At 41.6% G+C, this 143,171-nt stretch overlaps 6 protein-coding genes across 8 annotated transcripts in view; 5 read left to right on the forward strand and 1 right to left on the reverse strand.

Moving 5' to 3' along the window:
• The window catches only part of LOC102057453 (ovalbumin-like), a 6,013-nt gene extending 4,437 nt beyond the window's left edge, over positions 1-1,576 (forward strand). The window contains exons 6-7 of the mRNA XM_005434862.2: positions 1-24; positions 1,060-1,576. The exon at positions 1-24 is cut by the window's left edge and continues 132 nt beyond it. Of these exons, the coding sequence (XP_005434919.1) occupies positions 1-24; positions 1,060-1,455 (420 nt within the window). The 3' untranslated portion in view covers positions 1,456-1,576. The remainder of the gene's footprint in view (positions 25-1,059) is intronic.
• Positions 1,577-12,149: 10,573 nt separating this feature from the next.
• Positions 12,150-20,153, forward strand: LOC102057619 (serpin B10-like). The gene is made up of 8 exons (XM_055705070.1): positions 12,150-12,226; positions 13,342-13,519; positions 14,783-14,896; positions 16,519-16,653; positions 17,058-17,175; positions 17,556-17,698; positions 18,231-18,386; positions 19,259-20,153. The coding sequence occupies exons 2-8, from the start codon at positions 13,352-13,354 to the stop codon at positions 19,661-19,663; spliced, it is 1,239 nt and encodes a 412-aa protein (XP_055561045.1). The 5' UTR covers positions 12,150-12,226; positions 13,342-13,351; the 3' UTR covers positions 19,664-20,153.
• A 2,367-nt stretch (positions 20,154-22,520) lies between these two features.
• Positions 22,521-31,059, forward strand: LOC102057788 (heterochromatin-associated protein MENT-like). Its single transcript, XM_055705781.1, has 8 exons — positions 22,521-22,656; positions 23,986-24,162; positions 25,085-25,171; positions 25,576-25,713; positions 26,260-26,377; positions 27,088-27,230; positions 28,295-28,462; positions 29,533-31,059. Exons 1-8 carry the CDS (start codon positions 22,579-22,581, stop codon positions 29,941-29,943), a joined length of 1,320 nt encoding a protein of 439 aa, XP_055561756.1. The 5' UTR covers positions 22,521-22,578; the 3' UTR covers positions 29,944-31,059.
• A 7,891-nt stretch (positions 31,060-38,950) lies between these two features.
• On the forward strand, positions 38,951-62,770 carry LOC102057962 (uncharacterized). The gene is made up of 15 exons (XM_027799244.2): positions 38,951-39,066; positions 40,920-41,143; positions 42,175-42,252; positions 43,782-43,919; positions 45,898-46,015; positions 46,599-46,741; positions 49,299-49,466; positions 50,362-50,762; positions 53,296-53,391; positions 54,946-55,123; positions 56,150-56,287; positions 57,372-57,489; positions 57,730-57,872; positions 60,376-60,543; positions 61,443-62,770. Exons 2-15 carry the CDS (start codon positions 40,976-40,978, stop codon positions 61,845-61,847), a joined length of 2,460 nt encoding a protein of 819 aa, XP_027655045.2. The 5' UTR covers positions 38,951-39,066; positions 40,920-40,975; the 3' UTR covers positions 61,848-62,770.
• Positions 62,771-63,594: 824 nt separating this feature from the next.
• On the forward strand, positions 63,595-72,212 carry LOC102058301 (leukocyte elastase inhibitor). Of its 3 annotated transcripts, none has more exons than XM_055705778.1 (7): positions 63,595-63,760; positions 64,990-65,165; positions 67,163-67,300; positions 68,094-68,211; positions 68,812-68,954; positions 69,723-69,890; positions 70,657-72,212. In XM_055705778.1, the coding sequence occupies exons 2-7, from the start codon at positions 64,998-65,000 to the stop codon at positions 71,056-71,058; spliced, it is 1,137 nt and encodes a 378-aa protein (XP_055561753.1). In that variant the 5' UTR covers positions 63,595-63,760; positions 64,990-64,997; the 3' UTR covers positions 71,059-72,212. The 3 variants fall into 3 exon arrangements, with proteins under 3 accessions (XP_055561753.1, XP_005434924.3, XP_055561754.1); XM_005434867.4 differs by lacking the exon at positions 63,595-63,760 and adding an exon at positions 63,791-64,134; XM_055705779.1 differs by lacking the exon at positions 63,595-63,760 and adding an exon at positions 64,150-64,501.
• A 9,785-nt stretch (positions 72,213-81,997) lies between these two features.
• On the reverse strand, positions 81,998-106,630 carry WRNIP1 (WRN helicase interacting protein 1). The gene is made up of 7 exons (XM_055705780.1): positions 105,946-106,630; positions 96,251-96,442; positions 94,972-95,216; positions 88,781-89,010; positions 84,233-84,388; positions 83,259-83,338; positions 81,998-82,773 (listed from the first exon to the last, which is right to left on the reverse strand). Exons 1-7 carry the CDS (start codon positions 106,486-106,488, stop codon positions 82,498-82,500), a joined length of 1,722 nt encoding a protein of 573 aa, XP_055561755.1. The 5' UTR covers positions 106,489-106,630; the 3' UTR covers positions 81,998-82,497.
• Between the last annotated feature and the right edge of the window lie 36,541 nt (positions 106,631-143,171).

Here is a 143,171-nt window from a genome sequence, read left to right on the forward strand (position 1 = left end):
GATGATGTCTCTGGCCTGGAGCAGGTATGGCTGTGGCATTTGAGTTTCAGAAAACCATAAACACAACGAAATTTAGGTGCTGCAAAGCCTGTCACAATAGAGTTATCCTAAAACACTTCACCAGCACAGAGCTGAACACCGGCAACATGGGATTGTTGTATAGAAGCACAGGAACTGCTTTAGTGGGTTAAATACTGGTCACTGAAGAACAGATTCTTCTCAGCTAACCAGCTGTTACTCCAGCAGCCTGAACTCCAGAGGTTTTGTATCTCCATTCCTGCACACTGAGGAGCTTCCTGGGAAGTTCATGTTAGCTTTACTAGTTGTAGTTATTGTTTGATTTGGCAGTGCTCAACATGCTTCCTTCATACCTTCAAAAATTAAACTGTCTAAAAACTGAAAATAAGGGGTACTGGAATGGTTAAAGGAATTTCAGAAAATAAAATGTACATAACATACTATTGTTGATATGAACAGAATACAGGCATAGGATATTGTCATTAGCAGGACTGTAGTTAGTCTGAATAGGAAAAGTCATGTAACAAATGTGAGTTCATTGAAATGTTTATATGCTAACTGAAAGAATCTAACCTATAAAAATGAAGAGGCATTTGAACACAGCCAAATTTCCTCAGTAATAACTGATAGTTCAGGTGTTAGTAATTGGTTACCATTAACACCTGGTTACTCGGAGGTCTTAAATGTAGATAGAGCTTACAATTCAAAAACATAGAATAATTTTTGAAATATATTTCCCAAGCAAAGAAGACAATAGGGAAGAGCTTTAGGTGCAATTTCCCAAGTAGCCATCTCTTTCAGAAAATTAATTGGCAGTAACCCTATTAAACAAACAGAAAGCAGGACAGAGCAGAGAAGAAAGAGTCATAGTTTGTTTTCCTTTCCACGATACATTAATCTGTATATACCTAGAAAAAAATGCCATGCCAAGAACAGTTTAAAAGAAAAAAAAAACGCAACACACCAAACTTACAGTGTTGCATTGCCACAAAGGAAGCTGTGTTCTCATCCCAGAGATCTCATTTGCTTGTCTTCTTGCAGCTTGAAGCTTCAATCACCTCTGAAAAACTCATGGAATGGACCAGTTCTAGTATTATGGAAGAGAAGAAAATTAAAGTGTACTTCCCCCACATGAAGATTGAGGAAAAATATAACCTCACAAGTGTCTTGATGGCCTTGGGTATGACCGACCTGTTCAGCTCTTCAGCCAATCTCTCTGGCATCTCTTCAGCAGAGAAGCTGAAGGTGTCTGAAGCTGTCCATGAGGCATTTGTGGAAATCTCTGAAGCAGGCAGTGAGGTGGTAGGCTCAACAGAAGCTGGGACAGAAGTTACAAGTGTCTCTGAAGAGTTTAAGGCTGACCACCCTTTCCTTTTCTTGATCAAGCACAACCCAACCAACAGCATTCTCTTCTTTGGCAGATGCTTTTCCCCTTAAAAAGAAGAAAGCTGAAAAAATTTCTGTCCCTCACAGCAAGACCCAAAGCACTGCAATATCAAGGGTAAAAAGAAACACATATCCCCTCTTTCATCGGTATTTTCTAGAACCGGAAGGGTTTATTAAAAAAAAAGTTTAGTGAGAGACATTATTCATGTCATAACAAAGCCATTTGCTTTTCTTTCCTGCACAGTAATGTTATTTAATCATAGATGAAGTGTTAAGAGAATAAAAATTGGACCCAAATAAAACATTACTGTGAACAGAGATGTTCCTGGCGCAAGTTAACAATAATAGGGCCAAATCATCACACTGAAAAAATACAACCCCATATATCAGCAGAAGTTTTATGCAAAAAAATGCAGCCTTCTTATTAAGTCACGTTTCTCTAACAGCTAAGCTTTGTGGTGACTCCTGTGCAGATAGTCACTTGAAAGCTCCCAGATTAAACTCTAAACTGTCACCAACCATTCCTACACTGACAAGGCAATTGTTTTTTCTTTGTGCTCCTGATACTGCAAAGCTCTTCCTCACTTTCTAAAGACGTATTATAGAAATATTGTAATTCATACTTCTCCTTAAGTCTTTTTGTCTCAATCATCATGACATGTTATTAATGAAATTGTTTTCCATGTATCCATATGTAATGGGTCTTGCAGAGGTACCTTTTTGCTCCTTTAATCATAATAAAAACATGTTTAAGCAAATATATTTCATTTGGAGTATTTTAAGTGTACCTGTGACAGGCTAATCCTGGTTATACATACAAACTGGGGGACAAGAGGCTGGAGAGCAGCCCCACAGAACAGGATCTGGGGGTTTGGGTTGATGACAAGTTGAATATGAGTCAACAGTGTGCCCTGGTATAGTTGACTGGCTGGCAGATATGTGATTAATAGAAGTCTGTTATTTAACTTGAAATTTAGACAAAATATGTAAATATCTATAGTGAAAAACAAAAAAAAGAGTTTGAAAAACAGAGGGTGTTAATTAATGCTTATGAACAGTTAACAAAACATGGCCTTGGGAGAATAGACAGCATAAATACTTAAGCTAATAAGTAACAAGATAAGCTCAAAGTGAACCAAATGGTTAATGAGACTAATCAGAAAATTACTTGAACTATGTGTGAACCATCCTAACTAGATCCAGCCTCGAGGAAAGGAAGCCCACTACTAACAACGCCCCCTCCCCACAGAACATGTAAGGTGAAAAAACCAAACACTGTACCTTCAAACGGAGATGAGGCTTGCAAGAACCAATAAGAACTGTGTGACTAAATGTAATTGTCAACAATTATTCAAAATATTTAAAATGTTGTAGTATGTGTGAAGAGATGTGCTCACTGTATGGATTTACTGCCTAGCACCTATCTCTGTGCAGACACCCAACACATGAACACCTCAACTCGGAGTGTGAATTGGCGCTGCACGGGCACGGGACTGGCTACAGGGCAGCACTGGCAGCCAGCATGGACAGCAGTGCCCTGCGGCGCACCAAGCACAGCACAGCCAGCCCGTCAGGGGAGGTGACTGTCCCATTCCACACTGTGCTGGTGCGGTCCCACCTCACGTACTGGGGGGTTTGGGCACCTCAGTATGAGAAGGACATCAGATTGTGAGAGTGTGTCCAGAGGAGGGCAACAAGCATGGTGGACAGGCCTCAAGGGCAAGACTTACGAGGAGCAGCTGGGGTCACCTGGCTGGTTCAGCTGGGAGAAGAGAAGGCTGAGAGGTGACCTCATGGCAGCCTACAACTTCCTCAGGGCAGGGGGCTGTGGAGGGGGAGGTGCTGATCTGCTCTCTCTGGCCCACCAGTGACAGGACAGCAGGAAATGGAACGAAGCTGTGTCAGGGGAAGCTCCTATGGGACATTAGGAGAAGGTTCTTCACTGAGAAGGTGGTGGGTCACTGGAACAGGCTCCCCAGGGAAGTGGTCACAGCACCAATCCTGTCTGAGTGCAAGAAGCATCTGGACAATGATTTTAGTCGTTTGGGTTTGGTTTAGGCAGTCCTGCAGGGAGCAGGGAGTTGGACTTAATGATCCTTATGAGTCCCTTCCAACTTGAGGTGTTCTATGATTCTGTAATTCTTTGATCAGAGTTGGTTCATTGCTTACAGAGAGATGAGGGATGACAGTTTTTCCTAACTCTGGGCTAAAATACAATATTGAAACTAGTTTTCTGCCAGAAAGGGACCAGCATGACCCATAATCCCTCATGAATGCAACTCAAACTGGTCAGATACAACACTTCAGCACAAACCATGATTCATCTAGTCTCTCTGAAGCAGGAGTTGATAAGTGGTTTGGAAGGCAGCTGGGTATGTGCAGACTCTACATCCCACTGAGACAGCACTGCCCCGAAGAATACATGGGAAATGGGAAGGTGTTTTCTAATTATCTTTGTGGTGTATTTATAAAGCTTTGTAGGCTCTTATTTTGTCACTAAAGAGAATAATCATGCTAAGAGAAGTAATGTCTATGGTAAGTGGTAGTTTCTTTCTGGAATGAATTATTCTTCCCTTTGTCACTGAAGCAAGAAAGTAAACAGACCTGTACTGAACTGTCACAGAGGAGTACCAGAAGAGTGAAAGGTTTTGGAGGGCGAAGTTACTGCAAGAAAGCTATGCTCTTTCCTGACTCCAGTACACACAGCATGGCACCAGTGCTGGGTGGTCTGTGATGGAATGTTTTTACATTTCCACCACACAGCATTTTGCTTTTTCTACTTGTTTTGGCTTTCCCCTCCTCCATCCCCCAAGATAACACAGACTTTGATAGGACCTAGGAGGGCATAACTTGCTGGTAGCAAACATGATCTTGCAAAAGGAAGATAATGTGACACCACCTTCACTGGTGTATAAATAGTTCAAATATTTTTCTTCACTTTCCTGTATCTTAGCCAATTGCTGCTCAGGAGATAACAAATGGGGAAATATATTGCAAGAGAGCTAACAATGTGTTTACTATTGTCCTGGTGTTTCTGTTCATCTGGTCATGGAACTAGGGCACCTAAAATCCTCGGGACACTTAATTTTCAGCAGATTTGTTCTAAAACTGCACTATTTCTAGGCCATTGTAGTTCTTATCATACCTACAAACATACTTTTTTGCAAATGGAAGACCCAAAGAAGTACACCTGCTCCTGTATGTAGACAAACAGATGCAGTGCTGCCTTGTGATTCCTGCTGACTTCTCCAGCTAGCACAGCAACAAGCAGTCATATTCCTGTCCTCAGTAGTCACTTCCTTAACCAGTCATGCAGTCCGCCCATCTCCAATACACAGATGAAAAAAAATATATACATGCATTCCCAGCCCTATGTTTTCAGAGACTTAAAACTTTGAAACCATTTTGGGGCTTGGCAAATCATATACCCACGAAGGAATGGATGCTGGAGTCCTCAGATCTCAGGCAGAGAAATATTTGTCTAATGGCTAAAAACTTCAGCAGCCTTCCACACTTGAGGGACTGTAGCTTCCGTAATAACAGGCACCTAAAGAACAGGCCTCTAAAGGACAGGCCTGCATGTAGCCACAAGACAGGTGACAGTTATCAGACCTCCATCACCCAGCATGGAACAAGTCGTCTACTTTGTGCCAACAGAGGAGGCCACAGATTTTTGTCTCCATCCCCAAAGAGGCAAAATAAGTCAGCACCGTGTCCCAGAGACTCTGGCTCTCTGCTATGTCATAAAGTACAGGTGGGTTACCCTCTCTTTTACCCCCCGTATTTCTTTCAGCACAAGTATAGAAGAAGGCTGACTCACAGTTTTAAGACCCATCACAAGAGGCTTTTACTGCTGCACCAGCACGCCCCATATATATATGTAATTTCACACATGCAAAGAGACACAATTAATTCAAAGGATTAGTGAGTTACGTAGATACAAGACCACACTTGCTTGTTTGCCTGCAGCTTTACAATGGGAGGTAATTCACGTAATGAATTTCCATAGCGATGACAGAATCTGACCCTGGGGCCCTACTGTTTATTCTAGTCCTAATTCTTCAAATACATAAGAATGTAAGTAATACTGCTCAGTTGAACAGAGTCAGTTATTTGCAAAAATTGGTCTCCTAAAGTTCACAGAGTGAGAGAGTAACTTGGTTTGGAATGGGCAGCTGACATTCATCTGGTCCTAACTTCAAAGATACACCAGCTTGCTCAGGGTCCTTCCCAATCAAATGTTGCATATCTTCAAGGTAGGAGAACCCACAATGTTCTGATTAATTTCATTTTAAATATAAATCCAAATCTCACTGATGTAGAAATAGTGTAAGCCAGCCAGCCAGCTTAGCCTTCTCTCACCAAATGAGAGTTGGCCACATGTGGGAACGAGCCCCGCCAGTTCCTTCGTTATGATTCTCTCATGGTCAGCCCACAAAGCTCTCACTGTCTTTCCTAACTTTTAACCCTCTTGGAGCCAAAGTCTACAGAATATTTCTGTAAATCCCAAGCAATGCTTAGTCACTCCATGAAAAGCAAATTCCTAGGATGGTTAACAACGTTTAGGAATAAAGGTGAGATAATACATAGCTTCATACTACTTATTTTTTGTCCCAGTAGCATAATCTATACTTCACTTCCACGTTATTATATGTGGATATCAATGGGCTATCATTTGTATCCGACTTCCTTTTCCTCACTGTTATACTCTTAAACATCACAAGATAAAGACTTTAATACCATACAGTCTAAGTGTCTTGTGACATGAGCAAACACTCGCAATTGCCTGCTGCTCTCAGGAAAAAAAGATTCCAGACTAATCTGAGCTTTTATTTTTTCAACTCATACAGTACTTTCCTATTTTTTCTAAATGTTAGCAATAGCATTCCACAGTCTAAAACCAACGCAGGCAAACAATAAACTTCTATTAGCGGCACCTTACAGATGACAGGAGAAGGATCCTGGAGGTGAGCCAATCCTCCCGGTGGAAGACTGACTGGTTAGTAACACAGGTAAAATTCCAGTGTTGCGGCTCTGATAAGAGATCAGTATGGAGTGGGAGAATAGTGAGGTGTCAGATGAGTTCGTGTAAGGAAAGCAGAGATACAGGAATTGAAGCTGAACAAAGGGGACAGAGAAGGAATCATCAGACTTCACAGGGCTGTGTGTAAGAGCAGTTCCTCTTTCCTCACCCCTCTTCTCTCTTTCGTTTTGCCTCATTTCCCTTGGGCATTGTTCATTGCTATCCAGCCATGCCCAAGGCCTTCACTATCCCCACCATCACCGTCACCCTGTCCCCCTTTATCTTCCTTGCCCTTCAGCGATCTCTATCTGCTTCTCGCGGCAGTGAGGGAAGAGGGCAGGGCTGGGGTCAAGCCTCATTACTAAGAGGAGAAATGTCAGGGAGAGGAAGGTTTGGGACGAGGGAAGAAAGTGGGAGGAAACATTGCCACTCCTACTGCCTAGAGGAATCATCTGCCGTGTAGTAAGGCTGCATCAGCTACCGAGTCCAAGCTGCATCTCAACTGTATCTGCAGGAGGTGGGGTGGGGGCCCGTTCCTCTCTAGCCACAGAAAGCAGGTACTCTGCCTCTCCTTACACGTACTCTGCTAAGTTTCCTTAGCCTGATGTTGCCTCTGTACCACTAAATTCAAATTATTCTTGGTCTATCTGTGGCTTGGTCTGTCTATGTTCCCAGACAAGGAATCAGCAGCCACAGAAGCAAGGGATATTAAGAAAGCCTCAGAAGGTAAAGCCAAAACTCTAGAAAATGAAGAGAGACTGACCAAGAAGAAAGAAGTCTAAAGCAGCTGAAAGGGACAATCACACTAGTTTTGAATTACAGAAAGAGACTTCTGCTTTTGGCTTTGAAAGCCCTAAAAGAGCCAGTACAAAAGATAATGGCACCACGAAGGTCTGCATACAGCTGAATCACAGCTGGAAAGGGCAGCTCCAAAGTGCTTGGAAATGCTTTGGTAAAGAAGAGCAGATGATCATCAGGATATTTTAAAATAAGGTTCTCAGTGCAATACCCTGAAAGTTCATGCTTTTGCATCTCTCACAAAAATTTGAGGAACAGAATCAAAACTGTCCATCTCATTTTGTCTGAAAGCAGAAAGGGTCATGAGATCACCCTGTCTTACTGGTTGTGTATCATGTCATTAATTTCTACTTGGTCACTGTTATGAAAAGCTTGCTGACTTAAACCACATAAAAGGATGTCAGCTCTCAAAAGACAGTTTCTTTGTGCAATAGACAGAGAACGTGAGAGATGGAAAGGTGGAAGAATCTTGCAAGGACAAAGGTAAGACATGATGACCTAGCAAAGACACTGGTAAGACCAATGACAAATTGGTAAGACATGTTCAAATGACTCTAACAACACTCCAGCTTACCCAAGGTCCTTGTAAGCCTGAGGTGGAAATTCCATCCCAAGCCCCCTTTTGGGCTTGCCCTCTTCCAGGACAAACGCTTACTGCCTTTGTATGCGCACTTAACCAGGTAGTTCAGATCGGTCCCAAGGGTAGCCTAAAAATCATGACACTATGAGGAGCCAGCAGGTACCAAGCAGTGAATAGCTGAGATTTCCAGTATGCTTCCACAAGTGAGTATAGGGGAAATTCTCCTGATTAAACTTCTGAAAATACCAACTGCCTTGTGAAACCCCTGGTCATTCCACCAGGCAAGAATATGTGCAGTTGAGCTGTGTGAAAAAATAGCAAACGGTTACATGGGTTTCTTAAAAGACAGCCCTTCTTCTGTACACTGCTCTTGCACATCAGCACAAGGCTCCTGTGTAGGAGGCACTCTTGTTTAGAATGTGTTTTGAAGATACATTGGCTTGATATTCACATTCTTCATCCCACAACACAGTACATCTTGCACTATAGCACTTCAGCCTGGGAAACTCCCATTAACACAAAGCAGAGATCAGCTTTCTGATTCAGTAGTTGTGCAGCTGACATACAGTTACACCCTTCGAGAGATTTTTTCGGAAAAATGACAAGTTTCGGCTAAAGTGCATACAAACCACACATACATCATTACTCATAATGCAGTACTGTGTATCATGACTAAGAAATTCTGGCCACTGTTCATATTTTTGACGTTAACTGCTACCTGGGATACTTCAAAAATGCTCACCCCCTGAGTCATTCAAAGGAAAACTGCACCCTTGCATACGTGAAAACAGCGTGCATGTTCATTAACAGATAAGCTATATCTTTTCAGATATATAGATCAGTCCTTTCTCACGTGTTGCACTTCTTAACAGAGTTGCATTTCTCAGAACACTACCTTTACTAATTACAGTGTCTAAGCCAAAGCACGTAGAAGTAATAGTAAAATACAATGAATTGTGCCAGTACTGTCAAATTTCACCACACCTTTGTTTTCTGCAGGTGTGGAGCAAAATGTCTCAGTAATACTTATACAGGAGCCTTACCACACCCTCTGGCAGCTCATAAGGTTTTAAATACTGTTAGAGTATGTCAGCAAGGATGGCTTGGCAAGGGAAGGTTTGCAAACTTCTTCGTAGGAGGTACACAACAGATAGATATCTACTATGTTTCAAAATAAAGGCAGGTGTATCCTCAATCAAAGCTTTACAAGGAAAAAAAGATACCCAAAGAACTAATCCCTCTTAAATTTAAAAACCATTTAAGATTTCAGACAAACTTATCCTACATAAAAATCTCTTATAGCACAAAGCAAAATTTGTTATAACCAGTTTAGGTGATGCACATAAATTCTTTTTTTTTTTAGTTGGCAGGGTTAGGAAACGCTCATGCCATGCTCTCAATTATACTATGACAGAGGCATCACCCAGAAAAGAGTCCTCCTTAACATGGAAAAGTTCATGTATCTAGTCACTCAGCACCCTTACTATTTTCTAAGTTTCTGTGCCCGTGTCCTCCTTACAGTTTTTAACTTTAAATCACACAGAGATTTTTTAAAAATTATATCAGACCTCCAAAGGAATTAAAATAGTCTCAGATTTCAAAACCTATGCTTCTTTTCTCATATTAAATCTAAAACACAGCATTGTACCAGCTACTAAGAAGAAAATGAACTCTGTCCCAGCTGAAACCAGGACAGTCCTGAAGTCCTTTTAAAGATTTGGGACCATTTAAAATTCTTTCATGTTTAAAACCTATTGGCCTGCTCTGGCTGAGCCAAAAACTTGAATACAGTGCTCTGCTGGCTGAACTAGAAATTCTTCCCTCCCAAGTAAATAAACAGTGCTTATACCGGTAAAAAAATATTTGAAGATGTCAGGGAAACAGAACAGTTTTCCTTCAAACAGCACTTTTTCTTTTGATCTACCTGAAATATACAACATGTTAGTTTTGAATGAAATCAGTTTTCCAAGAGTTATATGGTGTTAATAACTAAAATAACATGAAACATGATAAAAAATACAAGGACCATGAAAACTAGCCATGGGAAGTTGTGATCTAAAATACAGTGTGAAAGCAGAAGCTACCGTTTTTCTGTGATAGAAAGTCTTTCTCTCATGACCCTCAAGAGCCTTTATAGAGCACTTCATAACGGTCTATTCAGACATCAAGCATTTCACCTGCTCCTGAACCCAGGTGCTACTGAACAGAGCAGCACACTGTGTAGGAAAGTCATAATGACTTGTGCTAAGTTACACTGAAACTGGAGGAAAACAAAATGCATCTGTATAGCTGAGATCTGGCCAGGGCACTGATGTCCTGCCAATATTTGTCCTGACTAAATGGAAACATGAATGACTACAGTGAAAGAGCCCACAGGTTTGCTTCCCACAGGAAGGACACTATTAATTCAAATATAAGTCTTCTAGTGTGTTGCTGTGTTGACTTAGTATAGAGTGGGAGTGAGGGTACCACCGCTACTGAGTCAGCAGTAGCACCACCCATTGGGCCATGTCCTCTGGTGGTGCTAATTTAAAAGGATATTGGAAAAAGTTATCAATCCATCATGTTGATTTAGCATATGTTGTCCTTTGAGATGAATATAATTTTAATTACTTGGTATGCTCTTTTTTTTTTTTTCCCACTAATGACCAGCCATGGCATTCAAGAGGTGTTTTAAAAAGGTAGCTTTAAAACCTTGCACAAAGGCACAAGCTTCTCATTCAGTCTAACCCAGCATTTCTGTGTAAACAGAACTCATCAGCCACTCCTTGTAAAGCAGCAAGCAATATTACAAGTCAGCAAATTAAATTCACCCCTGCTTTAAAACAAGAAAATCCACAGTAATTGCTCTAACGGATGGAGTCTATCCAGTGTATCTATGACTTGCTTGACAACATGGCTAAATTTGCAAAGATTACTCAAATCATTTAGGCTTTGGAAATCACTTAGGGCCAATGTAAACAGATTACAACTTTCCCAGGAGCAATGGAAGCAATCAACTCTGCAGTGAACACCTCTCCTGTGCTATGCCACTCTTTGGAAAATGTAACAGATGCATCTAATTACAACTCACACTGAAACATGCTGGTTTTGTGTAGCTACAACTTCAAGAGACCCAAGGGGTAGGAAAACATCTGATTAAAGTCATGTGGTTCCTCACAAACAGGCAAGCGGCTTTAACAAAGCTTTTGGTTCCCAAGTTATTTTGATGCAGAAGGTTCACCACTGGCAAGCGACCCTTGGCAGCTGTGCCCTCCTATCCCCTATACCAAATTTTGCAGGTACTCCCGTGAGTCTTTCTTCATCACAGGATCCTTTGTGACAGCCACTGACGTACAGCGTAAGTACATGTTAAATGTAGGCTCGTGTACAGCAGGTCAGAAGAAAACTCTGGCAAGGCAGTTGACCTTGTGAGTCCTGCTCTGGGGTCAAGGAGACAGCCCTGGAGACACAACAGCTTCTATCCAGGTTTTCAAGGTGGTGTTATTGACAGCGCAGAGAGGTGAAGAATGAAATAAAGGGCAACGGTAGGATGGCACAGGGTGTTTCAGTTGGACGTCAAAGTGGGGGTGGACAGTCATAAAGAGGACACAGAAGGGACAGCATGACTGCAAGAAAAACCAGGGAAGGAGGTATTTTAGTAGCCAAGGCAAGAAGAAAAAAAGGATTTGACAGAATATGAATTTCTTTAATGGAAAATAGCCCTCTGAAGTGCTACACTGGTCAAAAAGCAGCTTTCAGATTAGGGTGAGGAAACAGAAGCAGAAAAATGAAGTCTAATCTAAGATCCATAACAGGTGCTAGTGACGTCACCACTGATAACAAGAGCAAGGGTCTGGTGCCTGTTTCTCAGCCTTCACTATCTCACAGTGACATTTCCCTGGTTGCACAGTCCTAGAATACTCCAAGATTAACAAAATTAAATTTTTAAAACAGAAACCCACTAGGACTAACAAATATTTTTCCAGTAGGAAATGGACAATAGAAAAACACACATCAGAAATCACTGTCTTTTCTCTGTCTGTTCCTCAGAAATAATTTCTATTAGACAAATCATAAAAGAAGTGGGTCAGCAACTGCTTTTTTTAAAACCCTCCAAACCACAAAAGGAAGGTTGTTTAAAGTGTGGGTTCAAGCTGTTACTAGCCTGTTGCCACGAAAAGTATTTATAGAAATATTTCTGCAGTCAGTTTTGTAAGGTTTTTGTATAGTATCATTCTCCACTTCACATCCTACTTTGAGATGATTCAGTTCTTCCACAGGGATGTGGCCTTCAGGGCATAATAAATTGCACAGTCATGAGTCATAAGAACCTTTGCAGAACTGGCCAGACACACTATAAATTCACCCTACCTTTCATGTGAACTGCAGAAATCTTGGAGACACGCGGAGCAGCAGTGTTCTTCCCTGCACAAAACAAGGTACTGTAATGATTTCTAGAGATTATTTATCTCATATACTCTTGGATGATGTTGCTTTGTTGACAAATGCATAGAGAAAAAGGAAGCAGGGATGTGAACTGGAAACAAATGCTTGGGAACGTAATTTACTAGGATTGCACAGGCCATGGTCTAGAAGGTAGAAGTCTTAAAAATGTACAGGAAGAGTAATTTATTGTACAGAGTGCTCTGATTTCTAGAGTTCACTGGCCAGCATATATATCAGCAGAGTAAGAACCACTGTGTTTGCGTAAGTCAGCTAATTTGTTCTTGTGCTCTTCAGTTCTTATGAACATCAGGTCAGCTTCTGGTTTGCAAGCTACGCAGGATACAAACTGTCTTTATTCTAAGGCCATGCTATACCAACCAGACTAGCTCCTAGGCCCTGCCTAGAGCTCTCAGCTAAAACTAAAATGCAAATGACAAATAGCAGCATTTGTGGTCTACTGAATATGGAAACCTCGTCCTGCAGAAGAACTGGGAAGATAGGATCTGGGCTAGCCCTGCAAGACAGTTTCAGGACATTTTTGAAAGTCCAAAAGGGAATTCAGGGTGCTTAGCATGCAATAGTTGGGGTGCTGCTTGCCCAAGCATTGGAAGCAGTATTTTGTCCTGTCCTAAAGGAACAGTTTGACCGTTACTATTACTAGAGTATTTGTTCACTACAGAATTGAGCATCACAAGGTGCTTGCACAAACTGAAGCATAAAAGTTGTTATAAGGGACAGTCTCTCAGTATCCTCTAGCCCAGGCACTGATAAGTAACTTCTGATAAGTAACTTTAACAACTGTCACTTCAAGATGCTGTAAAGGACAGTGCAATGTATGTCCTGGTGAACAAACACAAAACAAGCTTGGAGACTGCTTTTCCTCTAACTTAAATGATAGCTAGTGTCATCAGTGAAACGGGACGTGCTAAACCTCATATGACTTTATAATAGTCAATCCTCCTCATTCTTCATATGGATAAATACTTTTAGAAAGCTTTTAAATCACAAAAGAAAGTTCAAAAACTGAAGAGAAACTTGCAGACACATAGCTATATATATGTGAACTATAGTGGTTCACTAATAGCATCTTTTCTCCCTTTCTGTGCAGGTTTGTTACAATGGAAGCTTTGAGTAAAGCAAACACAAGCTTTGCTCTTGACTTTTTCAAACATGAGTGTCAAGAAGTGGGCGACAAGAACATTTTGTTCTCCCCTTTGAGTATTTCATCTGCCCTGGCTACTGTTTATTTGGGAGCCAAAGGTGACACTGCAGATCAGATGGCAAAGGTGAGTCTAGGCTTCAAAAGGTACTGTCTGAAAGGGTTGATCTTTTGGAATAACACCCTTTATGCAAGAAATTTACTGTGATGGAACAGAGGAAAGCCGTAAGCAGAAAAATTACTCATCAAAACTCTATACACATATGCTAGCTCCCGTTTCTCCTGACGTGCACTGCAATGAACTGACTGGTCCTCTGCTTGTGCAGGCCAAGGAAATAGTTTACTCTAGCCTCTGGAAACAGGCCCCCAGCAAATGAGAAAAGTGGCACTGGTGGCACTGTCTCCTTTTAAACCTCACCAGAAGAAATAAGCGATCTTTATCCCAAAGCTCCATAACCTGAGCACTCAGCAGGGAGTGGGAGACCTGGATTCTCCTTCTGCTCTGCCACAGTTTCCATCTTATGTCTCGTCTCTTTGGAAATGCCCCCCCCCAAAAAATGACTCTCCCCTATAATTACTGTAAGTTTTGCACTTTGCTAAACATAAATCCACATTAAGAATATCGGAGAAGAAACACGGTGAGATTACAAACATTTCTTTGGGGTATGTATTTTACAGGGAAAATCACTTACTGAAATCCCTAAGTTGTATTTGTGCAAAGTTCCCAGCTTCAGCAGGTGGCAGTGAGCACAGCCCAGTGCACGGTTACCCAGCTCCTGTTGCAGGAGGTGAACTTTGTCAGTGTTCGCCTGCTAAGGCAGTTGTCCCACCTGCTAAGGCAGTGATTTAACTCTTGATTGACAGGACAGAAGAGGGCTAGTAGGGTAAGAAAGAAAGGAATGATCTTCTGCTAGAAAGACAGGAAAACAAAGAAACAAAAAGGCATAGCTCTTCTGAAAAACATTCCAAGGCTGGACACACCCTTGGTAGCCCAGGTAAGGTGCACATGCCCAGAGCAAGGGATCTAAGGCACGAAACGGCTTGCATCATTTTCATGCTTTCTGACACAAGGCAGCGCTTCATTTAGACTTTGGGAGTCTCCATCTGGAGATAATTGGCTCTTCCCAGGTATTAACTGGCCAGCTCAGGGCATAACTCGAAGCAGGCAGATTCCTCTAGAAAGGGTAGGTACATGAGAGTTTTGCTCTGCAGCCCTCAGCTTGGCATGCACAAGCCAATTTGTACACATGGGCCTCAAGACCTAACCAAAGACTACATTACTCAGTCAGGACTGGGCACAAGAATAAAGTCTGAGTTTGACTTTCTTCATCACCAGTCTCATGACATCACTAATCTATCGCCGCGTTTATTATTGCTTTTTCCACTATAGGTACTTCACTTTAACAAAGTTGAAGGAGCCAGAAATGTCACCACAACCATAAAAATGCAAGTCTATTATAGAGCGGAAGAGCATCTATCAAATCGATCTGCTTGTTTCCAGAAGGTATTTCACCAAGTCTAGTGATCAAGCTATGGGCATGGTCACATCTTCTCTTGCTTGTATCTTCCTTCCACATTTGCATTTGCTTATGGTTGCCTTCCTCAGATGCAGTGTCCACAATGAATTGGTACCGCATCCTGTGATACCTTCACCTAATGCAATACTTACTACATGCTTCCCCTTTTTAGGCAGAATTACAAAAGCTAACCTCAAATCTGTAAAATTTAAAGTTACCATTCTCTGTCAATAGAGGTCTTGATCTTTTTCCTTTAGTTTGAGGAGAGATTTCTTTGTCAAATTATTACCCGTAGCTAGCTATTTATCAACATGTTCTTTGAACAGGCACAGTTCCTACCTCAGAGAGCTAATCGCAAGGACAAAGCTGCCCTTCCGCACATTTGATTGCAGCATCAAGACAACAAAAACTAGAACATTAACTTTTACAGGCTACCCGTGTCTGATGTTTCAGAAATCAGTTTCCATTTCAGTTGAGTAGTTAACAAAGCAAATTGACATGTTGGAATTTCCTAAGGTAGATCAGTTGCTTGCAAAAAATCTTAGAGAAATGGAAATCATTATATTCCCAAGATACTTCTTTGACATACTGGCAGGCGTCTTATACCAAAGTATATGTAATTTAACATAGAAAAATATGGAAAAACAAATGTAATCCCTCTGAGTCAGTAAAGGCTGTTTGTCCCTGTTGACAATTCCTCCCTGCTCTTTCCCATCATCCTTATTTTTTGTGGGACTGCAATCTGCCCGCAAAGCCCCAGTAGCCACAAGTTCTGATGAATGGGCACTTGGATCTACATCCCCATAGCCAAATCCCTCTTCCCATGGTGGGAAGATTTATTTTAGGGGCTATGTCAACAACCCATTTGCACACCATGAACAGGAGAGGGACTGTTCTTCGTGAGTGATGTTTGTCCAAATTGTAAGAATTACAGAGTGCTGTGGATAGGACAAAGGGATCTTTCTAATAGTTCAGAAATTTAAGTGTCTGTTCAGGCCTCTGATTCTGACGTAATGACAAGATGAATAGAACACAGGTCCAGATTTTTAGTTTACTAATTCACAGCTTAATTTCCTCAAGGTCATTGATGAGTTTAAGCCCACATTCACTTAATCCTGCTACTTCAATATAAAGAATGTACTGCAATTACTGCAACATTAAAAAAAATCACAAAATATTAACATTAAAAGCAAGATTAGGAAATGCAGGGGCAAAATTTCCATGTAACAGAGCCGACTTCCATAAATGAAAGGAATCATGCAGCCAGATCTTCATGCATTGTTTAGCAGTTACAGTCTGTCCCTCATTCTCTGGACATACTTAGTTTCACAACCTCTACTTACAAACCCTTAAGTGTTTTACATACTTCAGGCTCTTAATGCTTGCATTCTGAAAGACTTGCAGTGTCTATATCACATCTGCAAATTTTAATACTTTCAAATGCTCCTTTTAATAACTGCCCAGTTTTGAACACCTCTTGTGTGCTAATAGAGGTAACAGATCACCTGAATAGAAACACTTTACTTGGAGCTGTGCGAAGGAAAAAATTAGAAATTTTGAACTAATTTACACAACAGATTAATAACATCTTGTTTTCCTTTTCTCCAAGACAGAAATGGGCAAATCGGATAATATCCATACTGGTTTTAAAGCACTCAACTTTGAAATCAACCAACCCACTAAAAATTACATGCTTAAAAGTGTCAACCAGTTATATGGAGAAAAATCATTGCCTTTCAACAAGGTAGGTAGGCCATTTATTCAGATTATGCCTTGCCATTTAACCTTTATGATCTATCTATGACAACATACCATAAACCATATACTTCTAAATATTTTCATTACATCTGCAAATCCTGCTGTTATCCTTAACACAAATGTTTTGTATGAGAATTTTCCTGAGATGCTGTGCACTAAAATTTTAGTTTTATGGGATGTTCATCTAATTTCAGAGTGATTTGCAGATGTAGTTAGGTGCAAATATGTAAATTGAGTATTTCCACTAAAAAATACTTTGTTCCTTTGACAAAATGCTGTGCTTGTAGTCTGTGTAATTTTTACTGTGTCTTCCCTCTGTTTGGCTGTAGTCATTTATTAGCATTCATATTGGTAGGTAACATAAGACAGGTGTCTCTTTTGCATCTGCAGGAATACTTACAGTTAGCCAAGAGATATTACAATTCAGAGCCACAATCAGTTGACTTTGTGGGAGCAGCAGATGAAATCAGGAGAGAGATCAATTCCAAGGTTGAACACCACACTGAAGGTAAGCTCCAGCCTCTCCTCTCCCAATTCAGAAAGAAGCATTTCAGCACTGAACAAAGTCTCTGTACCCAAGGGGCCCAAGGCAGGTAAACAATTCACCTCAGAAAGGTAAATCAGATCAGTTTTCCTAAAGTAGTCATCTACTGCCTAGCTCTTACTAAAATCAGTGTCTTCCATCAGAATGTGGGAGGAATGTGGCTTACTCTTCTTTGCAAATCAAGATTACTTCAGTAACCACCTATTTGTGAATAATCTCAAGCTAGGCACATGCCATATTGGCACTTACAATTTCCCTGGCTTATCTCTTCAGAAACTGTGCCAACACTTACATCAAAACAGTAAAACTGTATAAATGTGTAAATGTCCTTCTGTTTTCTCTAGGCAAAATTCAGAATCTACTGCCTCCTGGATCCGTAGATTCACTCACCCGGCTAGTCCTGATAAATGCACTGTACTTCAAAGGAAACTGGGCAACAAAGTTTGAAGCTGAAGCAACAAGGCAAAGGCCTTTCAGAATAAACACGGTATGGGAATATCCTGCCCTGTATCCTACTGAAAAAGATAGGGGAGAGAAATTCCTGTCGATCTTTAAATCCATGCAGCATTCAAGTTACTGCATGTAAAGCATTCAGTATATTTTCTTCACCACATCTTCAGCGCACACATACTAGCAAGTAAAATTGTCAGAGGCTGACCTGAAACAACCTTCCATTCTCCGAAGGCAGGAAAAAACAAAGCAGTGAACAAAACTGTATGGGTTAGTTCTTTACATTTTCATTTCTATCCGCGTGACAAATCAGAGCGGAATACAGCTTCCTATGATGGGTGTCCTCTGAGACAGCTTAAGACAGCCTGCCTAGACTCCAAGTGCCTTTCCAGAAAATATGGGGTCCTCTGCAGACCCTGTGTCCTACCACTTGGAGCCATAACGATGTTTCAGACACGCTGGGCAGCTTGTAGGCTAAATACTATAAGCCTCCACTGTGCTACTTTACCTCAGTCCTTTGCTGTTCAGTCAGAGTACAAATGGCAAACATGTAATTTGATTTGTTGCAGCATACGACTAAACCAGTGCCCATGATGTACCTGAGTGATAAATTTAACTGGACCTACATAGAATCCGTCCAGACTGATGTTCTTGAGCTTCCATACGTTAATAATGACCTCAGCATGTTTATCCTGCTACCAAGCGACATCACCAGTCTACGAAAGGTAAAGCAACTGAGAACATAAATAATCTGAAAAAAACCAAGGGTGTAATTATTTATTTTATGCATGTGTGAGGTAAAAGACTTTGCTGCAGTCATGCTTCTAGGAAGGAGGGTACTGATCAGGCTCAAGGAAAAGCAAATCCCAAACTTGTTCTAGCACTGTGAACTTGAACCTCTTGGAGCTCAGACTAGATTTCTTATTCTTGGCAGCTGGCACTTCTGTGGTTCCCAGTGATCAGTCCTGGAAGCAGGTAACCCAAACCACACAAGACTGGCCTTCTTCCAGCTGAACAAAAAGGAGGCCGGAAAGCCAGCCCTGCTGAGATCCACTGTCCATACTGATTCAGATAGATATGATTTCATTCCAAAAAATGAAAAATAACCACCACAAATTGGGCAGCTTCCATTATTTTCCAGCATGTCCAGAGCTAATACATATGGACACTGCCACCTTCTGTAAAGAGACTGATTTTGCCTTTTGATAATAAACACTAAATTCTCACCATTGTGTTAGTGGGTGTGCTGTAGACAAAAAGCTTTTTTCATTAAATTCTAAAATGTAGGGAAGACAGAAATGTGAACAGCAAATCAACCAGACTATTGTTACTTGACACGGATGTTTTTCTTTTACAACTATTTAATCCTGCTATATTCCTGAAAGTTACTGAGAACAGTTCAAATACTGCATTGACCTACCTTAGAGCAACATACTCCTTTAGTCAAAAAGATCTCCAAACTGGTCTTACACTCCTGTTTTTCAGGTACTCTTACAACAGCTTGAAATGTTCCCCGTTTAGGAAAAGAGAAGAAAAAGCTCTTAGGGCACAGGTTTTTAAAGAGTCTAATTTTCTGATTTTCTTTTACCAACTGCAGCTAGAAAGAGAATTGAGTTTTGAAAACTTGTCTGCATGGACCAGCCCAGAACTAATGGAGAAAATAAAAATGGAAGTTTATCTACCCAGGTTCTCGTTAGAAGAGAAATATGACCTCAAATCTACTTTGAGCAGGATGGGGATGCAAGATGCCTTCACTGAAGGTCAAGCTGATTTCACAGGAATATCAGAGAACAATGATTTGTTTTTGTCACAAGCTTTTCACAAGTGTTATCTGGAAGTCAATGAAGAAGGCACAGAGGCAGCAGCTGCCAGCTCAGCAGCACTGGCATCACGAAGTCTTGGTGCTGCTGTTATTTTTGTGGCAGATCATCCTTTCCTCTTCTTTATCAGGCACAACAAGACCAAGAGTATCCTCTTCTTGGGAAGGTTCTCTTCCCCCTAGAAACATGACCATTACTAAACAGGCTCTTGCAACAACAATAATGAACAAAATACCATGAAGAGCATCTGAACAGTCTGTGCACTTCTTAATTTTCCTGCACTTTTTTCAAATCTCTCAGAAAGTACATGTTAAAAATAACCCGGAATTCACACCTCTGGCTCATTTTCCTGACCAAAGAACCTGAAAGTGGTAGCATGATGCTATAAGCACCAAACTGTACACAAAACAACATTGATGCATTTTTTCAGTGCTTTCTGAACCAGAACTGCCACAATGCAAAACAGACTAAGTTGATCTAAACCAGTAAGTCCCAACGCACTTGCTTTGGTATGTAAGAAGAAAAAAACAGGAAAAACTCCTTTCTGCAGAATGCTGCTGCATCTCCGTCAGTTTCAGCTCACTAAGCTGGTCATCCCAGGAGGGCTACCTCATCCACATTCTTGTCAGTTCTGTACCAGGTTTGCAGCTTGGCACAGCTGGTAATGAAATAAACCTGCAGAATCCTCTCTGTTGCTGATACTGGTGCTTCTTTCTTGCATGCAAAGGGAATAACAGGTGTACATTCTAATCTCTGTCCCACAGCGACTGGATAATATCCAACAGCACTATAGAACTGGAGGAAGAGAAAACATATGCCATGAAATCTTCTTGTTTGTACCTTTCCATGCACTCAGCACTGTTGCCAGCCCAGCACTGCACTGCTCTACTCTCATTTTCCTTTGCCACTTATTTCACTGGCTTGAGGCAAGATCAAATTGGAGAATCAAGCCTGTACTACTAAGTCCCTAAGCGCTTTCTGAAAGGTTACACACAAATCTCCCAGTACACATGTACTTCTGTCACAACTCTTTCTCCTAAGAGTGTCCTAGTCAGTCATGCATGTTTGCAGGGGATGCTCCTAACTCTCTGAATTCACAATAGAGAGCAAAGGACTAATGTCTTACCACACTTGCACACACCAACAGCATCTTACTAGAAGCAGCTCTTCTGGGGATGGCAGGCCTCCCTTTTTTTGACAGAGAGGAGACTGCTGACTGTCACTGAGTCCATTTTCTTCCATGAGGCCAGCTGATGCCAAAGTCCCTTCTGGCTCTGCTTCCCAAATGACAAGGAGCATAGGAAAGTGTTGTGAAGCAAGTTCTTTATTCTGTCCCCATACAACATCAACAGCACTGCCTTCTGTCTGTCTCAGCTGGGAAACATGACACAGGATCCCTCTGTGTTCAGGTGCAATTCTGCCATCCTCTGCTTCACCTAATGCAAGGGCTTCATGTCCCCATGGCCAAATCTCTTAAGCACTTCCTGATGTGCCTCAGGAATAAAGACAGGAAAGCCACACCTAGAGGGCTGAGCAGGAACAAAACCATGGCAGCATGCACCCAAACCCACTCACAGAGCTTTAAAGTCAATGGAAAAGTGAGTCACCTTTTCTCTCCCCTTCAACTATTCTAAGCATGACTGCAAAGATGACAGAGTTAATGTCCCTTTGGCAGTGCCAGGTAATTACCAAGTGGCAATGGCCACAACACTTGAAGGGTGAGTTGCACATTAGGGAACAACCTTTTCCCAGGGTGAGCAGCACAGCACTGGAGAAGGTTGCCCAGAAAGGCTGGGGAATCTCCGTCCTTGGAAGGGCTGTGGCTGACCTTATCTACTGATGGCCCTGCTCCAAGCAGGAGGGTGAAACCTGGATGTCCCTTTCAATTAAACTACGTGATTTTCTCTCTCTTGTTAACAGCCATTCTGCCTTGCCACCTCCCTTTCTCATCCTGCCTGGCATCCTTGCATCCTGATCAGCAAGGGGAGCTAGTTTGCTCACTCTTGGCATACTTCTTTGGGACTTGGAGTCTCCTGGCTTGGGTTTTCCCACCACCTAACCATTCAGCTGACCTTTCTGCTCTCCTGATTTCTTAAGGACTTACTCATCATACTAAAACCAACACTTACTTGATTTCTGGCGTTTCTTCATTGCCTTGCACAACATTGATTTCTACCACTTTTTAGAAAACTTGACCCACTCTGTTCCTGTAATCAGGCTTGCAGCAAAATGCTTAGCACACAGTAGTTTCCTTCCTTTCCTCCATTCCCCTTCCCCTGTTCCCCAGGGTCTTACAGTTGTTGCCACCACCTTCTTCCATCACCCAACAGCAGCCTTGTTCTCTTCTGGGACTGCAGAGTGATAACTACTGTGCCATTTTTGCCCTTGTTGTATTTTTTCACTCCATCCTTGCTCAAGTCCTCCCAGGGTTGTTTCAGTCCTTGTTCTCCTTCACTACATGCAAGTACTGCGCACTCAGTGTTTGCAGTGTTTCTCTCACATGGTTCCCAGCCATGGCTGCAGTGAGATTCCTTCACCCACACAACCAGTGGGGTGTCCACCCCTTACCCTGAAAGGTCCCTCATGGCTTTGCCTCTGCCTATGCTCCAAATGATCGTCAGTCTCAAGCTGGACCCACAGTGTCTAATTCAATCACTAAACTTGACATTTTATGCTGACGTACCCCATTTGAAACTCAGGAGTCACAGCTGTACAAAGCCAGAGAGGAGAATCAGGCTTACAATATCTGCTTACATCCAGAAACCAAACCCAAGCATTCTAGTTGTGTAACCTTTTTACTAGTCATTTATTTTAAACAACAGAGCAGTTGTCTCCACAAAACCAGAAGACCATTGGAATAGGTGAATTGTTCTGCTATCCTGTCAGTAGAACATTGTGGTGTAACAGCAGAGCTGAGATTTTAATTCCATTGTCCTTTTGAAAAGTTTAAAACTGAAAAGTGACAAGGTCAACAAAGAGGACAAAATTACACAAGACCTTTTGGGGATGTGTTAGAAAGGATCTTTGGGTAGGCAGAAACAACCTGGGTGTAGGGGAAAAGGAAAGGGAGGTGCAAGCTACTGCACTGTATTTCTAAATGTATTCATTGCTTAACACACAAACACAGAACCTGACCGAGGACAGGACCGAAGTCTTCTCTCCCACAGGATTAAAGGTAAATACTTCAACAAATTTAAGTAACTTCTCTGATGCTTTAAAAACAGCTATCTGTGGCTTGCATGACTGTATAGGAAATTGTAATATACCAGTGTTATAGTGCCTTATTCTTGCCTCATGTTTCTCTAGATGCCAACCCTTAGAGAAAATAAATCTGTGAGGCTAAAGAAAACTGCTAATTTGGGGCAGAACTGATCACAAAAAGGAAAGTTTTCTTAGGGCAGTAACAGGCTTATAAATTAAAATCTTCAGTTTGATAAAAGAGTCCTATACTTCAGGTGAAGCAAAGGCTATTTCCATTCTGCAAAGGCACAGCACTGCATGTTATCAGGCCAGGGACTCAGGCAAGTATTCATTAGCGGAAAACAGAGAAATTTCCATCCTGATGCTCTCTTGCTTGTGTTCCCCAAGGAAAGAAAATCACTCTGTGTTACAGATTTGGTACTGACAGCACGCTGACTGCCAGAAGAACTGTAGGGGTTTGGCAACTGAACACTTGACAAATACCTGTAGACTTCAGAGATTGCTCCACAGTTGCTGTTTTTCCATTCCGTAAATATAAATTTTAATAACAACAACAACAATAACAGCAATAACATCAACAACATTTCTGGTCTCTTAACTGAAAAACAACATGAGGCAGGTACCACTGGGCAGATATCTTAAAGTCTGCGATACTCATAACCTCAAGGGATCTGCCAGTTTCTGGGGAAAATAAAATTGCTGGAACATACAGAAGGGATGGGAGGTACACATCATGAATAAAACTCCATCAGCATAAAGGCAAATAATAGGTTTATTATTTTATAGTTATTCATGATACTACTCAGAACAGGTGGCTTCCCAGGAAAAGCACATGAGCTAAGAAATATGCCTAAATTCCTTCTCAGTATCAGCTCTCAATTCTATACAGATCCAAAATTAAGTAAATTTTAAACCATTTAAACCCAGGAGAAACCCAGGAGTGTTGTGAACCTATGTACTAAACCTGCATTTAAATTCCCCTGGGAACATTACTTTGATAAATCATTAGTTAAAGACAAAAAAGAAGAAAAATATGCAGCTTACAAATCTGCACATTTTTGAAAACCAAAGGCAGAAAGAAACACAAAGAAAACTACAGCTGTATAAAAGAAGACTTATGTACAATTATAGGAAGACTTTGTCTGGGTAGCAAATAGTATCTGTGTGGAAGATAAAACATACAACTTAGTTTTATCGGGTGCCAATGCACTGAGTTGAACATGTAACATTTCTTACTAATATACACTGTGTACATAATTTTAAACATTCAAATAATATAATTCTGCCTTTTGCCTCTTTCCAGGTTGTAGCCATGGAACTGGTCTCAACATCAGTTGGCAAGTTTACAGTTGATATTTTTAACAAGCTGGATGAGACCAACAAGGGCAAAAACATTTTCTTTTCCCCTTGGAGCATATCATCTGCTCTAGCTCTGATGTACCTGGGTGCAAAAGGGAATACAGCAACAGAGATGGCAGAGGTAGGCTGCTCTGTGAAGCATACACCCCATACAATACCTGGCTCCTCTAATGGCTGCAAAATTTAGTATTAGATAGAAAAACTTGCCACCACAATGACAAGGAACCAAGGCAGACCAGAGAATGAAACGTGAATGGCAAATTTTACTCATTTCATAGCAGATCCCCCACATCTCCCTTAAGAGCAAGTGCCCTGTGGGTATCACACACTAGGCACAGAGGTTCTCTGAACCTGACTTCTTCTAAATTATTCTACACCTTCTAATTTATCCTGTAATTCTATGATTCTGTCACAGATAGGATATTCCCTTTGAGAAGCAAACAGCCGATGCCAGTAGCTCCTAACTAATTGGCAGGAGGCTTGCAGATCCCAGCAACCTCCCTCTCTCCCCTGGCCAGCATGCATCTTTCTATCTAGATTTATGGTTTCCTCAACAGCTGCCTGACAATCCAGCAGGATGGGCTTTGGTATCTCCACATCCCTTGACCCAACCCTTCCTAATGCCACATGGGCACACTGCTGGCTCAGAGGGAGCTGTGGTGCTTAGTACTGGCCAGCACTCTCTGTGTCACCGCACTCTCATGCAGACACTTTGTACCATTATTATGGGAGAACCACTCGGGTTTGCACAGACACGTTGCTGTTGCTGACAGCAACAACGGTGGAAGGGAGTTCAGCCTTGCAGCATGCAGACAGGAGCACTGCATCAGCGCTCTGGGAGGGGGACAGTGCTCCTCATTGTTTCTCTATGGGATTTACCTATACTACAGCTTCAGCATCCCTTTGATTAGTCATCTAAGCAGCAGACAGCACAGTGAGTTATCATAAGGATCAAAACAAGACAACCGTTGGATTCCCATTCGGCTTTAAGTCACACCAGTTCCTTCATGCCTATTTCTTACCTTTGGAAACTCTGCTTGCAGGCTCTTCATTTCACTCAAGCAGCAGGCACTGAAAGCTCTTCTTCTGTGGCCAGACCTTCTCGGGGGAGACCAAAGAGAAGAAAAATGGTATCTATTAGAACTGAAATCCCAAGATAAAGAATCTCCAGAATCAAAATGTCCAGATACAGCTTTAGGGGTCCAGTATTTCCTGTCTGCACCCCTTTTTAAAGTACAAACCCCAACATACTTCACAACAGGTTCAAGTTCAGTTCCTTTCACTCACTCAGACTCTGAGAAACATGGAAGGACAAGTCACTGTGATACTCTGGAAGGTTTGCTATATGGCAAATCAGTTAATCCAGTCATAAACAGATCCCTGCAAATTGCAGTGATGGTAAATTTGGAAAAATATAAGCACGAGAGTGGTAAGAGAGTGGAACCAAATCCCTCTCCCACACAAATGACTTAGCATGACTTTGAAAACTTCATGCAAAAATACAATTGCTGAATGTATGATTTCTCTTCCCAAGGATCCTGAGCACAGGCAAGCTGAAGCTATCCATTCTGGCTTCAAAGAACTCCTGACTGCCATCAACAAACCCAGAACCGCCTACTCACTGAGAAGTGCTAACCGTATTTATGTGGAGAAAACCTTCTCATTACTGCCCGTAAGTTAAATCTCAGAGAGGAGTATGAAAATGTGCAAAAAAAATTTCTCACTTTAATTGCCTGCCATGAATAGAACAGGTTTGAATCTGACTCTGGATACTGCAAATAAGAGCCCTGGATTCCAGTGACAAACTTAACTGGAATATACCAGTCAGTCTGCTCACACAATTTCAGGTTGCATTGCCCTTTGACTGTAGTGTAGGGATTCCTTTTTGTGCAATACGGCTTTATCATTGGAACCTTAATAATTGGAACTGGGAAATGAGACATTAAAATAGGCACATCCATGGGATGTGCACAGCCTTCCCCACTTCTCCAAATGAAAGTGGGGACCAAAGAGGGGAATTTTCTGTCCTTTGGTTATTTCTTAACTGTTAACTCAGTCCAACAGAGAGTAACAAGCAAGATCCTGCAGTCCTCTTCTAGGCCCAAGAAGCTATCAAGAAGTCCAAGAGTTAAGAACTGCCCTTTGGGACTGAAATATCTGGTATAGTATAGAACTTTTTTTTTTTTTTTTGGTTCTGTTTGGTTTGGTTATTTTTCAGATATATCTACAGCTCAGTAAGAACTACTACAAAGCAGAGCCACAGAAGGTCAACTTTAAGACAGCACCAGAACAATCCAGAAAGGAAATCAATGCTTGGGTTGAAAAACAAACTGATGGTAAGCTGAGCTCAACCCCAGCATCTTTCCTCTCCTATTGTGTTAGCCTGCCATTGCCTTTGGGCAGGCGGCCTTGCTTCCCCACGTGCTACTGCAGCAGCCAGGTACTGTCTTCCAATGTGGACAGTGAGCAGAGATGCAGGGGGAGGACAGAGAAAGAACAGCACACTTAAACAGCTTCAAAGACCAGATCCAGACCTCTGCGAGCTCCCTGAGGAGGCTCCCATCAACTCTGCCATGCTTTGTGTCAGCTGGTCCTCAAGCACAGCTGCTGCCCTGGTGCTGCACCCATGCACCACAGGCAGAGGATATAGAGGGAAGAAGCACCTCTGCCTACCAGTGTGCTCCAAGGCAGGTGGGGATGACTACCTAGCTGTACCATCCTGTGCTGCCCTGAGGTGCTGGCCTTTTACTTGGCATAACCATCTGGTGAGGCAGTATATGGCTTTCTGCTTCTAGCTGCTTGTCACGAAGCTGTGACATTTTTTGGCGAAGGAGTTGATCCCTGTCAGCTAGTCAGGAGAACCAGGCAGAAAACAGCTTTGGAAACTGTAAACAAACTAATGGTTTATGTCACAGGAGTATTTTAGGGAGTATGGCACTGAGGCATGGACTTTTTTACTAAGGAGTTGAACCAAGAGAAAAAGGAATTAAAACATGCCCTCACTGTGCTGCACTGGAATGAAACCTGACTCTTCTGATTTCAAAAGGCAAAATCAAGAATTTGCTGAATTCACCAGATGTGGCAAAGCACACCAAGCTGATCCTGGTAAATGCCATTTACTTCAAGGCAGAATGGAAAGTGAAATTTCTGGAAGAATTTACAGATCTGCAACCCTTCCGAATGAGCAAGGTAAGATCCTCCACGATCCTTCTTACCATAAACAGCCTGATGACAACACCTACTGCTGCAATCTTTTGATTTCATAAGTCTTTTAGGTATCCCTGTGGTAACTAGACTGTGAAAAGCTGGTTGCAGTGCTCAGCTCACCACAACATTAAGATACTGCTGAGGTAAATGTTAGAGAGATCCAGATAACAGCTACCGTTTCCAAAAGCACTAGAATCACTTAAGATCATTTTGTAAAACAGTGCTAAAAGGGCTAGATTATAAAAACATGACTTTGAGAGTCCAGGCTTGATGGACGGCAACCACATGCCATGTCATGGGCGAGTATGGTACCTGTGGTGTGTAGCCTAGCTAGGCACAGACGTACCCGCTCAGATACAGCTGCAACAGGGTACCCTGAATGGGTGCGCAGTTGGGTGAGACTAGAAAAAATGTTAATGGCATGTATCCAGAGGCATGAATTCACATCGAAAGATGTGCAATTTCCACCAACTGCAGCTTCTGCCTTCTGATTAGCTTGTAGACATCGGCTGCTTACCTGAATGTTAAAGAGAGGTTGCATACTTCTGCAAAGGCAACTGCTTGCCAGAAACTCCCATCATCATAAGCCCCTTTGCTCAGACATTAGTGTTATCTTCTGTTAGGGGTTGTGACATAAAGGGCAATCAGCTAGTCACTTTTTACTGCCAGAGAGGAGACTGCAGAAAAACTGCACAACACTCACCCTCTTAAAGCATAGCTGTTTCTCTGCCGTAGGGTTGTAAGCCCATATCCCATACCTACCCCATTCTTCTAATCCTTCCAGATGTTTCTAACTCTTTTCCTCCTCCTCTGTGGGCTGTTATGCATGTTTTGGGGAGAAGAGAGAAATTGGTCAGTTCAGCCCCCAACAAAATTCTCTGAGACAAACACCAAGATAAGCAATATTGTCCACTCAAGAAAAACTTGGGGAAATTAATGACAAATCACTGTTGTAAAAGCGGCTTACAAAAGTTTCCCTCCACTGCACTGAGTCATTGTCATCTTTCCAAGGAATGATTTCTTACTTATAAATAAATACTTTACAGAACAAGACCAAGCCTGTGAAGATGATGCACAGGAGACATACCTTTCCAGTTCTCACCATGGAAACAATGAATTCCAAAATGATCGAGTTGCCATATGAGAAACATGAACTCAGTATGTTCATCCTCCTTCCTGATGACATCAAAGACACCACTACAGGTCTCGAACAGGTAAAAAAGTATGCTACATCCATTTCGTACAACCATTCAGTCGTTAAAAAAAACCCAAACCCAGACAGGCTGGCAACCATATCTCCCCCTCTGAGGACATGCTGTTTGATCTCCTCCGCTAGCTGAATTCATTTCCTCTAATACTTATCTAATCCCATGAAAGTTCCTCCACACCGAGTGCCCTTAGTCTGGTAAGAACTGATGACAGCCAACACTGTGCATAATCCGATGCTTAGCTCTTCAACAGTGCCAAGACTGACACCCAATCTTACATGATTTGTAAGGGTAGAATCTCCCTTCACTGGACATTCAGGAGGGACAGTACCGCACAAGTAGTCACAGCCTCCTGAGAAAACAGACACCTCTTCTCCATGGCCTGGAAGTTTATGCACCATCTTAGTCTCATTTTGTTTGCCCCAACATGCATTTGCTATCTGAAAAGCAAGGATTTTGACGAGACTACATTTGCTGCAATAATTTAGTAGTTACTATAATTGCTGTAGTTACTACGGTTGCAAGATTGTTAAATTCTTGGCATCTATCATGTCAAGAATACTATTCATTGCTCTCCTCCATTTGATCTGAGCTGAACCCTGGTGACATAGTGCCCAGGACACAGACAGCAGTGTAAGGCTTTGCTGGAAGCAGTTTGTTTTAAAATTGCCAAGGAGATACCTGCAATATTAAAATCTGTTTCTAGGAAACTGGGCTAAACCAACTGCTGTACAGCCAGCAATCTCCCAGCAACTTCCTTCACATCAAGACTGAATTAAAAGAGAGGAAAGAACTACTTCAGAAAATGGGGGCTGTTGAGTGCCCTGTCTTTCTTTTACAATGAGTTTGGCAGGGGTGGTGCTCAAAACTTGGTGGCATTAAGTCTCAAGTATTTGTTGCACACTCTGCCTCTGGTCATCAGTAAAACCAATTTATAGTTCATGCTTTCAGCTTAATATTAAATTTGCCATTTAAAAATGGTTTAATTCATTACACTGCCATAAAATTGATTAATTAATAGGTTGTTAACTGTTTTTTCATGGCAAACAAAATTCCTTCTCTTTCTTAAATGATAGCTGGAAAGAGAACTGACGTATGAGAAGCTGTCTGAATGGATTGATTCCGAGAAGATGACCTCAACTCTTGTGGATCTGCATCTACCTAAGTTCTCAATAGAGGAGAGATATGACCTCACTGATAAGCTGAACAGCATGGGAATGCACAGTGCCTTTGGCAGCGATGCTGATTTCAGCGGAATGGCTAAGAAGGGCGATGTGCAGATCTCCAGAGTTCTTCACAAGTCTTTTGTTGCAGTTGATGAGAATGGCACTGAGGCAGCTGCTGCTACTGTAAATACAAGTGTAACAAGTTCACCTGTTAGCCATGCTCTGAAATTTAAAGCTGACCACCCTTTTCTTTTCTTCATCAGACACAACAAATCCAAAAGCATCCTCTTTTTTGGCAGATTCTGCTCTCCCCTAGAATGAGTTTTTATTTGCTCCCACACAGCATGCAGGGTTCACTGTTCAATGGAAAAATGCTCTCCCCTAGAATGAGTTTTTATTTGCTCCCACACAGCATGCAGGGTTCACTGTTCAATGGAAAAATGTGAACTGCAGTGTTAAAAGCTTAAGCCTTAAGCCATGTAGCCATACATACCAAAAGTGTATGTCCTTTTTCTTGCCCCCTCAAGTAAGGCAGTACCTAAAAGCCACCCTGTACCTCAAAGACCACCCATCTGCTGCTCCTTTCCATTGTCCTACTGAGACAGCCCTCCACATAAAACAGAGTGCAGAATTTTGCTCCCTTGCATCAAACCTGCTCTTCTGGCTTTGTTGTTGGAGAGTAAGGTGGAGCCATAAAAGCTGTCTGCACACAGGCCATCCTCTAGCCCTATGCCAAATGCTGACTTCAGGTGAAATGCATTCATTGTCTTGAATCTCCCAGAGATGAAAAAAAATCTCTGAAAGAAAAAAAACCCCAAACTTGCAGAAATCTGTAAGCTCTCTTTTCCTCACTGGGAAACCTGCATTTGCATTGCAATGCAGTTTCCTTATGTTCATTTCAGATTTAAAGGCTGTTGAAAATTAACAGAATTTAATACAAACCCAGAATAATCTCAAAATGACCCTTACCTTCCCCTGTCTCACCATGTGTATATAGACACATTACATTCCTTCTCTCCTGTCCTTGCAGCTTGCAGCAAGGGAAAATGGTCCAGTCCTTAACATTTAATTGGTGACTTCTAATCACCTTGCTTTTTTTCCTAATTTTTCTAAACTTTGTAGTTTAATGTTGCTAAGAGGTCCAACCAGCAAAAATGCTTAGAAAACTATAAGTAACATGCCTTCTTGCTGCCTCTTATTGATATGCAATCTAAGACCTTCAGAATTCAGATCTGCTTCCTCTTTTTCATTTTGCCTAATTATACCTGTTTCACAGCTAGCATCTGCCCAGCTTCCTTGCTACCTGCATTATTGACCAATGAGTGCATCGCAGCGAGTATAGTCATGGTATTGACAGAAACACCAGTGAGATTTTGATTGATGTTTTACTTCATAATTTTACCATGACCTGCATTTAATACAATAAATTTACTTGGAGTTGTGTTTGTATTATTCAAAACACTGAGTTACCCAGTTCTCTTAGAGCACCCGGTAAGGTACATGGCTGCAGTATGTTTCCATTCTTGCCATTCCAAGTCAATCACCACATCATCCTGATGGACAAAGATGAGACACTTTAATGCACTGGTGTCTTAGTTCCACTAGGCTTCAAACAGCCCCAAACGCACTGTTATTCAGCATGCTATCCTAGGTATTTACTAAACATACCTGTCACAACACACTAGAAATTAAAAGTCTGACTAAAGCCTCTAGCCCAGAACACCAGTTCCCTCTGTTGGCTTGGGAGGGCAGCAGTTGTGCTTTCCTGTGGCTATAAGGAATAGCATAAAAGTTTTGTAGCCACTGTGGTGCTCTAACCACGTCAGAGAATATTATCTAAAACAAGATCTGAATGCAGGAGAGAGGTAATGTAAAAAAATTTACTCTAAGCAAAATTCCACCTGTAATTGCAACTCACTCCCCCTCCACAAAGGGTATTCTATTTGGAAATACATCCCCTCCCAGCAAAGTATACCTGCATCTTCACTGTACAAAATGCTGCTTCTAAAATCAGTGCCCTCCCTTGCCTGTAACCCTCAGCTCAGGGTTCAGCTGTCTGTCATCCAGGACCTCCCTTGGTGCAGCCCAGTTCTATGCTATCGACTCAGCTTTACTAAGGAGTTTGTTGTTTCGGTGTGGAAAAGCAGTCAAGAGAGGGCTGTGCAAAATAAGAAAAGCAAAAACAAAGAAGTTGTTAGGATGGAACAATCAGCACAGCAAGGCTTCAGGAGGACAAACACTTGCACGAGGAGGTATAAAAACTCAATTATTCTTTTTTAAAAAAGAAGAATTAGAAGCAAAAAACAGCAATATGGAGGCTGAGCCTCTTCTAGAGGGCAACAAAGACCAGCCCTCCTCCACTTGAGTGACACCTGGCCAGCAAACACTCATCAGGGTGGTAAGCATGTTAATTCTTAGCCTTGTAGCATGTTAATCCCGTCTTTCTGTTGTGTCTATCCAACAGTAAGTAATAACTGGGAACTCCTTAATTGTGTATACCCGGTTTGAACAGTCACTTCATGTAAGAGCAAAAATTGCCCAAAGAGGTGAGAAGAGTTCCATGCGAAACCAAATGAAAGGTCTTCCCATGCTAATTTTTGTGCATCTCCTTACTCATACCACACTGAAGGGCTCTGCAAAGCAGTATCTCTGAGGCTCCCTGAGGAACTACAGCATGGTGTCCACCAGCTGGTAAGAGGTGCAAAGGGTCAAACAGGCTGATTTTGGTACCAAGCTACTCCCAGTCTCATCTTTGTTTGGGAGATGATGTCAACAAGCACGCCTTCCAGTATAAGACGTACTTGGGGTGCAGGTGAAAAGGATGAAAGACATGGAAAGGAACCCATCCAGGGGAAAACACCCTTCAGAGCTCATCTGCTGCAAAAACACTGAAAGCGGCTTCATTTGTGTCTCCCCATACTATTTTCATGGTAACCAGCATTTGGCTTTCAACACAGGCTACATCTTACAGAATAACAGACTTGCTCAGGTTAGAATTGACCCCTTGAGATCATCTAGTCCAACCCCCTATGCAAACAAGGTCATCTAGTGCAGGTGGCACAGGACCATGTTGGATTTTGAGTGTCTGCTTCTACCAATGGAGACTACACAACCTCCCCAGGCAACCTATGCCAATGTTTGCCCTTCCTCACAGGAAAACAGGTTTTTCCTGTGCTCAGATTGAATTTCCTCTTTTCCTCTCACTGGGCACCAAGGAGAGTCTTGTTCCTTCTTCTTCATTGCATCCCATAAGGTCTTTATGAACATAGGTAAGATGCCCTGAGTTTTCTTCTCTCAAGGCTGTAAGTCTCAGCTCTTTCAGCCTCTCCTCATATGAAAGAAGCTCCACTCCTTTAATCATCTTTGTGGCCCTGTTCAGGGGGAAGATATAGAGAACCGTATCTTTCCTATACTGAGAAGCCCAGAGCTGGACACAGTATTCCCACCATGGTCTCATTAGGGCTAAGCAGAGAGGGACCTCCCTCGATCTGCTGGCATCACTCACTCTCATGCAGTCCCACAATGCTGTTGGTCTCCTTTGCTGTGAGGGTGCACTGCTGGCTCATGGTCAGCTTGTTGTTCACCAGGACCCCAAGGTCCTTCTCTGCAGAGTTGCTTTCCAGGCAGTCAGTCCCCAATGTGTACAGATGCCTAGGGCTATTCCTCCCCAGAGGCAGAACTTTGCATTTCCCCTTACTGAACTTCACAGATTCCTCTCCTCCCAATTTTCCACTGTGTCCAGGTCCTTCTGAATGGCACAACCCTCTGGTGTATCAGCCACTCTTTCCAGTTTTCTATTGTCTGTAAATGTGCTGAGGGTGCCCTCTGTCCCAGCATCCTGGCCATTAATGAAGATGTTAAACAGTACTGGCCCCAGTATCAGACCCCCAGGGTACACCACTACTGACTTGACTCCAACTGGACTTTGTGCCACTGATCAAAAACCTCTGGGCCTGGATGGGCTCAATTCACAAACTCATATGTTGTCAGCTTGTCCATGAGGATGTTATGGGAGACAGTGTCAAAAGCTGTACTAAAGTTAAGGTAAACCATTCACTGTTCTGCCCTCATACATGAAGCTAGTTAACTCCCTGTAGAAGGCTGTCAGGTTGATTAAGCATCTTCATAAATCCATGCTGACTAGTCTCAATCAACTTCTTGTCCTTCATGTGTCTGGAAATGGTTTCCATGAGGAATTTCTCCATCACCTTCCCAGGGACTGAAGTGAGGCTGACAGGCTGTAGTTCCCTGAATCTTTTGAAGTCAGTTGTGACATCTGCCCTCTTCCAGTCTTCAGGAAATTTCTCCAGTCACTATGGCCTTTCAAAGACAATTGAGAGAAGCCTCACAATGATATCAGCCACCTCCCTCAGCACTTGTGTGTACAAGTCATGAGGCCCCATGGACTTGTATATGTTCTATTTGTTTAAACACTCCTGAACCTGGTCTTCCTCTGCCAAGAGTAAGTCTTCACCTTTCCAGACTTTTTGCTCAAGTGTCAAGCATTTCTGCAGGGCAGTCTTACCAGTGAAGACTGATGTACAGAAGGCTTCAAGTACCTTGGCCTTTTCCATCCATGTCCTGTGTCAGGGTTTCCCCTGCACTATTCACAGTGGGCCCGTGATTTCCCTAGATTTTTTGTCTTGTACTTGTAGACTCTTTTCCTTCTGCTCTTCATATCCTTTGCCAGGTTCAATACCAGGTCGACCTTGACTTTCCTAATCCTATTTCTGCAAGATTAGATGGCACCTCTATACTCCTTCTGGGTCACCTCCCCTGCTTCCACATCTTATACATCTCCTTTTTATGTCCGAGTTCAGTTAGGAGCTCCTTGCTCATTCATGCAGGCCTCCTGCCACATTTGCTGGATTTCCTACTCAACAGAATGGACCATCTTGACCTTGGAAGAGGTGATCCTTGAATATCAACCAGCTCTCCTGGAACTCTCTTCTCTCCAGGGATATATCCTATGGAATTCTTTCAAGCAGATCTCTGAAGATCTTCTGAAATCCAGGCCTGTAGTCCTGCTTTTTGCCCTGCTCCCTCCTCGTAGGATCCTGAGCTCCATCATCGCATGGTCACTGCAGCTAAGGCTGCTTCCAGCTTTCACATCCATGACCCATTCTTCTTTATTTCTCAGTATCAGGTCCAGCAAAGCATCATTCCTTGTTGGTTTCTCAATTATTTGTGCCAGGAAGTCATGAATGCACTCTAGAAACTCCTTAGGTTGCTTGAGGCCTAATATACTGTTCTTCCAGCAGATATCAGGGTGGTCCCCCATAAGGACCAGGCTTCTTTCGGTTGTTTGAAGAAGGTCTCATCTACTGCCTTATCAGGAAGTCTACAGCAGATGCCCACTGCAACAGCACCTGTGTTGGCCTGCCCCCTAATCTTGACCCATAAGCTCTTGACCAGCTCCCAAACTGAGCCAAGGCAGAGCCCTGTGCATTCCAGCTGCTCTCTCATGCAAAGGGCAACTCCCTGTCCTTGCCCTCCCAGCCTGTCCTTCCTGAAAAACCTGTATCCCTCCACTGCAGCACTCAATTCCTGTGACCTATCCCACCATATCTCCATGATCCCAATGAGGTAATAGCCTTGTAACCACATAAAACCTTCTACCTACTCCTCTTTGCTGCCCGTGCTGCCTGCATGAGTGTAGCAGCATTTCAGAGAGGCATCCAAGTGATTCCCCTGTACAGGCTTAAGGGGTTTTCCCTTAAGGCTTTTCTGCAGGTACTTCATTATTTACGTGTCTATGCTTGAAATGATTCCATTTTAGCTGCTTTGTTGATTGCTATGTCCTTCCTGTTTCCATCACCCCAGGCCCTTGGCATGCCTACCACATTCACAACCTCCTTGTTTGTTGAGGAATGATTCCCATTTCTAGTTTAAAGCTCTCCTTACTAGGTTGACCAGCCTGTTGACAAAGATATTTTTCCCTGTCCAGTCAGGCGGATCCCTTCTCTTCCAAGCAGCAGAGAGGTCCCATGGCCACAGAAACTGAATCCCTGCTGCTGGCAACAGCAGTGCAGTGAACTGCTAACTGTCCAGTCCTCCTCAGGCCCATCCACCTCACCAGCAGGCTTGAGGAGATCATCACCTGGGCCCCCATGCCCTTGACCACTCCCCTTAGAGCCCTATGATCATGCTTTGTACTTCCCAGGTCACCCCTGGCACTATCATTGGTGCCTACATATAAGAGCAGCAGGGGAAGGGACAGATGAGCCTCAGTAGCCTCTCTACAACATCCCAAACGCATGCCCCTAGCAAGCAGCAACTCTACCCAGGTGACAAATCAGGTCAACAGATGTGGGCCCAGTCTCCTGCAGTTACTTTCACTCCTCGCACTCGTTAACGCCCTTTGAGATCTAGAAGGTGCATCTGCCGGTACTGAAAGTTAAAGAGTTGCAAGCCTTTTAGTTTCCATGGCTTCACAAGTCCCTAATCCCCGTTAGGCTGGGATGCCACACTTGGGTATAGCAAGGGAGGCAGTCCTGGGAATTTGAATTTCCAGTGCAATGTGCTAACCATGTTTGCTGTTGTTCCAAAAGGCTTGGGGGCTCCTGGAGGTGACAGGCTGGAACAGGGAAAGGAAAGAGAAAACAGATGTGGGGCAGAGCAGCTCCTACACCATGAACAGGTCATGGTGTTCCAATGCTCCTTTCAGCAAGGGCTCTCCCAAGCACTGTCCTTTCTTTCCTGTCTGCCACAAAGGGTAGCTTGATGCTTTTGAAAGACAGTTCCATTTTATTCTTCCATACTGGGGAAATGCTATTTAATCATCTTTATAAAATACTCTAAGGTAGCCAAGTAATAGGTGCTACATGACTTCATTTCCAAATAATACTTTCAAGAAGTCCTGGGTATGTCCTGTATCATCCAAATTTGTAACTCCAGGTCCATGAATTCCTCTTTAAAAGGTCCTAGGCCTTTGAAAACTGAAGAAAGAAGTATCTATGGGAAACTGCTGAGACAAGCCTCAATACAAACATGTTGTGAGCATGGACTGCCTGTCACTTAGTGATTCCATGCGTGTCAAAACACAGTATATTAACATGTTTTGAGTTTATCCTACAATGAAATACGGGGCAAATCTCAGCTTTATAAAATGATCCCTGGCACCCCTGTGGCAGACTGACTTCATGACAAACAGAACCAGCAGACAGCACACAATAAGGAAACAAGAAAGTTTATAGTGACGGTGTAGTGTTAGTATTCAAGACAAGGACACATAAACCCCCCTGCTTTACAACTGAAATGCAAATACATTCAAATTTTTAAAGGTTTTATTTTGCCATCAGTAACAGGCACAAGGAGATTTCTCTTTGAATGTTATTTATAGTCCACTCCTTTAGAGTTCTATTGCAACAGATGTGAACTTGGTCTCATTTTCTTTCTGGGGGGATATAGCTGAGCGGAATTTCCTACAGAGTAAAAATCTGTAATTGGACTTAGCCTAGCACTGATTTTAAATTGTGCTGCTTTTTACTCCGAGTGGACCATTTACAGAGAACAGGTATGGGTGTACAACAATCAAACAGGCAGAAAGATACCACCTCACATCCATGCTGAGCAAGATGGGGATGAAAGATGGCTTCAAAAAAAGCCGAAATGACATCATCAATATGCCAGAGGAAAATGACAGGTTTTAGCAAAAGACTTTTTATGGCCATTTGTCAGAGGTCAATCCACTTGAGGTCAACAGCTCAGGCACTGTGATGCTGTGAAACCTTGTTTCTACCATTCCGGTTGCAGCAGTTCACTCTTTCCTCTCACTATTTCCACCTGGCACAGAAAAACCAAGAGCACCTCTTCTTTGGCAATTTGCTCCCGTTTGAAACTCCACTCTCTCTTACTAAACAGGATCTTGCAGCAGCTAGAATATACCACAAAGAGTGTCTACACAGTTTGGGTACCCTTTCTTAATTTTCCTGTATTTTTGGCCAATCTTTGAAACTTGTAGTACCACTAACTGTTGTTTGTTGGGTTTTTTCTTCTCCTATTCATTTAGCTAAAAAATAGACATCAGCAGTTTCAGATGCATAGCAGAAACATTTCTTAAGCACATAACTAAACATGATAATGTCTAATACATTTCTGAAGCAAGAAAATAAGATGGCTATTCCAGGCAAAAAAACCTGCATGCACTTAAAAACAAAATGTGTGGGGAAAAAAGGCACATATAACACTCTTGAAACCTTGTATGGCATATGTACCAGTCAGATTCAAAGTGAATATAAGCACAAAAATGTAATTCTAGTTCAAAACAGGGACTTGTACACTTTATACTGATGCTTTTTCCATATAAGTTGACTGCATGCAGGTAACTGGGTTTATTCTGCGTGTGTCTAATAGGCAGAGGCCACTCCTAACCACAAATGTAGCAGAAAGACATAAAATGATCACAAAGGAAATCTGTCAACGAAGCTTAATCTAATCACACAGATAACAGCAGAATGGCTAATTACACTGGTTAAAAGCAAAACATTTGTGTACACACAATTCTTTTGCATTACACCTGTGCTGATATCCAATTCTACACATTCTGTTCTTTTGGGTCTCTACTGCCATACAAAAGAACAGTTTCAATAAAAGAAATCATTATAGGCAGAGCTTCCAAAGAGTTTTTCAGCTTTTGGTGGATGATCCAAACTCCCTCAACCCATCACAGAGGAATAGTAAGCTTGGTACAGTGTACAGCCTGTAGGTATCTAAAGCGCCTTCACCTCCTCTGCTAGGAGCAGCGGTCCCTTAAAAAAAATCCACCAGTTCAAATGAGCCCTGTGTTCACTCTTATTTCTTCACTTATTTTAGGTCACTGTGTAAATACCTACTGAGCTTCTTTTGTGATATGCTTTCTGAAACAGAAGAGCAAAAATGTAAAATATCACAAAATAAGGGCTTTATGTGACCTGAGGGCAACATGTTTTGAAATCCTTCCCCTCTCAAATTTAACCGCAGGATGAATGAGACTAACAGCCTATTTCAATATTGCCTTTTAGGCATATCTTTGAGATTAGTTTCTATTCATTTCCCCAGTTCATAGAGTAAAAAGAAAAGCAAGCTGTAAAATTATTTCAGCATGTCCCTTGCCAACAAAATGTGGTTGAATTATTTTCTGCAATTCCTACATTTTTGGAGGATGAATCCCAAGGTTGTAGAGGGTACCTGTGGGAGAAAGGCGTACTGGCCTTCACATTTCAGAACATATACTCACTAACAGTGGCCTTGAATTGAGGAAGTCTCGCTCTCTCTATGTACTGAAAGCAGGTGATAGAAGTAGGAATAAATGAAGGAACATGCACAATAATACAAGAAGAGGATGTGGAACAGAAGAGGGAGGTGCAAACACTTCTACATTTCCAAATGTATTCATTGCCTCACAGATCATCACACAACCTGAATGAAGACAGATCTTAATTCTTCTCTCCCTCGGGATTTCAGGTAGTGTAAATATTCATATCAAAATAACTAGCTTTACTTCGGCAGTCTTAAAAATTGAGGTTAAATTCTTTGGAACTGAATGGTTAAATGATGGTGGTGTAAAAGCCACACAGGGAAGGGAGTGCTCATTTTTTAGTACAAAGTGTAGCCCTTAGGAAAGCCCTGCACCAAGGTGCAGTGGTCAGAACACAAGCCCAGGTTGGGCAAAAACAACATAGCCTGGGAGGGCATAAACTTTCCTTACTTAAGGAAGAGAGCCTTAATCAGGCTACCAGTCAATTTAGGATTAGATGACTGAACACAGGCTGCAGGGCAGAACAGCCTCCTACTGATCCTGGAATTGAACACACAAGAGAGCATGAGTCTGTAGCATGGTGTTTTGGATGCTCAGCATTACGTGTACAGGTTCAAGCCTTTACTTTATTAATATCAAATAATACTGGATTGGGCATCCAAACTGTTCCTTTCCCAGATTACTGAAGTGGCTAGTAGACCAGAGAACCTCACAGAAACGCACATGTTCTTTCAAGTCTGAGAAAAGTTTGATTACTCCATGCAGATTCAGTTCAGGTACTCTTTGGGAGTATGGAGTATGGGAGTATGGGAGGAGATGGAGACGTCAGTTTGAAATTCTTCAGGCAAATATGTATACATACCTCAGCTCTGTTCCCTAGATATGCTCTGGGAGTATCAGCATCTCCAGGCACAACAGTAAGACCTATCTGATTTGAAGGTCCTAAAAATGCTTAGGTATGAGCCAGGCTGCAGGGCATTCACCTCTGAAGCACTCCCGAGAATGCTTCAAAGCAGTTGTGGAGCCCTGAGAAGCTTTGAAATCAAAACGTGAGGATCCCAGAGATTCCTAGCATCTTTAACACTGCATGGCAGCTGGCTTTGAGGACGGTAGGTTTTGATTTAAGCATGTAAAATGTCAGTGAAGGTAGATTTAAATATCCAGTTGCTGCTGTACTAATGCTTAACGTTTCGCCTGATGCCATCTTACACTGACTTTAGCACATTTTAGTAGTCCTTATGCTGGTGAAGACAATGGAAATTTCTCAATTTATCCTAATAGTTGTCAACAGTATTAGATTGATCTAAAATAGGCTAATAAGAAGCACAGGTTTGTTCTGGATCTACATATGGAAAATCAGTTTTGTCCTGGTGTTGGTTTTTTTGTTTGCTTTGGGTTTGTCCTGTAAAAAATATACTTATAAAAAGAAGCAGAACAAAGACAGAAAATCTGCAGGTTCTGATAAGCCACTGGAAAAACAGAGAAAATTTCTTGTTGTTTCAAACGGGAACTATTTGGGGTTGTATGTAAGATAGAAGAGTTTACCTGAAAAACAGTAATTAACAAATCCAGCTATAACTTCCAAATGTGGGTTTATCTACATCAAGAACATACAAAACTCTACAGATCTCTAGTAGCATTCAGGATACATATAGTAAATTGCATGAATTCACTGTGCTTTTTTCAGCAGAAAATATCAATGCAGGAAGTTTAAAGTAATAGAAAAAAGCTTGAAGCAGCACAGTGAGCAATGATTCAGTTTCACTCCCTCAGAATCAAAGAATAATTCTATAAAACTTAAGCAAATGATTTTTGAAACAAGTTTGGGTTTTGAAAACATTTCTAGCTAAAATTGTGCTCATCTGATGAAGAATAAAAAAAAACAAAACTGAAGACATTGAGAAGTAATGGAAGGGAGAAATAATGCAGGTCTTTAAAAGAGACATATTAGCTGACTGTACTTGGTCTCTGTGCAATATCTTACCTATTACAGGGACACCCTCATACTGTATTGGAGAGGGTGCAGGCAATTTCCCACTAGTAGCTTTTTATTTTTTAGAAGTGAAGAAGTAGTCATCACGTCTCTCTGACACTCATTTGTCTCAGGCTGTATCAATGGAATCTCTCTCAGTGTCAACCAACAGCTTCACTTTGGACCTTTACAGAAAGCTAAATGAAACTTCCAAAGGACAAAACATTTTCTTTTCTCCTTGGAGTATTGCAACTGCTCTCGCCATGGTCTACCTAGGTGCAAAAGGTGACACTGCAACCCAGATGGCTGAGGTAAGCTCTGAAGTTAGCAGAATGTCACCTTACAGGTGGATCCCACATAATTGACATTATTCTTCTGCCTATAGGGAACAGAAAGGAACAACATGGGAGAACAGTGCTGCAGGTCACTGTTCTTCCACTCTATTTCCAAGATCTCCCTGTTCTGCACTCCCTACATCTAGCTTACATTTACAGTTCCCAGATCATTGCAAGTGCTCTGCCACAGGGAAGTTACTGACAGAGACTACTGCTGGTCTTGCTTGGAACTCTACCTTCCATTTTAATTGCCCTTTGAACAGAATAACTCACCTGATATAGTTAGTGCCCCAGTAGTAATGAAGAGACAACTCTAATTAAAAAAATTAATATGGAGCTAAGATATGCTAGAAAAAGGAAAGCTGGAGATAACATCACTGATTCTAGACCCCAGCTGTTCTGGAAACAGTGTTATCTGCCTTCTCATCCTGCATCCTGAAGTTAGGAAGGTCTTGTGAACACCTCTGGCTGCACAGGAGCAGTACAAGTATCTTTGCTTGTGACACAGTTGGTCCATAAATAAGGTAATCTCCCCACAAATAATGGAGACATACCAGTGCTTGAATATGATTTCACTTAAGCCCACTTTTTCAGAAATTTTTGATCTTTGTACTCTTAGCTAATACACACTTAAACACATTAAATGCAGTTTTACACCATTTGTGTCCCAGTAGTAAGACCCTGAAGTACACTATGCTCTTTGTTAAGCTTGGTCATGATCTGCAAATGAAATCTGTGCAGCTAAGCATGAACTGGCCATTTATCTAAATAAATTGTTTGAGCCATACTATTGATCTATTATTAAGCGGTAAATGTGACTAAAATCTATATAGTAATGATACAGCTATAGAGACTAAATCGAGAGTAAGGACTTGTCCTCAATAACTTTAATAGACTAACATTGGGCATGACTGGTGAATTACTGTAGAAGACTAACACACATAACCCTTGGGCACATTTATCTTCAAAAACCAAGCTGCCTTTACGAATATTTATCATCATCACAGGTTCTTCATTTTAACCTGACTGCAGAAGGTTCATCTGAGGCAAGACCTTCTCTGGGAAGACCAAGGAAGAGAAAGATGGTATTTATAACAACAAAAAGCTCAGAGAAAAAAAATCTCTGAGAATGGGATAGTTCAACACAGCTACTGCTTTAGCCGTCTAACATCTGCTTGTCTTCAGGCTCTATCTACTCTCTCACTTCAGTAAGAACTATACACAGAAAGAGAAAAAGTGAAAAAGCAGGTAATGTTACTGTAAAGCTCATGAACTTAGGCCTTCAAAAGCGGAACTGAGACACTAAACAGCATTTTGATTGGCCCCAATACTGTCTTTCTTGGTTTTAGCTGGTCTGTGGAAATATCAACAAGTCAATTGTCCTAATATGCTTAGGATGATCCTATCGCTTCAGGGGTGGTGGTTTTTTTTAGTGAAAAACAACTACTTCATGCACACCTGACTCCAATGCTACCTAATAAACTCCCTTCCACCTTTCTCATGCATGGACACATCAGGCAAATGAAACTCCCCTTTAAGCTAGCACATGCTGATTCACCCTTGTTCATCAGCTCTTCAGAGACTTGCCACCAAGAGGAACTGCCCAGATCTTTTTCATCAAATGAACTCCCTAAGCACCAAAACGCTTGTAAACTCAAACAAACCACATTTCTTTAGCACAGAAACTAAAAGAACGCTCAAAGAAACTAGATTAGACAAATTGGAAATAAAAAGGGGAAGGGGGTTATATCATTCTCTCCCTTCTCCCTAGATGGTGGGGGATGAATCATGACATCCACACTCATTTTAGAAACTCACTGACTTTCTGAGTAGTAGCAAAGTCTGCCTAATCTGGTCCTTCAGGTATTTCCCTCTATTATCTCTTCAGTCTGTTCCCATCCCATTGCAAAACGCAGCTTCTGCTATCCTGCGTCCTCTGGCTACCAAATTCTTTCCTAGGTGGGAAGACCAGAGCAAGGAATGCCACCTGACCAACCTTATGACAAGTCATCATGAGTCAGTGGCACAGACTCTCAGTGTCTCACATGCAAGGCCCAGTATATACCACAGAGGTGGTGGATGGCGGGGAGCAGCTCACAGGTAGCAGCTTATTCCTCTGTTAGCAAAGCAACAGCTGGAAACAACTGGCAAGCAAGCTCATGCTCCCTAAAACCATCAACACTGACACGCTCCCTCCAAAATCCAAACAGCAACAGCAAAATCCGTGTGAAACAGAGAAAATTTGAACAGTTGCTAAGTCCGTGCCCTGACATTAGTGTCTGTCAGAACAAAGCAACTCCTCAAAAGCTGCTTGTGAAAGTGAAAATTAGTCCTGACCATGACTGAAATGAGGAGATTCAACTTCCTGGGTGCACTATCAGCTGATGCCCAAAGGCCTACACAGCACTGCAGAAACAGATCATTGCCCTACAGACAGAAAACAATTTGTCTGGTTATACATAGTGCTGCAAATATGCAACATACTGAAAAAAGATCTCCATCCCCTGAAACTCCTTGTTAATTAAAACAACCTGGACATTTTAAATAACCACAGCAGGTACAAGACTTCAGCCAGAAAAAAAATATTCCATGCTAATTAGTGTTTCTTTCCAAGGATCCTGAGCGTAAGCAAGCTGAAAACATCCACTCTGGCTTCAAAGGGCTCCTGTCTGCCATCAACAAGCCCAGAAACACCTACACGCTGAAGAGTGCCAACCGACTGTATGAGGAAAAGACCTACCCGTTACTGCCTGTGAGTTGAACATCTGTATTTGAGAATATTTTGACATTAAGAGGGATTATCAATAGAGATGATAAAAAAATTCCAAATGATAGCACTGTGCTTTCAGTCAGAACATGAGGACAGCCATACGAAGCTAGCCTTGGACAGGCAAGAAGTCCCTTGGTCTCCAACAGTGGGCAACAGTTTAGGAAGTGCATGAGGACAGGGCATGCTGTGTAGTGGTGCTTCTCCAGAATCTGCTGTGGTCACCAAGTGATCTGCAGCTCAGGGACTTCCTGAACCAGAGGGCGTGTGTACTTAATAGACCTTGATGAGCTGTTCTTTCACATTCTTTGCCTTTTGAATCTACTGCAGCCCTTAGCACCAGGAGTTCCACAGCTGAACTATACACTGTAGGAAGTGCCTGTGCCTTTTGAGCCTGCTGCCTGTTGGCATCGTTATTGGTTGGTTTTTCCTCTAAAGGCCACTTCTCCATATCTCTGATCATCCTTGTCCCCTGTCTCTGTATCTTTCATCTTCCAGCATTTCTGAGACTGGGGAGGCCAGAGCTGCATAGAGAACTCAGACCACAGGCACACCATGGCTCATACCGCGCCATTCTAATACTTTCTCTTTTGTTCCCTACTCCTTTCTTTGTAACTCTTCAATTTGTATTCACCTTTTTGGCTGCTATTGGGCAGATAATTTTTCATGCAGCTGTCCATTATAGCTTCAATACCTCATTCCTAAACAGTAATAAGCACTTTCTATACCTTACACTTCACTGGATCATGTATAAATATTTTAATATTTATATTTTAATGTAAACATGTAAATCTTGGTTTTATAGAATAAATACTTTAGCACAGATCCCAGCACATACCCTTGTGGTACTCTAGTAGTAATAACCCTTCACCATGAACATGAACACTATTTCCTCCTACTCTTGGTTTCCAGTGTTTTAAACAAACCAGACATATTTGTGTAGTCCCATGGATGCTCAGCCTTTGGTGGGAAGCCTTATGAAATGCTTTTTGGTAATCCAAATAGACTGTAATGGCTCAGCCTTGTTAGCCATATGCTTCCTGACACCTCCAAAAAACTCCAACAAACTTGTGATTCAAGACTTCCCATTACAAAATGCTGTTGACACTCCTCCAATACATCATGCTCATCCATACGCCCACTTCACCTAATCTATTCATTTGCCCCGTACAGACTCATGAGTTTGTAATTACCTGTATCTTGGAAATCTTTTCAAGAACTGACGTTGTATAAATCATTTTCCAGTGTCTTGGAAGGTGATTCTAAATGATGTTACTGTTCTTTGATCTTGGAGCTTGTTTGGTCTCCTGAGTAATTAGTAATTTGTTCTGCATGTTCGTTGTTCATCTTCTCCATAATGTCACGCACATATGCTTTACAGAGAACCTAGAGAATTTCCTGCTGGGAATCTCCATGAACTGTTTCACAGCAACAGCAATGCAAATGTTAATTTTGCTTTTCTGCCATTACCTTATTCTACCAGAACATTCCCTTTATACCTGATCCTCCACTGTCCTCACAAACTCTCGTCAGGTTTCTCACCTCTGCAACAAAAGAGCCTTGTTTCAACTTTATATGAGACTGTTCTTCCCTTTTGTACTGAACTCTACATCATAAAGCAGGAAAAAAGTATTTAAATTATATAAAAATGTCATTTTGAGAAACTGTTAAAAATTATGAAGATTGTTTTATGGATATTTCAAATTACAAATTTGCACCTTGGATTTCAAACACACAAATTTGAAGCATCAGCTTCCTTGAGGCTGAAGTTTGATCAGTCCTTACTTAATATTAGTATAGCATGTCTCAGACATTATTTTCAGGGTTATCCCATTTAAAACAAATTATATTTTCTTCAGTTATGTATTAGCAGATGGTATAATCTGTTGAAGTGATTATTTGTAACATTTTTATAACTCAATTTTAATGAAGTAAGCGTACATTTTCCCATTTTATCTTTCAGAAATTCTTACAGCTCATTACAAGCTATTACAATGCAAAGCCACAAGCTGTAAACTTTAAGACAGCTGCAGAACAAGCCAGAGCACAGATCAATCTGTGGGTTGAAAATGAAACTGAGAGTAAGTACTACTCTGATGGCCTTTTTCTTGTGTCACTCTCAAATCATTTGTATTTCCATATTTATTGCTCTTGCAGCCAAGGTTCTATGAAAGATGGAAACTCAGGGGAGGTGATGAGCAAAGTGCAGTTAAATAGCTTGAAGAATGCCTCTCTGCAAACCCAGCTGATGCTCCTTACGAGGTCCTTCCCTGGATTCTTCATGCCATAGCCTCTTCTGAATCATTTCTGTTCAAAGGGAGGCACAGGTAGATACTGAGTGGCTCCACGCTGATTACTGAGGGGTTTACTTCTGCATTCTTCAGCTGTTTGCAACCAGCTCCACAGAACATACAAGCTATTCCACTTTATCCACTTTCCAATGCCATTTACTAATGAAATTGCAATAAATAAATTTTTAAAAAAAGATTTAGAGGTACTTCAAAATCCAGTTTTACCACATGTACACCATGAAAAATGTACAGTAAAAAAACATCCCCAAAGCCAACATTTTTGCTAGACAGGTAGGCACAAACAAGGCACAACTAAAATTGGCAAGTTACACAGTCACGCTGGAGTAACAGTCCTATTTGTCTGATTTTGAAGGGAAAATACAGGATCTGCTGCCTGCAGGATCTCTCAACTCTCGCACTGTGTTGGTCTTAGTAAATGCCATTTATTTCAGAGGAAACTGGGAAAAGAAATTTCTGGAGAAAAATACTTCTGAGATGCCCTTCAGACTGAGCAAGGTAAATTCCTTGTCTATATGTCTATTGTCCTATGTCAATATGTCTGTTACTGAAGAGCAAAACACCTCTAAATAAAGCTGCAACCCATAAACCTCTAAAATAAAGCCGCTACCCAACAGCAGCTGACCAGCATTTCATATGCCATGGAAACAGTTCTCATAGCTGGGCACATCGTATAAACTCCGTGAGAACAGCAACTGTGAAAACAAGTCAGCATTATCTTATTTATAAATGTTAATGAGAATACGATTTTTAATTAATAGCTCTTCAGTATCAAACCAGTTGAAAACACTGTGGTTGAGTAGCTTAAGGACAAGAGGAAATGTCCATAAGCACCAAGGTCCAATTTTCAAACAGGACTGCATTGCTTTTGAGAGCAATGCTTACACACCCGCAGCTCTTTTCTGCTTTTGAGACAGTCTATACTGTGAGTCCAAGGAAACTTAACCAGCTGGTCTTTCTTCATGCACCCTGGGTGTTGCATGAAACTTCAGAGGGAATTTTCATAGGGGTTTGTCATTTTTGCTGAGTGTGTGAAGGTGACGTATTCAGTATGCACCGAGGGCATATTATTGAGTATTTAAAGGATCACGCACTGATGCCTCACAGTAGCTGACTGCATGCGTATTTTTGGGCTGTGCCAAAGACAAGCAAAAATATTTGTCAGTGGAAGCATGTATCTTGTTTGACATAGATTACAAGTGCAAACACCTTTTGTATGCCAGGCAATGTGAAGCGATTGTGTCATCAATGTGACTGTATCCGAAACCTACTACGCCTTAAACATGCGGGTTTAGGATCCGTCATGGTTACATGGTTGTGGTGGGTTGACCCTGGCTGGCTGCCAGGTGCACACCAAGCTGCTCTATCACTTGCCCTCCTCAACAGGACAGGGGGAAAAATATGATGAAAAGCTCATGGGTCAAGATAAGGACAGGGAGATCATTTACCAATTACTGTCATGGGCAAAACAGACTTAGGAAAATTAATTTAACTTATTGCCAACTAATCAGAGTAAGTTAATAAGAAAGAACATCAAATATAAAACACCTTACCCCCACCCCTCCCTGCTTCCCAGGTTCAGCTTCACTCCCAACTCTTCTACCTGTTCCCCAGAGCAGTGCAGGTGGATGGGGAATGGGGGTTGCAGTCAGTTCATCACACGTTGTCTCTGTCACTCCTTCCTCCTCACACTTTTCCCCTGCTCAAGTGCAGAGTTCCACCCATGGAATACAGTCCTTCCCATCCAACATGGGTCCTTCCCATGGGCAGCAGTTCTTCACGAACTGTTCCAGCACGTGTCCTTTCCATGGGGTGTAGCCCTTCAGGAACGGACTGCTCCAGTGTGGGTCCCCATGGGGTCACAGGTCCTGCCAGAAAACCTTCTTCTGAGTGTGCTCCTCCACACAGGATCACAGGCTCTGCCAGGAGCCTGCTCCAGCATGGGCTATCCATGGGCTGCAGCTTCCTTCAGGGCACATCCACCTGTTCCAGCACAAGGTCCTCTGTGAGCTGCAGGGTGGATACCTGCACCACCATGGTCTTCACCATGGGCTGCAGGGGAATCTCTGCCTTGGCACCTGGAGCACTGCCTCCACCGCCTTCTGCACTGACTTTGGTGTCTGCAGAGGTATTTCTCTTACATTTTCTGACTCCTCTCTCCCAGCTGCTGTTGCGCAGCCGTTTTTATGTTTTCTCAAATATTTTATCACAGGGGCACAACCAACATCACTGATTATCTCAGGTTTGTCCAGTAGCAAGTCTGTCCCAGAGATGGCTGGAACTGGCTCTGCCTGACATGGAGGCAGCTTCTGGTGTCTCCTCTAAGAACTCACCCCTACAGCTCCCTGCTACCAAAAGCTTGCCATGCAAATCCAAGACATTGGTGCACACAGAGGGTTTAGTTCATAGGATACCTGACAGCAAATCCCACAATCAAATTTTTGCGCTCAAATATAACAATGTAAAGGAAAGAGTGGATATATTAGTAAAAGCTCTGGGGACATAATACAGCACAGGAGTTCAGAAGACTATTGGGTAATCCAATTCCATTTTGTAGTCTGGTCCTCTATGGTTTGGGGAAGAGGACAAGCCAGCAAAGGTCACAGAAAAAAATATGGTTCAGAGGAAGAGTGAGACAATCGGTATTACCCGGAAGGATAAAGCAGGCAAAAGAGTTGATGGGGGAAGAAAGTCAACATTTCCTGCCTCCCCCCATCAAAGCCCTTACTCCAAAAATTGAACCTTTGGGAGAAAACATGAAACGCAGTAGTTACTCACTTATCAGAACTAACTCCTTTAATTTAAAATAAGAAATATATATGATTCAGTTAGCAAGTAGATAGCATATGTATCTATTCTTTTTAAAGATCCCAGTGACTTTGAAAAGGAGGTATATATGATACTATCCAAAGGAAAGGGTACTCAGTGTCCAAATACCGCAGAATCTTGTACTTGTTTACAAATTTTTGCTTTCAGTTCAATGAAGCAAATAAACTTTATCAACCATTTTAAGGAATGAAGTAACACTATACTTTATGTCTGATTTTTTTCACAGACCAGGACTAAACCAGTACAGATGATGTTTCTGAGAGATAAATTTTTGATACTCCGTGAAACCACCATGAAATTCAAAATCATTGAGTTGCCGTATGTGGAAAATGAACTCAGCATGTTTGTTCTCCTACCAGATGACATCAATGATAACACTACTGGTCTGGAGCTGGTAAAACTGACCTACTGTTGCATCACATACACTATAAGACAGTAACAGAAACAGATTAAAAGAGTGCGGAAGAACAAGCTTCAAAATCAGGGTAGCATAGGTTCTGATGTGTGCATACTTCGTTTCATAAACTGTAACACCATGATTTCTCAGCTTAGGATTCAGGGCATCTCATAATATTGAAAACACAGTATTTTACTTAGGGATACATCTAAAAACTACATCCACACAACTGTCTTAGCCTATTTTGTGTCCTTTCTATTGACAGAACAGAACAACAAAAAAAGCAAGGATCAAATCTGAACCACCGTGCCTTACAGTTATCTTCTCCTGAGAACTGTGTTCATTCATTTTTGTCATTTGCAGTCTGGATTTGCACCTGATATTTTGTGGTGTGGTTTCTCAAACTAAGTGCTGACTACCCTGACCCAGAAGGTATCAACATGACCATGCCAGTATCAGTCTCTGACTCGAAACAGATCAGGGCAAACACCTTTTTATTTGTACCTGAGCTCTCATGCATTCCACTTATTTAACACTACTAAGAGAAAAGTTAGCCATATACACACATAGCGAACGCCTATTAATATCATTATGAGTCACATATTGCAAAAAAGCAATATTCTTCATACCACAAAAAAAAAAAAAAAAAAAAAAAAGATGAACTACTTCAGGCCTATACCTTACCACCCTTAAGAAAATAAACAAGAGTGTAACCCACTCAGCACTTTGCAGGATCATGCCCTATGAGTATGGCACATGTTCCAGCTGTACCCATCGCTGGTAGCTGGGCTTTGTTTTACATGTTCTTGATGAGTGTTAAGACACTGGTACGTACACATTTTTTGTCTCTGTCCTTTGCATTCTAACCATTTTCTTCCTCAACTCATTTCAGGTGGAAAGAGAGCTGACCTATGAGAAATTGTCTGAATGGACCAAATCAGCCAATATGATGAAAGCTGAAGTGGATCTCTATCTGCCCAAGTTGAACCTAGAAGAGAATTACGACCTTAAATCCACCTTGAGCAGCATGGGGGTACGAAACGCTTTTGACCCAGTTCAGGCTGATTTCACAGGGATGTCAGTTAAAAAGGATTTTTTCATCTCAAAAGTTATTCACAAAGCTTTTATGGAGGTCAATGAAGAAGGTACTGAGGCAGCAGCTGCCACAGGTTCCCTGGTGCTGAGATCAAAAGCACCAACAATGACTTTTAAAGCTGACCACCCTTTTCTCTTCTTCATCAAACACAACAAATCACAAACCATCCTCTTCTTTGGCAGACTCTGCTCACCCTAGTCAGTGTAACTCCTCGCCCTGCAGAATAGGAGATGCTCGCTTGCCAGCACTGAGGCAGACACCAAAACCGGAAACTCCTACTGCAGCTGGGGGGGGGGGCGCAGGGAGCAGGACCTTAACCCTTTCTCCATCAGACCACACGCCTGACAGCCCAAGGCACAGCTCCTCCTTGCCTCCCTTCTACCCTGAAGGGACAACCACAGCCGTGCCATGGGAGTGCACAGTGCCTTGCATCCACTGAGCAATCCTGGTTGTCATGCAGACCATGATGGCCATCAAGGGTAGCTCTGTCCTAACCGCTATTACCTACTGCATTTCTACCCCTTCCCCCCACGGCAGCGTGTACAAATGCGTGCTAACACAGTCCCTCCCCCACCTCCGTGACCAGAGCCCCTGACCCAGATGTGGCCTCAGCACGTAACGCCAACCGCAGCCCCGAGGAGGCCCTTGCCTTACGGCTGGAGGCAGCCCCTCCACACCTGTAATAAGTAACTAAGGGTAATTTGCTGCTCAAAGGGGGTTTTAACAATAGGAATGATCTAGCTGCGACAGATTTGAGAACGTTTTGTCTGGCGAGAAAAGAGTTAACTGTTAACCATGAGGTTGGAGATGTACCTTCTCAAGGCCAATGCTAAACCATAATCTCATGTTACTATGACAGCCTTTGTCTTCGTCTAGACTTTAGTGTAAAAAGTTTAGTTTTGTAACATACAGCTTCTTGCTACAGGGCTGAGAGCATAACCATTTGCTTAAACCGGCCTTGAAGTTGAGAATAAAAGGGCTGTGTTACTTGTTGGAATTTGCGAGCCTGGATGGAGCTGCGACTCCCCAGCCGCCCAGCGCACTGTTTTTGCTTTCCTGTCTTAATAAATACTTAGTCAATTTATTTCGGACTCTAGTTATTTCAAATTCAACTGTAACACCACCCACCGCCCGTGCCATCCCCTTGCCTTGCTTCCACATCCCAACTCCCTTCATCTCCAGTTAACCTCAAATTAGCTTCACATGCCACTCCAGATTCCCTTTTTTAAAAAAAGAAAACACTTACTCTGTAAGGGCTATTTGCCTCACTCAGACCCTCAGTTATGCGAGGAGGGCCAAGTCCATACGGTTTCCGCCTACAGCAACAGCTCACTTTGTTCAAAATAACCCCCGCTTCAAAAACGATTAATATGAATAACAACCTCGCTTGGACTGAGGGTGTTCTCTGCCAGCTCCGCCACGAGAGGGAGGCAGAGGCGGGAAACCACCGGCTGCGGCGGGCCGAGGCGTGCGGAAACACCAAGGGCCGGGGCAGAGCGCGAAGGCTGCCCGCTGCGCTGGGCGGCGGCCATTTTGCGGGGCGGGGCGCGGCGCTCCCCCGCGGGCAGGGCTGCCGCCGCCGCCCGGGGCCGGGGCCGAGGCTGGGGCGGGGCCGCTGCCGCCCTCCCGCAGCCCCGCAATGCTTCCGGGGAGAGCGAAGGGCCCCGGCAGGAGCCTAGCGCGGCGCCCCGTAGGGTGAGTGCGGCGGCTCCGTTGTCTGGGAGGTGTCGTTTTCTCTGGGAACCTTGCACTTCTGTGTTTTTAAAGTAGAGGCTGTATGGCTTTTTAATTCCACCACCCCCCCCCCCCTTCCGTGACGTGGTTTTTGCTATTCGTCAGCTGGCGTCGCAGCGGTGTGTAAGGGAACGCTTTTTATGTGTACGAGTTGCACCGCGGGAACGTTGAGTTTGAACGTCTTTTACTGTGCCAAGGCCGGTGCGGGGGCGGAGGAGGGTCCTGGGCTTGCTGGGACGGCGCCAGACGTTGGGGGCTGCCCCCCGCCCCCGCTGAGGCGCAGGGGTCGCGTTACCCCCTGTCCCGCCTGCCCCTGAGGAGCCGTCACCTGGAGCGGTCGGCGGTGTTACCCTGCAGGTGTTTTAACCTCACTTGCAACTCCCCAAACGCTAAATGAAGCTCTTTTCCCCTCACAGAGCTTGCTTTGGTTCAGAGGATGGGGAAACGGGCGCCTGTGCCACAGACGCAGCTTCCTCTGTGGAGGTGGACACCACCTTCATGTTCCTCACCCAGAGTTCCCCCTCTGGCTGTATTTGAAACAGGTGGCTTGTGACTCCCCCGAGGCATCTGCATCTACCGGCAGCTAATCCATGTCCTAGTCTTGGTGGGATGTGCCAGCTGGGCCACAGCCTGGAGGAGAGCTGCACCCTGCTCTGGCCAGGCTTCACCCATAGCAAAACCGGTAGCTGGGCGAGATGTCTTAACTGCTACTTAATCTAGATACAGCATTTCTGTCCATAAACTGTCCTAAGGCGTAAGTGTCTACTGCTGAGAATATATGCTTCAAATTCATTGGGGTAGGAATGCACAGGCTCAGGGCATCCAGAAACCTCCACACAGGTGCCTTCCCACAGACCTTCAGAGCCCACAGGGGGACTAGAGCGAGGACTGAGTTGCTATCAGTGAGCTCTTTGGTTAGCTGAGGGTTTTGCAGCAAACAGCTTACAATTGACTGATAAATACGTGCCTGAATTATACGGGTTTTGTTCCTTAAAGTGTGGTCATTGTGTGTCATCTCCAGAACTGCTCAGACGAGAAGGTTATCGGTAGTTACGTTGGTATTCCTGAGCTGCAGAGAAAGCACAAATCACTGTACAGATACAATTCCTAGCCTTGTGTCCCAGCTGGTGAAATACAACTTTCAGTTTGGGTAAATGCACTGATTTTCAGGTAGGCAAATAGTGTGAGTTGTGTCCTTTTGTTTGTAAATTCTTGCCTGTCGTGGAAGCCCTTCAAAACCTTTCTAGATAATAACTGCTTGCTGCTGTCGCTATTCCCCTGTATTTTGACTTCCAGGTCAAAAAACTTCATTGCTACCAATCTGCAGCTGTCAGGACAATAGGAAATTTCTGGTCTTCACTGTAACCAACATGAACTGAAAATGCTAAGTGCCTCCTATTCCTCCTACTTGTGCTGTAAAGTACTTGTTTCAGACAGAGTTGGAGGATTGTTTCCATCTAAGCCTGTGCTTCGCCCCATCCCTGACCCATGTGTCCCTTGTGTCCCCCTGTCCCTCCACAGTTATGGGAGAAGAGAAACAGAGAAGTTCCTACTGTTTATAGCAAAACTACTAGCAAGAAATTTCCTTAGGTAGGAAATCAGGCATGCAGAAACCTGTCCTTTCCACTTATTTAAGATAATGAATCAGTAGTATGAATTTGGGGTTGGTTTTGTATTTTGTAGCAACATATTCACACTAGGCACCACCTTAAGGAAAGAACAAAACACAGAAACTTTTACTGCTGGCTAATATCTTATGACAGTGATACTTATCTGTAATTACCTTAGCATTCTAGTCTTTATTGCTCCTTTTATACATGCATGGTTTAATCTCAGTTAGTTATCTACACAGCTGATGCACGTAGAGTATGTTACTCTACGTTACACATGTTGAAGTGTTCATGTACCATGAAGTTATCTATAAGCAGTTTTTTTTATTCTATTTCTGTGTTGCAGGCAATAAAATGGAACTGAAATGGACTTTGATTTTTTTGCTTTGTACTACAGCAGGAAATTAGTCATCTGTCATGCTGACCAAATAACTGTTTTGTGGGTGGGTTGTGTGGGGTTTTTTTCTTTTTTTTTAATCTTGTAGGTGGAGTCATTCTTCTGACTTCTGCCAGCCAGACTGTTAGGTTTAAAACACAGTGTGCACACACATAAGTAAACTGAAGGTAATACTGAAGATATATAGACTGAAAGAAGGTAAGGGTTTGTAATTCTGCCATTCTGATACCTAACTTCGTGCTCTGGTTTTCCTATAACAGCAAATAATTTTCCTTGTGAACTCAAAAGAGACTTGTTTTATTAAGTCCTAACCAAAAGTACTCTTGTATCTGATAGTCTCAAAAGATGTAGTATTATTTATGGAAAGTTTTAATGACACCAGTGGGAGCTGCTGTCTCTTTAACATATAAGATTGAAATACAAAAGCAAACAATACATTTCTAAAATAACCTAAGTGCTTAATATGGGGTTTAAGGTACTTGTTCCACCAAACCAGTTTTTCATTGGGTTGATAATTTTCCAACCTAATTATGACATTTGCTGCATAGTTTAAACTGGAAAATGTAAAAGACAGAAATTACTTACCAGTTTGTATTCAAATAAATTTGAGTCATTCTTGTTTTGTGTTTTATGTCCCAGGTTCTGTACCATGGATAGCCTCTGTGCAGCAAATACCACTTTTGCACTTGATCTCTTAAGAAAGCTGTTTGAGAACAGAAGTGGGCAGAATCTGTTCTTTTCTCCTTTTAGTATTTCTTCTGCTTTGTCTATGATTTTGCTGGGTTCAAGAGGTAACACTGAAGCTCAAGTAGCAAAGGTATGTCTAAACAAATTTAGTGTATTGAATTCGATAGGGCCACATGAATAATACATTTGTATTATAGTCTGTGACCTGCACTTATGCTAAACCATTATTGTCATTGTGGTCTCAGAGAGTAGAGATCTTCCTTTCGTATATATGTAAGCAGTATATTTTTATTGTTTGTGTACGGGAGCTTCCTTTGGTATGAAGAGGTTCCTGGGTTTCGTTTTGTAGGGTTTTTTGTGGTTCAGGGTTTTTGGGACAGAAAGATCTTCATTAAGATGCACCTGGGATTCTTTTTGTAGGTTTGATGAATCTCTAGCTACAGAAAATATTTTCTTCTACTGTCTTCTCTGGGCTTAATATCAGACTATACATGTTTAGAAAATCTAGCCATGCACATTTAAAAAAAAAAAAATATTAAAAAATCCACCCTGTATGTATGTGAAAATAGTAGCTGCAGCTTGGCTTTTAAAACTTGATCAGGTGGCAAATGCAGCTTGGCATAGTTTTTACATACGCAATTGACAGTATTAAATTAATAATCAGTCGGTTTTGTTATGTTGTTTGACTCTGGCAGAGTTGAAGAGGGATATAAACACATTTTGTTTTCATTTAAATCTATAAAAGTTTCTCCAAAATTGTATTATATTATTGCCATACTTGGAGATACTCAAAAGCCATCTGGATATAATCCGGGGCTGCCAGCTGCAGTTGGCTTTGCTTGAGCAGGGGGCCTTTGTCAGATGAGCTCCAGAGGTCCCTTCCAACCTCTGCTACTCTGTGATCCTCTGGTGCTTGTGAAGGAAACTAAATAGTGCTGACTCTTCTGCTCTCTAATTTATTATTTGTACATCATCTGGCTGGGTGCATCATATGTGACTTGCATGATAAGCTCCAGATTGGAGGTGTGATGAAAAATCTTTTGGCTTCAAGTCACAGTTTTTAAATCCAAGAGTCATTTAAAAACCCACAGCTGTGCTGAAGCATGTGTGTTTAGAGAAGGCATGGACTCCCCTGAGGATGTTTGTCTTTCTACAGGTGCTTTCTCTGAACAAAGCCAAAGATGCTCATAATGAGTATCAATCACTTCTCTCTGAAATTAACAATCCAGACACCAAATATATACTGAGAACGGCTAACCGACTTTACGGAGAAAAGACATTTGAGTTTCTCTCAGTAAGTAACCATTAAGTTTGTGGTGGTTTTTAGTATAAGGTACTTCCTACCTATTTACTTTGGAGATAACAGGCAAGCTTTGGGTTTTACTTTCCAGATTTTCTAGGCTGAGACCTACCAATGTAATAGATTATATCAAAGCCTGGTATCTGAACTGGATGGAGAAGCTCCTTTTAGATAACCTGTGATCTGAATGCACAGCTGGTGCAAAGCACTATAAAATCCACGGAGTGTAAATTTTGAGCGTTCCATGATGCATTCATATTTTTTGGTTGCAGGACAACTGGTTAACGTATCTTTTTTTTTCCTCTTGATTATATGTAAATATGATAACAAAGAATTGTTATTGCTCTTCAGCAGAGGCAGTATTTTGTAGTTTTTCTCTGTTACGTAAGTCATCCAGAGATCATGCTGTGAGAAGTACATGACTTAAGATTTTCCTTATCAGAATATCTAACTAAGGGTAATAGGTATTGTGTTATACATGTTCCTTTAGATGCTTTGCTAGAAGCAAGAATATGTAAGACTATTTTTCTTTTTTCCCTGGGAGTGATTTACAGTGGTTCTTTTTATGAAGAATGCTAGTGTTTCATTTGTCTAGTAGATAAAAAAATTACATGGCTTGTACTCCTAAAACTTTGCATCTGTATAATAAAGTTCTAACTCTATTAAATGAGAGAGTAGTTGGGGGGTTTTCCTCCCTAAGAAAAATTCTGAACTAAAAGTTTTCTATTAGTCTGAGAGGTTTAACAATGAAGTTTATGTCGAGAGAAGCTTACAAAATCATGTTCTCTCACTGAAGCAAAAAAAAACCCAAACCCAAAACTAGCTGCATCCTTTTTCAATTAAGTCACATAGAACTTTGTAGCATCGTAAAGAAGCCCTTTGACTTAATAACATACAGTGAACCATTCCTAGTTCAAATAGGTGGTATAAAACCTAAAGGAACATGTCAGACTTTAATGGCTGTATATGAAGCTGGAGGAGGAAAGCGGGCAGATTTTCTCAGTGTATTTAAGAATCATCTGTGGCTAAATGAGAGTAAAATATATTGCTGAAAAGCTGTTCTGAATGTCTGTGTTAGTCGTTTATAGAGCTGAGTCAGAAATTCTACAATGCTGGACTAGAACAAACAGACTTCATGCATGCTTGGGAAGATTCCAGAAAACAAATAAATGGCTGGGTAGAGGAAAGAACTGAAGGTGAGTGTTTTGCAAAATGCCCTGTTGTATTTAATGACAGCCATGGCTTGGGTAAACAGCTATTTCAAGATACAACGTTGTCAATTCAAAAGTCCCAAACATTGAACTCTTGCTCTGTTTGGTACGTAATTCTCTTACCTATTGCATATTAATTACAGAGTAGATACCATATTAGATAATAAGTAGACACATGTCAAACTGTTAAAAAATAGAGGTGTTTTTTTTCTATCTATCATAAAGGTAAAATTCAGAACCTGTTGGCAAAGGGGATTCTCAGTTCCCTGACAAAACTTGTGTTGGTGAATGCCATCTATTTCAAAGGCAACTGGGAAAAGCAGTTCAGCAAAGAGAGAACAGCAGAAGTGCCGTTTCAAATTAACAAGGTATGATGTGCTAGAATGTTGACAATACGCTGTTACTCTGAAGTACTTGGAAATTAATACATTTAACTCTGAATAAAAAAATAATCACTCAAGCAGATTACCTTGCGTAGATTGTATGAAATTCCTTATACCCTCTCCCTTTTAACATGAACACTCTGTTTAGTTCCTGTTAAAAGAAACTGTTAAGTTTCATCAAATTACTAGAAACCAGAATAACACATATTTGTTTTATTCTGTCCTTTTGTTTGAGAGAGGTAAACCCTCTACATAGTTACAGAATTTAAAATGGAACAGAAGAGAACAGTCACATGAAGCTGTGAGGCTATTTGAGAGTTATAAACGATTTCACAGAAGTTGGTGAACTGGATTATTTCAGCATAAAACTGGTGTGGATAAGAAAAGAAATTTTCCTTTAGAATGCAGGCAGAAAAGGAGCACTTGTACATCTGCAGAAACTTCTAAATTTCAGTCTTCTTCAGTCAATGTGCTTTTTTTTGGCTGCATTTCTACCATTAAACTGATACAGAATAAATGGGGAGGAGGGGAAAATCTCCTATGAAGACCTCCATGCTATACTTTCTCGCTTTTAGAAGTAGATCAGTGCTATTGAGGAAGAGTTGGCTACTAGCAGGCCACGGCTGCCCCTCAGGATCACCTCAAACTCGGAGTATGCTTCCAGATGTCATTAACAAGAACTGGTAACATGACTTCCTTAACTCACCTGCTTAGAACAAACATTATGCAAAACTGAAGCCCTCATGCCTGACTTCAAATTGTCTGTCCCACAGTGGTGAAATATATCCCAAGTATGCTTGAAAGTGCTCGTAACCATTTTCAAATAGGGAATGTTACTGCTCACCCTGTACTACCTACTACAGCGCTTCAGAAATCACTGGACTGACTTGGTTCCTGACACCTTGCCCCCTCACTGTTGAAACACTGAAAAAAGCTAGCAGAGTATCCAGATAGACTATTCCATTTTCTTTTTCTTGGACCAATGCAAACCTGGGGCCCGTCTTTTAAGATACAACACCAACAGCATGTAGTACTGACAAATAATCTGCCTTTTGACGTGTGATAGAATATTTTGTAGTGCTACCACGCCGGGAAGGTTTGGTATCAGTTTACTGTGGTGATGTCAGAAAGCCCAAGCTTACAGATTTGCGTAGGACTCTTTCCTTTCCCTCCCCCTGGGGAGGCAAATTCAGCGATGTTTCTGTATTGGATGCTGTGCTGTGGTGAGCTTACGACCTAAATCTTAATGTTCCTGGAATAAGGCCCAGGCTAGCTCTGAGATTACCTTTTTCTTTGTAAATATAGTGTTTGGAGGTGGGGGTGGGTTGGGTTTTTTTTCTTTTTTTTTTTCTTTTATCTAAGAGTCTTTGGGATCCAGATATTGGAGAAAGTTGTCTGTAGGGTTGGGGAATGCTGCCTTCTTGGCTTACCCAAGGAACTCACTTTCAGATAGGCAAGCAACTGCGAATCTCTCTCCTTGTAAAACTGAATTACTTAAGTTTGTGTTTTCATCCCACTAATGACTAGCCACGGATGAGCTGCAGAAGTCTGTGAGTGGGATCAAATGAGCAATTGGAAATCCCAGGTGTAACCTGAAGTTCTAAGCTAGTTATTTTGCAGTCTGTTCAGTAGCAAAGAATTGCTTTAACATTCCAGGAGCATTTCCAGCATCCTGTGACATTATTTCTGTGACTCTTGCCCTTCTTATGACTCACTGGATGATTTACACATGCTGTGTGGACTTTTCTTTGCTTATCCATCCTTTTTATGTGTCATTGCTGCTGCAAATTAATTTCTGCTGTATTTTCTGTGGGCATTGTTTTAATGGGCTTTAAAGACAAAAACCTACTTGTGTGGTTATCTCCTGAAGTTAAGGGAGAATTAACTAAAAAGGAGGAAAATAATGATGTAAACAATAGTAGCTGATGCTCCATGTGAAAATGGAAGGAGATAGCAGAGAATGAAATTGGGAAGAAAAATCTTTCCCCTCTTCACCATCCATGTGACTTTTAAGAATTCAAAATAATTTGAAAATTAAATTTAAAATTAAAACTCTCACTTTCTTAGTGTTTTTAGGGTAACTTTTAAATATTTTAATTCCTCTTTGTTACAGCACTTGGAGCTGCATGGACTAAAATGAAAATAAGTACATTGAAATTACTTTGTGTTCATTTAAAGAGAGGAACACAGGCCCTGCTTCTTACCAGCTCTGTTTAGTGCTTGTCAGTAGTTCTTAAATGAGCAAATATGTCTTTCCCCTTTGCCTGAAAGGAAACCTCACACAGACACTTCCACATCAGTAATCAAAAAGCAAATCTCAGATCCTTACCTCTCGCTTTACAGAAGACAGTGGTGGGGCTGTACACTGTGGTGTGTTTAGTTCTCTTGAGTCAAATTCTAAAATGCCCTGAGTAATTGGATGCCTGCTTCCTATTTTGAGACCAGCATACTAGCTCAGTACTAACTGTTGACATCTCTTTATTTTTAGAAAGAGACCAAACCTGTGCAGATGATGTTCAAGAAGGATCGCTTTAATATGACCTATATTGGGGAGTTCCAGACCAAAATCCTTGAGCTCCCTTATGTTGGTAATGAACTCAGCATGATCATCCTGCTCCCTGATGCAATCCAGGATGAATCCACTGGCTTGGAAAGCGTAAGTTGTTGAGCTAAATGCAGAGACAGTCTGTATCCTTCCAGGGAAGGAAGTTTGATGTTGCACATAGACTAGCAGTTCAGTTCCAAAGCTGTACATCATTGGTGCTCAGCACCAGCTGAAATGTTCCACATGTCCCTGCCCCCAGAGTGGTTGGCCTGCCTTGTATCACTGCTGGTCAAGCTGTGTGCCGTTCCCTTAGCCAGAAGCTCTGGAAGAAGCCCTGACCTTCCTCAGGAGCAGAGTTTAGCTGTGGTTATGGTGAAGGCATAGTATAGGTCAGGGGGATTTGGGGGAGCTCTTAGGAAGTCCTCTAGCTTGTCCTGTAGATTTGTTCTGAACAGTTGGCAGATTGTCTCTGGCCCACTGCCTGGAAACAGGCTCACGGGGAAGTGTAGGATTTCTTCTGTGGTGGAGATATGCAAGTTTTGGCTGTTTCATGCTCTGGACAAGGAATTTATTAATAAGGTTTTCTAACACTGACTGCAGAGAGCATTGTGAGCACACTTTTTTCATCAGCCGGTCAACCTGAAGGAGGATCTTTTGGTTTAGAATCAGAAGAACTGGGTTCAGTTTCTTTGGGACCTTGTCATCAGTTCAGCTGTGCCTTTGCTTCCCGTATGTAAGAAAAAGCCCAATGTAACATGTTTTATCAAAGTAAACTATGCAGAAGGGACCCTGATCCTTATTGTATCTACTAAAAGGCATACAGGATTGATGTCAGCTGGAGCTGTAGTGATTGGTGGAAAGTGTAGCTTGCACTTTTGGCTTGAGACACTCTAAACCCTGGAACAAATACGCATGTTATGCATTGTGTCAACACAGTAATCTTGACTTTTGGCTGTGTAAAACTGAATCTCTTCTCATTTTAATTATATTAATTTTGGGGTTTTCTTCAGCTGGAAAGAGAACTTACGTATGAGAAGCTGATAGATTGGATCAATCCTGAAATGATGGACTGTACGGAGGTGAGGGTGTCTTTACCCAGATTTAGACTGGAAGAAGATTATGATCTGAAACCCCTTCTGAGAAGCATGGGAATGCCTGACGCATTTGACTTGGGGAAGGCTGACTTCTCGGGAATCTCAGCTGGAAACGAGCTGGCGCTCTCTGAAGTGGTTCACAAGGCCTTTGTGGAAGTCAATGAAGAAGGCACTGAAGCGGCAGCTGCCACAGCAGCAGTGGTAGCATTGCGCTGTGCAATGATTGTTCCAGAATTCACTGCTGATCATCCGTTCCTCTTCTTCATCCGGCACAACAAAACTTCCAGCATTTTGTTCTGCGGTAGATTTTGCTCTCCCTAAAAAGGAGGTGTCTGTGTAGAAGAGCCACCATTACACAGTAACTTTCTGTTCCTTTAGAACAGGGCTACTCTTTTTGCACTAATTGTCTCTTTCACCTCTGTCTGAATCTAATTCTGTGGTCTTCATCTCAGGCTTGGTTAGAGTAACAGAGCCACTTTAGCCATACACAGCGACTGCCATGTAAAACGACTCCTGCCTCTGTGCACCTGAGCACAGAGGTGTCTTTAAGTTCTTGCTGACAGCAGAAACCTCCCACTTGCTGAGTGAATGCTTCATCTGTCCTTGCACTTCCCATTACACCTTCACTTCTGGTGGCTGTCAGGCAGTGACACCTTGTAGGAACGGAAGTTAATTTTGTTTCTGATGAGGCTGGAGCACATCTTTAGCTCCCCTCCTCCTTTTTCCTCCCACCACCATCCTTTTTTTTTTTTTTTTTTCCTTTTTTTTGTCCTCCAGATGCCTCCATGTAATGTCTTGACACATTCCCTAGAGATGAAAGGAGTCTTTGGCAGCCTGTTCCAAGTGTTGCTAAGCACCCTGACTAGACAGGTGGTTTTTTGGATAATAACTGAATAAGCCCTTAGGCAGGAATGGGAATAAATTATGTCTTTACACCAGGTGTCCTTATAGAGTGTTCATGGGGTGGTGATCATTGTTTTGTCACCACAGGACTCCTGGGTTTATTACCTATCACCTCATTCTAGTCATTTAACGAAGAATGTAATGAAAAAACTTAACGGTGCCTATGCAGTATTCAAATGGCAAAGCTTTAATTTTCTGTATTGTTATTTTTCCTATTCATAGTTTCTTAAACATTTTTGGTATGGAACAGTTAAACTAAGACATAGCTGAAATAGCTTTCCTAATAGAGTGATCTGTTTTGCTGTTTCTTTTCCTGAAATAATAAAAGAACTCTTAAGTGCTGTAGGCCTCTTTTGTTTCCACAGCCATACATTACGCATTTTTTAAAAAATCTGTAGTATGAAGAAAACAATTATTTCTTGACAGAGTATAACCAGCTTCTATGTAGCTTTTTGGGAACTGATTGTTAAACGTGGTGTTTTCTGAATACTGCGAACCTCAGGTGCTCCCTTGGGTCACCAGGGGCTTTGGGGTTGGCCTTGCTGGGGTCTGCAGCAAAGAGCCTTTGCAGCACGGGGGTCCCGAGCCCCATGTTTGTTTCTGGGCAGGACTGCAGCGCCGCCTCTTCTTTTTGTGCTCTACTCCCAACCAGGGCTTGGTGGCCATCATCTAAATGGTGCTAGGTTGCTCTGTGCTTCATTTTGTGAACAGTGTAACTCGGCTGTCTCAGGTGAGGAACATAAAAGCATCATTTGAAGGTGGGGGGAGTGTAGTCACCTGCGTGCATGTTGTGCGCTCTGGGTACGGGCCTGCTGCTGGGCACCCGAAGCTGGGGCGGGTGAGGTGTGTTCCTGGGGCTGCTGGAGAAAAAACTGGGGGTTACGCCAAAGGGAGCCCTGCGCGCTGTTACTTGCTTTACCTTAGAAAAGTAAAGACAACTGTGACCTCGAAGTGGAGGGTGACTGGAGCACGTGATGGGAAGGCAGAGATGTGCTACCCCGGTGCACTCGTCCCACCAGGCAAAGGAACCCCAAAGCTGCACCGCTGGCGCCGTGGCGTTTGGGGTTTCAATTGCCCACCGACCCCGCTGCCCCCCCGGGAAGCCCGGCCGCCCCCAGCCCGCCCCGGCCCCGCCCCGGCAGGCAAGGCGAGCGGCGGGGGCTGCCCTGGGGATGGGCAGCGCGGTGGCGGCGGCGGCGGGACGAAGGGCGGAGGTTTCCGGCCCCCCCTGCCCGTGCCCCCCTGCGCGGCGGCGGGGGCTCCTCCGGCAGCCTGTGGGCGGGGGCCGCGGGACGGCCGGTTTCGGTGGCGCGCTGGCACGGGGCGGCGGTGTAAGTAATGAAAGTAAAAGTAGTCGTTTGGGTTTGGGTATTTTCGTTTGGGTTGGTTTGTTCGTTTAGCGGAGAGCTCGGTAAAACCGCACAGCAGGGATGCGGGGCGTTTGTCCGTCTGGCGGTGGAAGCAGATAGTGTTATCTTGCAATTCCTGTAGAAGGGCCGTGCTGGAAACACGCAAGCTCTGGTGTAAACTCCTCCATGTTTTGTGTCTGCGCAGTGTTTGTAACACCACTGCTGGGCTGCTGCCCTGGTTGCTGAGGGCAGATGCACGAGTGCCTGTATCTGAAACTCCTTGAGGAAACAAGCTAGGAGCTGCCAAATCCAAAAGTCCTGCTGCAAGCGAGCAAAAGGAAGCAGGACTGAGCTGGGTGAGCAGGCAGGTTTTGCAACACCAAGCGGTACGGCCGCTGGCCTTTGGGTGGGTGCCTGCACCTGACCCAGCCCTTGCACCTTCCACCCCGCTCCAAGGGCCTCCTGGGGAGCATCTCACCCAAATGAATCACCGCTCGGGCTCTGCAGTGTCAGCCCTGAAGCTTTGTCCTGCGCTGTGTTTCTGCCTTCGCTAGCTGGTACACCGCCTTCAGCTAACAAACCCCGGGCTCCCTGCGCCTGCATTTAGGGCCACCCATCCCTGCTGGGACCGGGTGTGTTTGCACCTGGATGCAGTGTGCAGGTAGCTCACTTGTTCTCCACAGCGCAGGCTGGTGAAGGTAGCGGTGCTTTACGCTGCTGAAGGTAAGCGTGCATCTGAGCTTTGGGCGAGATCGGCACCTTTTTGTGGTGTGGTTTGTGCTGGGAAGACGGGCAGCGTGCTGAAAGGTGTGTTTATCTCCCTGTGCGGTTACTGTGAACGTCTGTGCAGCGTTCAGGTAGAAGAGCGGTGGAAGGCTGCGTGGGTGAGCTCTCAGGCATGCTGGGGCTGTAACTTGCAATCCTGCCAGCACACATACTTCCAATTTCAAGTTAGAAGGCTTTTTTTGTACACAATGTATTTAAAGTTAGTGTGAAAGGGAAGGTTGGGATATACAATTTACATGGAAAACCCCCGCTTTTTCAATGTGACTGGTTTGGGTTTTTTAAGGAAGATGCATTGACAATGAAACTTGTTTCTATACCCAGCTGCAACCATGTCAATCCAACGTTTACTCTGTAAGTCACACGAGGTTAGGTTAGATTTTTGAAGAGTGTTTCCCAGAGTCCTTACTGAGTCTCTTATTTTTCAGCTACGACCATGGAGAACCTGCGTAATGCCAACAGCAGATTCGCACTTGATCTGCTCAGAAGGTTTAATGAGACCAACCCAACAGGAAACATTTTCTTCTCTCCTGTCAGTGTCTCTGCTGCTTTGGCCATGGTCCTTCTAGGGGCCAAAGGTAATACAGAGGCCCAGGTGCTGAAGGTTAGTAAAAAAAAATAATTAAAAAATAATTCTCTTTTGCTTTATATTTTATTTACATTAAAAATTGATGTGTTTTAGAGGAGGGAAAACGAAATGAGGGTATTTATTATTTTTATGTGCTCAGCACAAGATTCCTGTCATGCTCACTGAGTCTTCCTCAGGCTCTTTTCTCCCATTGCATCCTGCCTGCCCTGCTCCAGGGCCCTCTGTCCGTATTTGCTATGGCCCTTGTTTCTCATTTAATTTCACTTGTTAATTCCTGAAGTAGGAAACTAATTACATTGATTAATCAGTCTCCATGTAAATTGATTGGTGTTTCCAGCAGCAAGGCCTTAGTAGTTTTCATGAGACATATTGACAAAGAACTATTGCTTTGTAATACAAGGTCACCAATGGTACCCTTATTGCTAATAATACTGTGTATTTTGTTAGAAACACAATGGTAATAGTTTTATATTTAAAGCGTAACAACTATGATAATACCTGGCAATGCTACCTAAGTATCAGTATCTTAGTAACAGCCAGGCACTCGGGTATCTCTGAGGAGCTGAGCCCACGTGCTTGTTCTTACCATAGGTCAGGTAGGATAGTTTTAAAAGAACTCATTATAAATTGCAAAAACTATGTATGTAGGAGTGTGCCAGTTTCTTTTGAGGCCTCCTGCACAGAAGGGACTTGGTCACTCTTATTTTTCCCCTTTTTCAGGCTAATGCTTGCTAGCGCAAAAGGGCGTGTGAGACTTGTCATTGCAGTCACCATCATGTATTTGCCTGTGAATAATTTCACCTTTGTATTCTGGACTTACGAGGAACTGTTCTATATTGTTGAGTGGTTCTGTGCTTACTCAGTAAGACAATAAAATTATTTTCTCACTACTTGCACAGACAGACTTTGAACATGTATTCCATGCAATCAAACTGACAGCCCCGCCTAGGATAAACTTACTGACAGCAGAAATCATGCAAAAGGAACTTGGGGGGAGGGTAAAAAAACCAAACCATGTTTCGACACAGTCACCTTCAATAATGCATGTTCCAGGACCACAATAGTTTACTTATGAAAACAGCTAATTATGGAGGCACTGACTGGTGGCTGTCAAGAGCCATTTGCAAGCATATAGAAATTTGTTTCTGTGATCGTATTCCTATTGTCAGTTGCCTCTGTGATGTGTTATCTCAGCTATTCATATGTACAACACTGTGTATTTTTATATGTGTATAAATGTGGGCAGCAAGGCCTGTCCAAAATCCCAGTGAGATAAAATGAGGGCTTTCCTTTGAATCCAGCGGCTGTTCCACAGCAGTCTTCCCTGCCGAGAAATATGTGGTTTAAGTTTGAGTGTGAACATCCCTGCTTTGGTCTAGCATTCCCTGTCAGTGAGGTCAAGCAGCTTCTGCTGTTGTATCTGTAAGCCTTGACTAGCCGGCTTGCCTCTGGGAAAGGAGGCCCTGGTAAAGAGAAACAGCAGTAATGCATTTGATTTTTTAAGATGATACAGTTTTTTTGTATATATAAGCAGTTATATTTTCATAAAACCATAAAAAGTAATTGTTCTAAGTTTTCTTAAGACCTCACCTGTGCTAGTTTTGATTGTATGTTCTGAAAAGCAAAACCTCAGGTTCCCTTGGGCCAAAAGGGGAAGCAAGAAAGGTGTCTCTATGGCATCGTCTCTCTTCAGTCCCCACCTGGGAGCCGGTAGTCCACAGAGGGGAGGCATGCAGCTGTCACACAGATGGGACTCGGGGTTGTGATCAGCAGCTTCAGCTGTGACTCCGTATAAACCAGGAGCTTAATACAAATGACTGACACAGGCAGTGTAGCACCAAGAAACAAATTCATTCATTCTTTGAGTATTACAGAAGTCTCTAAGTGGCTTCCAGCCTCCTCCTGTCCTCCTCTCCTCAACCTACCTACCTGTTGGATCAGACCCACCCTATAGATATACTGTATGTTCTTTTAAGACAGCATTAGCAGCAGCTAGTTCACTTTTATTTCAGACGCTTCATTTTGACAAAGTTGAAGATATTCACTCGAGATTTCACGCTCTGACTACGGATATAAACAGGATCAATGCTCCCTATCTCTTACGGCTTGCCAATCGGCTTTTTGGAGAGAAGTCCTACAGCTTCTTGCCGGTACGTTGGTGCAGATCATGATGGTGTGGTGGAACCTGGTGGGAAAATGTAGCTATTTGAGTTACTATGAAGTAGAAATATTTCTAGGCCTCTTTCTAAATGTTGCTGGGCAGTTGACAGAAGTGTTGCAGACATGCATATGCATTCCGTATCTGTAGGCATCTGTGCATCTCACCTAAAGGGTGTTACATAGCAACCCCTTTTCATTCCTTGTTCTGTTCTGCTGCTCTTGGGCTCAAGAGAAAAATCACTCGTCTAGGTTCTTAGTAACTATTGTAACATCCCACTCTGTTGCAACCAGCTTTTTAAGATGCAAGTAGCTCTGTGTCTGTTGCAATCAGCTTTTTAGGATTTTCATTGGTCTAGTACCACATTACTTAAATATTTTTGAAAACACTGTATTTATTTGGGAGGGGATGCCCAACATGTCTAAACAACATGCCTCTTCACCAGTGAATTATACCTTTGTGTGCACCTAGACTGCTATTTTTATCCCTCTTCAGCTTTTTCAGAGAGTTTTGTTTTATCCTAGCTGCCCTTGAGCCTCTTTCAGAAGAATGACAGATAAATATTGCAACACCTGCAGTAAGCACCCCATCAATTGTATACGTGGCAGATGTACTATGAGAGGTGAAAAAAACCACCCAGCCTCAGAACCCCCCAGGCAGTGCACTGTTAGAGCCCCACCTCAGAGCAAGTGGTAATCTGTTTGAAGTGCACCTTATCTACATCATAAAGAGATGTTTTCTTATCTGCATGAAATGAAAGCTGTTCTTATCATTTCAAAATCTAGAGTTTCCTGACTAATACTCAGAAATTATATGGAGCTGATTTGGCTGCAGTTGACTTCCTTCATGCTTGTGATGAAGCCAGGAAAGAAGTTAACAAGTGGGTAGAGGAGAAAACTGAAGGTAAATGACTTTAGTTAATAAAGTAATTGGCAGTGTTTCATCCTTGGGGAGCAGGAATAGTTTTTGTTTTGTGCCGCCTTTAGAACTGTTTAATTTTGTCCTGGGATATTCACTCGATACGTTGACAGAACCAGAAAATACCTAAGCAAGACATTTCAATAGTTCCATAAGTCCTGAGACTTTTCCATTCTTTGTGTTCAGGCCCATGAGTGCAGGAGAGATGCCTAAACATAGATTTATACTCATGAGTTCAAGAACTTGTTTTAGACCATCCCAGCCCATGTTGTATACACATTTCTAAATCCAGTAATTCTAAATGTGGGTGTTTTCTAGTTTTTGTATGATGAGTCATATGATAATTTAAGCTAAAAATATTACATTTTCATCAAAGTACTGTATATCAAAAGTTATAGTAGTGTGTACTATTAAAAAGTATGGTGAAGTAGAGAACAGGTACTGAAAGATGCTTTATTGCAGGAATGGACTGGAGTTTTATATTTGTAGTATTTCTGTGGCATGAGTTTCTTCGTGTATGTTTTATATGCCATCAAATTATTACAAGATTGTGTTGTGACATTTTTTTTTCTGCCCCCTCTGCAGGTAAAATCCCTAATCTGCTGTCTGAAGGCTCAGTTGATAACACGACCAGGCTCATACTGGTGAATGCTATTTATTTCAAAGGAAGCTGGGCAGAGAAATTTAGAGAAGCTGACACCACTGACATGCCATTTCGCTTAAATAAGGTAATACAGATACACCTTGGTAGTACTTATCTAACAAAAAGGTCAAATAATGTACTAAATAATGTGCTAAAGTGAAGCGTTGCTTACACATAAAATAATGAAAAAAAACCAAGTAGAACATCTTTAATGAATGTTTTCAGTTCACCTGAAAGAGGGTTTTAAATGGATTTTAGTATTTTTCTGTTTTCAGCAAGCTATTTGTTGTCTCACTTACTGGAGTAGTATCAGAGACAATTCTCACTTATAGATTAGGACCCTGCCCGTGCCTAGCAGAGTCGTGTCATCTAACAGTTTCAGCTGCTATGAACTGTGCCTGTTTGTGATGCTAGGTAAGCAGTACTAAAATTATAGCACATTTTGCTTAAGCCCTATTTTCTTGTTCTGTGTTCTGCCTGTGTTAACAGCTTTACAAGATACTGTATATAGTCACCTGCTTTATGTTGAACAGAGTTGATATTTGTTGACTTTTGATGAAATTTCTGGGGCTAGAGCAATAGAAAGGAACAGCAACTTGAAGAAATTGTTTTGCTTTCTGCAAGGACTGTGCTGTAGAAGCCAAAGGAGAACCAAATGTGATACAAACTCATTATGCTTTCAGAAAAAACTGTTATTAAACAGGCAGGCAGAAGTCTGACAAAGGCAGTTTTATAATCACCTGATATAATGGAGCAAGAGGTTTTGCAGGAATGCAGTTTTTAACTTGTTTTCTATCAGTTCTTTAAATTAGTATTTTCCTAACTGTTACTTTGGTACCTTTTATCCATCCAGAATGAAAGAAAGACAGTGAAAATGATGTATCAGAAAAATAAATTTTGTTTTGGGTACATCCCTGAAGTTAAGATCCGTGTTTTAGAGCTGCCTTATGATGGAAGAGAACTTAGCATGATCATCCTGTTACCTGATGACATTGAAGATGACTCCACTGGACTGCAGAAGGTGACCCATCTAGGCTAATGCAGTTATTTAATGGATAAGTTCAGCCATTCCAAATTAAAGCTTTAATGAACCCATGCTCTCAGAGCCAGTATCTGCAAGCATATTTTTAGACAGTGCTCTACTAGCACTGCAATAAGGTATATGCGCAGGTGCTGCATCAGGAAGAGAAGTTGTGTTACGGTTTGTAAGTTGTGTTCATGTGTCCTTCAGCTTGCTGAACTGAACCATGAGGCAGACTGTGAAAACAAAGTTGACCATGAGAATTAACTTGCCTTGCTTGTTTTTTTCATGACAGAGCTTTTCTTTCATTACCTTTAAAAATCTTTATTTTCTTAGCCTTGAAGTAGTGAGATAGTTTTCCATGAAATGACCAGGAAAACATCAGCTTCTCTGAGCTCTCTGATGATGATTTTTGTTACTTCTTTTTAATTATATAATTCCATTTAGTTAGGTTAAACCGTAAGAATGACTGGTTTTGGGTGCAGTCTGTGCATGTTTTTCCCTTCTGTACATTGCAGCAAGAAGCAAGTGTCTGCATTGTTTTGTAAAGTAAAAACTGCACTGATTCTGCTTTATTTTAGTAGCATTTGTTTGATCTATATGGAGCCATCAAAGATAAGGGTATAGTCATTTTTATATAGTTGCATAGTGCTCTGTAAAGCCTTGTAAATGTTACTGAAATATTGTAGAAATATATAAATGGAAATATACGTAGAAATATTTCTACACTGGTGATAGGTAATGAATTCTGTCTTTTTAATTCTAGCTGGAAAAGCAGCTTACCTTAGAGAAACTCCAGGAATGGACATGTCCAGAGCATCTATATTCCACTGACGTTCATGTGCGTTTGCCAAAGTTTAAGCTAGAGGAAAGCTATGACCTTACATCAGATTTAGCTGCTATGGGCCTGTTGGATGTATTTGACAGTGGCAAGGCTAACTTGTCTGGAATGTCAGGGGCACGTGACCTCTTTCTCTCTAAAATTGTCCACAAGGCTTTTGTAGAAGTGAATGAGGAAGGCACGGAAGCTGCAGCTGCTACTGCTGGCATTGCTATGCTCTGCATGGTGATGGAAGAAGATTTCAATGCTGACCATCCTTTCCTTTTCTTTATTCGCCACAACCCAACGCAAAGCATACTTTTCTTTGGCAGATATACTTCTCCATAAAAGAGAACTTAGCATTTGCAGACCAGTTCCTTCTGTAGTTAATAAAAGCTTTGCTCCTGAATGGGTTGGATGTAGAAAGTTTGTATGTAGAAAGTTAATGCTCCTGTTCCTAGTAACTTTGACTGAAATTCTGCCTTTCCCGTTAATACAATCCCAGAGAAAGTGAGGGGTATTTTATTTTTCTTTCTTGAGATTGACACCATCTTTAATAACTAGGAAAATCTTAGCTGCAGCAGAAGAAATCTTTTGAAATTTGACTAGAAATACTCTTGGAAGGATCTTTGTCTTTCAAAGCACAGGACCACCCTGCATGCATCCTTGCATGGGTTTCTGTGTGTTGACAGCCCCATGTTGCAGTAACTTAAAATAATCCAGTCATTTCTTGTGCACGTATACTAGGATGTTCTTGCAAAGCTATTCCTCCCCTGAAGTCTTGCTTTTCAAAAATACCTGAACAAAATACTCCCAGGCACCAAAAGGCATGTTCCTGAACAGCTGAGTTTACCCAGTTCTGTCGTGAAATAGAAGGTCAGATAACATTTGTTTAGAGACATCTATTAATAGAGAAAGGATTAAGCTATTTAAACAAAACTAACCCCTTGCAGTTATTAGCCAAAAAACTTGCAACACAGCTTTTGAATGAGGAGGATAAATGAGTAACAACTTCAGGTGACATGCTTAAAGAGATTTTTAAAATGTATAGTGTGGTGCCATTTTAGTTACTGAAAACGTGAAAATGTGTCGGGGCTTAAGAGGTTTTGGGTGCTAGAAGCTAATGGGTGCCTTTCTGCATGTTCAGGAGCTTTCAATACAACACTAGATGCTGGCCACACAGCTTTGCAGAGGATGACTGTGTATAATCTGCAGTAAATGTCTGATACGTCTCTTTATCTACAAGGATTCGACATTTATTGAGCTGACTTCCATTGAGTTTTACAACTGTAACACAACTATACAACAGCCATATGCCTGGGAGCCACTGTAATTACATACTGGTAGTGTTCTGTGTTTATTTCTGGAGGTTATTTGCTTGTATCATGTATGTCTTGGGTACTGTAATGTTTACCTGTACAACCTTAGTTTGAAGTGGGCCACAATAATTTGTTGAATTAAAAGCTGTATATGCTTTTTGTCTTTCTTCAAACAACAAATAATAGTCTTTATTTCTTAAACTGTGTTCAAAATGGAAACTTCTGAGTATAAAAGTAACTGTCTACCTGAAGGCTAGCTGCAGAGAAAACCACTGGTGCGCCAGATGTGGTCAGCTGTATAAAGGCCTCGGCCTGTTTGGAGTAGGTGAAAATACTGAAAAACAAATTACTCGGTAGAAGAGATGATTGTGTGAGCCATCAGTTTCCCTGGTGTAATGGCCCCAGCTGCTGGCATCTACAGGGAACAGAGGGAGAGAGTAACAGTTTACATGAAATGACACAAGTTCTTGGTCTGTACATTAGTAAATACTTCCATGTGTTAGCAACACCTCAGTTGCAAAGGCTCTGGTAAATTTGTTAAGGAGAGTGTGTATTGCAGAGGGCAGATGTGAACGTAACCCCTTCTATGCTAAATGCTTTGAAAACCCGAGGCTCTGTAAATAAGTGAGAAAAACATTAGCACAGAATCCATGAGAAAATTTGTAGTGGTTTGACGTTGCAACAGTTCTGGGTTTCTAGGCCTTCATCTTCAGCCTTTAAGCAAACAAAAGCTTCCACTGCCACAGAGGGGTTTTGACCAAGTAAAGCTCAAAAACTCCATTGTAATTACATCCTTATCTTCATATGCTTAAATGCAAGACACACGATGCTGTAATTCCCAGGAGATCAGAAGAAAGATAAAACCTTGCATAATAGAACAAATCAGTGTAGCTTTATGAAGAGGCTCATGTATTTCTTTATTACTTTGGTCTCAGTGTTCATTAACTAACTGAACTATTATATTGAGACAAATTTGTCTTTCTACACACAGGAGGCACAAAATAAAATCTCAGTAATAGGAACCTCAATAAAGTTAGTTTCATATTCAACCATTTAAAAAAATGAACAGCAAGCCTACTGGCAGATATTCCTCTCTCATAATTCATATCCCACAGTAAGACAGTTGGACAGTTGTGAGTGTTTTTCCTTAATACTCTTTTTCCTGTGCCCCTCTCAGAACAAGTGATTGACAAGGGCTGACTCCAACAGGGAAAACTGAAATTCCAGCTGTATTCACAGTTCAAAAAATGAAACGGTGCTTTGACTAGCTTATGTGAAGGGCTTTATTTTTAGAACTACTGCATGAACACAGGTCTCACTGAGTTCAAAGCATGGTAGTTTTCAGTATGAGATGCTTTAACTGTGGAAAAAGGGAGAAAATGTGATTTTAATGAATTAAAGATATACTATACAAGACGAGAGACTGTTACAACAGAAGTCTCAATAGAAAATCAGGACACTTAACCTTGGTCTTAGCTAAGTAGCAGTCATAATTCCACACCCACAATATAAAAAAAAATACTTTCCATATAAAAAAGTTTGGTTTATATTAACCCAAGAGACCACAACATTATAAAGTCAGGCTCACTACCGTTAAATCTTCTAGGAGGAGACTGGTAAGTACTTCAGCATGAATTTCCCTGTTCAAAACCAATTTGCAACAGGCTGTGGGTTTGCGAACACAACACCTGTGTTTCTTCCAGTGGAAGAGAGATTACAGCAGGTGGAGTTCATGCTCCACTTTGGCCTCTCCTAAGCAGACCAAACTTTATAACGATCCAAAACTCAGAGCAATATTTACTGTGATGTGATGAGTAAGCCAGACTTTGTACTGCTGCTTACACAGACTTTTTATGATAGCCCTCTGATTTCAGTAATTTAAAAAGAAAAAACCACCAACCACCACCACCATTTGGCTGCTTTTTGTCTGATTCATACTGTGTAAGTTGCTCTTCCTAGAAAATATGTATAATCGTGTGGATAAGGAGGACAGTTATCTCTGGGTTTTAAGTCACCTTATCCTAGAGATAAATTCACACAAATGAGTTAACTCAAGAGCATGTTTAGTAATACTTTTAACTGTTAAATGCTTTCAGTTATTTATATACGACCAAAATCCTGGTAAAGTACATAAACCTGATCAAGTCCTCAGATGTCTTAGAGACAGATATTTGTCTTGATTTTTTATATATGGTGTCAGACAGGTATAATACCAGTGCAATTCACTTGAACCTGCTGAGATAAAAAGGTGCAATCAAAATAAGAAACTGGCTTTTGGATGTTTGGGGTTTTGGTTGTTTTGGGGTTTTTGGTTTTTTTGGGGGGGTTGGGGTTTTTTTTCTTTTTTTTTTTTTTTTGACTGTAACAAACCTGTCTAGCTCTGTCATGTCATCTTATGGTACCATCTAAATACATATTCTTATCCGTATTTGTTAAGGGGCCTATGCAATCGTCGACTACTTAATAACAATAGAAGACAAAACCCACAGCCAAAATCCTGGAAAGCGTAGCCTGCCTGGAAGCACGCTGAACATGCGCAGCGGCTGCTGGCACTTCAGACTAATTCATCACGTCAGCCAGAGAATGCTGTATCTTCAGGTCAAATAGAACTTCAAACAACGAGCTTGTATAATCACTTTTATTTTTAAGTCGTATCATGGAAAATGACAGTCATTTTGGCCAAGAACTTCTCCTGACATGAGAGAAAGCACTCACAGAAAAGGGAAGAAAATGCAGCCCAGAGGTTAACTGAGGATTTAAACTCTGTGCATGGAAAACAGCACGAGAAATTTAAAATAGAACTCATGATTTCATATAAATATTTAGTATAAAAGCCTGGACAACTCCTTACCAGCTATATCGTCCAGTTGTTTTATCTCCGAGAGTCAAACTAGCTAAATAATGGAAACAGTATTCATTAGATAACTTTTTAAAAACTGCAATGGAATTCATTGGGGGCATTACTTAACTGATGTTTCTGGTCCTGCTATCCGTATCTATGACATTGGTATGCTCCCATTGGGAGAAACAACTGGTAACAGTTCAAGATGTTTCTCGTGTATTGAATTCACCATCATGGGCTATGTCATGGCCTTTCTCATGGCCTGCATTACTTCTGAGTGGAACAACTTAAATAAAAGAAAAAGAGATCGTGGCATGGTGGATTTTCATGGTGGTCTTTACAGTGGAAGCAACTGCCACCTGACAGGATCCAAATCTCATCCCTCATTTTTTGGTGCCACTGCAATATTTGGTATTTCCTTAAAAGCTCTAAACTCTGAAGATAAATACACCACTGTATCAACATGTGGTTCTTAAGAAGAGACCATTCTTGCCCTTAAGTGAGCATGAAAATGTAAGCCCCGGGGACTCAGGGCCAGAAAACAAAGAAACATTACTTCACTATTTTTAAATTTCATTAGCTCATCTTGTGCTTCTGAAGCAATTTCACCAGGAGATTGGTTTCTGCTTGTTGAAAGCAGCATTGCCAACCCTATGGGGGACTTTACACATCATCCTGAGAGGAAACTGCCCTTTTTGCCTTGGGGCTGTTTCAGAGGGACAGCAAATGGTGCGGGGTGAAGCGTCCATGTCTGAGCGCGTCTGGCACGGTGCACTTTTTAATTGGGCACGGAGTAGCGGAGATGACCGACCCTCTTTAAAGGGGATATAAAAGAGATGCACATCAATCAGCGGGAGGGAGAGAGCAGGGAGCAGCAGCCTTGTTTCCAGCGTAGCACCTTGCAACTGCCACCGGGAGGAAGGGAAAAGGTACGTTAACACTTTGCTTGGAAAGAGACCATGAGGCACGATGGCTTTGAAACTTCAACCTGTGTGTTGCCAACATTTTAGTAGCCCGCGAGACTGCACCGTCTGCTGGAGCTGTCCTGAGGGGCACAATTTTTTTTCATGCAGGACTGCGAAAAACCCAGCTGGGGCTGAGGAACGGAAAGGCGCCTCTGGACGTTTTGCCAGGCTGTGCTGCCCTCTGAAGGCGAGCGCACGCTGCTCTGATTTACTCCAGCACCGGGAGAGACCGGGAGTAAGGCTGCTCTGAACCTGGGACATGGGAGGAGACAACTGCTAGTTTCCAAGGGAAAGGAGGAGCAGGGGAAGGAGAGGAGTACAAGGCACCCTACCCAGGATACGCAGCAAGCTCAATCACAGGCAAAAATATTAGTTATTGGCTTAACTTAGCAATATCCCCTGGCCTAAGACACTTGCAGGCTCACGTGTCCTGTGTGTTAACCACCCCAGGGCACGCACTGAAATCCCTTTATGAGAGAAAACCTGCAGAGCACCAGCCATCCTGCACAGTCTTCTGCTGATGGGAGAGACCAGCCCCCCCTGGGGAGTTCATCTGTATGATGAATAAAACTGACCTAGGTTCTTAGCCAGACCATTTTTGCCACTGGAAAATTATTAATGAAGTCTCCACAGTAAGGTCAGCAGGTTCTACTTGTGTCTTTCTGTTTCCTTTTGGTAGGGAGAAATGGGAAACAGTACAAAGAACCACGGGAAACACCATATACATGGAAACAGCAATTGTGACCAACCCAAGAACAACTTAATCAAACCTCCCTCCCCTCTTCCGGGAAACCCAGGACTCTGTCTCACTCCATGCTACACCTGCTCAGCTGGTGTCGTCTCAGTGGTAGGTATGGGGACCAGGGAGAGAAGACTTACCACCGCTGTTCTGCTCCTGAAAGAGCTGCTTTGTGGGGGCTGGTCTCAAAGCTCCCGTCCCATTTCTGTGATTTCAGCCTCGTGGCTGGTGCTGATCACAGCAGTCTTGGCTGCTTGGATTATTCTGAACCAGTGTTTCAGAGGGACCTCCTCACGCCATTATTCCTCTGTGTAGATTCAGCTATATTTGTACAACCAGGAGTCCTCTACCCCTACTTTCACCTCAACCCACATGTTTCTTCCCAGCACTCAAAAGTTCCCAAGTGAGCACCAGACAAGATCCCTGGCTCAAATCTACAGGTTACAAAAACTTTCCCTAACCTGCACTCATACAGAATCAAAGTCCATTAACTTCAGAGTGACCCTATCATGATCACATCTTGCCTTATTTCTCCATATGCCTTTCAGAGGACTAGCAGGGTAAAAATACTAATCTAATTAGACTACTGCATTAATTCAAGGAACAAGAAAGTTCCAACCAAACAACAAAAACCAGTGAATCTGGGATTAAAAAACCCCATGCAAATTTACATAAATGAAGCTTGTCAAAAGACTCACTTATATTTAGAAAGACACTTTGCTCAAAGCTTCCAAAAACTATCAGTATTATCAGCTTCTGGGTTGCAGTAGATGCCATGGAGGGATACCAAGCCTACTGCCAGTTTTATAACCCACTGTTTAGACAAGACAGGGCAGCTGTTGACCAAAACCTTTAGCAATGCGTGTCCAACCCCAGAAAAGAATAGTTGTGACATATTCTACAGCTGAATTACCCTAGTAGTTTCAATTTCGTGCAATATATAAAAGCTAACATCACTAAGAATAAGAATCTGAAATGTCTCGCTAGTAATACTAAACCCGTCTTCACACTTTGCTGGTATTCTTCGTCACTAAATCCCCTTTCTTGCACACTCGATAAGCATGTACCAGGAATGTCCTCTAATATCTGACCCAAATAGCAACACTTTATGTCCTCCCAATACTAGCCCAGCAAAGCAAAATAAACCCATGTTTTTTTGTTACTGTCTTTAGTGTTAGTAACTAAATCTTGAGTTAGAAAAAACAATTATAGCCAACTAGTGGGTTATAACTAACCAATATATCCTCTGTTTTAGGCAATGACTTCTCATATGCATGCCACAGAGTGCAAATGGTAGTATCTAAGCCCTCACAGATACGGAAAGCCTTACTTCTTGCATTACTACACATGTATGACCCTGGTCAGTCACTTTGCATTTAATCTCAGAGCTCCAAGAGTAATCATCTTCTGGCTATTGCACTGGATCATGAAAGGTTGTGGAAAAGTTTTACAAAGTGAAAAATTCTTTCCCTTCAAGCACAATTTTTGGTGTTACGTATTTTATCATTCTAGTACTGCCCTGAAGATCCTCATCTGCTTTATTCAAAAGTCTTATTATGGGACAGACACTGTAATTATTAATTTAAAACAAAAATTAGTCTTATTCTGTTTTCAGCCAGAAATCTCAGTTGCTTTTTACCAGACAAAATACAATGACCCTGCTAGACAGCTGAGCGACTTAACAGTTTACGGTTTACAGTTACGGTATTTTCTCTGTAATATGAGGAATAAGGAACGATCCTTTGTTGGTACTTAATTCTGCAGCTTCTATTGTTCCATAACTCATCTGTAAAATTACAGGAAAGACAATGCCGACATCTCCATCCCCACATATCCATTTAAGTCATACCTTATCTATTAGTACAGAATACTTCATTTATTACCTTCATAATATAGGTGACCTAAACATTTTTTCCCCGCAGTTTTTAGAGAAATCGCAATTTGGTCCATGAACAGGCGTATCCTCCTCATCAGTAGGGGAGCGTGAATGGATCCCATATCCTTTTCCCTTAACATCACAGCACGTTGTAAGATTTATGTGTCATGTCACACACAGTAGATGGAGGTGTTAGTCAGTAGATGAGGAAAAGACCCAGGCTCTGCATAGGGCTGTGGGTCTTCGCCTTCTTCCAAACAACAGAAGGAGGGCTGCCAAGTCGGAGAAAACTTGCAGTATAGCACTGTACGGATAACACACAAGTGCTTAGAGGCTGAGGGTGGGAAAAAGGAGCACAGACCAAGTATTTATGAAGGGAGAACCCACAGTTTATTCAGACAAGGGCAGGAAAATCTATTTGCTTGAATGACAATTTGTGTCAATTACAGAGAATGCGTATCACACCTACACCACCTTCCACTGGAAGCCCAAGGTATTTGGGGCACAAACTACACGGTGTTGTTGCAGTTTCCTGTCACCTCCAGCTCTTGTTTCTATTGATGCAGAAACTTTTCTGTCACATTTAAGGGGAAAAACAGCTGCAGTCAATAATTACTTTTAAATTACTTTGCCTTACTTGCAGGCTTTCTTAGGACCTCACTTCGATTCCCTCCATGCAGCAGCTTATGTTGTCTTTCCTCATTTCAGCCATAAGCTTTCCTTACAGGACAGTGGCAGGACCATCACAGGAGCACTAAGAACAGAAGAGATTGTTTCTCTTAGCAATTTTGCAGTGGCCTGCAAGCAACTCAGAGACACTGCAGAGAAAATAATGATCTCTGCACAGCTGGACTGGCTGTAGCCTCTATTGCCACAGACTTTTTTTGGCTGATAGAGACTCTTACCTGCTGAACTCCACCAAGTCTTTGCTGAGTGCAGACCACCACAGAGGACTTTCACCAGGTGCACCTCAAATACACCAAGCTGCTCAGAACAGGGAGTGTCAGAGAGGTATGTGGGACAAAATGCATGATTAGCATTCTGCAAAAATTCTGTGCAACTATCGCTGTAACATCTGTTTGTTGTACACAATTTGTTTTAACAAGGGAAGTCTGATCAAGCCTTAAGTTGAAGCACTGTAAATAGAAAGATAAGGCTTTTGAGTACAGATTTCTGTCAACCCCAGGCAAGAAACTGCGGTCTGGGGTTTCCCTTGGGTAAAATTTTATGTTGAATTAGATTTGAGCATTAGTAGGTACTAGCAAAGTTAAGAAAATCTGGTGAGGTTATCCCATTCTTCTTGCTAATAGAAGAAAACAAGAATAGAAAAATACCTCAGACTGCATTAGTCCAACACTTGTAACTGCCAGTTGTATCGAAGGGAAGCACACCAACCTCGTACACCTGTAAGACAGAAAAACCTATTTAAGTTTACCAATCCATTGAATGGATTTGTTTATCAAGCTGGGGTCCAGGCTTGCAAATCACGGGCCATTTAAAGAAATAGTTACATCAACTCTCTGTCTTAAGAATTAAAGTGAACATTGGCCGTAATTTTGCCATGAGTATTTTGGATTAATATAATCCCATGGTTTCACCCCTGTTCCCATCTTTCTATGTATCTTGGAAAGGCAGACACAAACTCCTACCCTGCTAAAGCATCAGGAGAAGTAGCTCCTACCCTGCTAAAGCGCTCTCCTGTGAAGAACAGGGGTACTTTTTTGTGGAAGGAGAACACATAGAAACATTTAAGGAATCTGACTCAAACCGTTTCTCCAGAAGTAACACTCATGCCATTGGTTTAATTTCGGAAATATTTCAGTTATACCATGACCCTTGGCTTAAATCCCATGTTTTTGTCATGCAGAAGAACTTCATATGAAGAGTACCAAGCTAGAAGCCTCAATACAAAATTAATCTCCAATACAAACACCCTTCGGTCAAGGGAAGACAGTAATGAAATGTTTGCAGGTTGTATATTGATCAAGGCCAAGTTCCAGCAATCCTGAAACCTAAGAGTAGTCAGCCGAATTTCCTGCCACAGGAAAGTTAAAAGTTGGCTTCCTGACTTGGAACTGCATCCTCAGACCACAGACCTCCTGATCTGCAAAAGCAGCTTTGAATGAACTCCAGATGCGCAGTTGTGGCAACCCCTCTGACCTAAGCTCCGCACAGCACCAAGTACCTCTGCTGTCGGGAAATACCCACCTGCAATTTGTGTACACCAGGCAGCCAACAGCCCGTGGCTGCCCTGTGTCACAGGTACAGCTTGACAGGCGCAAGGAGCTCAACACGGCTCCAGCGCAACACAGACCTTCCTTCGCCAAAGAATGAAGCATTTATTTACAAGCTGAATGCGGTAGCTGAATAGAAGTTTTTAAAAAGCGTTGAAATGTGATACTGTAAATGTGAAATGTAGCACCATTCATTGTTCAGCAAGGTAACACATCAGAAAAAAAACCCCAGATGATTCAATAGCATTAAAAAAAAATAATAAAAAATCTGTGGTACATAATAGTCCTTATGGAGGAGAGTTGGTAACGTTCTGATACCGCTCAGGGAAGTCAGCAGAGCCATCCTCCTCCTTTTAGCAGAGACCTGGCATGCTTAGTTGAACAGCAGCAGCAGATCAAAAACTATACATAAAGCGTTTTAAGTTTTGATCTCATGACATTTCATAAACTAAGCAGGATCAGGACCAAAATCCTTGAAGTCCAGCAGGTAACCAGTACAGACCCAGTGACAAAGGCATACAGGGCATGCAGCAAGCAAATCTTGAGTAGTTACCAAGCAAATCCAGCCATAATAGCACTGCGCTACTGTGCGGCTGGTAATTTTCAGCCAAGACACAGCCTCCTCACTGGTGGCCAGTTTACTCCACAGCACTTTAACAAGTGTGGACAGTTGCCCCAGTGGCTGCTCAGCACTTCAGTAATGAAAATCTTCTTTGCTAATTACCTGCTGTAATCCTATCCAAACACGGTCCTCTCCTGCTACCCAACTGCTAGTTAGCACAGTCACACACGCTTTTAGCAGTTGCCGGCTTTTCAGCACACTGGACCACTGCATACTTAAGAAGGATTGAGGAGAAGAAAAATAATCAGCGCTTAAGTGAAGGAATGTTGTCAACATCAGGGGCACTGCCATGGCCATACCCTCCGCTTACTGGAATGTTCAGTCAACAGCAATCTTGGATGCGGTTATGTTTTCAGCAGGAAGGGGAAGCCAAACTGTTACAACAGCACTGTCGATTTGTCTCTCGGCTTTCCAACTCAAAGCTAATGGAATTCCCGATGCACAACTGGAGACACACAAACGTGTTTCACTAGCAGGAATCTCCTTTCCAAAAGTAATTCCAAAATGCCATCACACAATAAAAATTTTACATGATACAACTTCAGAAACTAACATAATTCAGCTATTTTCATGACTATTCTACTTCCAAAATGCTTTAAACTTGCTCTGGAAAGTAGGGATGATAAAGAAACCTCAAACTTTCAAAACCACAATGCTGATCTAAAAATATCTAAACAAATGCACAGACACTATTTTTAACACCTTTATTGGTTTAATAAATGTTGTTGTACAAAATTCTTCCCCGGAACATGGTAAGAGCAAAAATTACACTAACAGTTTGTTACAGTATTTTAAGCAGAGGAGATACAATTTACTATTTTTCTGGAAAATAAACATTCCCAAAATCTGAATTAGATACTGATCTTAAACAGCAGCACAGTAATATTCCTTGTCTCACAGCAAAAGAAATACAAGTCTCTCATTTTTTCTCCATTTCATTTGAACCAGGGGGTGACAGCACTATATTGATAAAGCTTATTTTTGCATTTCTATATTGCCTAACAGCAATTCTTTACACAACACCTTCAGAATAACAGCAGCATAACCAGAAGGGTAAGAAACTACCTGAAAGGCTCAGTGGCTTAATACTTTCAACCATAGTAACAGACGGCTGAAACTGTAAGGGGAATTTCTATCCCAGCAGAAATGCTTTGATTCATAAAATCAAAACCTGTTGCCAGCAAGGCTGGTTAGGTTTTTTGTTCCTTGAAGAAGTCTGTTCCTTTCAGCTCTTCTGGTAGATAGTCCTGCTCTACAGGTTCCTTGTACATGGGGTTATATTTATAGCCTTTACCATAGCCCAAGTTCTTCATGAGCCTTGTGGGAGCATTTCTCAGGTGCAGCGGAACAGGTGGCAGAGGTCCTGTGTGCATTCTCAGACATTCTTTGACATTGCTATAAGCCCTATATACCTCTATAGACTTTGGTGCTCTGGCAAAGTATACTACACACTGTGCTAGAATCACCTGGAAACAAGAAAAGGAAAAATGTTAAATGACTTCTTTTAAGCTCTTTGGGGAAAGTTCTGTTATTCAGATTGTTTGTGTAGCGTGACGGGGATTATGTCTCCAAACTGATCTCTGCCTGCTACTATAGTATGAACATTATCACTTAACAACACCAAGACCTTCATGATTTCCACTAGAAAAGAATAGCTACCTTAGAAGATCAGAATATATTCTTTTATTTACAACAGAGAGAAAACAATGGACAGAGAAAAATGGCGTTAGTTCACATACCACATTTTAACAATAAATATGCAGTGAATTTTATTTCAAACTACATCTATTTTAAGAGCTATGATGTTCTCTTACTTGTCAAAGAAGGGGAGTGCTGAATGAACACGTAACTACATTTGCCCTGTCCTTGCAATCTCTGTTTCTCTTCATAATTCCAGACAGGTTTTACAGTTTGTAGTACTTTCAAATCAGTGAATTAATGAAGCCTTTACCTCACATTCTGGCATTCCAATGAAGTGACAGCCTTGATAAGCAGCAACTGCTTGTGTTAACGCCAGAGGATCTGCCAGCCCTACAAAAAGGGATCAGATAAAAGCAGGTTAAAGTCAAAGTCAGTTTACTGTAGTTACTGGTTGGTTTTTTGTTTTCTCCCTGCTTCGCCACCCTGCCCCCCGTAAGATGGAAGGTTATCCATGCACATTTCAAAGTTGCTTTCTCAGACGTTGGAACTTCTGGTACAATACTTTGCAGAACGTAAGATATACTCCCTCCATCCACTGCCTTTCTTTTCCTTCCCCCCACAAATGAAAGGTCTAAGTCATGGGTATGATTTACAGACTGAATCTATTGCCACACACGGTGGCAGCCTGAGCAGCAGCTGCCCATGTATGATTCACTCACTTTTTGGAATTAAGAAGGAAATGGGGTGATATCGCTATACAGGCGTAGCTTCCCCAGATCTCATAACTCTTCACCCATCACATATGTGCTAAAAATGTTGTTGCATCTGTTACTTAGGGTAAGTCAATCAAGATGCCTTACAACTAGGGAGCCAGCCATCAAATCTGAGGTTTGCAAGTCAGGGTAGACATTCATGTTCCCGAGTCATTAAAAAACCAGACATCCCTGAAATACACATTCTCTGTGACACAAGCTTACTGGTGACCTACAATCACCAGAGTTTAAAAGAATCCTATATTAACACACTGCCAAAACCTGACCTCAAAAATACTTGTTTCTCCTGCAACAGATAATCATCATCACAATGACACCACATGTAGGTAGGTCTCTGTATGCATACACGAAGCTTTTGCTGGATGTGGAGCATTTCAGTATTTTGTACCTATTTTGCATATAGCAGCTTTGGTTGTTTTTTTTTTCCTCAAGTGCCAATTTCTGGAAACCAGAAGGCTGGCAGATCTTCATTCAACTTCGTATTCCAACATGAAATACTGCAAATACTGACCTATATCTTCACTGGCAAACCTCACCAGCCTTCTCGCCACATAGAGCGGATCCTCACCACCTTCAAGCATTCGAGCAAGCCAGTAAAGGGAAGCGTTTTCATCTGAGCCTCTCATAGACTTATGCAGGGCAGAGATGCAATTGTAATGTTCTTCTCCTATTTAGAATGGGGGAGAAGTGGTACACAAAGCTCTTAGGAGGAAATTAAGTAAAATGCATTTAAAGGAACACAATATATTTTACTAGATCACAGCCAGTAAACATAACCTGCTTTTTCAAGCTCTTTTTATGTATAGATGATTAGGGCATTCATTAATCTGTTCAACACCTTCACGCTTTGCCACATGGATCATTCCACTAACTACATAAGCATAACAGAACAACTGCAGATAAAAAGGAGGGTGGTATTTTAAAGACTGCAAGGTAAACAATGTGGTTTTGGTACTCTAATGACCTTTCCTTCAAAAGAGAAATATTACAGATATTTTAAGCAGTTAGGAAGAAGACTCTATATAAATATCTCCTAACTGACAAAGAGTAAAGTCTGAGCATGTACAAACCACTGACAGTTGCTTTTGGACATGCCCACAGCTCTAAGAAAACAAAAGAATTCGAGAAATCCACTACTATACACTAGTGCTATTTTAGAAAAAGACATTTCACATCAACTGTAGCTTGAAGATAAAGCATGCAGTAAATCAAACATGAGTTTGCTGTATTATATAGGGGGAAAAGGAAACACTGCTGTGGATATTCAATGATGGCACATTACACAATCTGGAGGAAACAGGACCACAGAACAAACCCCCAGCAAACCCCAAAGAAATGTTGCATTCAGTTGTGGACACTTGCACTACTGGAAGGGTCTGAAAACTGTAAGCAGCTGAAACAAAAAAAAAACCCACCAACAAAACCTGAAATGCCAGACTGCTAAATAAGGAGAGGGAAGAATGAATGAATTAAAAGGATTTTTTTTAATGTTAAAAACCGACGGTGCTGTAATATTGTTGTGAAGCTTTCCACACAATCTGCCTTTTTTATTTTTTAAAGTGCCTGGCATTCCTTGGCTCACAGCTAGGTGTGTATTATAAAGGCAACTGGCTGCATGCACAGCCATCTGTTAGTATTTCTCTTCTTCCTATGGCTGAAAGGATTTACAGCCCGAGGGCCATATCAGAACTGCTTGTAGGCCCTACAAAATAAAATGCTGCACGCATGAGTTTGAAAATGAAAGCCCCCATATGGCTGCAATTGCTCCTTTCATAGCCAGTAAGACCTACACCTCCCAGGTCAGAAAATGGGTTCCTCTTCCTGCGCCGCTGTTCACGCCACAGGGCAGATCTGTGGGGAATTCAACATGCACTGCTGGCATATGCAGGCCAGCAGACAGCTATTTTTGCTAGGACTCCACACAAAGAGCCCTGCGGTATGCAGTCATCGTGCGTGCCAACACAAACAGCATGTCTATGCTCCGTCACAACATTTGAGTCAGTAGCAATAAACCCAAGCAGCTGAACTCGCGTTGTCCTCTTGCAAGAGGCGTCTCTTGGTCTCTTAAAAGTAAGGAAGATGGCCTTTAAATATCTCAGAAGTTGCACTCGCCCAGATTTTTTTGCTGGAGTGTTTTTATACAGTTTGGGCTAATGTGAAGTGTCATACTTGGGGATACCAGCTGGAGAGGCAGAAGGAATCCAGCGGATAGGTTGGGACTAGAGATATATACCTGCAGGGGACTTCAAAGAACGAAGGCTGGGAAAGGGGACAGCTTTATCCCTTTATCTCCTTCCTTATAAAGTTAATTCTGGTGACCAAGTCATTAACATAAGAACAATATTTACACACCAGATTTGGACTTCAGAAAAACGGTGCAGTTGTACTTTAAAATGCAGTTTCAATTAAAGGCAAAATACTGCTACATGCATTGGACAAAGAGGTTTTATTTTTCTTTCTAAAAAATACAGTTTATATAAATGCTATATGAGATACCAGAAGCAGTTTAAAAAAACTGGACAGAATTTTTTCCAGACCTTTATTTGCTCTCTCAGGCTGGTTAGCCAACATACAGATCTTGCCCTCCTCAATTCAGATGAGAGACAGACACATGCCAGCTTATCTATGACGGCTGTTCTGCATCCCGAATGCCTCTTGAAGTCAAAACTCTAAAGAGCTTTTGGAATCAAAATATTTTTGCTTTATGCAGTTCCCACAAAGGCAAACACCTTTCTGAAGTGAAACAAGACACTATACAACAGGCTTTGTGGAGGACAGGGTATGCTAGTGTCTGGTGTTTACAGATATATAAATCTTGTTGATTTATGTCCCTAAATTGCTTTATGTGCTCATGAAATATTTTCCAGCTAATCTGATTAAAATATTTAAAGTCTTATTGGTAGAAGACAGGGAAAAGGCCTCATTCATGGACCATAATAAATATCTGGACTTCTTAAACACCTCTTTATAAGGTAGTGGGCAAAAGTAAAATCACAGTCCTCATCTCACATTATTTTCTGTCTTAGCCAAAGGTAAACATCAACTGCTCATCAATAAAGGACTGAAAAAATGCATAGAATTCCTAAAATTCCTAAAAAGCATAGAAAATCCTAAAATGTATAGGAAAAAAAAAGCTAAAATGTATAATTATCTGCACGAGGATCTTGTCTTTATATGTCTGCACACAGATCAGAACAATAGCCTAATGACTAGGCTATGAATAATTTCCTTCCTAGACTACTTGGTGAAAGTACATAAAAGAACACCCCACCACACATATTTGGCAAATTTTGTGGAAGGTGACCAAAAATAAATAATTATGTAAAATCAAAATTCCATAATTACATAACTCTCACTGAGCATTAATCGATTATCTGGTGCTTTCTACAGGAACACACTACACTCAAATGTATGCTGCTGCTGTCATGATGAGAAAGCATCATGTCGCTCCACTTTATAAGGCTGAATGAAGCACTTCATATTAGAGGATCGTAGATTCTACCACCACAAATGTGATTCAAAAAGTATTAGCTAAAACATGCTAGAAAAATAGCTTTAGTAGCCTCTATCCAGAAGCCCTCTGTACATAAAAGGACAAACAGTTATCTCTACTATGGAAAAAAGTTGTCAGCTGAGACACAGATTACTCCACAGAAGACAGAGATTTTGTAAAGGCATGCACTCAGGCAATCTGCTACTGTGACACTATCTGTGGCAGGCTCTTTGGCATTCATACAGTCAAAAATCCCAGAATTTTCACTGCTCTCATCCCTCTCTGAAGATCTCTGACAAAAAAAAAAAAAAAAAAAGAAAAAAAAAGTACAACAACCCTACACAGAGCTTGAAGGATTTCTGTCATGGAGAAATGGGCTGACACATGCTACCTAGACTTGATGCAAGCCTCATGAAGAGGCACTCCGTGCCATCTCTAACAGAGCAAACAGGCATAGGAGGGCAGGGAGCAATGAATGCAGCCAAGAGTTCCGTGTGACAGTGGCCACAAGGCGACAGCAAACACACAACGGACATACATGGCACACAGCAAACCTGTCAGATTTTCCGCTTCCTCCTTATCATGACTTTCTTCTTTTCCCTCCCACTGCCTACCCTCAACTTCTCAGCTGCCATCATATCAGTATCTGCCCAGGTGACTTTTTCCTGACAATAAATCGTTATTTCCTCTTTGTAGTAAGAAGGCTACAAGCAGGCACATACATTACAAACAACCAAGAGAAATCTCTCATCATGCATTTAGAGTAGTGACAGTTAATTGAGCATATCAGACAGAGTGGCAAAACAAACAAAAAAATAAATCAGTTCTCCCAATACTGCTTGGCATAAACATTTGATACTATACTACCTGGTGATTCAAGTATTGCTGAAGAACTAGCACAATGCATTCAAGGGGATTCACCTAACCTGTAACATTCACTCTCTGATTTTTAACCCTCTCACATACAATGGTATAGTGGCCAACTACTGTGATGCCCAACATTGCCAAATCACAAATTTGTGCAGTTATCACATTAGGAAGCCTTAAATGCAATTAGATTTATGTGACCTGACCTAAGCAAGCTACAAAATTCATTACCTTAAAAAGCAACTCTAAAAATAAAGCAAACCGCTTAGGTTTTCACATAACGTGTTGTGAATGTGAGCACTTCCAAGACTTTCAAAGGAGTAAAGTGCAATGGAAGACTTCCAACCCTTCCAGAACCTACCTCCTCATCAAATTACTTCTCCCTCTCTACATGGCAACCCTCTTTGAAGACTATATTCTAATAGCCTTAAAGAACAAAAAATTTCACCATGCAACTATTCGCAGGGCAGCAAATATGTCCTTTCAGCTAACCTACACTTCCTAAGTGGCAAGAGGACACCCTTTCTAGAAGGGATTTCTGGGGAGCCTGCTACACTGTAAAGGAAAAGTAATTTTTAGGCCAAATTTCAGTACTGTTTCACCAGAGCAGCTGGTATGAAATGGGGAGCAGAAACAGCAATTACAGAGGCTGGCAGCTCTTGAGAACGTTGTATTTCAGGAACTGTATCAGGTACTTACCTGCTCGGTCATACAGGATGTGAGATCGCTGTAGCCCTTCCTTTACATGCTCTTCTGTTATCAGAATGCCATCTGCAGAACCACCTTTGGTAATATTCAAAGGAGTGGTCTTCCCCGCTGCTAATCTGGCCTGTACTGCTAACTGGAGTCCATTCAGTCCAGTTCTTGCATCACCATCACAAAGGTAGGCTAGGGTATTTAGAGCTTTCTCCTCTATGTACACCAGGAATCTGCAACAGAATAATCATAAACTGCTAGCCCCCATCGCTATCCTCTCCTTGCATATTGTGCCAGAGATGCCATTTCTTTACAAACACTGTTGAGAGACAGCTGAGTTTAAGTTCTGTTCTTAACTCATTTTGTCATGATTAAGCATTGCAGAGCCTGGGAGAACACTGTGGGATCCGACCAATCTTCCTCCTGCCCCAATGCATGTTACATACAATTGCACATGAAAAAGGTAGGGCAGGTGCCCTCATCTATTTAACCCCCTTAATTTTTCCTCCTCTCATTAAGTTCAAGGGAAAATACAGTCAGGGTTTTTTCCAGAGCACAATTCTGGCACAGCGAGTTGAACTTTACAAGGTTTTACTCCATCAGCATTTCACAGCTAGCACTTCAAATTCCTTGGTGGAAAGACAATTGCAAAGGTAGGAAGCTGTCCAAATGACTGGCATGAGAGGCAATTTCTTATGAAGCTCCTGTGTGCCAAATAATTAAAGATTCACAACAGCCCTGCACTTCATTCGCCAGAAAGATTTATTACTGTTATTACCAGTGGTGTACAAAAAGACAATGCCAGGGTTCCCAGACACATGTATCCACTGATCTTCACTACTCGCCTCCTCCTCCTCCTCGCAAACCCACTTTGCACTTGTCACACAAAAAAAGACAGTAGGTGCTGGAAAAACTTCAACAGCCCTCTCAGGCCCACACATCAGAGGGAAAAGCTTGAAGTGCTGCAATCTTAAGCCACACCACTGCAAGCGAAGGCTGACAGATGTCCTCTAGGGCCATAATCCATGCTGCAGAGAGCAGGCAGCTGGAATCACATCCTGTGGGCAAAAGAGATCTATCTATATACACATACACATCTTGTCATATTTTTATCTCCTTATTTCTCATGTATTTGATCAAGCTAGAAAAAAAAAAAAAAATTAACAGGCACACACAGTGGCACACCAAAGTAACTGCACTTTCTCCAAGGTGTTTCAAACACTATATTTGTGTCTGAACAGGGAAGCAGAAGAATGTAACAGCACAGGGACTTATTCAGTCAAGTACTTCATGCATCAAATCCCTTGAAAATCAGGGAGCAATGTTCCCCTCTCAGCACTACAGATGGGCACCAGATTCTTCTATATTCAATGAAAGAAGCCAGCAAAGAAAGCAAGAGCTATTTTTAAAAATCCACCAGGCACTACACACAGACATCCTGCTGCTAATACCTCCATCAACATGCAACAAAACCAAATATGCTGCACACTGAGCAAACACTTTGGATACACCAGCAGGACAGACTTAAGAGAAGGTTTTACCTGCGTGGACTAAGCTCTTTGCCTGCTGTTTGCAGAGAACGCCATGCACTTGAGGCCTCCTCACACCAATACTTACAACTCCACTCAGTGATGGCAAGTGGAGGGGAAGTGCTGAGAGCACTAAAAGGCAGGTACTACACTTGCAAGAAGCCAAGAACAGTCTGTCCCAAACGAAGTTGAGACCTCAGAGCACTTTTGCCATTTATTTGCTAATTAGAAGCTGGGCAAGAATGCCGAGTTGTATTCCTGTTTCTTCAGTTTCACTACAGGTCTTTTAAGTGCCCTGTTGACTCAATACAAACAATTAGTATTACAGGAATTGAAACAAATATGCACAAGGAACTATGGAAAATCTGGTTACAGGCAAAGGTCTTGTCCACTTCCATGGTGAAATCCAAGTTACAACATACTGGTAATGGAAATTCTGCTCCAAATAATGTATTATGTATTAGACTGATCCAGTCCATGTCTACAACAATAGCACAGCATACAGGACATAATAAAGAACAAGAATAAATGGAGAAAATTTCCACATCAAGCTGTTTGCATAGTGTACTGATGAGAATCACTGACTGGAAATAATATAGTGCTTCCCTGTTCCATAATCTCAGCTCTATTAACACTCAGTATTTCAAAATAATATTTTATACTCAGACTGATTGAACTCAGTTATTTTTTCTGAGGAATAAATAATTTAAAAAAATGGTATTTAAGATTTTAAATTTTACTAGGCAGGAGCCTGATTTCAAAATGAGAATGACAATTATTTTAATATCTTGGCTTCCAAAAGACATTTGCTGTATTTTACAATTTTAAGCCCATCCTGTCTTCAGAAGTTCAAGTACCCTACATCTTTCCACTTTACTTGACTTCTGCACACCCTAGAACTGCAAGGCAGAATAACTTCCATGCTTTCTGACCTCTTCCCAAGCTCTTGATCCTCTTGCAGATAGGCAATCTCATTTTTTTTTACCCTCCAAAATTAACATCAAACACCCACTCAGTGCCAATGTTCAATGTTGGTACCTTGTAACCCATGATACTTGGAGACAAAAACATAAACAAGCCAAAAGGGACACCCCAGGATCCATCACTCACTGAGCTGACGGTGATATATTAGCTAAAGGAATGGAAAACTACCGCTACAGGACAATAAATCCTTCTTCCAATTCCTCCTTATCTCCATACCGTCAAGACAGTTTGTGCCAAGAACCAACATGAAACATGTGATGAACTACCCATAAAACCTGTACAACACTGTGGCATTTGATCCAATAACACAAGGGTGTAAGCAATATCAGAAGTAAACATCAGGAAGTTCAAGCAAGGAGAACCTGTGTGACGAAAGATTTAAAAATAATTGAGCAGAACATGAGATAAAGTACCCATTGCTTCCTTCACACATAAGTCAGTAACTTCTTACTTTCTCAGTGCAATTATTCTCACTACATTTCCTCCTTGACAGACTGAAACACTTTTACAGGCAAATACAGTTCTTCATCTGAAATACTGCAGTATGATATCCACTGCTCACTGCCTTACAGCATTGTCTTTGAATGTTGCCTCTCATCTCAGCAACTCTATTTCCTGCAAGGAAATTGGATGGGTGTTCTAAAAAGGGAATAGTTTTCAAAAAGGTCTTGAACACTGAAGACCCAAAGGAAGCCAGTCTTCAACATTGTGATTTACAAACCAGTGAATTCAAAACCTGTCAGTACTTGTAATACAGCCACTAACAAGCTGAACCGCATGATGTCCAGGCTTGCCAACAGGAAACTGTGGATCCTTTCATTTCCCTCAGCTGTGCGCCTTCTGTGCTACCTAACTTCAAATACATTAATCCACCATCCAGTTTACCATCTGATTTCGATTAGATAACACTCTGAAGGCAGCACTTGAATGACAAAAATAAAAAGCCACGAAAAGACGAATTTGATTTGCTCCATCATTGACACAGTACAAGTCTAGTCTATCAGTGTACACCTGCAACAGTTTGTAGTTATTACTGAGACAGGGTAAACTTCAGAAAGCCCATGCAAAGTTTCAGCAAAATAAAGCATCTTTAACATTGACGACTCCTTGCTTTTCTTTTTCATGACTATCTTTCTTTCTTTCATATTCCCCCATCTTCCAGCTTAATTTAGTGCAGGCTTTAAGAGGCACAATTTGATGGCAGTAAAGCTGATGAAAATCTAAAACAAAGTAGATCTTATCCTAAAGGAAATCAGTAATATTAAAACTGCCAAAGAAGTTTTATGAGTGTGATGACATAACAAAGAAAAAGATACCAAAGTAGGTAACATCTCCTGCTACTTCTGTTTTAGCTTTACAGTAAGAAAAGGTTACAGTGGGGTGGAGAAGCCAGGTGACCTAAACTCATCAGAAAACTGCCGCAACACTAGAAGCAAGATAAGAAAAAAACACCAAGAAAATTTAAGGAAACAGACTAGGGTAGAGCACACTTTCCTTATGATAACTGCTGCCCATGTGTGGGATGCAGAAGTGATGGCTGCATTCTCGTTGAGCACAGAGGATGCCTGTAGCGACTAAGGAAGATTAACCCTCACCTTATTCCTCAAGGTGATAGGAAAGAACACAAAGAATCATCCTTTTCTTCAAAATCTCATCTGCGTCAGTCAAGTGATCTGATACCAAGACCATCTGATAAACTGATGCCACGCAGTACGTGCAGGACTTCATACTACACTTCTGTGGTTTGGGAAGGGAGACTCACATGGGAAACGAAATCCAAAATTCATCTCTTGTGCCTTCTGGCTAGATCTCTGCAGCATTTTCAAAGTGGGAATGCCACACATTTGAGGACATGTTGCCTTACAGCTCCTTTTCCAACTCTGGAACAAAGGTAAGTACAGTGAACAACAAACGTAATCATAGTTGTTGGCTTTCACTTATTCCTCAGGACAGCATGAACACTGTTACCTGTCTGCATCTGATGACAGCCCTGTTTCAAAAAGACAGGGAGGTGAACAGGTAAAAGGTGAGACACAGCTGTGCTCCTGCAGAGCAGCAGAAGGAGAGGAAATGAAGGAGCAGAAATGGTATGGACAGTGGAGCAAGAAGGAAGGAATTAACAAGGAGACCAAAACCAGAATTGCAGTAAGGACAGGATGGCTTATAGAAAAACAAACTCATCCACAACACTACGTATCAACCACAGACCAGAACCAGACAGCAGCAGGAAAGGGAAGAAAGACTTAGCACACAACTGCAACAAACGCTCTTAAATTCTGAACCCTGTTTTTATTTTTGAATGCCTGGCTCTCACGTTAGCTGTTGGAGCGGGGCCCTCTCTCTCCACGGATAGATTTCTGAAACTGCTTGTCTAACACTCTGCCTGCCAGACTTCTTTCAGTTTGATGAAGCACCACACTGTGCTGTTTAAATCATCCATAGCTAACGGAAGGTTATAGATACAGAGAGTCTGGCGAAACCCAAACCCAAACAACTGCAGCTGAAACTATGCCATGTACTTTAATCTCATACAGCAAGGAAAGTCTCCGTACCCTAGTCAGGGTGTAGCCACAACCACAGCTGTGCCATTACATTAAGGCTGACACGCAGTACTACCCTCTCTTCTAAAATTCACATTACTACAATATGTAAAAGCTACAGATCAGAAAACCATGAGCCAGGGTACCCTAAAAACAAGAAGGGAATAGCTTCCCTTCTCTGCCCTGACCTCAGCATTCAGGTTAGCAATTTGTACTGCTTGCATTCTGTGATAAAACTAAAGGACGAAGTGGATTCCCTCTTATTTATTTCATATGGAGTGCCTGCCCAATTACCACATCAATACACGGTCAATTAGCAGAAGTAGAGACAAGCATCAACGCAAAGAAATTGTAGTAACTTGCATGAAAGCAGCACAGTACCAAGCATTATTCTTATTTGCTAGCCATTTCAGAAGGCATATAACATCCCTTAGAGACAAATCTGGACCTTGTCTTTGCAAAATTCTCTGAAATGTTTAACATGACTATCTGGCTTGGACAACAAGAAACAAAGAAAAACAAAGTCTCTCTTAAAACAATCTATTAACACCTCACAGCAACAGCCCCCTCGCCCGACAGCATACCATAAAACATACCACAGCAGTTATCCTGTGACCAAGAGATAGAAGTACCCTCCTTGATCTTATTAAAAAAAAAAAAATCTCAGAAAACAACAAACTTTTGTTGGGCATTTCCTAATTAATTTAAGAGGGGATGTCTCATCCACCACTTAATAGTAACATGATGCTTTCACAACCAACAGCAAGAAGTAACACACATTAGGACATGACAAAGACCAGTTTCGGGCTTCCATAGCAAATCCTCAGCAGAAGAACAGATTTAAATATCCTGGGAGGGTGAGTCAGGAGCTACAGATCCAAGTATAAAACTCTCTCCTAATCCAGACGGTGAGATTATGTTTTGGATGGAGACAGCCAGTGCTTTGAATTCTCTCTCTCCTGTCACACACACACACACACACACACCCCCGCCCCTGCCATATGCTGCCACTTCTTTTCTTTACTATCAGAAGTGGCTAGGGTTTCTCTTCCCACCCCCCAACTGCTTCATTCTCTCCCTGGCAAGCAGTCAATTCCTCAGGCCGTGTGCGTTAACACCCTGCAGCCCATAAAGTACTCACTCTGAGCTCTCACTGCTGCTGCCAGTTGCAGAGCTGCTGTGCTGGTCGCCCTGGACCAAAACCTGGACCCCTAAGGACCTGACGGCCCGCATCAGAATCGCCTCCATTGCTTCAACCGAGAGCTTCTCCAGGACAATCACCCGGCATCGGCTCAGAAGAGCAGCATTGACTTGGAAGGAAGGATTTTCTGTGGTCGCTCCTATCAGGGTCACTGTCCCACACTCGACGTGAGGAAGGAAAGTGTCCTGAGGATGGGAGGGAAGCAGAAAAAGCTGATCTCTATCAATGACAACCTGAAACATCCCATGTGAGTAGGCTACATTTTACGCATCTTGTGAGTGTTTGGGTTCCCTGTTGATATGACAAATAACCTCACTGACAAGGCAGCTCATCTGCTCAGCTATCTAAATGATTTAATCTCATACGCACAGCACGTTATGGGCTGTTCACTTTAATAACTCACGCTTGCACTGAGAATGATCCTAGCAGCTGAAAATTAACTGTCAAAAAATGCAAATTTTTAGTTTATTTATGTGACTTTGGTTTATTGCTTGGCAAACATAAAATATCACAAAATTGCCTAATCAAATATATAAAATAATGAGGCTACTTCTAAATACCCTTTGAATCAACCTTTAGGGCCACAATTCCCTACGTAATTATATAGGATTGCTCAAAAATCTATAGGAAGATTGCAGTATGGTTCAATATAAAAACTGTAACTTGTAGTACAGAATTCAAGCTTTCCATGGTATGACTAAAGAAAAAACCTATAGCTAGGAAAGGAAAAAGAAAAAAAAATGCCCAGTGATGGCTGTAGCAATGTGTTATCCCAAAGTACCATGCCATGCTTTATTTTTCTCTTTTCTCGAAGAGAACAGGGCACAACATTAGAACACATACACCCCCTAGGCACACTCACATTCCAGACCTTTTTAAAGGTAATGCAGAATGCTGCTTCCAGGGTAGAGGCTGAAATGAAGATTTGTGCAGCAAACATTACTAACATGACTTTGCAGAAATAGTATTTCAGAAAAATGTCATACAAGCACATAAGTCAACTACTAGTATAGCTCAGCCTTTTATTTAAATCTTTAAATCATAATAATTAAACACTGGTCGCAAGTGAGTTACAGAATTTAGTTTTTATGTTTCTCTCATATTCATCTACTAAAAACATTAAAATCAAAAAAGCCAAAGTTACCATCTTAAGGCAAAATGGGAAGTTTTACAGAAGTGCTGACAACGGCTTTTTTCAAAAAGCAGTGTAGTACAATACCTGCTGAGACTTATTGAAACGATGGATCTCATCAATAAAGAGGATGGTTTTTCTCTTGAAGAGTCTTTTTTCATTCTGGGCTTGGCTGATGACATCTCGAACATCGTTTGTCTTGGCACTTGTGGCTGACAGCGTCACAAACCTCGTACCATTCTTTTTGCTGCTGTTGGCTATGATGTGTGCCAGTGTAGTCTGAAACAGCAATAGAGGAAAGCTTTGTAAAAATTGTTTTGGACACAAACAATACTCCTTTGAAGGAAATGCGCACAAAAAAACTTTATATCTTCTGGACATAGGGACAGTGTTGACAGTTTATGAAGTATTTCAGTTCATGCTATTCTAGCGCATCGAAGACTTCAAAACTTCCTGCTAGAGGTAGCTGTCAATTCCACTGCTGCATTTCTAATGCCTGCACTTTTACCTACCAGACCTACTCAGTCTCAATACTGAAAAGGCCAGCAATGACAGCTGTCTCCTTTACCGCTGAAGAACTCCTCGCTAAATACATTTCTGTCACAGAAGACTGCCTGACTGCAATTTGCTGTGCAGTTATTTTGTAGAGCATGTTAATGGATAAAGAGCTGGACTACCGCAAGACACCTGCAGAAGAGTTTACAGTGCAACCACATTTAAGAAATAAAAAGCTACAGTGTTGTTAATTAAAGCCTCTTCTATTTCCAACACACATAAAAATGAAATTAATCCATCCTCTACAAAAGCAGGACAATGTTAGTACTGAAGATTAACATGTGTACTTAAGAAAATGTAACTCTCTAACCTTAAATAGTCAACAGTAATCAAATGCTGGGCCAGTGAAGTAAAAGACAGCTGACTGAACAAACTGTTCAGGTTTAGGGAGCTGGTTTTTGTAAGCAGCCATGTTGGTTTACTTTCCTTAATAGACAACTCATTCAAATCAAATTTATTTATAGAGAATTTCACTGAGCCTACCAAAGGACAGAAGCAACCTACGGTACTAGCCCCCAGGCAGATTTACTATACCTGAACACTTTCCTTCGCAACCCTTAGTATAAGCAAGTGTATCTCTGTTTGAAAGTATTGCTAGAGAAAATCAGGTGACTTTCCCATCAGGTCACTTTTCTATTAGAGAAGGAGCCCAAGGAGACTGAAGACAGGAGAGCCTCAGCAGATGAGGAGTGGGACAGGTGCTGACAAAACTACTTCAGAAGATACTTCCAAGTACTGAGGTTAAAGCAGCATGCACTGCCAACCTGATCCTCTTGCAGGGAGGCTGCAGAAGCAACCACCTGCCACATGGCTGCCAGTGGTGTTGCAGCACTGCTCTGTCTCTTTAACAGATCTACTTGTCCCTGAAATGGCAACCAGCCCAAGATGGGAAAGGGGAGGATGTATCAGTATTTACCCTTGCTTCAGTTTTAGTAAGGGCTTCCTGATTGTCTTCAGAAGAGGTGTCATTTCATGTCCTGATACAAGACTTGCATCCCCTGTCAGATCCTCTCTCACCCACTGGAGCTCAAAGCACCAGCCCCCTCCCTCCTTGTATTGCTGCAGAAGACAAGACTGGAAAGACACATTGAAAAGTGCTTGCAGTAAACCCTACAGAAACTAGGAAGATCCAGGAAAACAATAAACAAAACTATTGTCAAAACTAAGCTAACAAAATAAAACCAAAGTTGGTGTTTCCTTACAAAAGGGCCTGAATTCAGAATGTACCCATGCCTTAAAAAAAAATACTGAAAGCATGGAAACCCCCAATACATCAAATCTGAGGATGAAAAAGGAAAAATGTACCTCTTCCTTCTCTCAAAAGGGGTGGGGTGAGGGGAGATGGAATCAAGTGGCTGTTTTTCTTGTAGCTCCACTTGAACCGGTAGCTCATACTGCATCCTGGTCCTCATTCACCAGGTCACAGTTAGTTTTGTTGTTTAAAAAAAAGCAACAAGGAATTTTTTTTTAAACACATGCACAGGACTCCACATTTCCACTCCTAATTTATGGGGGGAAAAAAAAAAAAATCACAAAGAGATTTGTTTGAAAGTTAGTATTAGACCAAGAATCTACTTGAAAACTGCTGCACAGTCTCAGTCAGCACATACATCTCCTGCTCTGCCAACTTCTGGGTCAACAAAGGTTGTAATAAGAATAACGTACACTGCCTTTCAAAAGCAGCGCTCGACATGGACAGGCAGGTTCATGGCCTCTTCCTTCTGTTCTGCACAATCAATCATTTAGCAAGTCAAACTGCCCATCACATACAGGTCAAACTTCCCCGACTCCTCTGAAAGCCTATTATTTCCTATAAGCTCTATTTTTTAATGCTGCTTTTTCTCCTACCATCTCAAGCAAAAGTCAGTAATATGCTAGAGTTACTTTCTTACTATCAGGTTACAAGCTAGGAAACATATAACCCAGTGGAGACTTAAGTTAAGCAGGGTAGCCTAAGTATGAAGGCACTAGCACAGACAAACTGCAACTAGTATGCCATGCCTCTAGTTTCTCTCACTAAATTCAAGGGCACTGTATCTGAGTGATATGAAGAAAATTACAAATCTTCTTCTGCCTTATTCCAGATCAAACACTCTGAATACCCTTCATCATCTGAAATAAATTTTGAAGTAATTTCATTGTCACACTAGGAAAAAAGTCTTTTAAAATAGTAACACTGATGTTGCAATTTAATACATATGAATACATCCATATCAGAAGCAGTATTACGAGCAGCAAGAGGAAATCTAAACAAGTTGATATTCTGCTCCTTTTATTATACAGGTGTTGCTTCTTTAGATCATGATTTCTCCTTATGGGAAGGAACATAAGTATTGTTTTCCATAAATTAAGCGGTATTTATATAAATGAGAAGTGATCCTGCAAACTAACCTTTTGCTAACTTCACTAAAAATTACACCTTACAAAGCTCAGTGTAATATCCTTGCTCCTTCCAGAAACCATTCTCAGTTCTCTTGCATTATCACACCGAACTGTCCAAACTCATACCTATTGTCCCAAGTTTTATGCTGAGAATTGGAAGATTTTACTGACTACCTGTTTAGACAAGCTAAAGAAGTGCCATCATAAAGAGCTATTCTGAACACAGAAACATTTCCACCAAGAAACTCATGAACCATTACTCACCAATGAATAACACTTCCAACTTAAGCTTGTGGTCACTTATTTCTTGATCCATTACACACAGAACACATCACTCCCGAAACTCTCCTCCACATCCTGCAAACTTCTTCACATCAGCCCAAGTAACGATACACTTTCCCAAAGGCTGCAACCATCCAAAACTTAAGAAAATCCACCAACCAAACAAAAAAATAACCAAACCACCCCACTCCCAGCAACTATGCTACCAGTTGTTCCAGGCTAGATGTTACAGACGAAATAAAAAGTAACCCTCAAAGTCTGCCTGGCTCCACACATCTCTCACTGCCACAGCAGATATGTCAATCAGATTTGCTGGTTTGGTTAGTTGGATGTTCATAATAGGAGACAAGAATATTCTGTATATCCACAGGTCTCCTTGACTGCACAACTCCCTCTGAGTGTAACCTATTTCCCTGTTCTCTGCACCACCACTAGTCAAAGCAACCTCATACCCACAGCTGGAAGAAAACTGTAAAAAGCAAGTACAAATTAAACCTGTCCTATTGATGCTGATGTTCAATGAGTAACATTACCCGCTTAGAAGTAAGCTGGTCTTTTAATTTTTGCACCTTTATACCAGGCCATTAAAAAATGCCCACTGCATTAGCTCACCAAAGCCCCTTCCAAGAATATACAGTGATACTGCCTAGCACTCTCCAGAAAGTGCAACTGAAAAAATCTGGAAGAGAATAATGTATATGGTCACATCATAGTCAAGACAGCTTCAGTCAAGATGTTGACTGTGAAACCTAAGGTCATTCTTACCTCATATGGAAGACCAGGCAGACCTTGTTTAGGGATCTGCCTATGACTACATGATCATGGAGACCTTCCTTATTCATTCTTAAATTGCATACATTTATCAAAACAGCCATTGTAGGTGTCAGTCACTGACACAGTCTCTCAGGTTGCATCTATACTGTGTTCAGGTGTCATGTCAGAGAGCTCCTGCAAGGTGTGCAAGAACAGCCCACAGTTGTGCTGTTCCAGCCTCACAGTTTTTTCATAAGGAGCAGACGCGCATATCACACTTTATGGGAACACACTGCAAGAACTCTCCTTGCACCTGGATGGGCTGTTCCAACATAAATGCTTCTCCCAAGAAGTCTGGAAGGTTGTATGGTCTGCTAGGCCATGCTTTAAGTGACCAAAGCAGATCTGGCAGAGATCTGCACTAGCGTATAGACTGCAACACAGCATGGATTATTCCTGAGCAGGGATAATCTAGTTGGCATCTTGGCTTCCCCACCAAGTGACCTTGCTGGTTTGTGCCAGAGCAAACCACAGTGTGAATTATGTTTGCGGTAGGAATGACAAAAGGCTGACAGCCTAGTGCAAAACGCAAGCCCAACAAGGCTAGCTACACCTATAGGCCTGCAGGGTCTAAACTACATTATGACAGCTCTGAACTGGCATCCTGCTTTTTTCTGCTCTCCTCTGACCATGACCTTCCCTGGATTTTTGCTTCTTCCTTTATTCTGCCCAGGATTTCCATATTTTTGCTTACATGGTGTTGCCATCAAAGGCATCTCCTCACCCTCGACCCTCTCTTTGAGGGCAGCAGAGCCATAATGTGGTTGACAACCAGTCAGGAAAGGCCACACTCTGTTTCACTGCCTTGACTGAGACACCAACAGTGCCAGCATCCTTGCATGCCAGCCAGGGGAGCAATTCCCTGGGATACAGCTTAAAAGCTGGGGGGTCCTACCCAACACCGCTGCGCTGACCCCAAGCTACCACACTGCATCACAGCAGATGAACCGGCTGTGTCTAAAGGAAACTGGCAGGAAAGCAGATGAACATGGCCTAGGGACACTGTCTATAGAGATAAACACAATCAAAAGTGGCAGCAGTTGGCATTTATATAAGGGCAGATGCTATTCTTACCCATCTTGTTTGGTTCCTCACACCCCAAATAGCCCACTGTGGGACTGCTGCAGGAGTAAGGTGTCACTGCACAACAGTCACAGCATGTGGTTTACAGCACTTCCAGAATCCAAGTCGGACCAAGCATAAACAGATGCAAGGTCATTGCCTAATGTTTACTGAAATGGTGCTGTGCCTCCATTTGCTGCATCCAGAATTGTCTCCTAATTTTCCAACTGCTTTACAAATACAATTGTATTTTCTCTTCCAGTTTTCTCTTCCTAGAGAGCTACCCTAAGTTTTTCCTGATTTAGACTGGCATAAGCAAAATCAAGCACAATGTATTTGAAGACTTCTCACAGGCAACTGCAGAGACAAACCCACTTTTCAGAGTTGCTCTGGACTTTCACTCTATGCTACTGTAAAAGACATCATGCATTTTCAGTTAAAAACATCATGCTAATCAATCAGAAGAACTCATTACTTAAAACAGTTCAAATCAGGCCCCAAGCAGTATGAATAAGAGAAGATGAAATACACTTAAGTAATCAAGTAGCCATTTAGGTAATCACTTGAATTAGCAAAACAGAAAATGCTGGAGGGAAAGGACAATAAATATGTGGGGAGCAAAATACGGAAGTTGGACTTGCTGTTTCAATGTGTCTTACAGCAAAGTCTTGAATAAAAGCAAAGAAAATAAATACATGAGAGTCCCAGAAACACAATACAAACTCAGTAGAGATTTGACAGAAACTTCAAAAACCACTAACTGTGGCTTGTAATGTTTTGCACTCATATCAACATGGGACATTCTACCTTATTATTAGATTGCAGATATGGACCCCAAGAAAAATCACACATGAATGTTGTCTTATCTTTTCTAGGGAGCTGGTTGCAGGCACTTGCTGCCTACAGTTTTTCTTGTTAAACAGCAAACGTAAGAGGGAATGTTTACCGTATTTAAATACAGAATGTTCAGGTTTATAAGGCTTAAATCATATCTGTGGCAGCAAAATTATTCAGTGCTCAAGTTACGCTGTGTGTCCCCACTAACTCTTTACTAAAATTGGTGCCCCATGGCAGACAAGCAACAATCTAAATCCCTGCATTAAGGTGTCAGAAATCACAGTATGGTTTACTCGGATTACACTCGGATTCATACAGGCTTTTAAAAATTTGCATAGTCAGTACGACTATGCTAACTGCTCCTAAGTTAATAACATGACATCTCTTTGAGGCAGAGTTTCTTCTTCTGGCCTGTTGTCTGGTCAGCTCCTTAAAAACATAAACTATGCTCTTGTGTTCAATACTCAACAGTGACAAAAGTGAAAAATACCCAAGTCAAAGCCTTACCTAGAGTACCTTGGCTTCCTAAGAAGTTAGGATGACAAAAGCACAACGCTCACACTGCCTTAAAATAAGAAGACTCAATACAGAAGGAAACTCAAAAGAAAACAAACTCACAACTGAAGTACCCTGATATTGACTTTTCAAGTTTGATTATGCTTCCTTCAATATTAAAGCGCAACTGAGGCTGAAATCAACTTGGGCAGAACATGTATTTTTACTCAGGTACCTAGCTTTATTACTTTCATGATAAAAGTTCTCCAAAAGTACTCTTGACCGCAAAATACTGCATTTATAACAGTTTATTTAATAGACAATGTTATTCTCTTCTTGCTTAGAAAAAGTCTGTTGAATGACTACTTCTCATAAAGGTCCAAACCGATAAATAATACATAAATTAATTTGAAATTTGGACCCAAGGTTTAATTCCATCTACAGTTATTTTATTTTTTTTTTTTACTTTGCAACGCAGAGACAAACCCACTTTTCTGAGTTGCTCTGGAATTTCACTCTTTGCTACTGTAAAAGACATCATGCATTTTCAGTTAAAAAAAAAATCAACATTTATTTTTATCTTATTTTTTTTACTTAGTCCTGCTCTACCCTTTTCAAATGAAGCATTGGTTAGTGTGGCATTTGGAAATGGAAAAAGGCATAGATGGGTTGCAATAACCAAATTCCATGGGTAGCAGAGGCGTGAAGAGGTTTAAGGAATCTACATAGCACTCCTATTTTAGCACCTACCCTCTAATGTAAGGCTATTTTCTTTGATGGGAAGAGCTTAGCATGTGGGCTTGTTACATTTGAAGCTATTTAACATGCAATTATTTCTTAGTACTTTTCCCACTGAAAAAGACTATACTTAACAGTAGGTTTTGACTATCAGTTCAACCACGTTCCGAGGCAGAGAGAATACTTATTTCTCCTCCACAAGATCTTTCAAGTTTCAAGCACTAAGTTATGTGATTCTTGACATAAAAAGCAAAATAGGCTTCCTTTTCATCCCTTTGTCCTCGACCTGTTTCAGGTTACTTCCTCATAAAATGTTTTCCTAGTCATGTTATATTCGTACCACCCAAACAGTAAGTGAATGAGGCAGGCAGGCAACCACAGACTTCTTTTTCCATCTTTAGGGAGACTATTTTGCCTTGCATGTTAAATCTGTAAGGACAGGAATTTAGTAAAAAACATCCAAGTAAAGGATAGAACTTTCAGCCATTTACCTGAGATTTATCCGACACAAGACAATATGATTTATGGGGAAGACAGCCAGAGATGAAACTACACGCCAGTACCACCCTACAAATACTGACAAGCATAGGTGAAGGGAAAAGTTCAACTTTTTGCAGTAGGAATTTCTGGTTTAGCCAGTAATGGATGGTCCATCAAGAGCTAGCTCAAAGCATGTAGCCTCAAAACCATTTCCTTAGAAGGAGCAACCTAGAAAGTAGAGGAGGTACCCAACAGCTGAAGTACTTGGAGAAAGAAAGCGTAAACAGATAAATTGTGGAACCATTCCTTGATGGGGCAAAAGGCAGTCTTGATGCAAGTCACATGACTGATTAGCAGCATAATTCAAACTGTGAGAAGCAAGCTTACTAAATGCAACTCCACATAAGGCATGTGGGTGAGAAAGATGAGTCATGAAAAGAGTGAAGGCTGCATTATTACAGGCATAAAAAAAGATCACCTGTTATTCCATGACAGTCTTAGTACCACAGAACGTTCATAAAGATGACCTAATACACAAGCATAAGTTGTCACAAGCTCGAGGAAAAACATTTCCACAGCCAGAAAAAGGTGGGCTCATCAGATCACAACCCAAAGGCCTCCCCATTCAGTTCTAATTTTCAGAGACTGTATGCAGCCTTTGCTTTGTTACCACTGTATTTATAACAGTGTATTTTTCTAAGGAAAAAAGGCTTCAAGAAAGAGCAAGCACACACTGTTGACACAGGCAACAAGAAACCAAAGGCAGAAGTGCATGAATAAATATAAAACCTGGCCCCTGAATGTGTAACTCATTCATTAATTAAAGAATTCAACTCTACTCCTCTCTCCAGCCATCTTGCTTCAATCAATCCACCTCCCCTTTAACAAGTTGTTACAAATAGCCCTTCTTCACTTCATCTCCTCTGATCTTTCTGATATTACCTTGTTATTTTAAAGGAAGTGGCAATTAAATTCACCAGCTGCTTCCTTTTCGGTGCATGTTATCTAATCTAAACAGCTTGTTGCATCATTGCTAACAGTATTCATCTATCAATTGTTTTCATACTTGCCCCTTACTACCTGTGATTAACTGGCATTATTATCCAAATACAACACATGGCATACTTGAAAGTAAAAGGAGACTTGCTAAGAACAGCAAGGTGCTGTTCTGTCCTTAACTTCTCTGCTACTATTAATTCACTGGCCATTATTTTCCCTATCCGATTTCCCAATGTGCTCTTGCACGCAGCCATCTATCTATGTATGTAATACACAAAACTTAGCACTGCGCACACATTAGACTGACAGAGATAATTGTGTATTTTGCTTGCTTAGTTTTCCCCCGCCCACCCCCCTCCCAATACTGAGGAAAAGGACAAGATGAAAGTGAGAACTTCGAGTATTCCCTCCTAACTGCACGTGAGGCAACCATTTGGTCCTTCCCTCGCTACAGCTGTGGATTCTTTCACTGCTGTGCTGTGGTTACTGTGCCTTTTCACCACAATCTGCTTCTGGTATCTTAGAAGAGGCAGAAGAACGTGCAGTAGTCAGATCCTGTAAAGCCCCATCAGTTTCAGAGCATCTGTTTGAAGGTGGGCAAGTCTGGACAAGCGCCTGGTCGCAACACCAGCTCCCTTCTGTCAGGGGCCAGGTATCGGCAGGCTAAAGCAAAACCTGCTGTAGTAATCTGCTGGTACCTCACCCCATTTCCTAAACATTTTTGCGGATTCTATTTTGCTGCTGTTCTTAAACTTCTCAGCCATTACCTAAAACCTAGCTGGTGTTTTAGGTAATGGCTTTGGAGTTTACAAAATCTGAATTACCCCAAAATCAGCAGGGCCTTGTGTAACCGAACTGCAAGCTGCAGGGAAGGGGTAGGTAGGTGAACCTACTTTTGGTGGGGGTGAACCACTTTTATCCAGGAAGCAGGTTGTGATTTTGTAATCCATATCGGCCAACATAACGACATTAGAGAAGAAACCGAGAAGACAGGGAGAAAAGAGCAAGATGGAAAATAAAACAGGTCGCCAGGCTCGCAAGCCACGCGAAGCGAGAAGGGCCGGGCGCCGGGCCGGGGGAGCGGAGCGGTGGCACAGCCGCCCGCAGGCCGCGCTGGCGGGGCCCGGCGGCGCACTCACCTTGCCGCAGCCCGGCGGCCCCCACAGGATGAGCGAGGGGATTTCGTGGGACTCCAGCAGGGACCGCAGCAGGGTCTGCGCTCCCAGCACCCGCTCCTGCCCCACGTACTCCCCCAGCGTGTCCGGCCGTAGCCGCTCGGCCAGGGGCTTCCCCTCCAGCTTCTGCCCCAGGCTCGTCCCTCGCAGCGCCGCCCCGCTGCCCGCCACCGAGCCTCCGTCCGCCGGCCTCACGGCGGCCTCCTCCCGCCCCGTCCCGCTCCTCCTGCCGGGGGCTCCCGGGCTCTGCCCGCCGCCGAGGCCCTTGTAGAAGAAGGACGAGACGGGGGGCGCGGCGGCCAGGTGGGCCTCCTTCAGCTCCCCCTCCGCCTGGCTCCCCGGCGCGGCGGCGGCCAGGCGCGGCCGTTTGCAGGGGGGCGACGAGCCCAGCTGCGCCTCGCCCTCCCCGGCCTGCAGGCACAGGTCCAGGTGCGCGTTGATGTGCGCGCCCGGCAGCTCCCGCTGGCACACGGGGCACTGCACCGGCGGCTCCTCGGTGCCCGCCATCGGCTCCCGCCACGGGCGGCCCGTGAGGCGACGCGAGGCCGAGGCAGGAAGCGGGGCCGCCGGCCCTCGGCGCCCGCAGCCCGTCGGGAGCTGTAGTCCGCCCGGCCCTGCTCCCCGCCCCGAGCAGCGGGGCGAAGCGGGCGCCGTTTTCCCGCCCCGCTGGCTTCGAGGGGAGGTGCGGGACCACGTCCCCAGCGAGCCCTCAGCGCTCCCCGCGCTGCGGAGGCTGCCGGCGGGAGCAGGGAGGCCGCAACATGGCGTCCCGAGGGAGCCCACCTTCTGCCCCTGGCTCCCAGCGCGCTGTGGGGCAGATCCCCCAGAGGCAGGAGCTGGCCCACCCTTCTATGTGTCTGTAACCCGTGCTGCTGTTCTACCTTGACATAAGATATTGAGAAGTCTATTTGGGATATGCCGTGTCTCTGTGGTGTCTCACGCTGTGATTCCAGGGCAGTACAGGGCTGTTGCTGTTGGCTTGGCGGGGCACAGGTCCCACCAGCATGCGGGGTGGGATGACAAGCTGGGGGAAATGGTGGGAGATAGGGAAGGCCACACTAGCCCTGTTCAAACATCCCAAAGTGCTGTGGAGCTACCGTGGGGTCACGCTGATCAATATTGTCAAGGTATGTGTACTTTGGGGTCTGCCTGGTCATTCGCTGAAATATGTGAAAACTGTCAGTTGAAGAGCTACCAATGATTTATTATTTTTTTTTTAATAAAGAAAATACATCTCTCATGTTACACAGAATGCAGGGCAGGTTGTACTTGAAAGAAAAGTATAGTAAGCTGTACCAGTCGCATCCTAATTTACCACCTGAACTTGACCCACTGGTAATTCTTTCCACATTACATCTTGTTTTCTTTCTTAAATTATATATTTAGGTTTAATTATATACTGTTATGTAATCATTCCCAGCTTGTAAAATTCAGGTCAGTCTAATGTCAAGATGTATTAGGAGGTAAACAAGTCTGGCTACCAGCTAACGGTGCCTGTTCCCAGGCTTAAATTTTGAAAGTAGAGGGTTTGCAAGCGGCCAGCAGGTCAGTAATAGTTTTATTTGAACTGAAGATGGAGGCCAAAGGACTGGATTTTGAGCAAAGTGCTTTACAGCATGTCATGTAAACCTAGTCCTAGCTGAAGGGGCTACGATCTAAAACCAGGTGGTGAAAGAAAAAGGGGTTGGTTGTGGGTTCGTTCTGGCTGGTAGCTATTTGCCTGCCCATTTCTATTTATGACCAGTTTTAGAAACATTTACTGTATTGTTTGCGTTTTTATTGCGCAAATATATTTATTTTCTGCTATTGGGCAGAAAAAGCAGTAGGACTGTATGTGTATACCCCCTTTGCATACAACTAGGCAACTTTCTGTATTTTTATGATGTGTATGTGGTTTCAGAGTGTGTAAGCGAAGGTGTGTTCATGAGTCAAGCTATTTTGCTTCAAGTGAGAGATTGGCTTGCTGAAGATGACCCAGAAGAAAGCATCTCTCAGGCCAAAGTTGGGGAATGAGAGTGATGGGGGAAAGGTTTTCATTCTTCTTTGAGGGAAACAAAACTCAACACTCATTCGAATATTGGGTTTTTTTCATTTTCCTTTTAATAGGGTAGGAGGCCATAACCTCCCATTGCTTAGTGGCACATTACCAGGGTGGGATTGCTTCCCTGGGACAATGGAGGAGGTACTTGCAAACAAACTTCTCTGTGCGCACCTCAGAAACTTTATGTTGTTTAGCTTATTGTTTCAGGGATATATTAAGGTAATAATGGCAGAGAGGGCAATCATGTTTGGACTCAGTCCCAGTCTCTGCTTGGTAACAGAACCTGGTAATAACTTTGGGCTTGCCATCCAATTAATATTTTCCCAGATAGCTGACCCATTGGTCAGCTTGAAGGAACAACATGTCCTTTCAGTAGGACATGTCATTCTCCTTAGATGGATGGCCACATCTGGTAACCATAACTTAGAGGATGATGTGCTCTTGGAAGAGCTATGGAGAGCCTGAATCAGCTTTCCTTGGTTGCAGTCACCTCAGGCCCAAAGTAGTTTTCACAGCCAGGTCTTTCTAGAACACTGTGGAATTTGAGTAGCTGGAGGCATGAAGACAGCGGGAGGGCATCTGGAAACATCACCATTTTTTTCTGACAGCTCTGGAGTACGTTACATCACCCCTTGGTGAGGAGTAGATCAAAGGGTCTGCAGAATAATGGCTTGAAGTTTAGGTTGAGTGGCTGAGCCCTTGAGATATGTCACCTGCAATTGTCAGTGCATTTAGGAAAACCTGAGAACCTGCTCTTGAGAAATGGGGGGAGAAAAGTCTCCTCTTACCTGAAGGGAATGGAAAGGGATGTCAGAGCCTTAAAAGCTGCTGGTGAAGGCTTGAAGCAGCAGACCTGGCATTTTTACATACCGGGTGCACAACTTCTTCTGTCCCATGGTGTCCCTGCATCTCACATATTATCAGTGTGTCTAGCCTGTAATAACATGGTAGCAGGAATCTCTCTGGAAGGCTCATTTGCAAGCTTGCATGGTCCTTTGCTGTCCATCTTCTATAACTGTCACAGCTAGCAAGCCTCCTGTGTCACATGGCATCTTTTGCACCTGAGAAGAGTTTGGAGGGCTAACTCTGGGCAGTGCAGTTAGCTGATGTAGGTATACATCTAATCTGTTGCATGTGCACAGATGTGGCGTCAAAACACAGTGCAGAACATTTTCTGTTAGAAGGTGTTAGGATAAAATTAACGGATTTAATTGGGTCTCTGGTTGTACACTGAAAGCTGTTTCTCGGTGCTGCTAATGACTGTAAGGTTCTATATACATTCTTAATTATGCCATATAGTTTATGGTATTTATGCAAGTTAAAATGAACACTATGAGCTGTGTAATGAGGTTGACCAGATTCAGCTTTCTAGAGCGAAAGCATTAGTGCTGTGCTTTTGTAGCTGGGTTTCCAGTACAGCGAAGGAAGGGCTGCAGTAATAACAATTAAAATGTTTCTGTCCTCCATTTCCTGGTTCTGCACAGGGTTGCTAAGTGAAATTTTAGCGTAGTTTCTCTTACTGTTTTAGAATTAGTTGTGGAAAAGGACCTATTTTCCAAGTGTAACCAAGTGATTACTTGGTAGAGGGAACCCACCACCTTGCTGTGGAATAAAAGTCCTTCTACAGAGAATTACTCAAAACTAACAGCTTGAGTTGCAGTAACTTTCCAGCCAGTATTACTATTAGACAAGCTTCAATGATTTTATAACATATAAGTATTAGGCACGTAGTGGCGGTCTACAGTGGGAAGGAACCCAGCTGAGGACTATGCTTTTCTGCAACCTTCAGCAGCGGGCCTGAAATCACCACCATTTTGGCAATTACTTATTTCCGTGCTTATAGGATAATGGTAAGAGAGGGAAGGACTGTGTTCAGGCCTAAACAACGTTGTTTAATATCAAAAATCTTAATAGACTTAACAGTCTGGGAAATTTAAATTAGTCTGAATAAACAGAGCAGATCTCTGAGCAACATGGTCTAGTTGAAGATGTACCTACTCATTACAGGGGAGTTGGACTAGATGACCTTTCAGGGTCCCTCCCAACCCAAACCATTCCATGATTCTATGATAACAGGGTCTTTGTGTGTCACCTTGCTGGAACTGCAGCACAGAGAGAGGGAGACTGCATTGAACAACAGGGAGCCACTGAAGTAGTTAAAAAAGTGGGGAGTGATCTATAAGCAAGGTCTGCAAGCAACAGCAGTATGTCTTGAATTGATAGAGTGAAGTAATTTCTATAAACAAATGAAATTGCATTGGTCTTGTAGCCTGCTTGAATTATCTGGTGTTGAATGTCGGTGAGTAGGTAGAATGGCTTCTGTGAACAGCTAGTTCTATTAACTCTGTGTTTTGTGTATTGGTTCAGAAAGTGTAAGAAGAGAGGCTCGAAATATTGCAGCAACAGCAGTTTTCTAAGCCAAAATGCATAAATAACACTGATGCTTTTTATCTGTCTCTCTGTTGTACAGCCAAGAAGGAGGAGAAATCACAAATTACAAGTGTTCACTGGTTTATGAATCTAAGCTGGAGAGGAAAACGGACAGTATATTAACTGGGCATAGTATGAAGCTACTCAAGATTAACAGGCTGGAAGAGATCAATACGCGATACAACCACAGCAGACTGGAAAAAACAGCCTTTTTTCAGAGCATGGAAAAAAGGGAGACAACTAGAAGTTTTCAGGAAGAAAAATTCAGTGAAACAGATCCTGGAACAGAAGTTGAAAAGGTAACTAACTGTGTAATTAATTTTGTCTTCCCAAAGCACTGTCCCTTTCTTCTTTCAGCTACTTGAAGAGTTTACTATGTGTGTTTCCCAGTAGAGTTGAATTTTTCATTATCATCTGTGAAAATGTATTGCAGCTGTGAGAGACTGGTCAGCATCTTTCAATCTTTTGGATTCATAGAAGCAAGCACGTATGTTTTTATTCTGGGGTTTATTTACAGCTGGACTTACATTCAGAAGTTGTAAAGAAGTTGTGTGGGTTTGCAGCTTTTCAAAGTCAGAAGATAAACATGCATTTTTGTTAGATTCATGTTTCAAAAGCATTTGTTCTATCTAACATCTCTGGAGTTAGTGGGGGCTGAATAAATCATATGCAAAGAGCAGATTTCCCAGAGGAGCTAAGGTAGCTTTGTCCTTTGCTCCCCATTAACTGGGGAGCAGGGCACGGTTACACGCTGTGTGCCATGCTTGCAGGGATCAATGTAGCCCAGTGTAGCTCTGGGCTGCACCTGTTCCAGCAAGAATGCTGTTGGGCATCCTAGTGCGGGGTCTCTGGCAGGAAAATGACTCTGTGATCAGCCAAAATGTGTACGTGCTTTTTCTGTGGGAAAGCCTAGAGGAACCATTTTTTTTTTTCATTGACACATAATTTCCACAAGAACTGAGGAAATCTGCTTGCAATAGGGCAAGGAGAAATTAATTTTAGACACCACTTTGTGAAAAGACATGAAAAGTCTGTGCTGTGGCTGTGTGTTGACTGTGCTGATATGGTAGAGCAGTTTTTCAACTATTCTGAATATTTTTGTGATGATACCCTGGAGAATTGGTGTAAAGTAAATTTCATGATGTTTTCATTTGTATTCACAACTCAAGAACCTGAATTTTTTATATTTCTTAATCTGCTGGGTCAGTCTTGTATGAAATTATTCCAGCCTTCAGTAAGTGACTGTATTTTTTTATTTTGTAGAGAAGGAAAATGATCTGTATATTAAAACAAAGCACGTCTCATGTAGGTAGAATGTGTTTATTTTTGAGAGTTTCATTTAGTGTTACAGTGAAAATGAGAGTTAAAATAAAATGAGGTGGTCTGAGTTTGGAGGATGTTATTTGCTCTTTTAGGATAGGTCTATTCTAATGTGAAAATCACAACTTCCACAAGTGAGAAAGTAAAAATGGCTGCAATGCCATGTAGCTCTTCCTCTGAGTTTTGTCTCTTTAGGATTAGGAAAAAGGCTGAGAGCTGCTTTGCCTGGGTTAATGCATCTGAATTTGATGATGAATTGCAGATTGTAGCTGAGGTGGTGGGATTTCCCCCCGTTTTTTGCTGCAAAGTCTCAAACCCGTTGCCTTGATGCTTGCTTCTCCAGTCTAATGGTTGGAACTGTCTCTTTGTTAAGAATGCAGTAAGGAAAGGCAGGGAGAGTTTAGAGGTGCAGTAGGGGAGAAAGAAATACATTTGGAAGATGAACAGCTGGTGGCTAGTTGCAAGCTGGAGAGATAGTTCTGTATTCCCGTTTTAGCTCATCAGTCTCCTGGGAACAAGACTTCAAAGGTGAAAGGCAGTCCAATTGAACTCTGGTAATATACCTCACTGTAGTGAGGTTTCCAGATACATTAACATTAGTTATATTTCTCCTAAGCTTTTAAAACTTAATTTTTACTGATTTTTTTCTTAGGAATTTCTCAATAAGATATAGAAATGGGCCCTAGCTGTGCTGTTGATGAAAGGAAAACCAAGATCATCGTTTGAAAGGTCTTAGCTTGGTCTGCTTGCCTGATGAGCATTTTTACTGTACTGATCAGGAAAGGAAGCAAAGAAGATTGTGTGCAGGAAATACAGTAAACTTTGCTCAGGTGTATGTATTTACATGTGTATGCTTGTGGGCATATGTATGTAATTTCTGTGGATGAAGTCCTCACTTTTATTGACTTCAGTTCTATTCACTCCAATGGAAGTGGATTACAACTCGAGAGACCATCTAGAAGAGAGTGGTCAAAGTGTGTAGTTGCTGGAAGAAATAATGCGGTCTGAAACTGATTATAATTAAAGAAGAAAATGATCATCTTCCTCAAAACAACTATTTTTCTAGATAACATTTTTTATAAAGTAAAATTGTTATAAAACACAATTTTCATCTGTTAGTACAGTATATTATTGTAAAAACAAAAACCTAACCTAAAAAAAATTACTTTCAGAGCCGTTAAAATACAGCTGCGGAAAGCAAACGCAGCAATTGTGACCATCCGTTATGAACAATGACCTCCCAGTGCAGCCTAGGCCGTGGTGCCGCCGAGGCGCTGTGGTGTTGCTGTCCCCTAGATGGCGCCCTTTGCCATAGCAGCTCGCCGCCGCCACCGTTCTGCTCTTGGAGAGGATGACTCAAGTCACGACAAAGCTGCTCTTCACTTGTTTCGCATCTGTTTTGTTCAGAATGTCCTCTTGCCCCCCATTTGTACCGTCGGCAGCACATGCCTTTGTGTCTTAACTAAATTCTGCCTTCAGGAATGAATATGAAGTTTTGCTTCAAGTTATACATAATGAGTGAAAGACAGTTTTGTTTTATAGGAATGGTTTTCGTATGTGAGAACCAGAGTAAAAAAGAATAAAAATCCAGATCTGTCCTTAACCCATTGCACTGAACAGCCACACCGAGGGGTTGTGCTGGTCCAAGAGAGGGGGTGGCACATGGCAGGAGCAAGCAAGTGTGAGAAGGTGAAACCACCTCTTTTGACAACAGCGCCAGCTTATGCAAAGGCAGATTGATTGTGAAACTACCACACAATTTATCCGGCTGCATTAGCTCCCGGTGAGCTACACGTTCCCTGCCTGGACTGCTTCTGATGGCCCAGCTGAAACTGCACACTGTTGGTCAACAGCCCTGCAGTCTCCTCCTTCTGGCTGTTATCTGGTTAATGATCAATGTGAGAATGCTATTTAAAGTTTTCAATTTTGAATTGCTATCTGAAATTAGGACAGAAACTCCCTCTCCCTAATGAGTGTTCAGTTTTAAATGCTGTAAAATTATCTTCTTCAGGGTCACTGAAGATTCAGATGTGCAGCTTGATTCTTTCTGTTAGTAACGTTGAGAGCTATGGAAGTTCCTAGGATCCTATTTACCAAGTTAATAACAAAAGTAACCCACCCACGTTGGGTAATAATTACATGACTACTTTTTCAGGAGAGCATTATTAAATATTCAACAAAAGCTAAATCTAGTCCTAAGCAAGCTTCAAAGCTTTCTGAAATCTGGCAGACCACGCAGGGAGAGAGATTTGAAATTCAGGGTCTCTCTGCAAGTGCAATACCGCTGCACTTAAAGTTCTTGCAACCTTGAGAGCTACAGCTACAATTGCAGTTCCTGTGGTTGAAGCTACTACTTTTCCGATAGTGTAGCTGTAAGGTTTCTGGTTTTTATAATTTTGCATCTATAAGGTTTGGCATTTACCTTGGCTCACCATCCATCTGGTTTACTTATTTGGGCTGTGGGGCCAGTACATTCATTTGGGCAATATGCTGTAACAGTAAAGATGCTCCCTGGGTGTGTACACGAGCAAGCTTTCCCTTGGAAGTGTAAGCATTGTGAAGGACCTTTACCTAGAGCTCAGATACAGCTGAACTGTTGTGAGTAATGCATTACTTGCTGTCCACTGAGCCGTGTTGACTGGTTGTTGACACACTTACAGTCTACTGCAGAATGGAAACAAAAGACATTGGTAAAACACATTGATGTAAATGCCTCTCTGTGATTTTACCTTACATTTGCAGAGTTGTACTCTAGTCATTTACTGCAGTTCAGTTCATAAGTTGTATTGATTTAGTTAAACCACAGTCTTATGTACAAGAATAGAATTTCTCCCAATAAATGTGAATCCTAACATTTGATAAGAAAATGTGACACTGTCATTTGCAACTTACTGTTTATAAGCAGTAACTATTGGTAGCATTACTGCCCTTGCTGTCATCCTTGAAGGAACAAAAGTGGCAAGAAACAGAGCTGCTCGTTCCTTACTGCCCTATTTCAGGGCTTCTTAGTCCTGCTCTTTTAAGGAAACAATAATTTAATAAGGATTATACCTCCCACTAGCTAGGTTCATTTGAATAGATAGTTGCATAGCAACTATGCCAGTTAATTTTTAAGTTCTGGAGATCTTTGGTGTGCTTTCAGTTCAGGACAGTGTGTTAGTTTCCTTGACTTTTTAAATTACCTAATGCAAAGGTGGAAAAAATAGTTCTCATTGATATTTTGTTTCTTGAGTTGGAAAGACAATTTTCCATGCAAAAGTATCCCTTTAATGATATTCTGAAAACAGTTTAAGCACTAACTTTTAAATATTTAGCCCAACTGGAATATTGGATATACTCAATATTTGTTGGTCAGTTAAGCTAGGCCTGGGGATGGCTAATTAACCTATTATTCCTTGTCTCCAGTCAGAACGTGATCAGCCTTATCTCCTTTGAGCCTTCTTTCTTCCCCTTCACCACCATTTCTCTAGCAGTTACTTTGTATGCAGCCTCTGTGTTGGAGTCAACTGTGGTGGTAATAATACCTTTGCAAGTTCCTTTTTCCAGGGTAAGCCAGAGTCGTGGTGGCATTTTGAACAAGGTAAAAGATTATCACTGTTGCATGATTAACCCAAAATAACTTTCCTCTGCCTCCAAACACTGTTCAAGATACTGATCTTAATATGTTGACAGAAACCTATTTCTTGTGTTACAGTTTTAATCAAGAACAACTCTTTAACAAAATCCTGCAAGGGATCCTCACATTTGCAGTGAGACTTCTTAACTAATGAAGAAGAGATCAAAACTCTTAAAGTTTTCTTCAGCCTTGAAATCAAAGAACTATGTCTAAAGTTTTCTAAAGCTCATTATGGTCAGAAAGTGTAAGTGGACTTCAGCCAAGTTTGGGCCCAGTTCTCTTTACCAGCCTCCTTTTCAGCTTGCTTGAAATGTTGTCATCAGGCATCATGTTGCCAACCTCATCCTGGCACAGCTTTACAGAATATCCTTTCTATGGTGCACTCTTCAGGTCCCAAATTCATGGCACTGTGTTGCCATGTGGCAATATGTGTGATTCTGTGATTTCAGGCAGCTTTGTTTTATTTAATGCTCTCAGTTCCCATGCTTTTGAGAATATATGTCTGTCTGTCTGTCTCAGAAATGAAGAGAGGAGTATTAAGGTTTCCTGACAGAAAAAAACCCACAACTGAGCCTACCCTCCCCAACTTAACAACTACATAATAACTCAAAATGTTAGTTGAGCATGCTCTGAAGTCTCAGAACCCAGAAGTTGACTAAGGAAAGGACAACAGTCGTATTTTTTTAATGTCTTGACATTTTTCAAATGATTTTTGTAGTTTGATTCGTGAATTTTTAGTATTTGAGATTTCTGGTGCTCATATTTCTCCACAGAGAGAGGGAGCGTTTTAACTTCTTTGCTTATTCGTCTCTGATCAGATAAATACACAAGCAGAGAAGAAATGGTACTGTTTCTTCTTACCACTTCATCTTCTACAATGACTATCTATAATCCTTATATATAAGGATTCCTTCCTTATGAATAGACCTAAGACCTTATGTAATGGTTCTTCAAGTCCCTATATCCTTATAGATAAGATAATAAACCATGACATGCTTTGTGCCTCAGATTTTCAGCTTTCTATCTCTGGAAGTGAAACAGCTCCCCTAGGCTTAAAATGGAGCTGGTAGCAGGATTTTTTTTATTGAAGTCATTTACCATTTCCAACTTTAAGATCCTGTTTTCAGTGTTCAAAAATTTCCCAGGTTTTTTTGGCTGCTCCAGCCAAAACTTTCCATGCATAACTTGAATCACATTGAATTGTTTGGGAAAATTTAGCAGAAGCAGTCTTGTCTCCTTCTGGAAATTTTAGGGGAAAGAAGATACCTTAATAATATTGAAAGTCTCACATCCATGTGGTTGAAATGATCGGGCACCTCCGTCCTTCGGATCAAGGACTTGGTAGTTGGCAGGTGAGCAGATGCTGGGTATGAGATGGGGAGACACCTAGGACCCACTTTCTGCATGGTGGTGGTTTGGATACGGAAGCAATGCAGATAAACTGGCAAGCACAGGAACAGAAAGGACTGCAGACAGTGAAAAGCCATGGCATTTCGAACTGACCTTCTGGTGTGTGTGCACCATGACACATTTTAAGTCATTCTCTTGAATTTTGCTCTTTGGGTATTTTTTTTTTCTCCATTTCTCGCCTATTAAAAGGGAACAAAGGTGACCAGTGGCATGAACTGCTAACTGCAAAGGGATTGCATTAACAGTTTGCTTTCATTTGAGAAGTTCTGGGATGTCAGAGTAATTGCCTTTCAAGTCCATGCAATACACGTCATGTGTAGATCCCTGCACCTGTTTCACACTTGTCAGTGGACCATCACTTCCTTATAGGTTCAGGGAATGTGTTGAAGTGTGAGATGGGATCCTGCTGTGTGTCTGAGCCTTGGTAACTTACAGAGCTGGGGAGGGTTTTGAGGGTGCCTGCCAACTGCATCTGCTTGAGCAGGAGAACTAAATTAATCAGTTGGTTAAAAATAAAGAGATGGATCTACCCCTGCAAAGAAATGCTGCCTGGATTGCAGGTAGTTTCTACCTTTTGGCTTCCTATCTCTGGCACACCTTGTGGACTGTCTTAAACTGTGGAAGAAAGAAAGGGATCCCTGCATCTGGGAATGCACAGGTAGTAGATACACTTCTAATAAGTTAGATGTATTTTACTGATCAGTATTGGTATCGTTTAACTGGATGAATGTTGCTTGTTTCTGAATGTAGCCAGGTAAACCTGTGTGTTCTTTCGTGCAGCGGCACGTGTTCCTCTCTCTTGAAAGTCTATCCGGCAGTAAATCCTAGACGGTTGATGTGCTTTTCAGGAAGGTGCATCTCTCCCGTTGCTGTCAGAGTGCTTTGGCTCGCTATTAAAACGTGATGCATCCTCTAGTGACCTCTGCTGGGTGCAGGACAAGGGACTGCCTCAAGGTTACCCACCCTCTTTGGCCACCGTGAGAGCAGGATTGCCAGCCCTTCTCGTTGTGGGACTCGATCCATGCTTGTTATTTTCCTGTTGTTGTCAAGTGAGTGTAGCGTTATTTCCCCCAAAAAGTAGTATCACTAATTATATCAACTAGATGTTGCAGTCAAAGATAATATATATGTTTGCAGTGATTTCCCAGAAAGTAATACAGTGCAGTGATGACCCATCATGTTTTAACTAAAAAGCTTTTAGAAGAATTCTTAACAGGAAATATGCATAGATAAATAGAAAGAAAGGAAAAACTAAGGGGGTACTCAGGAAGTAAAAATACATTAGAAATGTCTTTATCCATGTTGTTAATTAATTTGGTAGTATCAATTACTGAAAGATTATTTTTGTGAAACATTCCCTTTAAATAATGATCTTTAAGTCCGTTCTTGGGCCAGCTTGATAGTAGATGAAGGCTAGCTGTTCAGTACCATTCTGTCAAGAATGTTGTCCCTAATATGCAGCTCTGTTGGATCTAAAGTTCAGTCACATTCAACTACTGAAACTGCTAATACTGTAGAATTGTGTTTCATGCAAGACAGTCAAACAGGAGTTGTAAAGAGAAGATAATTTAGTAGATATCTAAAAAACACACTGACACCTTTCTTTATAGAAAGTGTTTTCTGCAGATTCATGGGCAAATAAAAAACATCAGGTCTGCAGTTGGTGGTTTGCATTTTATCTCTCATGCAGTCTGAAGCTGTTACTGCACTCAGAGATGAGCTTGAAAAAAGATCTTTTTTGTTTATGTTTAGCTCACTAAGATTTTGCATTTTTTATTGGGTGAATTGTAGATTTTAAAGAAAAATAAGTTCACTTCTTTCCACTGTCCTATTTTTATTGCACTTATACTGTTTTGCTACTGTCAATTTATTTTTCAAGCTTTAAAGACCTAAAGCCAGTGTATTAAATAGTATTTATTAGCAAGAAAACTGTATCCATTGCATTGTGAAGAAAACAGATTTTAAAATACCCTCTGTTAAGACTACCAAAGATTGCTTTCTCGTACTTGTCTGCACTGAAGTATTTTTTTCCTGAATTTTGTAGAAGTCAGTGACTGTCAGAGCTCTTTGCCAGTTTTGCTGCACATGTCATGAACTCGCTTTTGAAATTCAGAGTGGTAACGTCTGTCAGACATTTGTTTTTTGATTGCTCTGCATGTAAGTTACGTTTGTTCTTTAAGTTAAAAGGCATCTCCTGAAGTGCAGGTTTCTCAGGCTATCTTGTAAGTCCTCATACACAGAAAGGTGGCATGGACTCAGAAGTATTTCAAGAGCAGAGCAAGTGTTCTTGCCAGGGAATGGCACTAGGACTGTGCTTGTGCAGGAACTCCAGGATAATCTGAATCCTTAGCTTTGGGAGGAAATGAGCCAACAGTAGCCTGAGACCAAGATTGCTCTGTCATCTCAGGACCCCATGGCATGTCCATTCCAGATTTATCCTTCCTCCTCTCTTTCTAGAGTAGTATTGTTGTCAACTGCAAGTGAACTGTTCCTAGAGCTTCTTTGTTCCTCTGCATGCTGATCTGTGTCCTGTGGCTCTCAGACCTCTGAAGGTTTGGATACATGGCTGGTTTGATGAGAAAGGCTGGTGAAGTCTACCAGTGTTCATATTTGAGAATAGTAGTTCCTTGAACTCCTGAAGTGAGGAAAGAAAGGGGATGGGATCTAAAGAGCTCTATGGGTCTTGCTCACTTTTCTGTGGTTCTGGAGAAAATGTGAGTTTGGCTTCCTAAGGGAGCGTGAGGGAGCAGTGCTGTCCTTTGGTCATGATGCTCCTTCCTCAGAGGAATGTTGATCGAGATAGGAAATTTAGAGGTATAACAAGTAATTTAAATAAATCCATTTTCTTTCTCTATGTGATACTACAGCAGAATACTACTGCCCGTGGCAGGCAACTGTACTTTTGGTAAGCCTGTATCTGTAAACGGCCTTTGGTAATAATCATATGTGTTGTTACAAGAAAGGATAGACCCCTGCTGAGATTGTGTGAGGCACAGTACAGGTTGGATCCACTCCACAGCATTCATTATCTGAACAGCTGGATAAGGGAGAAGTAAAGTGAGAAGCAGGTACAGAGATGGATGAAGAGTCTCCTCAGGTCATGCTCTCAGTCAGTGACATTCATACAGAGACATCTGTAATATGGAAATTAAATTGCTGACCCTGTCTAGTATCCTCTTTAGATAGCTATATGCTGAGATCTGAGGGGAGGCATGCCTCCAAACCCTCAGCCTACTGGATCCCAGCCATTTCATGAATGCTGATTACTCTGCAAAGGTCCTGCACACCATTTGGTCCAGGATCTAAAATGTCAAAAATCTGTAGCAGCTTCTAGATGTTTTCTTTATTTTTCTGGTGTTCATTTACATCCAATTCGCTCCTTCCTCCCCCAGTTCATTCTTCTTGGGTTTTATTTAGATTGTATGAATACTGTGGTGAGAGGTTTATGATAGACTTTGGAATATGTGACTGTGAAAACATAGGAAAATTAGATCAGTTTTGATACAGTAAAAACATGGTTGTTATTTCAGTGTAAAAAATGTTGAATCTTGTCTGTTTTCCCTTAAAAACTCCTCTTTGACCTTAGATGCATGGCTTAGCAAAGAATTCTTTTGGCCATGATCATCCAAAGGTGTCTTGTTACAGGTTACCTACCCAGCCAATTTGTAATGTACACCAAGGTGCAGGGAGATACATCCAGGCTGTCCCTGTGACCTTTCTCTTCTGGCACTCTTGTGCAATGTCTAGTGGACACGTTTAGCAGAAGTCACGGTGCAGTAAAAGTGACTTTCCAGTGCTGAGTGCAGTGTGAGGATTCCAAACAAGGACCCTTGCATAGTAGGGGTTGCATTTCTATCACCTTGAATGGAAACCTCACATGTAATGAGCATTTTGAGGAGCTGAGTATCTTAATTTTTCCCCTTATATGGACAATCATAATTCGTGGTGTTTGGTCCTTCAGTGTTTGCTGAAAATGGTTCATTTTTTCACTCCTGAGTGAAATCCCCTAATTGTTATGTTGAAAATGTAACTGTTAGGCATGCATTGTATAGTATATAAGAGAGGATTTTTTTTAAGTACTATGTACTTAAAAAGTACAATCAAGTACTTTTAAGTGCTTGATTGACATTTACAAATTAAATTCCTGAAGGAAATGAAAATGAGGCTCTATAATACGACCTTATGCTAAAGAAAGCACTCACAGGATGTTGTTATAATACATGTAAAGGAATTTGTTATTCATACTAAAAAGAGAAGAGAGGATATTTTTCTATAGTTCCCTGTCTTCAAGGCTAACTAAGCTGACATACTAGTACACAGGATCTCCGTAACTCCATGCCTGGACTAAATAGTGATGGAGAAGATGCATGGGCAGATAGGGTCATAGCTGAAATTAAACCTATCTAGTTCTAAGCCTGTCTAGTTGACCTCATTTCTTAAATAGTGACTGTAGTTGAAGATGATAGGAGAAAATTACAGCCTTTTATCTTAACTACTGGCAGTGAGACAACAAGGTGTAGGATGATTTTCTGTTGACCTTTGACGATGCCACAGCCCTTAATATCTTCATTACATTTTAAAGGACATGTTCACCAAGAGAATTGTTGCTTTTGTCAAACCAAACACTTTCTGCTGGTTTTCTGAAATTTGTAGTAGACCTATGTTTTGTAGTTCTAGATCTGGAGAAATTACCTAAAGCCTCTTGGTCCTGCATGTTTTAGATCATCCCAGAGGCATCCTAGGTCTCCTGTTTATACTTACTCTATGTATTTCGACAAACTCATATGTTAACAGGGCTTTATTATGGTTTCATAAGACACTCTGTTCTGTAAGAATAGAAATGTATGGCATGGAAATGTAGCTTGCTGGTGAGGGCATCTAAAGGGTTGGAGGGTCTAAATATAAGTCCATATAGCAACACTAAAAAGGAAGAATGAAAAAATTCAGATGATTAGGACAAATGAATCGGGAAAATTGACTAAAACTATTAACTATTCTATAAAGAGGTGTTTTTGTCACTTCTAATCCTCTAAGCTGTCCTTCTTTCAAGACAGTATTCTAGCTGATAAAATGAGGTTCTCTCTCCCCATTGCAGCTTTCCAGCGCTACATCCAAGAGCTGTATCTTTAAACTCTGTTGCATGCGTGCTTCATTTTTAGGTGTAGAATAACTCATCATCTGTTAAAATATGCAAAGATGTGGATTTATCCAAATACTGAAATTGCCCAGGACTTTGAAGGCATTTTCCCTTCGTTGTCCTGATTCCACGTACAACTACTGTGTCTTCTGTTATGTTAGTTGCCAGGTTCATTGAATGCAATATTTACAGCACTTTCCTTGCTGTAAGGAGAACGCCTTGTACACATATGCTGCACAATAAAATCTGTATTACAAATATTTATAGTAAGGTTGTACAACAAATACGAGATTTCAATTCAACTGTAAGTCACTCACTAAAAAATTACTTATGTGTATCAGGCAGCTACTCTGAAGAACAAGCATGAAAATCTTTAGCTAGGAATTCATGGTTGGAATTCCTAATTCTCTATGAAATATTTTCTGTCTGCTATCGATTGCCAACAGATTGATTCAAAATGTATGTGAGGACTGGCATGGGACTTGTAAAGAACGCTTGTATGATGCCTGTTTGCGCTATTCCTGGCTCACGCCTGTGCTATACATGGTCCTCCTGCTTCATTAGCAGTAATTTCATCTATGGTTAGATATTTCAGGAGGCCAGCTCAGGATGAGCATTTGCTTCTTATGTCCTCAGGCAATACAAAATTTCCCTGCATTAGAGATTATTTATGGACACTATGAGTGACATTTGTCACATCAGAGACCTGACAGCCTAAGTAGGCAGGCTGTTACAGAACTGTATGGAGAAGCAGGGGCTCAGAGGGATAGAAAGAAGCATGCAAGGTCACCCAGCAGATCTGTGACAGAAGCAGGGCTATAAGCCAGACTTTCTGACTTCCAGACTGGGGCCTGAGTCATGCTGCTACTGCAGCGTGACCCCCTTGCAATGAAAGAAATGTTTTCATTATCACACCTGTCTCTTATATCTGGAATTGCATTCTCTGACACACGTTGTATGAAAGCCCTCATGTTATTGCTAGCATTTGACCAGTATGTGGGAGTTCTCTTTTTTTTCCCCCCACAGATTCTCCATTTCAGCATCATGTGACTGTGGTAGAGAAAATTGGCTTCTTAGCTACCTCTGGGTTCCAAAATCAGTGGAATGCTTAACTGAAAGAATATGGGTTGACAATAATGATTTAACCTCCTTTTCCAGATCTGCCAAGTCTCCTATAGTTTCAGGATCTCATGCATCTGGAATCATACCCTTAATGTATGCAGTGTCTGGAACTATGAATGGTTTTCCAAAATCTTCAGCACACACCAAATTAAAAATCAGGCTCTTACAAGTACATACCCCCCCCCCCCCCCACACACACACATTATCTTTCGCTTACATTTGACTTTAGAAACTGTGTTTTGTGTTTTACCATGGAAATCATCATAATTTATAGGGACCCAGCAATGCAAGGAAGGTCAAGAAGAGAAGTGCATATCTCTAGTGTTATATGCAAGTTTCATCAGCATGAATTTGGGATGAGAACTTATTTGTGTGTAAAATGAAACACTGAAGTTTATGCCAAATAAACATTTTATAGAAAAAATGCCCCAACCTGAAACATTGCTTTGGAACATCTGTTTATCTGTTGTTCAATATCTGTCCTGTTTTTTTTTTTTTCTTCTCAGCTTGTAAAGGCATGCTTCCTTTTGTCTTTGTGGTACTCCACTGTAGTGCAAAAGTGTCATTCAGTGTTAGAACTAGATGACACTAAAGTGTAGCTTTCAGAACTATGTTAGACATTTAAGGTATTGTTATCTGTTGGTTAATTATAACTGCAAAAAAGCAAGTACTGTTTGTTCCAGTGGAAAACTGAGATTTTCTACCTTCCAGTGAGCTAAAATGACATGCTAAAGGATATGGCTGGAGATGCTTCACCACGTGGGTGGTCTTGGATTACACGTTATTTACAGTGACTGTGTTCAAATGCTTGAAGTTACGCATGTGCTGAAATGCTTTGTTAAATCAGGTTTGTTAGGTGTTAGGTATTTATTGACATTGAGGTTGTCTGAGCATACATCCAGTAAAAAGATCATTACTCTTTCAATGAGCTCATATTCTATGTGTAAATAAAAACAAAAGGAGAATAACACAACAAAGAAATGAAGTTATTGTTCAGTGAACTTGTCCTTGGTGCTTGCCTTTGCATAACCAGTATAATGCTTTAATTACATCAGAGGATTTTTTCAGGCTTCATTGTCCAGGGTTTGGTTTTTGTTAGGATTTTGCTGTACCATGGATTGTGTGATAAGCCTTCTGTTGTTGATTCCTTGAAATAGGCAAAAGAATAAAGGGAAAGGTAAAAGATAAATCTGAGGAGCAAAGAAAAGCTGGCCCCTTTTTAATTTCTTTTAAATTGTCAGAGACCCAGATTGTTTCTCTTTTACAGAAGTTCTCCATTTAGATCAAACCAGGCCAAACTCCTTTGGAGTTATTCTGGTTTACACAGGCCAAGAATCAGTCTACTGTGTTTCACTAGAGCAGAAAATAAAGAAACCTGCATTAGGATGATTCCCTCTCCTGCCAGAAAGTGGAATTTCAGTACATAAAATGTGCATTTCAGAGAAAACTTGCCCAGCTGCCACTGATTCATTGTCAGAACTGCAGTCAAATGGGAGTTCCAGTTTTATTCCTGAAATGTAAATTCTTTGGTTTATGAAGCTGGATTTTTAAAATTATTTTTTTAGCCTATTGGGAACTAGCTGGACTCATTTCTCTTTATTCTTTTCTAATGCTTTCATACTTATTTTCCCTGAAAGTGACCCAGCATCTCTGTTTTGTGAAGATCAGCTGTTCCATCTGATACTCCTATCAGTAGGGCTCTATAATATAGGAGACAGGACCTTGGACTAACATCCCTTTAACGTCTAAGCATCAGTTTAAAATCTGTAATGTATGTAGTATATACGCACTGCTATCTGATTGAATGGGCGGGCTAGGTGTTGTTTGAAAGATTGTTCCCAGTAAGTCATCTGGGTGCAATGAAAAGAGAAGAAAATTGCGTTCAGATGAACTGTGATCCATGGATTATGTAGGATATAAACCTTCAAACCTAGCAGACTTATGTTTTTGTTAGGAGCTGTTGCCAAACATTTGTCTTTTTTTAGAGATCCTAATGTAGATAATCCTATATTCATTTTCTTAAAAAGAAAAAAAACCAAAACCAAAACGAAAAAAAGCAAACCCTGATTTTTATGAGCTGCAATAGTAGGTCTCCCATTGTGTCCCCATCACCTTACCTGTTGTTAGCTCACTGGTGTTCAGGAAGAGTAGACAGGTAAAATGGGCAGGCTGACATGCAAAACTGGACCCTGTGTATAATGTCTGAATTCTCAGCAGTCTGCCAATTGCTCTGCTTGGAATAAGTTGGAACAAGAATAAGTCTGTTTCCAGCAATAAGGAGTCCTCACTGATTAGCTACGTGTGTTTTTCAAATACGCTGCAAATGATATTTCAGTTCTGTCTCACCTCAAAAAGCACATCCTAGATAACTTGCCTACAGTGTATTTTTTTCTTTTGAGGGGCTGATAAAGAGCAGCTACAGTTTACAGTGACCTCCAGTGGTGAAAAACCCTTTTGGAAGAATGGCATGGCTAATATCCCAATTTTATCTGAAAGTCATTCCTCAGAGGGTTTAAGTGATGCAGATTTTAGTCCTATAAAACATATTACATTCAGATTTATTTATCATGTTTTGTATCTTGTTTCTGTTGTTTTTTAAAAAAATCTTGGGTTTTTCTCCTTTCTGCACTTTCTCCTTTCAGGATCTTCTTGCTTTTTAAATTGACAATACTTGACAGTAGCCATACTGGAGTCATATTTTATATGTGCTGTATGAGGCTTTGCTAATTATATGTTTCCTGGTATAATAGCATGAGATCAGTTCTGGTCTTCCTTCCCTCAGAAATCTTATATTCTGTGGTCTCCTCAATGCTCACAATTTCTTTCAGCTCTTTCCACATCTGCTTTTCTGGCTTTCCCATATATTTACAAAGTCTCTCATATGTTGTTCATTGAGGACTCCTTCCATTTCACTTAAGCTGGCTTCTCCAGTGTTCTGTGTTAAGGGTTGATTCTGCAATGGTTTAGCCATCTGGCTAGCCCAGACCCCACAAATAGTATGAAAGGATAAATTTTTGGAATTGGTGATGCTGGAATATGCCACTGGGGGTGGAGGGAAGATGTTCCCATATTCTACAAGGCAGAATATGCCTTTATGTTTTTGAGTTCTTCATAGCAATTTTAATAGTAGAATACTTGTCTTTGCCTATGCTGACTTCTGTACTGTGGGCAGCAAAGATTAGCCTGATTGCTGTCAGTTCTTTATTTCATTTCTTAGAATTACTGACCTTTCCCTGCAGAAAATAGAGAGCTATCTTCAGGAATGAAAATGGAGCTGAATTCTACAAAGAACAGTTGAGATGTCAGGTTGTTCGTGGTTTTGTAGGGGAGGGGAGGAAATTTTGGGGGTTTAATATGATACAGGAATCACTTGCCTTTCCCAGATGATTTTCATTCTTTTACATTTTTTTTACATTCTTTTTGTATACTAAGTAAATGTGCTCTGTGGTACACATGCCAGGGATCAGAAATCATCAGACTTAAGCCAGCTGCTCTGAATGTAAATTCACATGTGCGAGACTTGAGTGGGCATATTCTGAGTTGCCAACAAGCTTGTAATGGGAGTTGTCTTTTCCTGGAAATATCTAGATAGAGAAACAGAAAAATCAGGTATGAAGATCAGGTTTCAGAATTTGAAAAAGAAGTCATCTTTGCTGACTTTCTGAACCAGGTTTTGCTAATTATAATGGGTCCTTAATTCTCATGGACTTTCTTTGGGATGGTATTTGAGAGACTGCCAAAATGGAGTAGTTCATCTTGTTTGAGACAGGCTAAAATTTGAAAAACAAACTAAGCAATTAATCAATACAGCAGAGCAGCCCACTGAAAGATAAGGCGTGAAACATTGTTCTTCAGACTGTGCTTGGACTGACTGTCATAAATCCTTCCCAAAGAGATCAGTTGGGTGCTGTTGCCTTTCCTTTAGAGAGGCTTTCTGTACCTCTGCCACAACTACAGTGCCAGGGAGTGAAAGATCCTGTTGCCTTTATGAAAGAAAAGGGGGTGTTGCCCTTCTTGACCACGTTTCTGCTTTCCTTGCTGGGGGCATCTGTGCTTGTAAATGGGAATATTCAAGTTGTGAGAAAATAGGGAGCTTGGATGCCATGCTGGCAAGGAGCCAGTTAACTTCCTTGGAGTCTCTCAATAGCCTGCTCCTTGTGAACCCTGCAAACGCCTGGAAATTGAGTGCTGATTTCTAATAGCTGTGGAATAAACACGTATAAGAATAGTCCATTCGTTTGACTTCCCAGGCCAACAAAAAAACAGGGCTCATGTTGGAGCTGAGGTGAAGAATTGGTGATATACGTAGTCACGGCTGGTGCTGCAGTCACAGGTACGCGCTGCTCACCCTGTAAGGTTTTACTAGTAATCTCTGGGCAGTGGAACACAGATATCAAGTTTCATGCCTCTTTGAGAGGCTGTGGACCTCTGAAGAGATGCTGATGATGTCAGAGCAGCTTGAAAAGTTAGAAGACTGTGGTTGTCAGCAACACAGCAGGTGTTGGAGTGACAAAGGTTCAGACCTGTGACGCGAAATGTAATGGTGCAACAGCTGTAGCTGGCTCCTCTGTTCTGGCTGATAAACCCATTTATATCAAAGCTAGCTGGAAACTGAAGTACCTGCAGATGGTGATGAGTCTTGTGGGCTTAGGAGACTTTCTGAACATGGTGTTCAGTGATATGAATGATAACTATAACAAGTCCACCTCTCTCCAATTGTTTCTGCTCCTTAAATGGCTCCAGGCATGTTCCTTTATCCCTCCTAATAATAGATGGAATTTACAGATGGCTCATATACCAAGTACTTAATACCAAGCACTATCAAAATGTGTCGTAGCTTCAAACCATAGTTTTGGATGTTCTCAGTACTTTCCAGGAGTGCTTCCTCAGGACAGTGGTGTTTCCTTTTTTGGTTCAGCAGTGGTAGGCATCTGAGGAATTTTTGAGAATCACAAGATAGTCTTTAGGAACTAATGCAAGCTAATTAGAATATATGATTGTAAAGTGCTCATTCCATCCTAAAATCTACAGATCTGTGACTCTGTGTACTAACATAAAAAAAAAAATAAAGCTGCTTGAATCTACCAACCTTATTTCCCAGCTTAAGATAGATGAAGCAGGGCAGAAACAGGATTTGTGCATCCAGATGACCATTGTCTAGATAAGGAGTGAACGATATCACTGTATAAGGCACTTCTGATGCCTTCCTTAGAGACTTTATCCTGCCTTGGATGAAGGAAAGCCAGGATGCAAGCTACAGAAACACTTTCCAGTTTAAAGACATTTGCAGGGTTTCATGTTTCAAATGATAATTACATCTGCCTATAGACTGTGGAGGTAGGTAAGGTGGGAAGAAAGGGGAGGGTGGAAGAACTGAATTATTATTTTTTTTAATTTTTCTTTCAATCTAACTGCTTTTTTCTCCTTTGTATTTTGTTCAGATTTGTATTTGGCTCAGATTCTTCTGTTGAGTATTTTAAAAACAAACTGTTTTAAAAAAATTGTACTCAAACAGTCTGTCCTGAGCTTGAGCAGACTAACTTGCAGTGCTGTGGACTGCACCACTAATGAAGCAGACTGAAAACTTTTACTTTGCAATCAGGTTTAACTCTGTCTCTGCAATTTCTAATGAGCCCTGAAAGCCTGAGAAACCTCAAAAAAGCAAATTGCATTGTTTATTCATATTAAAACACACCTCTAAGTCTCTTTTTGGGACATGTAAGTTACTGTACCCCACAATGGAATAAGGTATGCAAGGTTCATGTAAATTGGTTGTGTGTAATGCTTGTCACTGTCCCTTGTCCAGTGAAAATTTTCCTTGATTGGGATTAGTCTGTTCAAGCACGTGCATGCATATTAGTGCACTGAAATGACATGAATTTAGAGCCTACCAGCAGCTCCCTACTTAATCTTCACATGTACAATATGAGCACATGGATTAAGTCAACGATTCTTCTTTGAAAGTTTCTTCATAATTTAAGGGCCTAGGAGATGCTGTGTGTGGAGTTACCGTGAGGGAGGGAGGATGCTGCCAGTGGGTGTTCTGTCACGTCTAAACGCCCAGGTTACAAGAATGAAATAGCTTTGCACAAAATGCTTCTGAACAGTGAACTGAGCACAGCAATAATGTGTTCAAGGGAAGCAAATGGCTGACAGGTCCTTGATATTCAAGTTGGACTATTTTTAAAAAAAATCATGTCCCTTCAGCTTACTCATGACTTTGTGCCTATAGATTATTTTTCCTATAGCAGTAAGCAATCCTGAGCACTCCTTCAGAAAGTGTAAGGGTTAAAATAGATTGCTTACTTTAACTGTCATCACTCAAAAGAGGCATGATTGTTCTTTTGTTGTGATGCATAGCCACTCCAGCTCTGGTTATGTCCATGACAGTTACAGATGCTTCTATCAATTGCTTTCAACATAACAGTTCTTTTCATTTCCATGGCCTGATGACTCCTTTCAATCTCAAAGGTCTCAACATCTGATGACTCCTCTGAATGATATACTGCTGTATTATTATTCCTGTTTGAAAAATGGAGAAACTGAGTCAGAGAACACAACTTGCTTAAGGGGATGCACAGCAAATGGGTACTGAGCAGAGACTTTACCTTCATTCCCTGATATTTTCCCTTGATCTCAGAACCTTGAAATATGAGCCAAATGAGAATATTTTTTTTTTTTTTACTATTGAAAGCAAAACCTAGATTTTTTTCTTCCAATTCTTTTTCTTCATGTTCTGCTACTGTTCTCTGTTTCAGCTAAGTCTGAAAGCACTGGGCATGTTGATAATGTGTTCAAGAGGAGCAGTGTGCACTGACAGGTTCTTGAGATTCAGATTGGACCGTTTCAAGAAATCATGCCTCTTCAGCTCCCTTCAGGAGCACGGCTGGGCAAGTTTGAGATGTTCCCTTGTCACTACATGCATTCAGGGTGTATTCCTTAAAAAACATATAAGTATTTATGTTGAGCAGGAAGTCAAATGCATGACTAGCAATGTCAAGAGAACTTAACTGCACACACGATATCACAGGTACTGCTTGCCCAGAGACATGCCTATAGGACCAAATCAATGTTTGGCAAAGGGAACAATCATTTAACCACCTTTGCCTTTGCTGTGTTAATACTTGATACCCACCGGTGAAGCTACAGAGACACAGTCCCCTCACTGAGGTCCAGGGCAATATCTGCTCCCTGCTCTGCCACATGTGAGGCTTCATTCCTCGCAGTTACAGCCCTGATCCATGACACTTAATTCTGGAAGGTGGCAATGCAGACATCTGATCTTTTGTGCTTGATCTCTGACACTGGATCTCCATTAGGAAAATTACTGGTACCTGATCTGCCTGATCACAGCTACTTGATATGTGGTGATGTTCCCCATTGTGGCATGTTTACCAATGAAAGTAAATTTGAAACAGCTAGTACAGCAAAAATGAAGGATAGAAGGATTTGGCTGTACTCTGCAGGTACTGTGGCTGAAAGATGATGTTAGGAAACCATATCTTTTAAGGAAAATAGCAAGAAGTAGTAGTGTAGGGGTAAAAGGAGAAGAGAAAGAAGAAATATTAAAAAAAATCTATGCAGATCGCAACAGTTACATCTGTTGTCAGAGCTTCATGGTCTGCCTTAGCGCTCTGTATGATGTGTTCAGCACATACTAGCATTTAAAACAAAACCAAAAATAGCTACCTCCAGCTTCACATAAAATAATCTTTTTATGTCAAATTTAGTTGATTCTGTTTCACAGTAAGTTTGGTCAGTAGGTTTCCGGAAGCTAACAAAGCCTTTGACCAAGCAAGCTGATTAAAATTAGTTTGCAAAGAAATTTATGGTCTGGCTTATTTCATAAGGCTTTCAGTTTTATTGTAATCATTTTGTGCCCCTGCAATAATCAAAACTGCACTGAAATGAAAAACAGACATGCAAGAATTGCTTTGCCTTCTTCCCCAGTTAATTTTATTTGGAGGTAGCACGTCCTCATGTGTCCATCTGAGTCTTCTGTTTTCATGAGCCATTGTTTTCCAACACATTCCAGTGTTTTGTTTCAAGACTCTTTGGTTAGCTCCAGTGACAACTATTTTTAATTCTCATGCTGGATCATATGAATTGGTCAGGGAATAGACTTGTGTTCCTGGTAATCACAATTCATTTTCCATTGCGTCAGGTGAAAAATTTAGGTAAAAATAAAAATGCAGTGGTCACAAAATTGAATTTCACAGGCAGAAAAGTGAGTGAGGTTATGGCAAGGCTTCCAAATGTTTCTAGGTGCAAGCAGGATGGGAGAGAAGTCAAAGAGCCTGAAATCTTCCATGCTGTTAGGTAGGAGTGACCTAGAAGTAGTGAGTATCTTCACTATGTTCTAGTGGTGGAAAGAAAGGATTACAAGCAATTAAAGAGGGGATTTCATATGAATATTCTGGATTTAGAGGTCGTCCAGCATCCCAGCTGCAGGTGGCTAGTAGCAGTATCTAAAATCAAGGAACATGAAGTGAGATTCTTTCCCGCTGAGACCCTCTTAGCTTCAGACAGTCAGACAGCAGCCCATGGCCAGAAGTTACATCTTCACTATTGCCACTAATGAAGCTATCCTTTGTAATTTTGTCCAATGCCTTTTTATTTTCCATTTACCCCATCACCCCTACAATATCCTGTGGCAGTAAGCTCCACAACAAGTAATCAGTGTTAGAATCTGTGGTTTCTCATTTGAAACCTCTGTGCAATACTTGTGTTGTCTGCATCCTCTTGCACTGGGAGAAATGGCAGTCAGTCATTCCCCATTCATCTTGTCACAGCATTCGTGGTTTTCTAGAGCCATGATACTGTTTACAGGCATATGTGTGACTTTTCAGTGAGTACTGAGATTAAGGCAAAAGCATAAGTTAGAAACAGCATATTTCTTTTTAAAAATACAAAAAAGAAAGGAGAGAGCAAGTGAGAGAGAGAGAGAAATGAACTATTTTGAGACCATAAAACCAGCTGAGCAGACCAACAAGAAATCGAACAGCATGGCTTAATCACAAAGTGAGACTGCTGTGTGAAATTGCCCTACTTTTCCAAAGAGTGTGGATTTTTTTCCAGCTGGTTCAAATTGACTTTGTAAAGAATGGAAGTCAGATATTTTGAGAGGAATAATCCTGTTTGCAATGGTCATCTGTGTTGTGTGGGCAGAGTGAGAAAGTAATTTGTGATTTCTGATCAGTCCTTATATATTTCATACCCTTAGGACAAGGTCTAATCCATGATTCCTGCTGATGCCGTTTCTCCAAGCAACATTCATGAGAGAGACGTTGATAGGAGTCATGACAAAAATACTATCTGCCAAGTCTTCTCACAATCTCAGACCCACTACTTAATGTTTTGAGATGAGAATAGGCTGTTTTATTATTCTCTCTCATTAGAGCCTACTCTGACAGTGCAGAAAGAGCAGGGACAGGACTGGCTCTTGCCCAGGCCAAGGGGAGACATACTTTAAACAATGCTGAAAGCCGTATTTCAAGTTTCTGTGATGATGACAGACTGTTTTCTAAGAATAGTTGTAACCATTTCCAAAGTGGGAGCAAAAGGTAAGATTAGTCTTCTCTGCCTATAGCTCTTGAAAATTTAGGTGTCTAATCAAACCTGATCTCCCCCTTTGGTCAGGAGAGAGAGCAGTTCCACTGGGACACTTCTGCCCATTTGTTCTCCGTTGTAACGTGGTGTTGAACTGTCTTGTAGACATCACTCACTTTTTCTCTCCCTTGAGAGAGATGTTTACCTTAGGCTAAACATCTTTTAGATGACTGGAGTTAGATATATGAGTTTTAGAGGTTCTGTAACTTCATTTTCCTTGCATCTCTGTCCAGCTTTAACCAGCGTAACAGTACTAATCACTGGCTATCCTACTGAGGAGGGGAGGAAAGACAGGAGTATCAGTAGGGCTTTGTCTGCCTATGCTTTCCCTTGATATGGGAACGAGGAAAAGGGTGTGACTTGTATCTGTGATCCCAAAGATATTACAGAGTTTAAAAGAAAAAAAGGCTTATGACATAAGCTTCCACCAGCTGTGTGAAGTGAGAAGGGACCATTTTGATCTTCTGTTCTGCCCTTCCACAGGACAGAGACCTTGGAAATTGGCCAGGTGGTTTCTGTATGGAGCCCAAAAACTTGTGATCAAATTAGAGTAAGTAACGTTAATGGACTTCTGTAAATAGAAGAAGTGAGCAGATGAGGATAGGTCAGGGGAAGAGGGGAAAGGGCTTTTGAGGTAAGAGGAGAGTTTGTTTCATAACAAGGCTGCTCTTCTCGTGTTTCCCTGTCCCAGAAACAGAGTCACTAGACACTCAGGAATTCAGATCTGATCTTTCATTAACATAAACACAACAAACTTATTCTAAGCAATACTATGTTTACTTTTTTAAAATACAAAAAATAGGTAACATCAAAAAATGGAAAAGATCTGGCTCATAGGCAATGTTAGTTTTCTTACATTGCATAGCTATAATGTTTCTTAATCCTGCTGTTTTTTCAAGTCACTTTCCTATCTATGAGGTTTTATTAAATGCTATACTACTGCATAACACAGGATGTTCACTGTGATCAGCTTTGCAATGCAGCAAGTCTTAACATTTCTGTTCCCTGTTTCTTTGCATTTTAACAACGTAAAGTTATAGGTGGTCTATAGTCCCTCTTATGCAGAAGCACAGGGAAGTTACAGGTGAAAGCAGACAATGGTGGCTAAACATTGTCATCCCCTTTTCCATTCTCCAGTAGGATAAGAAATCCAGTTAGCAAATGGGAGAAGTGAGAAAGGTAAGGGTACAAACTCTTCACCTGTCTTCGTTTTTGGACGAGTTTCTAGGAGAGCACTGAGGCTTTCCCCACAACAGTGCTTGCTCAGACCACTTGATTCACCAAGAAACTAGGCCTGTCTACGAGTGCATATAGTTGGCATCCTGCATGAGTTGTTCAGGGTTCCCACTTCTATAACACAGCAGCACAGTTGGTTTTGCCTGAATACTCAAGCAGGCATTTCAGAAAGTCACAAGTAAGTACAAACAGCAGGCAAGACTTTTCCTCAAAGACTTTTCAAGGAGTGGTCAGAAACATTTCTGGATGCACATAATGATATCAGATGGTGAAGCACAGTGAAACATGACTACTCGCATCAAAGATTGCCTTGCACCTGTTCTGGCCACCTGTGTGAAAGTTTCTCCCTAAATGGATCATACTTCAGTTCTGGTGTCTTTCGCTTAAAATCATGCTCATAAAACTAACACTGAATCCTGCAAAATGGACTTAGCAAAGGCTTAAAGCCTGCTCTTCAGTAGCCTGCAGATATGCACTGTAACCGAATTTTAATCTGGGGCAGGTGACAACAGGAAGGCTCAATGTGTGCATGTTGTCAAAAAAATGGTACAACTGCTGAGCTCGAGTAAAAAGATCGAGTCCATTGCTTTGGTTCTTCTGTACTTGCTGGGAAAAAATAATCTGGCTTTAGATACTTGTGAGCTAGTTTAAGCTATTCTTAAGCCATTGTGTTAACAGAAGGCTCATTCTGGACTCTGGTTTAATAATGCTGAATACTAGAGTTCTTCCAAGCCTAATGAAAGACAGCCTCACACTTTCTGGAAGCTAAAAAAAAAAAAAAAAAAAAAACTCTGGTAGTTGCATAAAATCAGGGGCTTAAGAGGTAGGACTGCAATTGTTTAAGTGATACAATGTGGTAGGGAGGTGAGGCTTCCCAGCAGGCAGGCATTTTTTTTTTTCTTTCTAAAAATAAATAAATAAATAAATAAAATCCTCAGCATTTACAGCCTGAAACACACTGTTTCAGCAGTGGAATACTTAATGAATCAGTAATGCCAGACTGTTTTATTTAGCCAACTTCTGTAACACTGGTGTACTTTATTGTTTATTCAAACTGGAGACTTACCCAGCCTTATGTGTTGATAAAATTTCTGTGAAAAGAAACTTCTGTCTGTGAGAAGCTATAGCTGGCCAAAGGAAGCTCTCTTTTTGCTTAGCCAATTGGCCCAAAGGCCAAGCACTTTAAATCTTACAAGATTTTACTTAGCCTTCACTTTAAGGTAGGGAAATAGTATTTCAGTTATAGGTGCTGTAATCCAGCTGTGTGTCTTTTGGGTCATTGTGCTCCCCAGATGCCCAAACTGACCTCTGAAAGCAGTTTTCCTGCAGCATTTCTATGAAATACAAACTTTTCTCATCTTCTTTACTGAATGATGCAGCTGTTATTTTACTTCTGCCCTGCCTTAAAGGACACTGCTTCCCCAGAAAAGCCCTGAGAAGTTAAAAAATGGAAAATGTGCAGCCTCAGAGTTGCATCCCCAGTTCTCGTGGACTGTTCTAACCTCTGGTTGCATACTACTTTGGGGGGGACTTTCCTGGAAAGTAGATGGGAGCCTGTTCACAACAACTCAATTCTCAGGACTTTTGTTTCTTCCTATTCAGTGCGTACTTCCTTGTGTTACTCACTCTGCTCCATTTAAACAGGTTCTTTACCTGTTCTAGGCTGCCTGAAGGGTGTGATAGAGACAAGTGAAAGCATTGGAGGAAAGGTGTCAGTGTGCAGGTGTGGATCTGCCAGTGCCACTGCAGCCTCTGGAAGACAAGAGAAGTATCTGCAAAGTAAATCCTGCGCAGACTCCCTGTATCTGCAAGGAAAGTCCTCCCTTGACTCCATGGCCTCCAGGAAAGCTAGTTCCATGCAGCTTCCATGTAGCTATGAAAAGACTCTATGAAATCTCTGGCGTAAGAGCCTTAGAAGCTGGTAAAGTCTGACTTTTTTTATTCAGTTAGCAAAGGCAGGTAACTGTCAGCAAGAGTATTCTCCCCAGCTTTTGTGTAAGTGGTGATAATACATTTAGCACACACTAAACGTCTTTCTAAGTTTCTTTTGTTTTTCTTGGAAGTAATTTAATTTGAAATTTCTCACAACATTAAGGCCAGGACTGATGTTCATTTTTTGGAAGTTTCAATTTGAACCATTAAAGCTTGACAAATTTAAACAAAAAGGCTTTATTATAGAAGGTATTTGCTGAATCTCAGCTTGTTTTATATATTAGTGTCCTGTCAGCTACCATAGCACCGTTTAGATCTCATCAGGTAGTTGAAGATTGAAGAAGTGCCATGCAGGATCTTCATAATGGCTGTTGATACTGTTCATTTCCAGAATGTCTTTAGTTGGGCACTGAATGTGGCTAATCTTTACAGCCATGTGGCCAGGCACCTGGAATGAGCATTTAGTTGAAATATGTAGGGGCTAAAGGAGACAAAAATAGGGGGGGGATTGTGATAGCTTTCAAAGTTCAGCTATAAGGCTGAGAACTTGCCATGTTTAATTTTGGAATGAACACTCTAGGGGAAGAAAAGAGCTACAAAAACCATATAGCTAAAAGGCATTTCTGTTGCTGAGAATATCAACCAGCACAAAATGGTATTAGCACGTGCACTCTGGGCAGGATAGAAAGACAGGGGGAAGATTTCTGTGACCTTTATTGACCTTGTGTCCATTCATTCTGTCATATGAAATTGAGCAGAATGAGCTGTTTGTATTAGTATGAAACAAACAGATAAAAGGGGAGAAAACCTGTAATATTCCCAGGATTTTAGGGCTTTTTAATATAGCTAAGAAGTTAAATTTTATGTAACACCCTTCCTTTGAATTCTTCATCCCTGAAGCATAAAGGTAGGCTATGCAAATTTGCCAGGTGCAAGTTACAATCTATTAAAATATCAACAAATATTCACCAGAATTAGCCAGTCCTGCAAATAACATCAGTTCGAATTACCCCTTCCCTAAAAGCACTGGTCTCCAGTATATGCACCTTATGGTGCTTTCCTTTCTTCTACACAGTCCTAGATTCTGACATTCATGCTGAATATGAATGTGCCATTTATTTCATTTTTTTTTACACTAGACTTTCAAGAAGAAGAAGGGATGGATCAAGGTATTTTCTGCACGCAGCTTTTTGTGCTGATTTACCTAGTTAAAGTCTGTTTAATTCCAGCTCTGGTTGCATGCTGGTAAAAAAATGTTTGCTTCAGCAGAGCCTGCCTGGATAAATAACCAGTGCCCTCGCTCACCTAAGGAATGTGTGGATTCCTGGTTTTGGTGCAGTGCCTTAGCAGTGGACAGGATAAAATAATATCTTAGTGACTATATGATGCAGAAATAGGCTAATAGTAGTTGCGGAGAGTGTTTACTAGTATTTGAAAAAAACAAACAAGCAAAAATCCCCAAACCTTCCTTCCCACTTCTGCGCTCCCGTAGTCAGTCTGTTGGTCTCACAGTCGAAGGCAGCAGGGAAAAAAACACCACAAGTGGAAATGAATCAGTAGTAATTCAGCAGAAGAGCACTACATTCCCCTCTTTGCCATGCTAGGACCTTCACTAGCCTGGGTGTTGTTATCTTTGCAGTGTTCTTACAGCAGAGAAAATAGGTTAACTCATAATGAATGCTTTTTAAAGGTTAGTTCCATAAAGCTAGCTGATTGCAGAGTGACAGCCCAAGACACGCATGGATCTCGACTGCTCTTTTGATACTGCCTGTTGAGTGGGCAGCCACCACAGCAGTTGTCCACTATTTCTGACCAGGACTCTGATATTTTGGGCTGGACAGCAGGTAAATTTTGCAGATTGAAGGAAGCTTAGTTATCAGTATATTTCTTCTGGAGAAGATCATAGATCCTTTGTAAAACTTCTACCTCCCAATAGGCCAGGCAGCTTCGGGGCTCTTCTCCACAGGTCTTCTAAAGATCTTTTAATCAATACAGTTTCCCTTTTTCACTGAAATTACATTTACTGTATTTTTAGTATGTTCTGATGGAGCAAAAGGTGTTACTTACATCCAATTTTCCATATAACCACTTCTGATGACTGTACCTTTCAAGTCTTTTCAGCCTATCCATCCTGAATTAACTTTTTTGTAAGAAAAGGCCTTTCGTGGTTTATAAATTTTAATACAGGATGCTAGCTGCCAGAAAGTTTTGGATTGCAACCAAAGATTTTAACCAGTCTACCCAGCAGATGAAATGAGGTACAGCTCCTGCTGCACCTGGAGACAGTACTTCTTTCATTGCTCTGTTTCAGAGTTATGACACCTCTGCTTTAGCCTCAGAAAGTCAGGAATTTTCCTTTAAACAGGCTTCCTGGAAATAGAGTTTTAGGCTATTAATGGGTAATTTATTACACAGTATTTTTCAGCCTGAAGAAACTCTGGGTTTTGAGGTTTGTTTTGTTTTTAGTATAGTAAATTAGGGACAGCTAAGCAGAGGTGAGACTCTTGGTGTGCTATCTTGACAGCAGGAGATGATGATAGTGGAGGCCAACCCTCAGTGAAAGAACATCATGGACTTTGATGGTGAAGTGCTTTGAACTCCAGCTTCAGCTGTTAAGCAGACAGATGCTGATTATGGTGGCTTTTTTATGTGCTGTGCAGTTCTTATTCACCCAAAGCAACCCATTAACAGTGGGACACCATGTGTGAGTGGGTTGTTCTTGACCTGACTAAATGCTGCACTATGCAACTTGCAGTGGATTACCTCTCATGTGCAAATGCTTTTCCACATAAAAGACATCTGCAGAGCTTCAGAGTATGAGGAGTACCAGCCCCAGAACATGGATGGTATCTTCCATTATGATTTTCATCTTCAAAGATCTAGATTTTTCTACAGAGATATATACAGTTCAAGTAACTTTTTTTTTTTTTTTTAACCCAAAAAGTGATCACGTGAACTCTTACAAAGGTGCTCGAAGTTTGAAAGTGGTAGTATATCTAAAAGGCCAGTACTGGCATCTGCAGATTGATCACTGAACTGTGACTGGGATCTCTCTGTAGTTTGTTTCAGCGACTTGTTTTCATTATTTAGCACTAGGGTATCTCCAGGATACTTAGTTACCAGGGTCACTATAGTAAAGGAAGTCAGAATTCATAATTAATTAACAGGTCGTAGAGTAGTTGTATGCAGAGAGCCCTGTGGAGCAGTAAATTCCCTAGTCCTACCTCATGAAGTTCAGTGCCAGACATTTCTTGCTGCATGCTCCTGCCCTTTATAAAGCTATTTCCTTTTCTGACCTTAAGCAGAGTTCCAGACTAGTGTTTTGGGCAGACCCCAGGGGAGCCATAAAGGTATATCACTTATGACACAGTATGTCACTTAATCTTAGGCATACAGTTATTTCAGCCCCCACAGTGAAAGAGTCCAACATGACTGCTGATTGTAGAAATGTATCGTTTTGGGTAAATTCCCTGATCCATGCAGATGTATCTTTTTTTGGTTGGGAAGGGTGGGAGGGAGGAGGGGAGGAGGAAGAGAATGGTTTTTCTGTTCTACCATCACGGACATATGTGAACTTTCTGGAAATGGCATGACTTTCTGGATCTGGTGTATAGCTTTCATGCTTGCTTTCTAATCTGTTTCAGAGCTGAGCAGCTGTAAGCTTATAATGTTTCTCGGGGAGCTGTTGTGTACTAGAGAAAGAGCAGGCATCCTTTAGCTCTTGCTTGGGCACTACTGTGTACAGTACTTTCCTTCATGACTAGTATGTAGCAACCCTTGAATATTTCAGATAGTGACTTTCCTGTTCCCCGAAGTCTAAAGTTATTCCTCCTTTGAAGCTTATTGAGATTTGAATATTACTGAGATTTCTACAGAAATACTCTGTAAAGGATACAAAGGTCTTCTTCAAAGCACCTTGTTTGCAAATGATTAAAGAAGGCAGCCTTCTCTGCTAGGGATGTCTGCATTTTTCGGCCACCATCACAATGGGGAAAAAATACAAAGATATGATTTATCTGTAAGACACAACTGATGATTTAGATATAAAAGATACTACTAGAACTTCGTTGCTAGGTCCTATGGCCAGTCCAACCACAAAATGTGCATCTCTATGGCCAATCTAAGAATAAAATCTGTATCTCTCTTAATCATAGTTTCAGAACAACTTATTTGTGTAATATACAGCATTAGAATGATGAATTTGAACTAGAACATCATAAAAGTAGGCTAATTTGTTCCCTACCCTTTCTTAGTTTATGGCTGAGTTTTCATTAAGTGGATGAATACACTTTCCTCGTAGGATAAATGCTGAAGAGAGAAGGTGGCCAAGATTGCTAGAGTGAATTACTTTTTAAGGAAGGAAGAGGAACATGGAAGTTCCAGATATATAGGGCATGAAATAGACACTGAAAGGAGTAAAAGTAAATGAAAATTAAGCGTAGAAGTGAGAGAGTGGTAGGTAAGAATAATCTTACAAAGGTCTTAAATAAAGTCATTAAAATATAAACCTAGATAATGTTATTATGTGAGCTTCTGAAAATTTGACTCCTTTATGTTTATGAGAGATTTTATTTGAGGGATTTGAGCAAATTTTTTAGACAAAGAGGATACCAATATGCATTCAGCTCTGGATCCCCAACATAAGAAGGACATGGACCTGTTGGAACAAGTCTAGAGGAGGGTCACAAAGGTGGTCAGAGGGCTGGAGCACCTCTCCTATGAAAACAGGCTGAGAGAGTTGGGGTTGCTGAGCCTGGAGAAGGCTCTGGGGAGACCTTATAGCAGGCTTCCCATACTTAAAGGGGCCCAGCAAGAAAGTCAGAGAGGGACTTCTTACAAGGGCATGCAGTGGTTGGACAAGGGGGAGTGGCTTTGAAATGAAAGTGGGTAGATTTAGATTAGATATTAGGAAGACATTCTTTACTATGAGGGTAGTGAGCCACTGGAGCAGGTTGCCCAGAGAAGCTGCGGCTGCCCCATCCCTGGAAATGCTCAAGGCCAGGCTGGATGGGGCTTTGGGCAACCTGGTCTAGTGGAAGGTGTCCCTGCCCATGGCAGGTGAGTTGGAACTGGATGATCTTTAAGGTCCCCTCCAATCCAAACTGTTCTGCGATTGTATGATTCTATGAATATGTCCAAATGAAAGCCAAATCTTGCATTGTTTTCTAGGAGAGACAGCGTAACATGTTGACTTGTACCATTTACACAAAGGAATTTATTTTATGTCCACAGACACGCATAGAGTATTTTCAGTTTCTTTTCATATAGGAAGGCAACTTCTTCAGAAAAATATTCAAGAAAAAAATTCCCCTTTTTTCTCAGTACTGATCACTTCTAGAAAAATGTAATACATTTTTGTGTGCAATATAACTATATACTTGAGGGAATACTGAGAGGGAGATACAATAATAAACTTTGAATATGTAAAAGGTATGTTCAAAAGAGAAGAGAAGAACTTTTCTTGCTCTCCATGGAAAAGAAAAAATAAAACAATTTCAGTTGCACTGAGGGAAACTTAGATAATGCTTTAGGAAAACCCTCTAACAGAGAAAGTTGTCAGCACTGCGCCAGCATGCTTAGAGAAGTTATAGAAGCTCCAGCACTGGAAGGTTTTAAGAACATGCTTAATGTATGAGATAAACTTTTATACAAGTTCAAGTACTAGATTTGCTCCACATTGTCTTTTAGCTGCATAAAGACTGCTGAATTTCCTACTATTTTAGTTATAAATGTGCAGGAAGATTCAGTATAGATATAACTTGAAATATATCATGCCCTATACACTCTAATTGCATAAAATTTCATATAATGCCTTCCTGAGTGATCAAGGGAGGGTTTTTTATAATGTCTTTTCTTCCAAAGGTGGAGGTGACAGTGGCCTGATATAAATCCTACTTGTAAGTCAGAGCTAATTGTTCACACTTCCTCCCCACCCCACCCTTTAATATATACCCTATGCAAACCTGATCCTTGCCACGATCTAGGTACAGAAATGTCAGGAGAACATATGCTGTTTGCACATATGAGTGAGCAATGGCTGGAATGTGGAGCGTGCATCATACACGTGCTGCAAACTCATGCATGGCAGGTGGCCCCATGTTATTTCTGGGGGGAAACCACCCCAAGCCTCCACAACAGTAAATTGAAAAGAGTCAGGCTAAAAAAGTGGGGAGCAGGAGGAAAACTCCTTTTAACGTGGGTCCAGTACAAGAAGATAAGGTAAGGCAGGGCAGTTAACAACTCAGTAGTACAAACAGAGGATCAAGAGTTGGTGAAAACTGAGCGAACAACTTTGTTAAACAGAAGGCAGGCTTTCTTTGCACTAGTAAGTTGTCACTGAAATTAGAAAAAGCAAGTATTATCTCTTTTTACTGATTAAAGGCTGTTTGGGTGGTTTGGGCTATGATAACTTTTTTTTTGAGATGCTTTTCTCTAGCACCTATGAGACTGACATGCAAATGCTGTGGAACGTGAGGTCCTTCAGTCCTTCACAGGCTTTGGGTCAGAACATGCTAAAACCTCGGTCTGGGAATCTCTGAACCAGAGGCTCACTCTTCAGAAGAAGACAACTAACAGAGCTGGGGTAGCACTTCGATAACTTCCTAATGCTAGCCAGCTTTCCCTATTTGTGTGTGCCGAGGAAATAACGCTGACTGGTGTCTGAGTTCGAGAGAGAAAGCAAAAGGAAGACTTTACTTCTCTAGCCTGTCCAGTCTTCACCTTTAGCCCCTTCATCTATGTCTATACAAAGTATGGAGTTTTATCACATCTCTTACAGACTCCTTGTTTAATGTCTGCAGACATGTTGAAAATGTGAAAGTCACAGTAGCAGCAACTTGTCCATTGCTACTTCTTCCAAATTGTAGATACTTCTATACCTCGAAAATTCCACATGCTGCTTTAAGGCTTTTTTCAACTGAACTTGAAATAAGAAAAAAATATGGGTTAATTTTTTATTTAAAAGCCACTTAAAAGAATTCAATATCAATGGAGCAACAATTGTGTGGAAGGAATAAAACTCTTTTGGCAGATTATGAAATACCATTAATTTTCACAGTTGATTAGCACTGTATTATATAGTGCAGGTGTTGCACCTGTGTGCAAAAATTCTCAGGGTTCAGTGTCAGGCTTTGGGCTGATATTGTCACTGCCATGGTGCATTGGCCAAGTGTTAATATTCTGAAAAGCAATATTAGGCAGTGTTAGGCATATGGGGAATTGTGTCATCTTCAAAACTAGGGGAATTGTTTTCTTTCTACACTATTTTGATCAGTTGTTTCTTCATTTAATGAAGAGTAAACATTGATGCAGCTTGTACCCTTAATTTCCAACAGCCT

The sequence above is a fragment of the Falco cherrug genome, chromosome 3 (assembly GCF_023634085.1).
Source record: "Falco cherrug isolate bFalChe1 chromosome 3, bFalChe1.pri, whole genome shotgun sequence".
NCBI classification, from domain to species: domain Eukaryota; kingdom Metazoa; phylum Chordata; class Aves; order Falconiformes; family Falconidae; genus Falco; species Falco cherrug.

Excerpts from the sequence above, each read along its gene's own strand:
- LOC102057962 (XM_027799244.2), top strand. The coding sequence starts at position 40,976 with ATGGAATCTCTCTCAGTGTCAACCAACAGCTTCACTTTGGACCTTTAC. Across the intron at positions 56,288-57,371 it reads AGACATTTGAGTTTCTCTCA|TCGTTTATAGAGCTGAGTCA; the intron begins GTAAGTAACCAT and ends TGTCTGTGTTAG. Across the intron at positions 60,544-61,442 it reads AATCCACTGGCTTGGAAAGC|CTGGAAAGAGAACTTACGTA; the intron begins GTAAGTTGTTGA and ends GGTTTTCTTCAG.
- LOC102057788 (XM_055705781.1), top strand. The coding sequence starts at position 22,579 with ATGTATTCATTGCTTAACACACAAACACAGAACCTGACCGAGGACAGG. Across the intron at positions 24,163-25,084 it reads CAGCAACAGAGATGGCAGAG|GCTCTTCATTTCACTCAAGC; the intron begins GTAGGCTGCTCT and ends CTCTGCTTGCAG. Across the intron at positions 26,378-27,087 it reads GGTTGAAAAACAAACTGATG|GCAAAATCAAGAATTTGCTG; the intron begins GTAAGCTGAGCT and ends TGATTTCAAAAG.
- WRNIP1 (XM_055705780.1), bottom strand. The coding sequence starts at position 106,488 with ATGGCGGGCACCGAGGAGCCGCCGGTGCAGTGCCCCGTGTGCCAGCGG. Across the intron at positions 95,217-96,250 it reads GTTTCAATAAGTCTCAGCAG|GACACTTTCCTTCCTCACGT; the intron begins GTATTGTACTAC and ends TCCCATCCTCAG. Across the intron at positions 89,011-94,971 it reads AGCAGCAGTGAGAGCTCAGA|ATTCCTGGTGTACATAGAGG; the intron begins GTGAGTACTTTA and ends ATTCTGTTGCAG.
- LOC102058301 (XM_055705778.1), top strand. The coding sequence starts at position 64,998 with ATGGAGAACCTGCGTAATGCCAACAGCAGATTCGCACTTGATCTGCTC. Across the intron at positions 65,166-67,162 it reads CAGAGGCCCAGGTGCTGAAG|ACGCTTCATTTTGACAAAGT; the intron begins GTTAGTAAAAAA and ends CTTTTATTTCAG. Across the intron at positions 67,301-68,093 it reads AGTCCTACAGCTTCTTGCCG|AGTTTCCTGACTAATACTCA; the intron begins GTACGTTGGTGC and ends TTCAAAATCTAG.
- LOC102057619 (XM_055705070.1), top strand. The coding sequence starts at position 13,352 with ATGGAAGCTTTGAGTAAAGCAAACACAAGCTTTGCTCTTGACTTTTTC. Across the intron at positions 13,520-14,782 it reads CTGCAGATCAGATGGCAAAG|GTACTTCACTTTAACAAAGT; the intron begins GTGAGTCTAGGC and ends TTTCCACTATAG. Across the intron at positions 14,897-16,518 it reads GATCTGCTTGTTTCCAGAAG|ACAGAAATGGGCAAATCGGA; the intron begins GTATTTCACCAA and ends CTTTTCTCCAAG.